The sequence below is a fragment of the Parasteatoda tepidariorum genome, chromosome 11, assembly GCF_982258835.1.
Source record: "Parasteatoda tepidariorum strain Cologne lab strain chromosome 11, Ptep-v5.0, whole genome shotgun sequence".
Lineage (NCBI taxonomy): Eukaryota > Metazoa > Arthropoda > Arachnida > Araneae > Theridiidae > Parasteatoda > Parasteatoda tepidariorum.
In genome coordinates this window covers 94,732,112-94,876,290 of record NC_141765.1, presented here as the reverse complement: position 1 = coordinate 94,876,290, position 144,179 = coordinate 94,732,112, and the positions used below count along the sequence as shown (strand labels likewise).

Below are 144,179 nucleotides of genomic sequence, written 5' to 3'. Positions count from 1 at the left end.
AAGTTACAATATATCACTTTGACGTCTTAAATTTCTTAACGAAAGGAGAGTTCTAAATTAAAGTATAACTGCTGAGAGTTTTTACGTACGGCAATGATTCTACTTTCGCTCTACCCCCCCCCCCTTCAAGAAGGTCTATTTTCGATTTAAATTAAGAACCGTTATCGTCCCGTAATTGTTTTCCAGCTGTTTACTTTTTAAAATTTTGCTTATCTGTCAAAGCAAACGTAGTTTGCTTAAAAAGTACTTGAACGTATAACTTCAATTTCACTGTAATTATTGTATGCTGTAAGGAACATTTTAAATATTAATTCAACAGTCATGAAATTTTATACAAGCAGAGCTTATTTTACTTCCCATTACATAATATGTTGGCTCGTAATAAATTTGTTCAGTCTTAGAAATTTCGAACTTCAATAAAAGCATTTTCGTAACTTTTTAATATTGAAAACTTAGCAATTAGTTTTATTACAAATCTTATTTTTTTAAAGAAAAAATGAAGATACTTTTAAAAGAAAAGATACAATTTTATTAATTCCTCGATTGCTAATTATGATTTAAGTTTTAGACTGGATTCTTTCTGCATAGTTGAATAGTTAAAATCTGTGCATATTACACGAAAATACGGTTTCGGCCGTGAGGAGCAGACGATTAAGAAAATACTGTACTGACATTTTGTTCTTTACGTGCTTGTTATATAATTTCTTTAAAATTCTTAATAGGAAAGAAAAACAAAATGTAAAGACTTTAGTGAAAATTGCGAATTAGAGTTAACTATCTTAAAGTTCCAGTAGTTAATTTTAAGATAAAAATGCAGTTCTAACTTTAGGATGTTTTAACCGTTTTAAATACTATAAATATTACATCAGGCAAGGTATTACGAAGGTGCAATTTAAAAAAAAACTCAATTTGGAAAGGTACAAAATGTAGTACTGCACCTTTTACGGCAATTTGTAAACTTTAAGTAATTGTTTCTTTATAGATAAGCATTTCATTACATTAAAAAATTAAGATTTCTTAACTTTAAAAAGATTTTAAGCTCTGTTTAGTACTTTATGAAGGAATTCACGATTTGTTTTCGCTAAGAAAAATACTGTTCTACATACCAATATTTTACTTTAAAAAGAAAAACTTAAAATTTACGCAAAACTGAAATTTTAGTAAACCAAATCAAAATTTTCGAAGAATTGAACTTTATAAATTTTTTTGCGAAATTTTCTCTACAACGTTAATTTAAAATTTTTTTTTAGTCAATTCTGCATAATGTTTGGTGCTTTATAGGAATTTAAGGAAACTAATTCCACCACTGAAACAACAAGTTAGTGTTAGATGTTAAGATAAGTTAAGTGATTAGTAGATTAGGAATTATTTTGTTACTTCAGCAGCAAAATTAAGTTTCATTAAACGTCCTAAAAATTATGAAAATTTGCTAAACAAAAATATTGTAATTTTATTTGTCTTTAAATATAAAAGTGCTATAGCCTTCAAGTACTTTACCAAAAAAAAAAAAAATGCTAAAAAATAGTTTTAGTTAATTTGTTGAAATTTTTCCCCTTCTAACACGTTAATGTCTGCAACTTTTTTAAATTATCCGGATAATGTAACCAGACATTAATAAAAATTATCACTTGTTTTTACATGAATTTTTTAAATTTTATATTTGGCGTTACCTATACTAAGTCATATAAATCTTGGCATGAGAGTTCGCATATTCATTATTTTAACTGCAAGTCAAAGTATGTAGAACAGTAAAAATATGCGAAATTAAATTTAGAAAACCTAGAATTTGAATTTTTTCCCTTTCAGTAAGCACCTTTATAATACCTGCGTTTCGAGAGTAAAACCTCCCCCTATTATGCTCTGTATGGATACCTTCCTTTGTTTTTCAAAAACTTACCAAGCTTTTATTCTAGCTTTGCACAAGAGAGTTTTAATTTTATATTACAGTATACAAATGATATATTTCTTCAAATGAGGGAGCAGAACTGCCACCTACCGCTACCAATTCGAACTCCACACTTGCTCAGAAATTTCAAAATTTTCCGTCCTACACAAGTTTTTATTTTAGCGCTATATCAATCTCCAAATCAAGCAGAAAAAGTTCGAAAAATTAATAGTAATTAAATTAATAGTGTTTAGAAGTCTACGAATCTCAATTAAGTTTTAACCTCGAATTTAGTAGCGTAGAGAATTTTCGGTTACTCGTTTTAAACATGTCAGATTGCGATTATAGATTTGAGTAATGCACCGATGATTAATTTGTTCCATATTCCTGCTATCAAAGTAACAGTTAATATTTGGAGCGTGAATGATACTACTTTCGCCCTAAACGCCCTTCAAGAAAGTTTATACAACTGTATATAGTCCTGGTGTTTCGATTTAAATTAAGAACCGTAATCGTCCTGCAATTTGGCTGTTTATTTTATAGAATTTAAGCATATCTGTCAAAACTAACTACGTTTGCGTAAAAAGTACTTAAACGCTTAACTTAAATTTCACTGAAATTAAAATTTCGGTCAAATTTTATTTTAATATACAACTCATACCTTTATTAAAAAAACATTGCCTACCTATTCTAGTAGTACACAATTTCAACTTAACATCTCAGGCACGCCGATTTCCAGATTAGGTAGTCTTAAAACATTACTACAGAATAAAAGGACAAAATTCTATCATTCGTCAACTGATCTCATGCTGGGATTGAGCTACGAAACTGGAATAGAAAAAGAGCAGTAATTTCCTAAATATAGCCTAGCGGCCTTAATTCGATCAAATTTTCAATGTTTAAAGAGAGCAGGCAGATTTTAAAATTAAATTGAACTGTTATGAAATTTTATATAACCAGAGCTTATTCTACTTCCCATTATATAATATACTAGCTCATAATAACTTTGTTCAGCCTTTTAGAAATTTTGAAAACTTTGGGAAAACTTTAATAAAAGCATTTTCATAACTTTTCATATTAAAACGCAGCAATCTGTTTTAATACAAATCCTTATTTTTTTTAAAAATTTATAGAGATATAAGACACAAGACAGTATAATTCCTTGATTGCTAATAATGCTTTAAATTTTAGACTGGATTCTTTCTGCAGAGTTGAAAATAGTAAAAATCTGTATATTAGAGGAAAATATGGTATCGGACGAGGGGTGCAGACGATTAAGAAAATGTGTACAGTCCTTGTAGACAGCTATATTTGCATTTTGTTTATATGTGCTTCTTATAATTGTTTAATATTTTGTTTTTACCTTTTCTTTAAGAATTTTAAAGCTTTTATTAGTGAAAATTCCGTACTTCAGTTAAAATTAACTAATAGAACTTTAAGATAGAACTGCATTTTTATCTTGAAACTGTTTTCAACGCTTTAAAATACTCAAAATATTACTTCAGGCAAGATATTACGAAGATGCAATTTGAAAAAAATCACAAACAATTAGGAAAGGTACAAAATGTACTACACCTTCACGATAATAAATTTGTAAACTTTCAAGTATTAGTTTCTTTAAAGAGAATCACTTCATTTAATTATATTTAAAAATTTAATAAGCTTTAAAAGATTTTAAACTGCTGTTTAGTATTTTATGAAGGAATTCACTATTTTGTGCTCGTAAAAATATAAAAACTGTTCTACATGCTAATATTTTACTTTTTAGAAAGAAAAACTTAAAATTTAGGCGAAACGGAAATATTATTAAACCAAAAGTTTCGGGAAAAATTACATTTTAGATTTTTTTGCGAAATTTTCTTTATACCGTTAATTTTAAGTCCTTTTACTCAATTCTGCATAATATTTGCTGTTTTAGGGGAATTTAAAGAAACTTATTCCACTACTGAAGCAGCAAGTTAGTGTTAGATGTAAAATGTTAAGGCAAGTTAAGTGATTAGTAAATTACGGATTATTTTTCTACTTCAGCAGCAAAAATAAGTGACATTAAACTTTCCTGAAAATTTGCCAAACAAAAATATTTGAATTTTATTTTTCTTTAAATATATAAACGTTACAGCCTTTAAGTACTTTAACAAAAAATACTGATTCATAAAAAAAATCAGTTTAGTAAGTTGAAAATTTTTCCTCCTTCTAACTCGTAAATGGCTACAGCTTTTATAAATTATCCAGATAATATATCCAGACTTTAACTATTGATGTAAAAACAAGCAGTTACTTCGATAACAATTTTTATTTAAATTTTATAATCGGTCTACACTAAGTCTATATAAACCTTTGCATGAGAGTTCGCATATTAATTGCTTTAACTGCAAGTTAAAGCATGTAGAACAGTAAAAATATGCTCAATTATGCAATTAATTTACAAAACCTAAAATTTGAAGTCCTGTTTTCCTTTTAATGAGCACCTTTATAATATCTCCCTCTGCTTAGAGAGTAAAACATTCCTCTATTAAGTTAAGACTGAATTCCTTCCTTTGTTTTTCAAAAATTTACTTAGCTATAAATCTAGTTTTGTACACGAGAGGTAAATTTATATTACAGTATACAAATAATATATTTTTTCAATGTATTTAAAAATTTAAATTAAATTTATTAAATTTGTATTTAGAAATTTAGAATAGTATAGCACATTATGATTTGTGTATGTTCACTGTCAAGTTTATGATTCCAAGTGATGAATTCGTGAAAAGTGCAGGGGTGGAGGATATTTAGAAATTTTATTGTATAGAGTTTGTGTGGATCCGTCTAAATTCAGTTAAAGAGATTTATTACAAAACTATTAATGCATCAATAAAGAAGAAACGAGACATGTCTGCGAATTTGTTTAGAGATTTTATTTTTGAATGTTCTAGCATGAATACTAAAAGTTACTTTAAATAGTTTGCGAACTACTGTAAAACAAGGTTCATAAATTAAGTAATTATGTATAACAATAACTCTTTAATTTAAAAAAATAGTATTTAAGTCACTTTTTTGAAGTTTGAACGTCAGGTTTTCGTTAAAATTAAATTGTGCCAAAATTTACGCTCCAAATAAATATAAATTTAGAAAATTTAAGCTTAGATCATTCTAAAGCACTCTAGCATTGTAGTACCGAAACTATAATACGACTATTTGGTATAGGAGTTCCCGATTGAAAAGCCCCATTCTACTTCACGCTAATATGAACCAAATTACCCCTCGTAAAAGAATAAACTAAAAACTAAAGTTCGAATTAAAACTTTTTTAAAACGGAATTCTTAAGCATTCTAAAAAATATGGTTCACAAGTTTTCTTGGTACAAGGTGAATGTCTAGTACAAATGTTTTAAATTACTGGTATCATGGCGGCGACAATTTTTTAAAAAAATGGATACAATGAAGTTAAACGACGAGAACAGTTTAGAGTTTAGGAAAACTGCGTGCCTGGGGAAGATAGAAATATGGCAAATAATTCTTTTGCATTCAACAGAAATGTACCGAAAACATTTTGCTAAAAATTTTGAAAGTTTGCGCCGAAGGCTTAAAAAGTAAATCTTAGTAAGAAAAATTAAGACTAAAACTTTCTCGAATACCTTAAATTCCAGCAAAAGTTTTTTTAAAATATTAAAGCCAAAATCTAATTTTTTTTACCTAGTATTTTTATCAATCATAAACTTTTACATAGTTAATTTACTTTTCAAAAACAAGAGAAATTATTATAGATAACAGATCTAAGATAACATCTTACAGATAACAATGAAATTTGCAATGAAAAGCACCGAAGATACGAGACCAGTTAATAGAACATAAATAAATGTTGAAGACCTGAACGCTGCAATTATGACAGTAGCAGATAAATCGCCATGTAGTTTATCGTAGAAGGAATACATGAAACCAGTAGTTCCTATCTGCCATTCTGAAAACAAAAATATTTGTTACTTCCTAAGCAAGGAAAAAATGCTAAATCCTTAAAATTAGTGACCTAAACTCAAAAAATTGTGGCTACGACTTTATATTTAGGTGTAGTGAAGCGCCATACATACTTCTATTGATCTAGATGTTTCCGTACATCAATAATGCTCTTTTACAACACTTTCAGTAAAGTTTGTCATTTGTAGCTGTTTTACTAAAATTTGTAATTTCCATAAGAGGACGCCATGTCGCGGAATAAAATCTTACTTATTACGCTAAGATATAAAGCAATAGTCATTCATTTAGGATGTACGTATACAATATTTCTCAAAATTCGTTAAGGAAACATTCAGAAGGCTTGAATCTAAACAAATAGAAATAGAATTATTTCTTTTACAGATTTAACTAAATTTTCTGGGAAAATTTAGATATAACTAGAAACAAACATGTTTTTGTGGAATGTTTAACAAAGTGGAAATCGAACTTCTTTTAAGCAAAAAATGTCAATTTGAGAATTTAAAAACTTACTACGAAAAGATTTGTGAAAATATTCCTGAATGGAGTGAATTTGGTGACATCATTTATTGATTTCAAATTATATCTTTTAACATTTATATGAACTCGCGATTTGGTATTAACTAGAAATAACACAATTTTAAGAATTTTTCATCATATTCGGGTAGATATTACACGAGTGTTTACAGTAAAAAAAAGGATTTTGCTCAATTTATATAAAAAACTGAAGAAAAGGGATTCTTAAGCCAATGTAACATAGGGGTAAAACTCATCTATCATAACTGCATCTTTATGTGATACTTATAAAAATTGTGTAAGATTGCACATGAAACAAATCTTGAAAAATTGAAATAGATGTGGAAATTCTAATTGAAAATTTCTTAAAATTTAATTCAACACTCCGTGTTAAATGCAAACAAATTTACCGATTTTTTGCACCATTTAAATTTAATAATTAAAAATATTTAGACCAGGGTTGACAAGATTTCACACAGAATTACACAAGGTAAAAGAAGTTTTCACCAAACACCGATCAGTATTTACCAGCATCTCAAAGAATTACTGAGAAGTGCTGTCAAATTTTAAATTATCAAAAGTAAAATAAATGTGTTTGTAATTTTAAAAATTCAACACATATTTTGCACTTTTATTAATATGTTTTCAATAAATATAATTTCAGCAGAAAAAATTTTTAATATCTTTTTATGCATACCTTTTAAATACGTATTTAATTGCAGCTCGCGAAAAATTTTAAATTTTGAAAAATGGCTCGACTATCAAGGAGCTTGGCCACCTCTGTTGTATAGTGTAAAGTTAACTATGCTGACTCTTGTGTACCTTATGGACTGTAATTATAAGTTATGTTGTTACTAAATTTTTAAAAAATATGGCGTCTGCTTTACACCAAGTTCTTGGTTCTCAGCCGTGGGGGTTTAAGGGTTAGCCTTCCAATGTGGTGAACCGGACCCGAATCCCTTAATGGCTGGTTGACAGTAATTTCGTTCCAAACTTGCCTCAACCACAGCGCTGATGCAAAATATCCTCAGTGGTAGATAGATCATGTGTTACAGTCACATTACCCTCAGGCTAACCGTGGAAGGTCTTTGGTCTTCCTCTCCATGTAACGCAAATGCGGGTTAATTCCATCAAAAAGTCCTCTACGAAGGCAAAACCGCCCCCCCCCCCCAATACTTGATCCAAAAGTTCCCCCGTCTTCTAGATTCGGTCCAAAATTAAAAGGCTGCGTAGCTGAACATTACTAGTAGTAAACCCAAAAATTGGGTCTGCTGTTCAATGACGGTTATACAATATAAGATTAAAATAAGCTTTAAAATTTTTCATGAACTTCTAAATGTGGGAGTCTTAAGCATATTCAATAGAAACTATTTAATTCAAAAAGAGTTTCATTTGTTTACCTTAACTAGATTCTTATCCTCAAGGTGAAGCATTCGTGTAAACATTTCGTAAATATTTAATATTTCAATATAATATTCTCTTACATAATAAATTTTATATATATTTGTCAATGGTCAATATTTTGAGAATATCTCAGAACCAAATATGAACACATATAATTTTATCAACATAACTACTTTAAAAGAACGTCTAACTGTGGAATCACCCTTTCGAAACTTAGTTTCAATTTCCAAAAACTTTTCGGGCACGTTAAAACCTATCTACTGACCAATTAGTAAACAAATCTTAAAATTGAATAAGTGAATTATTCAACGTTTGTGATTCAATAACCACCCAAACTGTGTTTAAATAATTTTTTACTAACCATTTAATATACAAAACATAGAAATCATTATTTTCGTATAAACTAATACACAAGTCAATCAATAGCAAATTTTAAAAGCCAAACTGAAAAAAAAACTTTAAACCTATTTTTAAAAAATTTAAAATTCTAATAATTTAAACATAATGAAAAAGAAATAAACTATACTGCCAGTTCATAGAAAGTTGAACAATTCGTCAAATTATAGACTTCTCAACTTAGCAAAAATATTTTAAAGTTTGGGTTGGGACTAAAATTTACCAGTATTTGCAAATTAAAAGAGAATGCAGATGAATTGTTTGGAGTTTAAAATTTATGAATGCTTATAAGCTAGATAGAGGATTTTGAAAATTTTTCAAAAGGATTCCTTCAAATAATTTTAAATTTAGAACGAATAACTAAGTTCTAGATGCGACTATCAGCACCTTATTTTTATGCCTTCTAAATTATCAAGATTAAACTTTATAAATTTAATTTATACGAGTTTTTTCACTCTATTTCGAGTATTAGAATCTATGTAATATCCACAAACAATTAAATTTAACGATCTCATATTTATGGGCCAATAGTTTATAAAAGTATTTTCAGATAATACTTAGTTTTAAAAAGTTAAATAGCGTTAAGAAAATTTGTCATTTTAATTTTAATCATACTTAAAGTTTAAAGGCAGCTGACTTTCATAATTTTTTTTTATTTTTAGGAGTTTAAAAAAAGATAACTTTTATTTGAAAATAAGTATCTATGACAGATCAGTTTTGCAAAATTTCAGGTTTTCGAAATAAATTTTAGGACGCTGTGGAACCTCTAAAAATTATGAATTACGCCCTTAAAAATATTTTACAGAATTTATTATGAGTCAACAGTCACCTGAGCGAATTGTGCAGTTTTTACTTTACGCAACTGAAGCAAATTGCTTTACTTTCCCCAAAGCAGAAAACTTTAAAATTAAAATACTCAAAATAAGATTCTACTGCATCAGAAAATTAGATAAGGAAATCAGGCTTAAAAACATAGCAATCTTAAAGTTAAATAAATTTGAAGTCAATATTCGGTATACCTCGTGTTAGATCTGAAGAGGCTTAAAAAGTAGACTCACTACTCTATTATTTTTATATTTATTTTTTGTCAAACAAGTCAGTCCAGATTGGTCAAAATTTAGATAAATTATAATTTAAAATGAATATAACGATTATAAACAGCTATAACTAATCAAAAATTACTTATCTATAAGATTAACATAGAATGTAGATCAGTGGTTACCAACTGGCCAAGCGTTTTTTTTTGTGGCCCGTGAACTAAAATATTAGTTGTCATTTTTGCGAACAATTTTAGTAAAAAATTTATATGGGTTTAAAGTACTTTTCTTTGTTAAAAAACCTAGTTTCTTTGTTTCTGTGAAATTTAACATGCCAACGGTGCAAAAAAAATTTCAGTCAAAATCTACTTATCTTAATTTGTAATTAAATACTTTCGTTTTGTACAACTTGATAAAAATCTGACAGTAATATTTAGTGTTCCTTCAAACATAAAAAAGTCCTATATAAAATTTTGATAAAGTTGCGGCCAGCCATTTGACTGATGCTTTTAATTACGACCTTCGGCCTCTTGTAAGTTGGAAATCCCTGATGTAGATGGAATTTTTTCACGCTTGAAAACCCAACGTCAACCTAGATTTAAGGTTTTAATATAGAAGGCTGTTCTCCAAGGTTTTGGATTAGGGTAAGGAGCATAGAATAGAGCAGATTGTCACAGATCTAGTTTTGAGGTTAGAAGGTTTACACGTAAACCGCATAGCAAACCTTTTCAGGTTTACATTACAAGGTTTTTTCGGAGTGAAAATAAACATTATTTTGATATGTGGGATTAATTTTGAATTACCCTGTATTTAACGTTTGCACTCTTTGAAAATTTTTAAGTATTACAGTGACAGCCCTAATTCGTCAAACTGGAGAAAGAAATTTATCATAAGAACGTAAAAGGTATCCAGGGTTAAAATATAAGTTATGTAGGAAAGAAACTCACCCTTTTCTTCATATGCACTTTAGATGCATTTCCAGCCAAATAGTTTCATTGTCTCGTCTCCAGATAAACCCAAACATCTAGCCGAATATTTCCACTATTATTGTAGTCGCATCTCCAAATAGAGTAGGTCTTTCCATGCATTTAGGCAAATATTTCCACCATCATTATTGTAGTCGCATCTCCAGATATATTCTCCATAAAACCACATCCATTTTCCATGTAACCTGGATGAAAATCTGTAAGAGATTGTGATATTACTTTAAAAAACTAAAATTAAATACTTAAAAACGTCATAAAGAGAGATCAACATTTTTATCTGGTCAAAAGTTTGAGTCTTCTAAATCTATGTAATTAGTATAAAAATACAAAAATCAGAACTTTTCGAACATTTGAAAAACTAAATAAAAATTTGCACTATTAATCTTCAATAAAGTTTATTTTATATATATATTTTTTTTTAAGAAGTCTTAGCATTACCACCACAATTATTGCCAAAAAAAATTTTTCAAATTGTTTCTTATTGTTGGCTTGCGTCGCACTAGAGCTGCACAATTGGCTATTGGCGACGGTCTGGGGAACATACCCGATTAGGATCCAAACACATGCAATCTCCAATTTTCTCCAATTTTTGGATGGCTCTGCTTCGGTAGCCAGACGACCAGCGCGTAGTCTTGCACTTCTCGGTAGAACAGTTTGACTAGGACTTTTTTGTTCTATTGGAAACAGTGTCTTGACGATCAGTTCACTGCGGGACTTGATAATTTGTAAAATATGTTTTGATAATTTATATAAAATATACTAAAAATTTATATAAAATATTGATTCGGAGTAACAGATTAAAATATTTGGATATAAACAGTTTTAAGTAAAAAATATTTTGCAAATAAATCATTTAACCTTACGTTTAAAAAAAAAATCAAAAGTTAGAAAATAAGAAATTAGCATAGATTTTCTTTTTAGAATTTTTGCAAAAACATTTTCGTATGGAATGATAAAATGTAAAAAAAAATTATAAAACTAACATAAAAATTCAGTAAATTGATAACGTATCTCAAACGCTTTCAAGGATTCTAAAAATTAAGTATTATAGCTACTTCATATTATTAAATCCTGAAATACAATGCACATTTCAACGCTAGCAATTAATATTAGGATTAAAAATTTCAAGCACAACAAAGCGTTTAGGTGAGTTTACCTTGGAAAACTAATAACAATAAAGTGCTACGTGTAACTATTTATTGACTACTTTTTTTACGCTTGTTGAACTATTAGAAAACTAAACGGGAATTCCACTTTATAAGTATAAGCAAGCAAAATTTGGTAATACAAACTCCGTCTGGTTAATTTAAAAATTACAAGGCGCAATTATTGATACATTAAAAATAAGTAAACTTAATAGAATCAAACTTCACAAATTCAGGGCCCACAAACTTCAACTCGTAGACAAATAAATTAGTTATGTTTGTAACACCGAAAAATCGACACGAGGGCGATGAAAAAGTAAATGCACACTCTTATATAGGTTAAAAAACTGTGCGTGAAATTACTTCCGGCTGCTGGGTTTTGCTTAGTGAAATTTCACATGGACAGAGTCTCTTTATATAATAAATGTTATACATTTTTCAATGATCAATATGTTTTGAAAATATCGCAGAAACAAATATGAAAGCATAAAAGTTTATAAATTTAAAAATGTAAATATAGCTGCTGAATCACCCTTTCAAACCTAGCGTACTTTTAATTTCCAAGAACCTTTCTGACACGTTAAGAAACTATTTACTAATCAATTAATCAACAAATTATAGAAATTGAATAAGTGAATTATTCACTTGACGTTAATCAACCTAACAGAATTTAAATCATTTTTCACTAACCATTTAATATACAAACATTAGAATCCATTATTTTGGTATAAACTAATACACAAGTAAATTTATCAATAGCAAATTTTACAAGTCAAACTGAAAAAAAGAGAACTTTAAACCTATTTAAAAAATTTTAAAATTCTAATAATTTAAACATAATGTAAAAGAAACAAACTTTGCTGCCAGTTCTTAGAAAGTTAAACAAGTTATCAAATTAAAGACTTCTCAACTGAGCAAAAATATTTTAAAGTTTGGGTTGAGATTAAAATTTACCAGTATTTGCAAATTATAAGAGAATGCTAACTGTTTGGAGTTAGCCATTTAGTTATCACAGTGTAGAGAAGATTTCGCCAGCGTTACAATCAAGAACCTCCAAATGTAAACATACGCAGATGGCATAAGATGCTCCAAGAAACGGGAAGTTTGTGCAAAGGAAAAAATAGTGGAAGGCCACCTACCTCAGAGAATTTGACAAGAAAGGACTACCGTCTAGATGGGGTCTAGTTGACCAATTTAAGTTGCATAGAAAAATCTGGTGCAATTATACAAAATGTTGAAATTCCTTCCAGAATCTAAATTTTATCTATACTTTTTCATTAAATAGTTATAGCCGTTTGTAATAGCTTATATTAATTTCGAAATACCCAGTATTTAACGTTTGGAACCTGAAGATTATTAAGTGTTATAGTAACAACCCTAATTCCTCAAACTGAGGAAATTTTATCATAAGAATGTAAAGGTATCCAGGGTTAAAATATAAGTTATGTAGGAAAGAAAAACTCACCTTTTTCTTCATATACACTTTAGATGCATATCCAGCCAAATATTTTCATTGTCTCATCTCCAGATAAACCTATACATCTAGCCGAATATTTCCAGTCATTATTGTAGTCGCATCTATAAATAGAGTAGGTCTTTCCAGCATTTAGGCAAACTATTCCACCATCATTATCGTAGTCGCATATCTAGATATATTCTCCATAAAACCAAATATTTTCCATGTAATCTGAATGAATATCTGTAAGAGATTGTGATATTACTTGAAAAAATTAAAAATACTTAAAAACTTCTTAAAAAGAGAAACATTTTGAACTGTTCAAAAGTTTGAGTTTTCTAAATCTACGTAATTAGAATAAAAATACAAAAATCAGAACTTTTCGAGCATTTGAAAAAAAGTAAAAAATTTGCTCTGATATTAAACTTCAATAAAGTTTTTAAAAAAATTTTAGTCCTTCCAGCATTACCCCCACAATTATTGCCAAAAAGTTTTCAAATTGTTTCTTGTTGGTTTACGTCACACTAGAGTTGTACATCCTTGAGGAAGATCCAAAGAAATGTCATCACAATTTTGATCCTCCGCAAAGGGGATAGCTCCCCTGCTTCGATAGCCAGCTAACCAGCGTGCGAAGTCGAGCACTCTTCGGTTGAACAGTTTAATGATGACCGATACAGCACAATGTCTTTTTGCAGGCTGATCAAAGTGGTCACCCACCCACACACTGACCGCAACAATTGATGCTCAACTTCAGTGTTATATTGGGAATCATGTCTTGACGATCGGGACTTATTCATGATATTTGTATAATATGTTTTGATACATTTATGAGAAGCACAACCTTATTAATCTGTTTTAGAAGTGAATGCTACAAGTACCTGCATTTAAAGTGAAACATTGTGTAAAATAAACTACCCGAGTTCAAAATAGCAGAAATGAAAGCTTCATTTGGAAACTCACAAGGGAGATAATATATTTCTAGAAATTCGAATAATTAAACTTAAAAATTGTGTTAACTTTTTAATTGTTAAAAAATTTAGCACTCTTTGTATAATGTTGGATATTTTTATGGTGTATTTCTTTGTATTCTGGTCACAAAAAAACAAACTTACTAGTCTTACGATATGCATGGCATAAAATTGACCAAAAGATAAATTTATTTAAATTTAATTTTCTTAAAGTCTTTATTATAATTAAGATTTCCAACCAACGAAAGTAAATACAAAAGTTTACATAAATAAATGCTTTGTACAGACAAAGAAATCAAAATCCTAAAATTTTCAGCAATAAAACTGTTCCTACAGTTTCTCAATATAGTGAAACTGGGTTTTAAGAGGTTTTAAAAAATTGTGCAATAATTTCTTTATTTTTTTCATAGAGACTAAACCCTAGATTCTGTTTAGTGTTTATAATCAATACTAAGTAGCAAACCAGTTCATTTATATTAAAAATTAATTTCATACACACATATAAAATCCATTAAGGTATCAAAATACACAGAGTGGTTAAAATTTGTATACCATACTCACATTATAATATCCAGGATTGGCTAGGAGCCTGCAAACTTAATTGTACGCAAAGTAGTACAGTTTGATAAATAATTAAACTTTAAAAATAACTTGAAGATAAAAATTTGAAATCAGTCTTGAAGGCTTTGTAGAAATAGTGTTAAAACCCTAAATGCGAAGTAGACTTGTAAACAAGGACATTACCTATACTTTCTCATAAACAAAATTAAAACTAACAAGAGTGGTAGATAAATTGTAGATGCTACACACTTGTGGAAAAAAATAAAACTATTGAATTTCATTGCTCCGTATGCCAAACTAGTGGTTGCCGGTCACCAATCCTTAAAAAATTAGATTTAGAAAAAAATATTTTTAACTGTACTGCTATCATAGCAGCAAGAGAAAATCTTTAAATTTCAATGAATTTCCTTTCATTAAAAAGCATCTAAGAACGTAAATAAAGTAGGACTAAAAATACTCAGTTATGTAAAATATTAAAATCCTAATATTATAATCTATTGTTCCGAATAAACAGTTCCTAAAAAATATTTTTAAATAACTAGTTTGACCATACTATAAAAGAAAGCAAAATTTTGAAAATAAGAAATTTGTATAAATTTACTTTTGAATTTTTGCAAAATAAAGTTTTCCTACAAATTACAGAATGCTAAAAATTTGAAAAATTTATAAAATTGTAACATAAAATTCAGTAAATCTATAACGTATCTCGAACGCATTCAAGGATTCTAAAATTAAGTATTACAGCTACTTCATATTATTATATTCTGAAATACGATGCACATATGAACATATAGAATTAAATATTTCAAGCTCAACAAAACGTTTAGGTGGGTTTACATTGGAAAACCTAGAACAAAGAGTGCTACGTGTTACTTTTTATTGACTACTTATTTTAGAATAAGAATACATTAAACCACTTTAAAAGTATAATCAAGCGAAATTCGGTAACCCAAATTCCGTCTGGCTAATTTAAAAATTACTAGACGCAATTATTCATACATTAAAATAAAGAAAGTAAACTTACCTGATCGAATCAAACTTCACAATTGCAGTAGGGCACACAAACTTCAAATCACAGACATAATATTTACTTTCGTTTGCAACACCGAAAAAATCGACTTGTTCGTTGTAATGGAACTGGACAACTGAGGCCTTACAAAATCGACTCGTAGGCGACGAAAAACTAAATATCGCACTCTTATATAGGTTAAAAAAAACTGTGCGTGAAATTACTTCCGGTTGCTGGTTTTTGCTTAATAAGTGAAATTTGTTGTTTGTTTGTTTTTGTTGTTAATTTACGTCGCACTAGAGCTGCACAATGGGCTATTGGCGACGGTCTGGGAAACATCCCGGAGGATGATCCGAAGACATGCCATCGCAATTTTGATCCTCTGCGGAGGGGATGGCACCCCCGCTTCGGTAGCCCGACGACCTGCGCGCGAAGTCGAGCACTTTACAGTAGCACAGTTTAACGAGGACCAATACCACACACCCTCGGTCCCTACGCAGGCTGATCCAAGTGGTCACCCACCCGCACACTGACCGCAGCCAGTGATGCTTGACTTCGGTGATCTGCTGGGAACCGTGTCTTAATGATCAGTCCACTGCGGGACTAGTGAAATTTCATATGGATAGAGTCTCTTTGTCCTATTTCCTTCCACCAAACGTTGTGAAGGATAGAGATGGTAGGTTCGAATCCAGCCGTAACCTGGTTGTATTTTTGGACTGAACTTCCTTATTTTGTGATATCTGATTTTCCACTTTACAAGAATTTATAAGGCATTTCTTTGTATATATAAGCTCATAACCCTGATTATGTATGAACTTGGGCCTCCCTTGCAGAGCGGTATCACTCGCCAAAAGCTGTGCAAAGCGTGGAGGTAGCGGGTTCGAATCCCGCTGTTACACTGGATGTATCTTTTTGCTGTCCTTCTATTTGACAAAGGTTTATAAGTCTAAATTGAGCACACATGCCTGAAAATGTATGTAAATCCAATAAATGTACTATGAACAAATGGTTGAAGTCTTCATGGCCACTGAGTATTGTCAATCCGCTAAACATTCTAAAGCGTAAAGGTCGTGGGTTGGGTTCCCACTTTAATCCAGAATGTATCTTTCATTCTTACTATACGATTTTAATTAGTAACTTGTTGTGCCCTGTTCTTTCTTTTGAATTAAGCACATAGGTCTGTATTTATTTATTTATTTGAATGCATATCCAGGCTTGTATGCTCATCACAAAGTACGACTTATAAGAGCATGTCAACTTGAAGAACAGATAGTACAAGTAAGAGAAAGATATCATAAAGATACAGGATTGATATCAAACGGATATCATCCAGGTTTATGATGGAATTCGAACCCGCCACGTCCACGCTAACCGAAATGGCGAGACCACTCAATCAAGGAGGCCCTCTCTCAAACCTGTAAATTTGTGAATTTCGTGTCGATATTTACTCGTTTCAATTGTGGTGAGAGGCAGAATGTTAATAAACTTGTGCTTCAGCAGAAAAAGTTATGCTATGAAAATAAAAAAACTACAGTTTATGCGCCTTATACTTGAAGCAAAACGATGATTTTAAACTATATATATAGATCATTTTAGGGCCGGGATTGCCTGGTTGGTAGGGCACTGGGCCCATGTCCGTGAATTCGTGGGTTCGATCCCAGGCTGGCCAAAGACTCCCCGAGTAGTAAATGGTGACTGATGCACGTTAAATCTGTCGAGTCGCAAAGTCCTCCATGTTCCCACAACAAATCAAAACCTCTGGGGGTACTGATCCAGGAGCTTCCTTGTCTTCTGTATTGGTTCAAAATTACAAGGCTACGGAGTTGAACTTTAGTAATCGTAAAGCCAATATTGGGTCAGCTGTTCAAACGGATATAATATGTATATCATCATGCTGTGAAGAATTATCTGGACCTTAGAACGAACGAATAGTTTAAATATTTTGAAAATTATTAAACTTACTTAAAAATCGCCAATTTGATAGACATGAAAATTATCAAAATCACTGCCTTATTCGTAGTTTTTTTAAAATTTTTATGACCCCAGATAATACAGCATTGGAGGAAGTTTTTAAATATTTAAAAAGAAATTAAACCGCAAACGCATTTCATTTTGGCAAAACTGCAGCTTTTCTCTGTATTGACGTTTTGCTAAAGCCTTAGGAAGTTTAGAATTTTGATTTAGAACATTCTAAACTTGTTCTGGCAGTCATTAGTAACTGTTACAAACTCACGGCAGTTATAAAAATAGCATATTATTTGATAAAAAAGCGTAATTTCATATGATGACGAAGCCTTTGAAAAATAACCTTCAAATCCCATTTTGTGAAAAAAGTGCATAAATTTATACTGCAAAATTACCAACTAAGTTACAAATCGAAACAAATATCAAAGTTTTTAACTGTAGGACTAAAGATGATCTTTATTTTGCCACGATGCAAACAATAACAACTGGAGTTTATTACTAGTTAAAACTTCGTTTAGAAAAAAATAAATAAAAGGAGAAAGATACCATGCAAAAAATAATTGATTTATTTTGTTTACAATATTTACAATGAAAGCAATAAAAAAAATTATGTTTGTTTGGCTCTTTCGTTGAAAATCTTGCTTCCCTGCAACTAGAAAAAGAAAGATGTTAAAGAAGTTGGTCCCAATCAGTAAGTTAGCTATTTTTAATAATCGTTTAAAAAATTCATAATATAGATATTTTTTTTGTTTCGATTCCATAATAACAAAATCGAAGTTTCAAACTAATACTATCCAGTATTAAACAGAGCAATAAAGTTTTCAATATTTATTATGTAATTTGCTTTTATATGAAAACACTAAAAGGATTTGTATTTTTAAATAGCTACACTCCAAGCCAGTACTGTAACTTCACTCCTCCGGGCAAACATTTTCGTCGGGGACCCTTTCAGTACTCCATCTGACATTTTGGCTATTATGTTAGTGAATATATTTATGAAAACAAGTTATTTGTTCGCATATAAATTGGATTACTAAACATTGTAAGTTTTAAACATGACAAAATGCAAAATTTAAGCGAAATCGATTAATCCTGAGAAATTAAATTTTAAAAAAGTCGTACTTATAAAACTCGATTTCTCAGGAACTAATGCACTATTCAACCAATTTCGCTCAAATTTGTATTTTCCATGTGGAATTAGATACTTTAAAATGATACAAAAAAGAAAAACTATATGCCTTACGATTCAAAAGTTTTCAGAATATTATTGTCCCAAAGGGGACTGATCGTTAAGACACGGTTCCTAGCAGAACACCGAAGTCAAGCATCCCTGGCTGCGGTCAGTGTGCGGATGGGTGACCACTTGGGTCAGTCTGCGTAGGGACCGAGGGTGTGCGGTATTGGTCTTCGCTAAACTGTTCTACGATAAAGTGCTCGACTTCGGGTGCAGGTCACCGGGCTACCGAAGCGGGGGGGGATCCCCTCTACAAAGGATCAAACCTCAAGGGATGTTTCCCAGACCGTCGCCAATAGCCTATTGTGCAGCACTAGTGCGACGTAAATGATCAACATCAGACTATTATTAAATAAAAAATAATAAATATTTACTAAAAAGTTATTTCTTGCGTGGAATTATCTTTAGATAATAGAATTTTATAATCGTGTGCAAAAGTTTTTCAATTCCCTTAAAAAGCTCTCGATCTGTAGTGAAATACAAAAAAATAAAATTAACATTTGGGGGTCCAAACTTTGGATAGCTCACCCGACCCAACTATTGGGACCATATTCCCCAGATTACAGCTACCTCCTATATTACGGGGATTAGAAAATCGAATCTGTTGAACAAAAGTTATGCTTATTCAGAGAAAGTATGTTTTTGCGTCTGATTGCGTAACTTAAAATAAAATATCGTGCACTAATTAATTTGCATATTTGATGTCACACCCTCGAATTATTAAGATGGAGTCCTAGAACGTGAAGATCCGATCATTAAATCAAAAGTTATTCAGGGTGGTACTTTTTTGGTTCACTGTACGTAAATGTTACCAATTTACGACATCTCACTGAGAAAATTCTCCTGTCCCCAATGTCCACAGTAGCCTCCTTTTCCTCTAAATATAATGCTAATCTTAAAATACCAATTTCTACTTCAATTTGGAAAATAGCTAGCAAATTGGAAAAGAAGTAGTTTCTTTTTCTAAAATTCTCAATTCTACTTTACTTTATTGTAGCGAATGTCAAATTTTCAGAAGGGGTGGCGCACATTATCTTCCATTTCAATTAAATTTCAGAGGAAAATAAAGTTTTCGATTTGGAAAATAGCTTTAAAGTCGAAAATAAGAGTTAAATATAAATTTTACTTGACTTTATTCCTGCGAATATCTGAATTTCAGAAGGGGCGAAGTTTATTCTTCACCCCCTCACTTTAATTTAAGGGGAAAATAAAATTTTCTTTTTGGAAAATAGATTCAAAGTTTCTTTCTTTTTTTTTTTTTTAAAGAAAAAAAATTACTAGACTTTATTATTTGAAATGTCTAAATTTCAGAAGATACAAAACACATTTTAGCCCCCCTTACTTTATCTCAGAAGAAAATAAAGTTTCCTATCCCCTTACTATAATTTAAGAGGAAAATTAAGTTTTCTATTAGGAAAATATCGTCGAAGTTATAAAACAAAACAATTTTCTTCTTCTAAAATTTCCTACTTTACTTGATTTTATTCTATTAATGTTAATGTCTAAATTTCAGAAGATGAGATGCAAATCCCCCACCCCCTTCACTTTTATTTCAGAAGAGAATAAAGTTTTCTATTTGGAAAATAGATTCAAATATGAAATTTTTTTAGTTACCAATTTCTATTATTTTTTAGCACTTTGAAATTTCAAAAGGGGTGAAACACTATGTTCGCCCTCTCATTACTATTTCGGAAGAAAATAGAGTGAAAATTGTAATTAAAATATTTTTTCCACTTTCACTTTACTTTTCCAAAAGTCAAAAAACACATTAATCGCCCATAACAAAATAAAGTTTCCTACTTGATGTATAACTTCAAAGCTGAGAAAGAATAGCTTTTTTTTTCTTCTTCTCTAAAATTACCTATTTTAATGGACTTCGTCTTGGCGAATAACTAAATATCAGAAGAGGCAAAGCAAATAAATGTTAGTGGAATATAAAGTTTTCTTATTTCAAAAATAGCTTCAAAATTGAAAATTTTTTATTTTAAATTACCGATTTTACTTTATTTTTGTGAGTGTCTAAATTTCAGGAGGGGCGAAACTCATCGTTTGCCCCATCACTTAAATTTTAGAGGGGCCCTCTGCCTCCCCCTGGTTGGCACGCCACTGGGTCTGACGCTAGATAGTAGAGGAAACAATGCAAACCAGAAGTACAGAAAGTGTTAACAATCAACTACATGCAGTTGTGGCCTTTCCCCTTCTCTGCAAAGCGTGTTTGTTCTTATGAGAAAGGGAAGTAATTCGCGAAAGTTGTTATACCCTTTCCTTTATGTAATAGTAGGTACGTAATTACAAAAAAGAAAATTTTCAGCAACTCTATCTTAACACAATTTCTTTCCTACATATATATAATTAGAGTACTGTATTTTGAAAAAACATAATGTGGTCTCTTCATATGGGACCCCCTTGACCGTCGGGGCCCCGGGGCGGTGCCCCGGCGTAGTTACGACCCTGCTCCTAGCGGGGGAAAATTGCAATAATTGCGTCTGAAAAATTTTTCTAATCTATCAAAATGTTGTATTTTAATCATAAAATTGCAGAAACAATTTTGAGAATTGTTCAAAAGAAACTCAACTATTAAAAACTGAATTAAAGAAAAAGGAAATGAGGGAGTTTGCTGCTTTCACAGTTTGTACAGTTTGGTGCTTTTTGCTTCAAAACTTGAAATTAGTTACAAGATTCGTCAACAGATGATGCTGCTCACTAGAAAATTTTTGTTAAATGTAAATAATTGCTTGTGGTATTCATGTATATTTTTATTTTAACGATTTCAGCCGTATTTTATCTTCTTAACAATCTCTTACCTTTAATTCCAATTTTTCTCAGAATCATCTTTCATAGACATAAACCGTTTTCTTCCCATGTGTTAAAAATTGCAAAAGTTTTGCTTTATTAGAAAACCCACGTAAAATGAAAAATTTATCCTATACGATTTAAGAATATTTCATACTTCTAAACGATAAATAAAGTCAACTTAGTTATATTAATTACTTGAGTAAGATTATTGAACAGAAATATAAGGTAAATTAAGGACAATAAGCCATTAGTCGATTTATATATTTTTTAATTCAATAAAACAGTGATGAGGATTCTTATTTTTCTATTTTATATTCAGTTGTTATTTAATTTACATTAATTTCATTGAAAATAACTAAACTCAACGAAAATAATTAAAATAACTTATGTCAAAATAATGTTATTAATTTTATAAAAGATAATGCAATTGGAACATATTTCGATTATTTATTGTACTTACGGAAATAAATCATTGTAATATTAATTTTATATTAAAACAAAGCAAATAAAAAAAATCTGCAGGCTCAATTTTTTAAATGATTAAAAACGAATCAAATTAAATATAAATGTATTATTTACCTTTCATTGATATGCAACCATAATTTTAAAACGTCTTAAAAACAAAATTTTCGTGCAATAAGCTTCTGATTGATTGGTTTATTTGCACCAAATTTTAGAATTCTTAAGTTTTTTTTTTTTCTTTCTTTTTTTTTTTGAAAAAGTGTAAATTTCTAGAAATTTTTGGGATTTAAAAATGCTTTTCTAATTAAACTTTAGAAGTCGTTATTTTACGTTTCGAGAAGTTCTTTCTTCTCAAGGTATTTTCTTGCGTATAGATTTTCTTTTATTTACTTATTTATTCATTTATTATTAATTATTATTTTCTCATAATTTGTAATTTGGAAGTTAAGAATTATTATTATTTTTTTTCCTTTCTGCTCTGCGCTACCTAAACCAAATAATTGATTAGTGAAAGGAAAAGATAGAAATCCGAATTGAAAAAAATAATACTAAATCTACCCAAGTGTATTCTTTTCAATATATAACCGAAATCATTATAAAAAGTATATATATATATATAAATTAATAAGATCGATTATATATCCGAGTGAGAAAAAATTTAAATTATGTAAAAAAATTAAACTAAATAAATAATGTGACAGATAATAGTGCTGCCATCTATGACAACTATTATAAACCTCTTATTCTTAATCCTTTCATCCTTTTTTTTTTACTGTAACCGTAAATGTAATTTCTTTTTCTTTGACATTTTAAAAATCAAATTTTCAAGAATCGAATGAAATTTTTACTCTGCACTTTGTTTTGTGTATACGCACATGTATCTACTTAAAATATGTCTATTTTTTTTTTTAATGTTATGACTTCATATTTTCAAAGAAATGTGATTATGTAAATTGAAAATGAAGTAAGTGGACCGCTTTATTTAATTATTTTATTATCCATCATTAATAAAATTGAAATTTTGTAAGAGAAAAAAATTTTGAGCTAGTTTTGAATCCAATATTTATTCTCATTATTTATATGTTTCTATTTACTTATTTTTATTTATTTATTTATTTATTTATTTATTTTTATTTATTAATTTTTATTTATTAATTTTTATTTATTTATTCTTATGGGAAGAGAAGTACAGTATGAAATGTGGTGTAATTGATATGCAAAATTTTAAAAAAAAAGTGAAAGCAAAATTGCTTTTTTAATTTATGAGCTCTTTTACGTTTTATCAAGAATTCAACCATACTATCATTTATTTATTTTTTTATCATACGGAGTCAATATTCCAATATCGATTTTTTTAATGCAAATAAATATAATTTCATTAAAATTACCTCCAGTCAAAAAAAAAATCACATTGATTTTTATTCCAGTAAAACTATAGTCATCTTGCAAATCAATCTTATGGTTACAGTAGTCTTAAAGAAATTAATATTCTGAGCACCACGACCCATAGCCATACCTAAAATCCTTTAACGATATCCATATCCATGTCCGTGATCCAAACCTAATCCATGGCCTAGCCCGTATCCATGAGCTAATCCTAAATCATGTCTATATCCATGTGATAGTCCATATCCATGACCCAAGCCATCATCCAGTCCGTAACCGACACTGTGGCCATATTTAAGTCCATGAATCATATATATATATATATATATATATATATATATATATATATATATGTGTGTGTGTGTGTGTGTGTGTGTTGTTGTTAATTTGCGTCGCACTAGAGCTGCACAATGGGCTATTGGCGACGGTCTGGGAAACATCCCAGAGGATGATCCGAAGACATGCCATCACAATTTTGATCCTCTGCGGAAGGGATGGCACCTCCGCTTCGGTAGCCCGACGACCTACGTGCGAAGTCGAGCACTTTACTGTAGCACAGTTTAACGAGGACCAATACCGCACACCCTCGGTCCTTACGCAGACTGATCCAAGTGGTCACCCACTCGCACACTGACCGCAGCCAGTGATGCTTGACTTCGGTGATCTGCTGGGAACCGTGTCTTAACGATCAGTCCACTGTGGGACACACACACACACACACATATATATATATATATATATATATATATATATATATATATATATATATATATATATATATATATATATATATATATATATATATATATATATATATATATATATATATATATATATATATATATATATATATATATATATATATATATATATATATATATATATATATATATATATATATATATATATATATATATATATATATATATACACGCTGTCTTTAAACGCACATTTCTTTCAAGGCATAAAGAAATACAATTATGAAGTTTTTTTTTTATCTCTTTGCGAATTAAAAAAAAACCATTTTGTGAATAGAGTGCAAAAGTTGTATAAGTTAGTCTACTCACTTGAACTCAAAGAAGAACGAAGAAAACTTTTTAGAAAGCTTTATTTCTTTTTTATTATTTTTTTTAAATTTTTTTTATTTATTTTTTTTTAAATTTTTAAGCAAAAAAAAAAATCTTGCCATTCCTTTTTATTTATCTTGATAATTTGGGGTAGATTTACTTAGTAGAGTGGTATGACACGTTTTAGCAATAAATAAATTTTAAAAAAAAATATTATTTATTTTTGAAATTTGAGGTCAGGTTTACTTCTCTGTACGTAATCGCAAGTTAACGCACGAAATTAAAGGCAGTACGATTGTCAAATGTTTCTACCAACGCAACAAATTGGCAATATTCCATTTTTTATGCATATCTTCCTTTATCTCTGTGGACAGCACTTTAATAATCAGAATTTTATGAAATTTTATTTGAGGAGTCGTTTTTGCACACTAAAATCGAATGCAAATGATATTTTTTTCAGAAAATGCGCGCTTTTTCATCAAAATAAGCAACGATGATTACAGTTAACTGTTGTATACAATTTAAAAGATTTTTTGGAGTTATTGCCATAACACTTTGCAGAATGACAATACAGCCACCCTTCAAAAAATTTTCAAAATCATTTTTTTTTATTGCTGCTATTGAATATTCCTCAATAATTTAGTTTTATAAAAAAAAGATATCTACGCATGACAACTATTACGCTTTTTGCAAAATATTTTATAGAGCGGTGAACATCTAAAAACCAAAATTTTCAACATTTAATCAACATAAAATCAACATTTTAAGCGCTGCATATGAATTTCTCATTTACATGTATTTTTGCGAAAAATAAGATTAAAAAAATAAATAAAAAATAATGCATTCAAACATAAATAAAACTACCACTAGAATAAATTTTTACAAAAAGCGTAGGAAGATAGTAGCCCTGTTCATATAATGACCTTTTATAGTTTTCTTGTTCGGTAATTAGAAGGCATCCGAAAATCATATTTCTATCTGTTTAATCAATAAATAATTAAATCTCAGTTTAAGCTTTTTTTCTATCAGTGTAGTATCAAAACTTAACATATCTTTCTTACAGTTTCCTAAATTTAGTTTTTTGTAAGCCCCACTTATATTCTGTTTGGAATTTTCGCAATCTTTATAAAATCCGAAATTTAGATATTAATATATTTAGACGTTGAAGAGTCGAAAAGAAATAACATATGAATTTTAGATGAATCAAATTTATATTAGAAGCTATGAAATATTTGAGGTCCACTTTTTTATTAGTACTCTGAGATCCACTTTTCCTCGAAGAAGAAAAAGATCTCGAAGTAAGTATCTAATTTTTTACGTTAAAAAGGGAAAGTAAATTTCGCCTTTTCATAAGCCTCTTACAGACGCGATTCAGTAGATCAGCTTGCGAAGGAACAGAGGGCGCACTGTTCTACCCTAAAGTGCTCGACTTCAAATATAGGCTATCAAAAAGAGAGTCGTCTTTTCTGCATAGGATCAAAATTGTGGTTATTTTTCCTAGAATGTTGGCCATTGCAACTAAATAAATTTTTTTTTTTTTTTTAACATTTAAACTTGGAGAGTTGGCATGCGTTTCTACAAAAAATTTTAATAAAAGCCTTAAATGAGATTGCATTTAAATCGTGAATTTTCACTTCAATTGTGAAATTCCAGAATTGAAAACAGTTGAAATAATAGGAAGGCTTAAAAGAGACTCCAATGAATACGTTTCTCAAAGGAGTGGAAAAATGGAATTGCGGAAAAGCAAACTTTTAAACTGACCTCGCATTTTTATCACTTCTTACAGGAAAAAAGCTTGTAGAACTGTTTCATCGTAATGTTTGATTTCAGTGGTTTGCTTCAACGCAACCAAATTTATTCCCCTAAGTTAATTAAAAAAAGATAATGAAAATGAATAAAAAGTTTCATTTTTAATAATTTTCTTAATTCCAATATATTCACCAATGAATTCCTTTGAATATTTAGGTATATAATATGTTTAGGTAAACTCATGCAAGAAGTTTAAATTTACTCTTTTTCTGCAACGGTTTTTCGTAATTTAAGTAAAATAATCTCTAAAGCACCTTGCTTGGAAATTTAGATTAAAGTATAAAAATCAAATCATGACTATAAATATAATTTCTATAAATTTGATTTTAGTTTTTATTTCTATGAAATCTTCAGATAAATGAAGTGAACAACATGAGACGAGCCTTTTTAAATCCAGTAGCCCATAGTCAAGCACACGTGATTTCAATTTGGAAAGTTTTATTTAATGGCTGTTGAAGTTTCGTTTAATGTCTCACAGGCATTGCCATTCAATGTTCTGGTTTATTGTTATTCGATCCGGGTTACTTAAGCATGAAAATATCTGCACGTTTTTGGCTTTTTTTACAGAATATCGCTGATGAATAACTGAGCTCTGGGGTTTTGTTTAAGTATTTTGATGGAATGGAAAAGAATGGGATGCTTATTGCTTTTTTGGGGTGTAGATTTGGGATTTGCTAAGTAGTATTTTGAGTTCGAATCGCAGTCGATACGAATTCCACATCCGGATTGCACCGACCACAGTGCTTACGTAAAATAATATCCTCAGTGGTAGATGGATCATGGGTTAGAGTCCCCTTTCCGTCAGGCTACCCTTGGGAGGTTCTCATGGTCTTCCTCTCCATGTACCACAAATGCGGGTTAGCTCCACCAAAATGTCCTCTGAGAAGGCATATTTCTCCCAAAACTTGATCCAGGAGTTCCCTTGTCTTCTGGATTGGGTTTAAAAGGACAAGGCTACGGAGTTGCACATCAGTAGTCGTAAACCCATAAAATTGGATCGGCTGTTTAACGACAGTTATAAAAGTAGTATTTTGCATGTTTTGGGTCAGTATGGCAGTTTCGTTTTCTTTCTTTTGCGAACATTTTAATACAGTAGATGATTTCAGATGAATTTTTAAATGAAATTAGGTTTAACGTTTAAAAAGAAACGAAAACTAGATTTGTCAAGTATATTTTTCGCGTTTAGGCAAAGTGCTTCTTCTTTCTCCGTTCGCTAAAGAAAAATAGGAAATAAAGTTTCAATTATTTCACAGAGTTCAATATTCATATCTTTTTGCTTAATTTTTCTATTCTAGAAAAAAAAATTAAAATAACATGTTTCTAATATTTTTTTTTAAAGAAACTTTATTACTTTTCAGAGAAATTTACTTTTTTATGATAATTTTTTCTCTCAAATTGATGAAGATAGTTTTGTTTTAATTTGATCAAACAAAGAGTTCTGGAATTGAGAATTTTATAAATTTCTGAAGATATTTAACCTCTATACAATAAAGGTCGTAGAGTTGTACAAAACTAATGCTTTATGGATAATTCATTATAAATCTAACTGTTTAATATTTATAATCATCACTAATAAATACCATTGTTAAAGCTATTAGCTAAATAAACTAAATAACGAATAAGTTAATTAGGTTATATCTAGTAACTAAAAAAATATAATAAAAATGCAGTAAATCAAATTCCTATTTAAGTTAGTTCTATTTGTAAACTGAAATTGTTTTTAAAAAGAAATTTAAAAAAAAATCGGGTAATTCAAGCAATAAGTAATATTAAAAAATAATGATAAATAAGAATTCATAATATTGAATACAGAAAAAATAATTATTGAATGGATAAACCAGAAAAAAAGGAATTATAGTGAAAATAGAGGTAAAGTAAGTATTATACCTCTAGGAAGCAGTATCATTAACGATGATTTTACTACTATTTAAATTGTGCCTTCAATTCACAAAATTGGCTTTTATTATTTTAAGGGAAAAACATTCTTAAGGTTTACTTCTAATATATAAGTAGCCTTGTACTTTTGAACCCAATCCAGAAAGAAAGGAAACTCCTGGATCCTTCGTGGGGGACGTTTTGTTGAAATTAACTCACATTTGAGCTACAGAGTGGAAAACCACGAAAACCTCTCACGATTAGCCTGACTGCTAGGGGACTCTAACCCATGATCCGTCTACCACTGAGGGTATTTCACTTCAGCGCTGTGGTTTGTGTGAGCCGGATGCGTATCGACTAGCCCTCGCTGGTATTCGAATCACCTCATTTTGAGTCGAGCACTCTATCCTCTTATGTGCGGCAATTTTGTTTTATAATCATCGTTGAACAGCCGACTCAATTTTGATTTACGACTACAAATTTTCTACTCCATAGCGTTGTAATTTTATATCTAGTCTCGAAGACACTGCCGGATCAAATATTGGGAGGAATTCGCTTTAATGTAGGACTCATCGATGGAACTAATCCCTAATTTACTTTACATGTGGAGAAAAACTACCACGGTTAGCCCGACGGCAAAAGGGACTCTAACCCACGAACCTTTGCGAATTCGTATCGATCCGATATCGCTTGGATCGTTTTACTTCATTGGAACGCATCGGATCCATGAGGCAGCAATTGATGATTTCTCATATTCCTGATAATGTCTGTCGAATACTTTCAATCAAGTTTTAAAGCGTTTGTACGGCAAGGAATGTAGTCAAGGTTGTACTGCAAGGAATGGGCCTTCAACTATTATCAAAACTGATAGAATGTTTTAGAGACCTATCAAACCTCAAAATGAAACAAAACTGGAGAGGATCGAAGCAATTTTATAATAAACTGTAAAGAAAATGGCGATGTAAATTCTGTAAAGTAACAAACTTCGTAGTAACAAGCCTTGAAAATAGAAGCCTATTTTTGAAACATGTCGACTGTTATTTTCAGTCTGTATATCTTCTGAAGAGAATGAAGTTTTTTTAATCAAATATATTTCCGTTTTAGTTTATTTAATCATAATAAAGTTGTATTTATAGTTATTATAATGCATTTTCTACAATATTTGTAGAAATGAATTTCATGAAGAAGGTGGCTGGTTCCTGTCTGATAGGGTTCAGGTAAATGTTCGATTATAAATTTATTTATTTATTATTCATTCAATTCTTCAATAAATGTATTTATACAAATGGAATGCAGTAAAATAAAGTAACTCTACGACGGAGAATTTAGAAGGGAAGAAATTTAATTTTTACAAACCTTTATAGAGTTTTAAAGAAGCTAGTATATTATTTTTCTGATAAGAATATATATTTTTTATAGATGATAACAAAGGACAATTCGTTCTGTGTGTTATACATAAAATAATATGAAAGAGTATTTAAAGATGAGACAATTTGTGGCATCACGATGAGGATAAAGTTCTTGTAAAAAGAGTTGTAAAAATGTATCAAAAAAAATTTTTTTTAATGTAATGACGTTTTGCTGAATACTTTTTATAGTCATTTTCCTTTCAATGTCGGTTTATATTCTTGGTTATGTTATGTATATAAGGGGCATTCAAATGAAACCTGGTGACTAGTGTAAAGTAACGATTTTATTAACTCCCAAATGTAGTTATGCACTGTACACATACTCAAAAATAGTCGCCAAAAATGTTGGCATACATTTATCCCATTGCGACACTAGCTGGTCTATTCCAACTTTGAAGAAGCTAGTAGGCTGCTGTCGGATCCAGGCCTGGACCCAGTCACAAACGTCGTAGTCCGTTGTGAATTGATATCCTTGAATAGCTTGTTTTAGAGGTCCGAAAGCATGAAAGACACACGGTGAAAGGTCTGGCCAGTACGGTGGATGTTCCAGCGTTTAGCCACCGAAACTCGTTGTTCCTGCTTACTCGCCTGTATGTTCCGTAGAGCACGATAACTTGTTATAATATTGATTTTAGATAAATAATAAGCAGTCAATGTGTAAGCATCTAATAACTTGTTTCTAACAATTAAAATTTTTGAGTAAAAGCTGAACACACTTAAAAACAATATTGAGTCTTCCTGATGAAATTATGAATCATATGAAAAGCTATGAAAGTAAAATTGGTTATTTAAATTCAATAAATAAAAAAAAAACTATAGAGCGTAAACTATTGATTTCATTTTATTTCCGGAGTGTTTTTTTAATGGAGACAGTTGTGTAGATGTTTTAATGCTAGATATTTTGTTATCTGAGCAATTTTAAAATATTGCTTATTTTTGCTATTTCAAATTTGTATCAAAACAGTGAAAAACTTGCTACGTATTTTTAAATTCCAGTTTTTATCCTATTATTGATTTTTTATCTCATTTGCTTTGTGATCTAAAAATCTTCTTTCTAAATAATAAGGAAAAGAGGAAAAAAAATTCTTTCGAAAATGTCATTTAAAACATTTCAAAAAGTTGAAGTATTTTAAAAAGTAAACAAACAACCTACGCCAACAACCCTCGCCAACAAACCTACGCTTTTTTTCTCTCTAAGAACGATTAGTGTTTAAACAAAAAGACTGCATAATCACAAAATAGGAGATAGTCGTCTGTTACTTAGAAGACTATTGCATTTTAAGAGTTAACTTTTTCTGCTTTTCTGACTTTTTGTTAGAATAATTTTTTTACTCAAATCTTACACTTCTATAATGTTTTAATTGCAATCAAAATTAAATCCATTTCCAGCCTTATGCTGCTGAAATCCTTTTATAGCTTGCTCATAGCTTTACCTTACTCTTGAATTTAATTAGTTTTATACATAAAGTTCATGACAAACCGGATCATAAATAATTGTTATTCATTTAAATTTAAGTTTTGAATCCTGGGCTATTTTTAATTTCTTTTTATTTAGAAAATAAACTTTTTTTGTTCAGCTGTTTTTGTACACGATTGTATGATAAATTCTTACTGCTGATTGCACATGCTGGTGATTGTATGAACTGGTGATTGTATACAAGTGATATACTCAGAAGTGTCAAACATTTCGAGTTTTCCATGATTATTATTGTTTTATATTGAAAATTAAGTAACAAAAATTGCAGTTTTTGACAATTTCGTAACAATCTCTTTCTGTATGACAGCACATAATGTTTTGCTAACTTACTATTATTTTTAATTAAATAATACTTCAATGATTTATAAAACCTTCAAAAGGATGATTTCATTCACTGATGTTGTAAATTGTTTCGTAATTTGGTATCCTTACATAAGTGTTGCTTATTTTTTTCAATAGAAAATTAATGCATAATTTAATTTATTTTATGTATCTATATCGAATTAAAGAATAAATACACTTTAAATGTGAGTAAATTTAAATTTCATAAAGGGTGACATGTATATATTTCTGTTATGGTTTTTCTGATAAATGATAGCGAGATTGGAAAGTTCATAAGTCTGTAGACTGATGGTAACTGATTTTATAATGGAATTTAGATTATAAACTGTATTTTTGACTTGTAAATAACAAAAAAAAATTTAATTTTCACTTTAGGCTACAGTAGACTCCCAATTGAAAATTGTTCTTAGTTAATTCTGACTCATTTTAAATAAATATTAAATAAATATAAAATTAATGATTTAAAATAGTTTAATTAATATATCCGTAAATACATCCATAGAATTCTTTTTATATAAATAATATATTGCACAAATAAATTTCTTGATAAAACTTTAAAAAACAATGCATTTAAAAAAAAATTGTAAAAATTGAAAATTTTAATTACAGAAACATTTATTAAGATATTTTAAGAGAAATGCTGACAACCTATTATGATTTTGTTCAAATGTTTCAATTTTTATATTTAGTTCATAGTTAAATATATTTATTTTGGATTGCCTGCTGTAGCCTGAATTTGTATGTTTTTCTAATATGTTTTTATACTTTAAAATTTGAAAATATCCAATTATTTTAATTTGTGTCAAAAGTTTTGTCATCGTCCATTTAATAAAATGATAATGTTTGATTAAAAAAATGATTCCTTCTTGTTTGTTACATAGTGCGGTGTCTTTATTTTCGAAGCTCAGTGGATTCATACTCAGAAACTATAGTAGACACTAGCCCGATTCAGAAATTAATGTAATGCCTAATTTAAATAACGACGTAAAATAACAATTGAGGAAACTTTAAGAAAATAACCGGAATATGCGTTACACGCAAAGGGAAACCACTAAGACGATGTGCTCTATGACTTTCAACTTTTGCGGGATGAAATACTCAATTAGACTCAATTTTTGAAATAAGGTAAAAAAAAATACTTTTTTAATGGCTACACGAGTAATTAAAAGTAGAAGAATAACAAAAAGAATCAAATAATGGGACAACTTTATGAAACCAATTATGAGTTATCTACGTTAACCAAAGTCTTTTTAAACAATGGACTGTTCTGTCATATCAGTTTTAGAATGTTTGTAAAAAATGATAAGAATAAAAGTGACAATCGATGGGAAAAATCTTTTGTGCCGAATCATTATCGAGAACAATTAAAGCAAAGGGGCCTTGAAATCAATAAAAAGCAATCGGGATGCAGCTGAAATACAATTACTCACACTGGGCATCGTTTTCCTCATTTTATATGTAAGTTGTAATAAATATATCCTGAACGCGTGCGATTTCCCAAAAAGTAAATCTTAAAAATTTCATTTTAAATCAATGTAAAAGCAAAGTATTTTCTTGATATAGCATAGTGAAAGATATTAAGGACAAACTAATATCTCATTTATAAATACATCAACGCTACAATTGATAATAAATAAGTTGTTTTAAGTAATACTAATTCTCACAGAACAGAATTACATCCCTAGTGACGATTTTCCCCCTGCTCCATGAAACCCAACTGCAGTTAGGTTAAATACTGGCTTAACTTGCGATCCTATGAAAACGTGCAATATGGGTCCAAGAATGGCCTATATAGAACCTATATTGTCTGTTGTTGCCTTTAATTCAAGGGGTGGGATTGTTCTTGTTTTCCATTTGACCCACTTATGGCCAAGAATTCGACTTCTGCAACACCCATACCTCACACCCATTTATAAGGTGGAACCATTCTTCCATCCATCCAATCATTCATCGACTGATCGTAATTTTGACCTGAATCAGAGAACGATCAATCCCCAATTCAGTACCACCAGAGATATAATTTGTTATGGTAATGTGAAGGATTTTGTAAAACGAAAGATTTAATGTGCACCAGTTACCATTTATTACACAGGGAGTCTTCGGCCGGTAGGATTCGAATTCCCGTTCCCACGAACGGAAGTCCAGCGCTCTGCCAACCAAGCTATCCCGGCCTGCCTAAATTAGCTAAATAATGCATGCAAAATATTAGGTGAATCTGACAATTCTATATAGGCCGATATTCATAGCAAGGTGGCTGAAAAAAAAATCGAGTCAATCAGAGCCAAGATAATATTGGTCCAATAATTTCCAAGTTATTTTGCTACTAGGGATGGTCCAGTTAAAGTGTACCATTTTTATTTTGATAAGAAGTATTTTAGCACTGGTAGATAGTTTTTAAAAATCTGCTATATCAACATTTAAAATATGCTTATGTAAGAGTAAGATTATAATTACAATTACAGTAATCTCCCTAAAAATTAAAAAGGGTAGTGTGACAAAAAAAGAGCACCTTCAAAGGGCAATAATCTTGCAAATTATCATTTCAATCATATTTAGCTAGCAATAACAATTATATTTATCTAATTGTATTTAGATCGGTTGTACTTAGTTAGACTAGAGCCTCTCAAAACAGAATCAAAAATATTCAAATATGAGAAATAATATTTTATGCACATTAACTTCTAGTCTGAAAATAATTTGCAGTAAGTTATTGTATTCTGAAGCTACTTCAATCTCTTTTCTTATAATATACAGTTCTATTAAACGCACTCTAAGATTCTATGTAAAATATTAATCATCAGATGATACTAAACAATTTTAGTGTTTTTACGGGACTAAAACCCGTTTGCACTTGTTTACGTCAGTGTATCCATTGGTGAAATTAGGCGATATATAGCGCAAATTGAACGATTGGATAAATTAGACGATATATTGGATAAATATAGAATATTTATTACATCAGGTATTATATAAGTATATTATAATAAATATACGAAATTATGTAGTATAAGTATACTATAATAAATACATTATAAGTATAAGTATATTATAATAAATATCCGCACTGTAGTTTTTTAATAATTACATATTTTCCACGAGTTTATAGGCAATATTTTTGCATTTAAACATACATGTAATGGGTTTTTATTCAGGAGATTTTCTATAAACTTCCTATTTATATTTATTTTTAACGTATTACAACATTAACCAATTGATACACGAACATAAACAAATGCAAATCGGCTTTAGTCACATAAAAACAATAAAGCTGTATAGTATCACTTGATAATTAAGATTTTACATACAACCTTATAGTGAGTTTAATAATTTGTGAGACAAATCACATAAAAGTATCAATGTGACTTTAGTAACACAACGATGTGAAAGGGATCCCATGTGACTTTAAAGGTAACAAATTTGCGTTTCTCATTGACTTTAGTCCTAGTTATGCATGGTTGTGACTGCAAAGTGTCAGTAATTAAATAGCCACTGAGGTCTCTTATGAGATGTCGCAAAATAAAGTAACACCGAAGTCACATTAAGACCTATTAGGAGAAGTATAAAGCGGTTATTTAGTGTGACTTTGACTACTGTAACAGTTTTTGACTTTATTGTGACGTCACTCTGACAGTCTGTGCTATCTGGGCACTCACATAAGCATATATATATATATATATATATATATATATATATATATATATATATATATATATATATATATATATATATATATATATATATATATATATATATATATATATATATATATATATATATATATATATATAATATTTTAGTATCATGATTTGGAATTAAAATACGGCTTGGACGAACAAGAATAGTTATGTTTAAAATTACCAGTGACGGGGATATACTTTATTCCTTCAATAACTTATGTAAGCCTGCATTTATCACTCTTTACTTCTGTACTTAAACAATAAGGGCAGAGAGCTTTAAGAATTTTTAATTTCTTCGTGTGGTTTTGCGTAGATTATCTTAAATACCTCGTAAAAGTGATGACTCTATGATAGCACACGTTTTAATCAATAACAATGGTTTTCATAAATGAAATATCGTATTTTCGATATTCTGCCCGAACCACATAACGCAGAAATGCGGTGATTGTACACTTCCCGTCACTGTGTCACCACAGTATCCGCATATCTTACTTTCCCCTACCCCCGTAATTATAATAATATACAGTTATGAGTTATAGATACTCCTTAATTGCGGCTTGAATAAAAATAGTGGAATTGTTGCCAGTCACATTTTTACCATAGCGACGAAGGAAGTAAATGTGACCTTGAATCCCCAATTTTAACTACAAGAGAGGACCCAAAATCGGATATAAAATAAAATTACAAGAGAGGGCTAGGATAGCCTAGTTCGTAGGGCAGACTCCCCGTGTCGTAAATAGTGACTGATGCACGTGAAATCTGTCAGGTCACAAAGTCCTCCATGTTCCCATAACAAATCAATACCTCTGGGGGTACTGATTCAGGAGCTCTCTTGTCTTCTGGATTGTGATCAAAATGACAAGGATAAAGAATTGAACATTGGTAATCGAAACCCAGAATTAGGTCGGCTGTTCAACGACGATCATAAAATAAAAATGATAGTATTGAGCAGTGGTGGGTCAGGGGATAGAGAGCTCGCCTCCCGATCAGGTAAACCTGGTAGGATACAATGGGTGGTCGATACGAATTCCGCACCCGGCTCTCACCGACCATAGTGCTGATATCCTCAGTAAAATATCCTCAGTGGTAGACGGATCATGGGTTAAAGTCCCATTGCCGTCAGACTAACCGAGATAGGTTTTCGTGGTTTTCCTCTCCAATGTTACGCAAATGTGGGATAGTTGCACCAAAGAGTTCTCTACGAAAGCACGTTTCTCTCAAAACCTGATCCAGGAAGTTTTCTTGTTTTCTAGATTATGTCCAAAATCCCTAATTTGAATTAACCCTAAATTAGATCGGCTGTTCAAGTGAAGGTTATAAAAGGAATTTACAAGGATTATAGATGAGAGATAATTATGCACTCTTATTAGTAGAATACTTAGAGCAGATAACTAAAAGAGTGGTTTTTTGTATTAGATTAGCAATTTTTATTATCAATTGAATGCTGATAACGTTTCAAAAACGATAATCAAAGGTGATATCTTAGCAACTAATATTTTTCTGGGAAATGGCGAAAATTTTATTTCAGTCAAAATTGTTTACGAGTTGTTTAGGAAAATTGGAGTTATATTCGAACATTTGAACTATCAACTCCACTGCAATTTAGGCAGGGAAAGATTTCTGTACAGTGATCTGTAGCCGAATAATTGCCAAGTCTTAGCAACTTCCGGGCAGAGGGCAGCGAGAAATCAAAAGAAATGTCCCAGAAATAAACCTACTCGAAATTTAAATCTTGCAGCCAATTCCGGGAAAACATCTACATGTTTTTTTTTTTTTTCCTGTTGAAAATCAATTTGGTGCCACTGCGATTGTAGTTGGCGTGTCAGATCACATTACGGTAGTATCCCTTTTAACAGAGAAGGACGCCACTTAATAATATCCAGGGTTTTCGTGTTCACTGTATAATAAAAAATATATACCAGGTTGTTGTTGTAGTTCATTTTACGTCGCACAATGGGCTATTGGCGACTGTCTGGGAAACATCCCTGAGGATGATCCGAAGACATGCCATCACAATTTCGATCCTCTGCAGAGGGGATGGCACCCCCGCTTCGGTAGCCCGATGACCTGCACTCAAAGTCGAGCACTTTACGGTAGAACAGTTTAACCAGAGGACCAATACCGCACACCCTCGGTCCCTACGCAGACTGATCCAAGTGGTCACCCACCCGCACACTGACCGCAACCAGTGATGCTTGACTTCGGTTATCTGCTGGGAACCGTGTATTTACGATCCGTTCATTGCGGGACTTATCTATACCAGGAAATAGGAATATTTGGAATAAAATCCAGGATAAAAGTGGGATTCGACAAGCTACCTCTTCGCTTAGAATGGAATAAAGCGATATATTCTTATTTCTGCTCCCTTTTAAGATGTTTATTTAATAATTTGCTGCGCGCTTTTATCTTACCCCTTATAAAATTTGAATTCCAAGGAAAACTAAAATCGTCATAGAAAACAAGTAAGCTAAAAGCGTAAAAATATTTTCGAAAAATCTTTTGAAATTGGTTTTATAAACCAATACTTTATTTTTACCATTTAAATTTGCTATTAGTTTGGATTTTTAAATTAAAGAATTCAATTAAAATAGAAATGCATTTTTTTTAATAGTATCTACCTATTTCAGGGTGAACAATCTTTTTTAAATTCACGGCTACTTGTATTTCTGGTTAACTAATGAAAGTTCGCATACTCGAGTATTTAGGCATGTTGACGACATTTATTGTAATTTTTATATAAATAATATTGTTTTTGGCAGTTTTGTTGAGAGAAAGACAAATGCAAAGGAACTAAGTATAGACTAAATACCAAATATTTGTGTGTTGCATTTCTAATTTAGTAGCAGCAATAGCTGTTTATTTTTGAAAATTTCATTTGTTTTTATTATTATTTTACAGTGTTGAGCATAATCTTGTATCCATTTACAATTTAAAAACTCATTGTAAAAGATTTTTGCAATAACAGGACCCTATTTACACAAATTCACAAAAGCAGGACCCTGGTTGAAAGAATGTGACTTAACGTTTATATTTTATTCACAAATTACGATTAATTTTTTCACAATTTTACAAAAACGGACCTTTCACAAAATGTCTGGACAGACCCCTGGAAACATCTAGTTGATTTGTTACTTGATACATTTATTGCACTTAAAATATTCTTATTTGTTTTTAAAGCATAATATTTTTTTTCCCTTCCGTTTCCCCATTTCTTTAATGTCACCCCTGCAAAATATTAGTTAGAATTAAGAAATTCGTTTTTCCTATTGTGACTTGTATAACTGGTTCATTCAATATATATTTTAAGTAAGATATTCTGGTGACTGAAACATTAATAATTTTTAAAGTTAATTATCAGAAAATATACCCACATGTGCTATTAATATGTGATTTTTTTTTATTAATAAAATATTCGCTTAAATTTTATGTGTTTCTATTTGAGAGAGTTATGCTTTTTAAGTAGGAATTATCATAATTTTTTTGTTTGTTTTTAGAATTTATAAATAACATATTTTAAATGGAACAACATAATATAATATTCTAGTTTTAAGTCTCATTAAAATTTTTGTGTATGGTTATCTTTTTTAATAGTAATTAGTTATGTTGTTGGAATGAGAAATTACCAAGTTTTTAGCATTCACTATAACATATGTAACTACATATACATTCATTACACAACTTTTGCTGAAAATATTTAGTTTTTATTTTAACTGAAATGAAAAGTAATGTTACTCATGTATAAATTTGACTTTCGCTTTAAATATTCTAAAGAAATCAGTATAATAAAAGTATCTTAATTTTCATTGCAGATATATCAGGAAGTAAGTGTTAAAAATTTTTTTATATGTTATTGCAATTGCACTAAATGTTAGAAGAAAATCACCACTTTTTTTAAAATAAGTATTGGTTTTGTTTGTTGTGCTAATTTTAAATAATACAGCATGAATTAATATTTATAGTTTCTTGATGCTTGCTTTTTATATTGCTTTATTGTCTGTTTACCTCTTAGTTTTATTTTTCTAATAGAATAACTTTATTCTTTTATGTAACAGTATAGGCAAGCTGTTGGAAAGGCCCTTCCTCAACTACAACACAAACAGCGCTCTTTTCTCACATTTGGGTTTGGTGATGGCACTGGTCCCTTTCCATCTCCAAGGAGAGAGAGCCATGTTAGTGTCAATGTTACACCAACATCGCACGAGTCATCTGATGACACTCCAGAAATAAGAAAGTACGATTCAACTCTGATATTCTATGTGCTGCCTTATGGAGTGAGAATCGAGCACTTTTTTAAAAATATTTTCCCCGTCTCTTTTTTGATACACAATTATTTAGCAAAGTAAATTATGTAAATATTATTCCTGAAACCTAAATTCTGTTACAGGGTTTCTATAAAGTGCTTATTAGTTCTTATTTCACTCCTCATAATGTGTTCATTTCCTTTTGAAAACAAAATCCTTTTTCTCAAACATCAAAAGTTTATATCCAAATTACCTGATTTAGTTTTAGTGCTAGATTAGTGATAAAATTAGGTGTGAGTTTTTTAAAAAAAACCGTGATACATTTAGAACAAGACGGAATACATTATAGCCCTTTATATTGACTTACGTTTGTATGTACTTGCATATTTTAACTGCTGGCTTTTTTACAAAGAAAAATACTATAATTGTTTTAAAAATTTTTGGATGGCTTTGTTTTGTATATTTTAAAAACTAGGCTTTTAACCATTGATATTTTTCATATAGATTTTATGAGTTTAACTTCGTTAATAATTTCATTATTATTTTCATTAATAGTTATCAAATTAAATTGTTTTATTTTAAAATATGATTGTTATTTCAACCTTCTTAAATAAATGAGTTCTCTTACAACTAAATAATTTCACTTCAAGCAGCGGATCTTGCCTTTTCAAGGTAATTCACCAGGCGATGATCGTTTCTGCTGCTCGCAAAAGAAATCAAAATAAAAAACTGTAAAAACATGCCATTTGTTTGAAAGTCAATCATTCAATAGTGAAATATTTTTTTTTAATAATTTTAAAGTCTTTGATGGTGTTTATTTTTAGTGTGAAAAGTAAACAGTAAACCTTACATTATTAATTTATTAATAAATTATCACTCATCATTATTGCAACACGATGTTTAAATGTTTTATAATGTATCCTTCTAAGTTTTCTCGTGGGTAACAAACAAGGACATTAAATTTTTAATATGACATAATAAAATTATAAATTATTTTGTAGAAAAAAATTCATTAGTAATTTGCTGATATTAATTGGAATTAAAGCAGGTTAACATTTATTAAAATAGATTAAAAGCTGGTTTAAACTCATTGCATTGTGTAATTTACTTATTTATTTGTTTGTGCTACTAACTGTGACTTAAGCATTAGGTGGAATTTTTACATTGCTGATAGCAATATTTTATCACACTGTTGCTTGGAATTATCATTTTTTATATTAATTTCTTTTTGAACTTAATTTTGTAGCTAAAATTTATTTTATTGTTTTTTTTTAATATAGACTGTTGTTACTTAGGAGTAAATCTACTGATTGGTACAGAGAATGGACTCGTGCTTCTTGACCGTAGTGGTCTAGGTAAGGTGTATCAGTTAATATTGAGGAGAAAATTTCGGCAAATGGAAGTCCTAGATGGCCAAAATATTCTTGTCACAGTATCTGGCGAAAAATGTAGAGTACGCGTATATTACCTCTCATGGCTGAGGAGCAAAATATTAAGAACTGATGGAGTGAGTATTAGCTATTGTATTATCAGTTTAACACATATTCAAGTTCAGGATTGTTTTTTATATATTCCTTACAGTTATATTTTAGTTATTAATGAATTATTTTTTATTAGCTTATAGGGAAACTGAAATAGCTTTTATGCATATTTTATGATTCAGCTTTTAATTTTAATCAATGTAATTAATTTTTATTTGATTTCATTTATTTTTTATTATTAACGGTAACCAAATATACTTTTAAGCTTATTATAAGTAAATCATTAAATTTCAGATTTCAATATTAAATACAAATTCGTTTTCATCTCTCCCAAACTTTTTTTTTGTCCTAGTTCGAGAAGAAGTTATAAAAGTTTTAAAAACCCATTTTCTTATGGGGAGCTGCAGCAAGACTTGTCTTTTAATAATATACAGTGCCTGTCACTTAATAAAGCATCATTCATTCTTATGAAGTTTGATTGTAGTATTAAGTGGCTAATTTTATTAACTGGTATTCTACATTTAAATAAAAAAAAAGGTTTCAATAGTAAACTTTACAAATACTACAGTGGCTAAATTAATTTCTGTATTTTTGTTTAATTTTAATGGTTTTAATTTAAATGTCATATATTATTTAAAAAAATAGCTTCAATTTTTTTTTAAAGATTTTGTTATTTTATAAGCAGCATTTTAAAGATTCAGCTCTTTTAAGGCTTGTAAAAGTTTTTATAACTTTTATAATTTCATTCAGAGTTAAATTGGAATTGATGTCAAATTTATCTTTGACATTAAAATCTTGAGAATATAGCTAGTTAACAAATTTAATTAAATGTACCCACTATTTTTATTGTGTCTAAATAAAATTAAAAAAGAGCACAGACTGGTTTTTATTTTACTCGTTATTTCGATATTTTAGCACCACTTTTTTGTTTGATTTAATAAATGATGAATATTTTTTAAATGTGTTTATCTCATTAAATATTTTAGGAATTTAATTTATTTTTTAGTTTATTTTTTTAAATTTTGCTGCAGCTATTTTCTCAATAGTAAAGGTTGAAGAGTCAGTGATTTAAACTGATATGGAATAATAACTGTATTCAATACTTTTTCTTAACTCATCAGCAATTTTTGTTTACATTCCTTTACACTTCTCTTCCCCGTTTCATTCTTTTTTAAATATAAGTGTAGTTACTGCAGCTAAAAACCTGTTTTATTATTTTCTCTATTGGTAAGTGTGATATTTTAAATATTTGTTTGCCTTATCTTATTGAAATTTTGCATAACTGCTCACTACATGCTGTTTGTCTATAGTATAGAGTTAGGACTAAGTTAATAATTTTTTATTTTACACCTATACCTAACTTTGTATTTTTGATTATTTAGATTTATTTAGGTCTAAAAAAATGTATTTTAGACCATTTTTACTAGTGGTTGCTATATTAGTGGTAAATTATTTAAAAGTTATTGTTATGCTTAATGAAAAGCCCCAAGTTCATTACAAAAGCATTAAAGCCACACAAAAAAATTACTAAAATGAGTTTTTTTATTTATTTAAGTTAATATTTTAAGAAGTTAATTTTTTATCCATTCTTTTTTTTATAGTTAATGAAAACAATTTACTTAACAAAACTGTGATCATATTTTAGATTGAAAAAAGAAGTGGTTGGATAAATGTAGGAGATCTTCAATGTGCTATCCATTTTAAAATAGGTAAACAAGAATTTAATGCATAGGTGTTATGTTATCTAAATTTTGTATTGATGTCCATAAATTTATGTGTAGTGTTTATGCTTATAATTCAAAAGAAATGCTAGATAAATAGTTATTTGGCACACTTTAAAGTTAACACTTATCAAAATTTTATTCAGCTATGCACTGCTTCTCAGTATGAATTAACTTATCACAAATTTTAAAAAAAGAAAGAAGAAAACTGTTATTTACTATGCTTCGTAGCATACTTGTAGCTCTATTTTCTTCTATTCTCAAATTTTATGCACATACAGTCAAACCTTGTTTAATGTCATCTCGAAGGGAGACAGAAAATTTGTTCATGCTGAAAGTAGTTCACATTATCAATTCAGAAATTATTTTTAAGAAAATCATACAATACATGTTTTCTAACATCTATATCTGTTATTGATTTGCATTTTCTTGTCTTAAATCTCTATTATGAAATAGAAATGTATCGAATAGTGAAATAGCCAAATATTTGGCCAAAGAAAATTGACTGAATAGCAACACTTTTTTTTTAAATTAAAAAACATGAATAAATATTTTTTATATTGGAATAAGTTTAGTCATTATTGAAAAATAATCGAAACTTAGCTGTATAATTCATATGGGGTAAAGGGGAAAAAGTTTTAATAGAAATGTTTAAGTTAGTAAAGATAATTAGATACTAAGATAATTAGAAATATTTAAGATAAAAAAAAAACTGACTGCTATTGAAAAAAAAAAGCTAAAGCTGTAAAGGTGAATAAAAAAGAATATTCTCTTAATTCTTAAAACAAAACTTTAATGTTAAAAATAATATTTTCTGCAAAAAAAAAAAAAAAAAAATTATGCATAAAACATTAAAAGAGGTAATGTCTGTCAGAAACTTTTTAAAGAATGCAGCGCTATTATAAAAACGCATATAAAAAACAAAGATTATACACAAAAGCAGAATAGAAAAACTGAAAATTGATCGTAATTTTTGAAAGAAAATTTTAATGCTTAACATTTCAGTTTTCCAATTACTGTATTTTCAAGAAAAGTGAAGATTAAAGTCTAGTATAAACCCTCCTAATTGCCTTGTCATAATAAAAGCGTCTGTAAAACTAGTTTTTTGTAGTAAAAAAAGCTTTTTGTTATATCCCCATTATAAATATGTAAGTTAATATATATTTGATTTCATATTTATTTATGTGTGAAACATATAATTATAATTGTACTATAATATATATCTAGTTCTTATTTCCGCTTTATATTAAATAATTTCTTTAAATCTTATAATAAATACAGCCAATTACTTCAAAAAGTAAAATAAAGTTATAAAGGAAGCTAAAATATTTTAGTTCAGATGAATTTAATTAAAAAATGTTCTTACTTCAGGTGCTCTATCTTTTTTCGTTTTTTTTTAAAAATCTGTTGAAGCAAATAAAAAATTACTAATGCAACTGGCTGTTTAGCAAATGGGTAAAATTAGAAGAATGTTTCTCACCTGTGCACTATTCTCCTATCTATTAACATGGAAAAACCCGTTTTGCTATGTGGAAAAGACTGCAGGTTCAAAGCCAACTTTTTTTGTGCAGAGCCATCAGTGGGTTAAAAGTAACTATTTGAGAAAAATTTATTCATTGCACAAGTTAGAGAGGATTACTAACAAGATAATTGGTAATATCTTGTTTTGGTTTCTTATTGACACACGCTTTCCAAAAGTCTTCTAACTTATCAACTGTATCCAAAAAAAAGGATTCAAGCTTTCATTTTTCATTACAAAAAAAAAAAAAAAACAATTTTGTTTCATTGATATCCATCAGAGGAAAGTAAAAGAAAGTATTCGTTAGTGAAATTCAAGAAAAATCTTAGCTCCACACATATTTATCTGCAGTTCAGTAATATCAATTTCTTGGAGCAGCCAATGAGACTGGTGGAGAAATAACTATTCATATTGAACAAAGGATCAATATGGGTTTCACAAGAAAGCATGCTTCTTTACTTTCTCACTCATGAGATAGAAGAAAACTCTTCACATTAGAGTACAAAAGGCTTGTTTCCTGTAATTCTCAACAACAATGCTCTCTCAACAGATTTAATTCATACAACTCATTAATTTAATTGCTGTAATTAATAACTCTATAACAAAGTAGTTTTCTTACCTGTTCAAGGGGAACTGAATTTTTTGTTCACATTTAAAGTACATTTTTTTCCAAGTTCAATGAAATTTAAGTGCACCTTAAAAGATATTTCATGTTAAAAGTACTTTAAAGTATTACGTACATATTCAATTTGGAAGGGAATAAAAAATTAGTTCATGTTTAACAGGATGTGTAGCATTTTTAAAAAGTGCTTAAATTTGCTTATTTTTTTGTTTGCGTTTTTTTAAATGCCCTTAAAGGTGTTTTTTTTTTACTTCGGGTTTGTAAAAAGTGCATAATTTTCTATATTTTAAAATGAGATTTTTCTTTTCTTTGCCTTGTCGATTCTCGTTCTAAATTACAAAAAAGGGCACATTTTTCTCTGCAATATTTATCAGAAACTAGTTACTTTATCATGATTGTGTAATTTTTTAAAAAATGTTCTTGAATTTTATTGATTGTGAATTTTATTATGACGATTTTGAATTTTATAAATTAATTTTGATTCTTTTGAATTTTATTATGTTTATAAAGTAAGAACTTTAAGCAATAAAAAAAAAATATTTTTATTACTGCACAGATCCTAATTAGAGTGTTAAAAAAGTATATAAAAGGTACTTATTTTTTGTTGAACTATCTGGCTAAACACCCTGTTAAAAAAATTATGTTAAGCATGTTCACGTTAACGAGGTACCACTGTGTATTTATAAGTGTGTTTTTTTTTTAAAAAAACAGCTTGCAGTGTTTATATTTAGACTATTCATTTTAATGACTCAAGCAGTGATGAATTCTTGTAAAGTGTCTACTTTTGACAAAAGTATGATTTCTTTGTTTTGCGATGTTAATATTTAAAATTTTATTTTGAATTTTATATTTACATCAATTTTAATATGTTCATTTACATCAATTTTAATAAGAATTTTATATTTACATCAATTTTAATATGTATAATCTTAAACGTAAATTTATTTCAAAGCATAACAAATATTATTTATAAACCTGTTTGTAGGTTTTTCATTAGACTACTAATCACAGCATTGTAATGATGATTAATTCTAATTAAGAGTCCAGTTCTTACCAGAATTTGATTTCTTTATTTTATAATTTTAAGAACTTTATGAGTAATATGTCACTACTATACCAAAGAGTGATTGTTTTTATAATTTTTTCCAGTCGAATTTGAAAGAATAAAGCTCCTTTTGATCGCCTTGAAAGAAAGCATAGAAATTTATTAATGGGCACCAATACCGTATCACAAATTCATGGCCTTCAAGTCTTTTGCAGACTTAGCTCACTGGCTTGCTCTAATAGATATGATGATTGAAGAGGGTGTTTGGCTCAAAGTAGTGTACGGTTCTACTGAAGGTTTTCATGCTCTAGATTTGGATTCTGGTGCAGTCTACGTTATTTATATACCCGCTCATGTGAGTAAATTATTTTGATATCCTTCTGAGTTTTAATGAATTTTTTTGTAACTGATGTTTGAGTTTTCTGTGGGTCTCTAAACTATGATCTGGTGATAGATCTTCATATCTGACTCGCTACCGTTTAATATGATTATATGGTATTTATTTGAATTGAAGCTGTACTCCAAATTTTGAACACAGATTTGTGAAAAATAAAAAGTAGCGTAAAAAGGTTTATTGATAACAGATATTTATGAAATTAATATTAGGAAGTAATAATAAGTGAATGATTGATTAAATTAATTGTTCACTTCTTAAATTTTCACAATTAAAAACTTTTGAATAGATTAAATACACTCAGGAAACTATAATTGTTCTAACTGTATCATGCTCCGAAAATGATTGGTCACTCCCACTGTCGCAACTGGCTTTGGAATTGGTGCTGGTGTCGCTGTTTTCCTACAAAGAGTTGTCTATTATGAAATCCTATGCATTTGTTATGCAGGCAATCATGTTCAGGATAGATTGAACACTAAAGATATACCTATGGAATGTGACTAGTGCAGTGACCAGAATGGATCGCATTCAACAAATTTTTACACCTTTGACTCTAAGCTGCATTCGATTTTCAGTAACATTGAAAAGGAAAGGGTGGCTTATATTGCAATAAATATGGTATTTTAAAAATTGCAACTTTAGTAAACTTAAGAAAATAATAATCCAAAGAAACACAATGACTAATATGTTGGTTAAATAAAAAGAAGTTTTTTTTCTGAGTTAATAACATATAATAGATTTAAAAGTAACAAAAGTTTTCTGTTTGCTTTATTTAGGACTTGTTTTATTGATGTTAAATTTAGTTCTCAAGCATGTAGTTATCAAGACATCATTGAATTGTGTGTTTTTTGTCTTTATTTTCTTAGTAGTTTACCTTATTCTTTTTCTGATGTAACTAGAGTAAAAGTATAGTTAAGTGAGTAAAGTTTGTACTCTTTTTGTTAGAGTACTAGACTAAATGCTATTTTTACTAGACTAATAGTTTTAATATAATATTTAGCCACAGGAATCTGTTTCTGTGTTCTTGAAGATCACTTTAGTTCATATCTTGACATTTTGTGGCTGATTGTCATGATGTACATAATAATGTGGAAGATATTTATTATAAATTATACGAAATCAGTCTTAAAAACTTACAATAAGTGGCATACTGCAACGCAAATATCCCTCACTCCATGGTTTGTTTGAAAATTTGTGCATAGTTTAAAATTACAGGGTTTTAAGAGATAAGTTGACACACATGCTATACAACTTTAATGCTTAGCAAAATATCAGTATCAGACTTTCAAATGAGTTTGAAAACTTTATTGCCTGTAATATAATAACAAATTTTCAAAGTGAAGACCTTTGCATTTAATGCAGAGTTGTATGCAGGTCACTGAATTTTATATGTATGCATGGCGCAGTTTACCTAATATTTTGCCCCATTCCTTATACAAGTATCTTTTTAGGCGTGCCAAAATTTTGAGGTGTCACACAAATTCTTATCACCAAGATGAATCATAGGAAAAATTCATTGGAGTTAATTTTGTCGGATTTGATGACAATTTTCTATCTGTAAGAGATTCAAGGAAATGTAAATTTTATGCATAAAGTTTTGTATTTTATTTTTGCTGATAGTTTACACTTGAATAAATAAATTTTTATTTTACATAAAATTAATCTTTTTTAAATCTTTTATTTAGTTTACTTCAAAGCTCTTTTCTTTAAATTAAATGATAGTTTTACGTTTTAAAAGCCTTATAGTCACTGTTAAACATTTTCTGCATCTATTTCCACTTCATTAAGCACCTTGATGATTTTTTAATTGAATAATAATATTTCCGTTGATCTTTTTCTTGCGCTCCTTTTGGATAGTTTCGCAATTGAGTATGTTTTAAATATGAATACATTATTTAGCTTTTAGTAGGCTTCATGCGCTCTAATCCTAATTTTTGATGCAGATAAAACTATCATTGCTGCTTGCTTTTAATATATTTCTTCTCACGTTCCTGAACTGGCCACCGTATTCTCCACATTTGACGTGCTTGGATTTCTTCATGTGGGGTCAAGTATAAAACAAGTAACCTGTACAATCAATAGTTTTGAAGCATCTAACGATCTGGTTGCCACTGAAAATGTGCTGACTGTTTTTGCTAATGTGCACCAATTCATGCGCCACTTCTTTGAATCTTGTTGATACTCGCTCTATCAAGTAATTCTATAATTTGATTGTAAACTGGTTGCAAGCTAATAGGAACTGTTAATAAATCTGTTAATATTAGGAACTGTTAATAAATCTTTTATATAACTGGCTTTTCAATTACTTGGGAGTAATACTGCATTACATGCTAGCACTTTTAACACTTCATTTGAGCATATATTCTACATTCCTATACAAAATCAGTTTATTTAGGTCACCTCTAGCTGCCTTCACATTTTTGATGTATAGTTTTGAACCACCCTGTAATCTTATGACTTCCCCTAAATAAACTGATAATTTTCGGATCAAATACTAGTTTTCTTACCAAAAAGTTATTCTTGATAGAGAACTTTGCGAATTAGCTAAAAATAAACTTTAATTTTTATATTTAAAGAGCTGACTCAGTTATTCAATAATTTAAGCAACTTGGGGTGTAAATATGTATCCTTTGACTAAAAAGTAATGAAATGTGGATTTTGAAGCAGAATAAGAATGGAAACTTCATTAAGTGTTGCAATTTATTTTGCCACATTTTTCTACTACAACCCTAATCTGTACAATTGTGAAGCTATTTGTTGTAAAACTCTTTAAGTATAAACCTCTAATATAGATAGTTCAGCTTTAACCTTTTTCTGGGGGAAGGGATGGCTGTGGGATGTGTTTTATTGTTTTATGCAACACTTTCTCATAAGGGTAGAAAATGTTTTCTACATTTCCCACTTACTTTCAAATATCAATTATAAGTTTGGGTATACATCTACTGTTTTCTTTCCTGCTTTTTTTTGTAGTTAATTTAAATTTTGTACATTTTTTTGTTTAAAAAATTTTTTTGAAGTTATTTTTCAAAGATAATTTCTTTATTGCTATTTTAATTTAACAAATAGCAATTTTGATTATACATAAAAATATCAGGTAATCATAGCTGCCAAAGTAAATTATCTCAAATTGAAATAAATATCGAAGTAACATATTTTAAATAAGCTCAAATAAATAATATTTTTTGGGTTTCTATTCTATTTTTGGTATAAATGTGGTGCTTATCGGTTTTTTAAAATTTTGATTGTAATTGTTGCAGACAAGAAGAAAATATTTTTCTATGAATTTTAATAAAGATATTTATTTTGTAGGAAAAATTTAACATTTTTTAGCTGTAACTTCATTCATGATTTTGGCTATATAAGAATTTCAAAGATTGCGGATTTTGAAATTGCAATTTATAATACTGTATTTTTTATGCTTTATTTGTAATGAAATCATAAATGGTATTTTTTTTTCTTCCTAATCTTTTTTCTTTTGTGACAATTTTCGTGTTCCTCCCCTCTCATTATGCTAGATACAATTTAATTTTAAGTTAGTTTTTATGAAGTCTAATAATATCTCGTTGGTTTATCTTTATAAGATCGAACTAAATTTTTGAGAACATTAAAATTTCATAAATCTATTACCTGAATTTAAAAAAAAAAAAAAATCTATTATAGTTTCTACATAGTTTCTGTAAGATGCATTCATTTATGAAATTTGGTACAAAAAGAAAATGACATGATGTTTTGAATATGAATATTTAATATGAATCATTTGCAACTGAAGCACAATAATTGAAATATTCATGTATTACTTGTTGGGGAGCTATTTTAAACGAAAATTCTTTGGAAATCAAAGCACATATTTGATTTAAACTAAGAGATTAGAGGAATAAGGTTCTGTGTGATATGTTATAAATAAATTTAGAAACTGGCTAAAGCATTTTTTGAGTTAGTGATTTAAATTAGGATATATGCTATTTAGTAAATAAAATTAAATTAAAAATGTTGTATTAATTTTTGTCAATGATTAACCAAGTTATTGTAGTTAATAGTTTTTTTATGTATCACACAATTTATTTAATATAATATTGTAAATAAGATTAAGGGAATTTATTTGATTAAATAATTTTCAATAGTAACGACCATTCTTACTGAAAAGAACAGATCAATCAAATTAGCCAGGAATTATAGTAGAACTGTCTTCGTTTCCCCCTCTTGTTTTTATTGTTATTATCATAAATAGTGAAAACGTAAAACCGGCAAATAAAGTGGTAAAAACTATTTATCATTGATTGAAGTGACGTATTTTCATAAGTTGAAAAGATGTAACAATTCTAAAGATAAAAAATACATTCAAATAGTTATATTTGTAGTTAAATTGTCTTTTCGTGCATCAGAAATTATTTAAATTTCTTCTATTTTTACTCAGACTTATTGTAGAACAGAGACAAATTGTTTAAAATTTGTTTTAATATAAATATGTTAAAAAACAGCTTGTAGAATTTTTTTGATAGAAATTAAACGTGAAATGCTTAATAAGCGTACTAAAATTACAAATATTAATTGTAATGTATTAAATAGCTATTATTATAGGTACTGATAATTATAACTATTAAAACTTTTGTATGTTATTGTAAACTAAGACTTGATTCTTTAAATTTTGCTTTTGCAGAAATTGTTGTGAATGAGTGATTGATATAACAGCAAAAAAGAAAAAGCTGTTTCTATTACTTTTCCATTCATTAATTTTTTTAAACATAAATGTACCTATAGACATTGAAATATTATTTATTGAGATTCTGCATTGATAAACTTCAAAACAAAAAGATTGACAAAGTGTTACATGGTGCAAATGAATGAATGCTTGAAGGTGCATAAGTTATAATAACATAGGACAGGCTGATAATTTATTATAGAAAACGATATGTGAAATGTTATTTGTTTAATTTTTTTATGCTGAATCTAATAAAACCACTGAAAAAAGATTTCTGCACTTATAAAGTGATACAAAAGCACAAGAGTCCCTCTCTGGTGGCCCTTGTATTATCCCTAAATACGATAGTCAAAGAAGTAGTGAACGGTGTTTAAGAAAAACAGTGGGAGTATGAAATTGTTTTATTCTCGTCACCATTTTTTTACGAACATAGACTACCTTTTACAATTTCCACCCCCAGTCGCAGAATAATACCCCTACAGACCTAGATGTCTTGTCAATCCCTCTTGAAAAGGTTAATAAATAAGTATGATATGATAAGCAGTTAATGTTGTAGTAAACAATACACAAAAATCATAAGGAAGTTTGGAATTGAAGTCGCTCCCTGATTAAGTGTTTTCATGATTTGTATTTCATTGCAATTATGTTAAATAATCTGAAATGTTTGCTAGTGTGCATGTATGCATAGAGAATAATAAATGTCAGTTAATATATACTTTTTAAAATTCTGGTTTTAATATAGGAAGTTCCTATGTTTAATCCCTGTATTCTTGGGTTATTTAAGGTTTTATCAAACTTTATAAAATATAATTAAAATCTGTTTTATAATCAAAAATTGCATTCATAATGTTTTTTCTTCAAAAGTATTTTTTTAAAAGCCTTAAAATACTAACATTAAACACTAAATTTTAAAGCATTGTGCTGTAGTGGTAACAAAGAACTTTTTTTAACAGGAAATTGAAACTAATTTGGAATACATGTGATTTTTCATATGAAATATATATTAAAATGAACTAGTTTGGTTTTTAAATGTGTGTGACAATTAAAAAGAATTGTTAGTATCATTGAAACATTTATTGGGTCCTAAATTAGAAAGGCATTTATACAAGTATTTTTTTTCATTATTATTATTCTATTTTTATATACTTGCTGCATCTTACACATTGGTATTGTTTTATTTTATATTATTTATTTATTTTTTGCTGATGGCCTTTTTTTACACAATATATTTTCTGCTAGATTGTGCAGAATCTTTTTTTTTTATGTGTATGATTTTTTATAGATATAATTAATTGTTTTGTAATTTTATGTCAGAATTTCTCTTGTTTTAAGTACCTTTATATATATATATATATTTATATATATATACTATGCTCCTTTGTTTAGTTTATTTTAATCATTGTCCAAAGCATTTCAAAAGTTTTTAATGTTCATGTTTATATTTCTTTTAGTCTCAGGGCTCCATTACACCTCACACTATAGTCACTCTTCCCAATTCCAAAGGCTTGCAACTTCTTTGTTATGATAGTGAGTATAATTTCAATGCTTAAAATTTATAACTGAACATAAATTGTTTTACATTTGATTCCAGCTATTTACTGCTCATTTTAAGAATTTATCAAATTTTTTTTAAAAAAAAGTATTTTCTAACTGTATAAACTGTAATTTTTTGTTAGAGATTTAAAATTACTGATTATAGTTTTATTGTAATTATTGCTAATCATATGTTGCATTATCAGTTTAAAAATGTACCCGAACAACTAGTTCTCCATTATTAAGAAGACTTTCTGTTTTCTATAATTTTTGTGTAGGTTAATTTGGTTAAAAATGATGGTTTTCTTAATTTTGATAATTTTTCACACAATGCGACAAAATGTGCTATGTTGAGCAGATACTAAAAAGTAACTGAATTATTAATATGTGTTTGAGTTTAATTTGTGCATTTTACAGCACACGTATAAAAGTTTAGTATTTATTTAAAATATTTCATTGTACATTAAATTGTTCTGCGGAGTCTTCATTATTATAAAATCAGAACTTTTTGAAATTTGCAGTTTCATTTCTTTGAATGTATTGAACCTGCTGTCAGCACAGTTTCAGCTGAAACTGAAGAAATGCAAGGCACTGCATTCCTTTAGGAAAACTTGGGAAAGATCCCACCATTAAATTCTGTATGCATGCCACATTTGTTGTATTTCGGACAACCTGTATAGAATAAGTTGTTTGTGATGAATTATGAAAGTTTTTACTTTTTTTTTTTAACAATTTTGTATATATCTATACGTATATTGAGCCATTAATATTAACATTAAGTGTACTTATACAAATGTACTTATTGCAAATATATGTAAATGTTCTTATTCTTGTTTTTTATAAAGAAACAATTTTTATGTTCAGACTATTTTTTAAAAAAGGTCCATTTTTATTAAAACATATTTATTAACATACTCTTTCTTAAATATTTAATTAAATAATGAATTTCATGAAAAATTAAATAAACTGATAAAATTAAAATAAAACTTTTTTTAATCTGCAATTTATTAAAAAGATTAAATTGTTGAGCTGTTTGTTTAGGATACAGCTAAAAAACATATATAAGAAAATGAACATAATTTGATAGACTTGTTTTACAAAATTGGATATTGCTCAAAATAAGTGTTAAACATTTTACAAAATAGGTGTTTAAGCACAATGATTCTTTTCAATATTAAAGATGGAACCGAAAATTCTGACATAAAACTAAACCAATTTGGATTACACTCAATTAATTTTAAACATTAACAGTGATGGAACATGTTCCAAAAAATGTAAAAATTGGTGTTCAGTAAGAAAGAAAAAAAGAAACTTAAAGGGAATAAAAATTATTTTTATTTATTTCTTTTAATTTATTATTTACTTTTAATGTTTATTAGTTTTTCATTTTAAATATATATCATTGATAATGTTAATATATTGTAGTAGTTATAAATGAAAAGTTAAATTGAGAATTTGTTTAATGCTTTAAGTTTACATCATATTTTGGTATTATAGGCACATGTCTTATCACTGCACTAGGAATAATCCTTATGGATTAAGATTTTGGTCTGCTAGGTTAGGTTGACCCCAGAAGCAGAATATTTTCAAATGTTCTGCAACAGGACTTATTAATTTAAGTAAATGTTCTGCAAGCATTTCATTGCAAAAAAAAATCAAGTTTACATTAAAGTACTTAATTTTCATTTATTTAAACACAGGATCATCATTTATTTAATAAAGGATTTAAAACAGTTACATTATTTTTTGAACCAAGGCAAACATTCTTGATTTGTGACTTTTGCAATTACTTTTGATGTACAAAATTTTGATAATGACAATGATGAGTTATTGATAAAATGCTTATGATAAGAGGGTCCAAACATTAAGATTAGGGCTGCCTTGAAAATCTTTCGCAGTGACAAGTGTCCAGGTGGTGCACCATTTGCGAAGACAAACATTCTCTGATCTGTTGTACCAACAACTTCTTCATCTCCATCATAAGCATTCGGTCTTTTTGAAACAATTCTGTCAATCATGGATCCCCACGATTCACAGATCGCTTCTGAAATAGGAATTGAAAATATTAAAATGATAAACTTTATAAAATTGGGAATTTCTGATTTCAATTCTTTTACTGCTTGCTTTAGAAGCTCGCTTGATGAAAATTGTAATTCATTTTTTCTGCTGTCAGCTGAAAATTTATGTACCCATTTTAGAAAAATAGTATAGCCAAAAGCTAATTCATTAATATCCTCCTCAGAATGGCAAAGATATGGGAGAGGGACATTACTTATAAATGTGCTGAAATGTTCCTCTTCAAAAGCAACATCATTCTTGGGAAACAGCAAGTGGTCAAAGCTAAAAAGAATTTTCATTTGTTTAATGACAATATCCACATTTTCCTCTTTTTCAAAATATATTTTATGCTGCTCCAACAAGGAATCAATGTAGATTATGATTTGCATTGCATCTGAGGAAAATATAGAAAGCTCAGAATTATTTAAGACGGAGCGTAATTTTTTGGAGCTAACAGGCAAATCTGGCAGAGGAACTCCTTGAAACATACTTTCTTGGCCAAACATTTCTGATGCACTCTTTGTATTTTTAAACAATGAAGAAGGCAATGACTTCACCATATCTTGGAATTCTTTCATGCTTTCTGCATTTGCAATGAGGATAAAATGCTCTTTTACAATCTGCAATGAAGATTTCAGGTTAGTGATGTGGTCTGCATATTCCCATGGTAAAAGATCAGAAGTCTGAACCAGTTTTGATGTACATGCTAATAATGAAATTACATCTGAAAATAAAAGAATACGGAATAAGTTTCTTTTACACAACAATTTGTCTCTGAGGCTATCATTTCCACTTGTTTCACAGGCAGCAACAAGGGCTTTGTAATCATTGATGAAAGTGTTGAAAACTTCTTTGGAATGGGAGACAAACTTTAAGGTTTTAAAAATTTTGGGTTTATAAAATGAGGCACCAGTATCATCTGCACTTTGTAAAAGCAATTCATATGCTTTTCCCCACATGAATTCTTTCATGCAATTATTGACCAATGTTACTGCTTCTTGTATAGTATGCGGAATATTAGCATGTGTTTGCATTAGTTCTAATCTATGCATGGGATCCCAAGAGACAAGCATATCTTTTGTACGAACAAGTTTTTTCTTCAGATGCTCTCCGACATTTAACTGGATATACTGTCCATCCACTGCAAGGCCAACAAGATGTTTCCTTAAATATGGCAAGGTTAATCCAAACTTTTCAAGCGAATTTAAAATACTTTCACATAACCCTTTCCCAGTTACATCTGAACAGAAGTGATGCTCGATATATATGCTAGAAAACATGTGAGAGTTATTAACATCAAGAATAGGAATTCGAATCCCTACAATATGGCGTGTTCGGTGGTTCACGGTCATTTTATCTGCAATAATACCAATTGGTAGACTCTCATTAACAATGTATGACAAAATCAAACTTCTTAAAGTTGAACATATATGTGGCAGAAACAAACGAGGGAATTCTTTTGAATGGTTTTTTTGCCCTACTGTTATTCCACAGTTATAGAATTCAGCTATAATGCTTTCGTAACTTAAATAAGATGTATCCAATTTATATGTCAAATATGCAGCTGCTGCACAATTCAAAGATACTTGCTTGCCGATTTCATTTAACTCTTTTTCTCTTTCTTCCTTAATTTTTAGATCTTTACTTTTACTTTCATGCATTTTTGAAGCAAGATGGCGCTTTAAATCATATTTCAGATGACGAAATGAGTCTGGCAATAAATCATTATCAAAAATGGCTCCCTCATTTATAAAATCATAGTTGAGTGTAGTGCCACAAGCTTTGCAAAACAGACCATTGTCACTTTTTAAAAACATTCCATCAGGCACCCATTTCAATAGGGCATCAACTGTACGTGCAGAAGATAAAAGATCAGACTTTTCTTCATCTGTTAAAGAGAGAGAGGGCACCAACGTAGACTTGTGCAGAGGAGATGAACTCTGAGGTTTTACTGCCTTTAATTCTTCAACCTGTTTCTTCAGATCTGAAAAATAAGTACAAAAAAGAAATTAAAAATAACATCAATAATAAAAATATGTATATAATTTTTCAGAGACTCCAACATTTTGTTTCAGTGTTTTAGTAGTAGTGTAAAGTCGCGTATCCGGAATCGGTGGGCCTTCCAGAAATCCGTATAATAGATTTTTCCGTATAATAGACCCCCAAGGTAAACAAAGCTTAAAATGATTTAATAAACGATCTGAATCTAAGAAGCAAAAAATAAATAAACATTATTTTAAAGGGGAATAATGTTTTAGCATTAGAATATCTAATTAATCAAATATAAAATATTAGAAAAAAATATTATTGCTGAAAATATGGAAAACGAAAAAATTTTAACAGTTATGAAAATATTAATCCGCCATTTTAAACTAGAACGATTCAAGCAGGAAGGGGAAATTCATGCCATTCTGGAACAAAGCTTAAAATGATCTATATCTAAGAAGCAAAAAATAAATAAACATTATTTTTTAGGGGAATAATGTTTTAGTATTAGAATATTTAGTCAATAAAATATGAAATATTAGAAAAAAATATTATCGCTTAAAATATAGAAAACGAAAAAAAATTGACATATGAAAATAATAATCCGCCATTTTTAACTAGAATGATTCAAGCAAGAAAGGGAAATTCCCGTCATTCATTAAGGTGGGTAGGTGGAGGAGAAAAATTCATTTCCTCCTTATTTGTGAAAGAAAATAAGAGTAAAGAGGAGATCATTTAAGTTGAGGGTGGGGGAAGTAACAAATTATTGTTTTCTCTCCAATCATTGGCTATCAATCAAGCATAAAGGCGGGGCACGCTGATCGGGTTCTCTTTATTTTTTCTTCTATGACTTCTTCTATGACTGAAAGAATCTGCTAGAGAAAGAATGTTACCCCCTTTTTCCCCCCGCCTCCTAAATATTACGTGGTATGGGGAAGAACGAATGTTTTGTTTTTCAAGGACATGTATCCTTTTAGACCTATTCAAATTTTCCATTTTGACTCCCCCTCCACCTTAACGCTTGCCCCATTTACCCTTTTCCACAGTATTTCTTCTTTCAATAAAAAGGTTCCAGGAAATGCCTCTTTTACTAGCCACCTGCATGGGAAAGGAGGGGGGGTGGGGACACAGTTGCGGTCTTTTGAAAACAAATCTCCCTCTTTTTCCTACATTACAAGAGAGGAGCGTCACTAAAGGTCACTCAATGGTCTTGGTAGATCTTCACTTCCCCTTTCTGGTAATTTATGGGTTCGATGCATAAATCAGAGGTTCAGTGCAAGCTAGAAAAAGAGAAAATGTGTCAAAAGACTCTTTTTTTTCCCTTTTTTTAAGGAAAGGGAAAAATGGAGAGATGTTTGTTTATTTTGATTTTTAAAAAGTGTCCGGGAAATCCACCCTTCCGGGAAAGGGACGTTACACTGTAATAGTAATTATTAAACTAAAATTATAGTTCTCAACTTCTTTTTATGTATTGCAATTTTCCCTATTTAATTATTTTCCCTCATTTGTCTAAATACACAGAATATTTTGTAGCAGTTATAATTGAATAATGCTGAAAATTTTTTAAAAAAATAATAATTATAACATAAATGTCAAAAATAGCATAATATTTTTTATTAAATTATGACAGAATTACTAATTTAGCTAATAAGTTATTTTTATAATTTATTAGAGCAAAATTTTTCAATATTTTTATTATTGATTACACTGCCCAATTAATATCAGTCGAATCTCAAAAATACAGAAATAAAAAGCACTACAAATAGTGAAAAATGTAGAAATGTAATAAAAACATGTTTATAATACTGCAGATTTTAACTATTTATGAAAAAAAATTCAGATTTTAAACAGGTTTAATCTAAAAATAATTAAATTAAAAATGATTCTTTCTAGGCAAATAAGAATTAAAATACACCATTTAAAATGTTAATTTCTTTAATTTTGCTTTACATACAACAGTTGAACTTCAAAAATTATAAATAGTTCAGTACTGTCTTTGTAATATAATATTAGTCTATATTATTCAATTACAGTAGAGACACAATTAATCGACTATCGCTATCCCGAATGTCTGAATTTCCCTGTTTTTGGATCGGCCCAAAAGTACCTATGTTATATCAAACCCAAATTACAAGAAAAAGTTAAACACATTTTAAAATAAGAAAAAAAGAAGCAAAGATCTCTTAAATTAAAAAAAAAAGTTGAAAAATAACATTAAAAAAGATAAAAACATTTGCAAGTTTAGACAAGAAAAACAAGTTTAAAAAAATACAACATTCACATGTTTATTTTTTGATAATTAATGTTCCCAAATTAACTAATTTAAAACAAAACCAAGGATTAAAAATCTCAATAAATCACTTATTTATACAAGGGTAAACAGTAAAAAAGAAACTTATTAATCTAAATAAAAACACTTGAAAATTATCGAACGGAAACTATATTTAAAAAGGCAGTAACGTAAATATCAAAACCTGGAGCAAGACAGGATATTATAAGATCAACGAAATTGAAAAAATAAACTTAATATTAAAATTTATTTGTTTAAAATAAAAAAACATTTATTGAGTACAAAATTTACCGTAAGGAAAAAAAAAAACTATTAGATGCAGTGGAATCAGAAAGACAGAATCAAAATTATAAAAAGAAAGCTGCTTCATAAAATAATCGCTGTTTTTATTAACAAATAATTTTATGTTTAAATTAATAAACAATCCTCTCCTTTTATTTTTTTTAGAAACGAAAGTTTCAAGTTCCGTAACTCAGACATTCATTGATATGCGTGTGCAATGCATATGCATTTTACCCCACCCCCTCGTAAATAATGAAAGAGAAAACGAAAACAGAGTGCCACTCCTTTAAGTTTATTGATATTAGCAGCTTATCTGAAAAACAATTCTTTAGGGGATTCATGAGAAAATAGAATAAGCGTCTCTTCTTTGTTTCTAATGAGGTATGGGGAAGAAATCCCTTTTGTATAGTTCCTCACTCGTATCTTGCCCAAAACCATGACCTATAAAAATATTGGACCTGCGCGCTCATAACACTAATGATTGAAAATTTAGTGACATAAAAACGGGAATTTTAACGTGAGGATGCATTTTTTATTTCTCTAAAGATTTATTTAGATTATTAAAAATTTAAATAAGAACATTTTTTAAAAGTAGTATGCATCGCTCTTTTTCAATTATAGGTGCTGGGAATTGTAACATTTTTCTTCAATAAAAACGAAACGAAAGCAAAAATTTACTTAAAAAAAGTAAATATTCAAAAACTAAAGATAAAATGTTTACTTACCATTTATGGAATTCATAAGTTGACTTATTATATCTTTATCCACGGCAATGGTTGAATTGCTTCTAGATGATGTGACTTCTTTTTGCTGTGTTGCAAGATTGATTTCTTCCCTTTTTTCACTTTCAACACCAGCCGAATTAATTACGGATATTTCATTGCTCGTACAAGCTTCCGACAATGCAGAGTCATTCACATGTGCTTTTTTTGTAGAAATATCTCCGCTTTCATTGTTCAATTTTCTTTTGTTTGACAATTGAATAAGAGTAAATACATTTTTTTCGCTAACAGAATTGTATTTTACAGTTTTCCCAGGGTGTTGTCTCTGGAAATGAATTTTTAAATTTTTCAAAATAATATGCGCGTCGCATTCAAAGCAAGCAACTCTATCACGCTCACGTGCAGACATTTTACTGAAGATTGTAGTAGCTGGTGTTAACAAGTTGTGTGTGATACATTGAGCAGATGACCAGTTAGGACATTCCCATATAACAAGGGCCAATGGGAAAGTGTCATATCCTTATCTATTCATCACTAGAGGGGAAAGTGGGGGAAATTGAGCTTTTAAGCCTTCAAGGTCATTATGGTCTACAGAAGAATGTATGAGATAGGGGATAGTTCTGCAAGACTACGGGAGGGGGGGGGGCAGGTGGGCGGGGGAGGGATAGTTATCAAGATAGAAATTGTTCTGCAGGACTTCGTTTGTTCTGCGACGTACGTCGCAGTTTTAGGCACTTTCTGCTTCTGGGAGGTTGACTAGGATCGTTTGAAAAGTTGCAAATGTAACTTTTCAGATGATCTCAGTGAGTTAAAAAATAAAATCAAATATATTTTTTGAAAACCTTTTAATTTCTCAAATCTTGAGGTCTGAGGTTCAGAAAATCACTCAACTATTTTGAGAATTTGTAAAAGTCTGTTAAATAATTACTTACAATTAAAATTACATATGTAGAGATTTATGCATTATGAATTATTTTAGTTCCAGGTAATTCTTTTGAAAAATAATTATAACAGTAGTATAAAAATCTGAATTAAATGCTTGTTTTCTTTGACACTCACATTAAGTTGTTTAAATGCCTATTTTCTTTGAAATATGTTGTTCATTTTTTTTGAAAATATCCATTTCGAGCTTTTTCTTCTTTGCTAGCAAAATTCCACCTAACAGTTGATCAGAAAAATTTAGATTTCTCAAGATCCTTCTCTTTATTTCTATTTAAGAATTACAACTTTTTTAAGAGTTGAACAGAAAAAAAGCTTTCTTTTCCAAACATCCTTAAAAATGTTAGTAGTTTATAATTAAAAACCAAGTACATGCAATGCACCAAAATAACTGACTCTACAACTCACTTGCAAATTGGTGAATACAAGTTTGAAAAAGTAAACAGTTTTGTTTATCTTGGTTCTGAAGTCAACGTTAATGGCAATATCGCACCCGAAATACAAAGAAGAATCAATAGTGCAAGTAAATGTTTCTATGGATTAAAAAAATATTTAAACTCAAACCTACTAAAAAGAGATACTAAACTGTTAATTTATAAATGCTTGATCAGACCTATCCTAACATATGCCTCAGAAACTTGGACAACAACACAGAAAGATGAGAATTCCTTGGGAATCTTCGAACGTCGGATCCTAAGATCCATTTTTGGGGGCAAACAAGTTGATGGTACTTGGTACAGACGTTCAAACTCACAACTCTATCGGGCCCTTAGAGAGCCTGAAGTTGTCAAGTACGTAAAAATTCAAAGAATTAAATGGGCTGGTCACATCATTCGGATGAACAGAGAGCGTCCGACAAACATAATCTTTTCGGCTCAGCCCATCGGATCAAGGCCCAGAGGTCGACCAAAGCTGAGATGGGCCGACTGCGTGGAAAGAGACTTTTCAGTCTTAAAAGTCTCAAACTGGAAGACAACTGCCAGGCAGAGACAGGCCTGGAGGAAGTTGATTGAGAAGGCCAGGGCCCACCCGGGGCTGTCGTGCCACTGAGGAAGGAAGGAAGTTTATAATTAAACATCTTCTTTGCTTTCTAGCAATAAAAACATACAAATACAAAGTATTACATAAATTAGTTCGATTCTTAAATGTTTTAAGATGTTTAAAAAATTGTTGGAATGGAAAATTTACTCAGAACATTCAAGAAGGTGTTGATAGTTTTTATTGTTTTACGAAATTTTTTAAATAATTATATTTTAAAGTGGTATTAACTATATTTAGTAATTGTAACGAGATCAGTGCTTGTTTTCACTTTAACTTTTTTGTTATATTTAAGGAACTCAACATACTTATCTTTCAAAACTTAAGGCATCTCCATTTTTTTAAAAATTTGCTATGTATTTTTCTTTCTCTTATCTTTTACTGTATTTTGAAATAACTTTTAAGATAATGATTTTTAGCAGAATTTTTTCCATCTTATTTTTTGAGTAGTTTAGGTACTGAAATTATTTATTATGAGTAAAAATAATTTGTTTATTTTTATTTCTAGATAAAGGAGTTTATGTAAATTCTTGTCGGAAAGTTAATAAAAATGTTGTTCTTCAGTGGGGAGAGATGCCAACATCTATAGGTAAGAAATATTTTTTTCTTTTTGATTTTACCGTCATTTATCTATTCTGTTTGAAATAATTATCAAGTTTGAAATGTATAACAGAATATTTTTTTGTTTATTTACAATACATATTATTATTGTAAATTAAAAGAATAATGGATTTAAATGTAACATTTTATTCAGTTATGATAGGAACAGTTACATATTATTCTGTGTAATTATATTTCCAAATTTCAATCTTGAAAGTTATTTTAAAAATATTCTTTCAATTGTATTGTATTATCTGCAGAACAGTTTAAGCAGTAGGAAGTTAATGGCTATTTTATAAAGGTAAAAACATTGTAATAAAACTTGAACTTTTCTTGAATTTTATGTTAATGTTCTAGGCAATTGTAGACAAATAATCTATTTAAATAATTTGATTTCTTCACAAATGCCAAAGTTATTAAAAAAAACATATCATTGATTTATAAAGAGTTGGATTAAATGAATTCTTAATCAATTGGAGGAAATATTTTTGTATGATAATGCAAACGAAAAAGGAATGAAGCTATTATAATCAAAGATATGCTTGCTTTTCATTTAGATTATGCTTTTACAATGTTGTTAACTACCAAACAAGAGTAGTAGCTACAGTTTCTGAGGGTGAAATTTTAAAAATTGCTTTTTATTAGATTATACTTAAAATATGCAGCTCCTCAGGGCTTCAACTAAATTTAGTTGAAAAGTTTACAGATCAAGTCAATTGATTCCTCATAGTTTTATTATTTCCTCATAGTTTATGATTATTTCCTCATAGTTTTTAAAACTCCAATATTATTACGACACGCAAAATTTAAATCACGCATTCAAGTAATAACTTTTTGATATGTTTGATTTGTGTGAATACTATCATAAGTACTGTGATACTATAACATCCATGCGGTACTTCAATCATTTTATCGGCTATTAATACTGCAAATTTTCTCAATGCTTTTTTTTTTTAAATCCCTTTATTGTTTATACATTGTTATGATATGCAAAATTCTATTGGCGCATTTATTAGTCCCTTATACAATTTTTTCTAATGACTTTGTCATAGTTATTGCTACTGATTTCCATGTGTTTTTTTAATTCATATTATTAAATTTATATACAATACCATATAATTTTACATACAATATTATTTAGAACGTGCATTTGAGTAATTACTTTCAAACGCATTTGATTATCACTAAATCCAAGCAACCTTTTAATATTAATAATTTTTTTTTAAATCAATGCTGTTGATTTTCGCGCTTTTTTTTTTTTTAAATCACTACATTATTATGGTATGAGAAATTTAAATCTCACATTTAAGTATTTTTATTTATAATTGTATAATTTTTCAACTAGTTATTTGGCATTTATCACTATTTATTTTTTTATATTTTTTAAAAATTTCTATATTTTTAATATGTTTTTAAATATATCAAAAATATTGAGATAATGTCTGAATCTCAAAACATAAATTTAATTAACCCCTTTTTGTCGCTCTCGATTAGTTATAAATACACTCGGGTTAATCATTCTTTTTTCAGTTATTCCTAGAAATTTAAAGTTTTTTTTTTCATGCGTTGACGATTTGCAAAGTGCGAAAATGGAGTAATATGTGGTTTTTCTCAATACATATATTTTTTTCATGTATCAATAAAAATGATTTTCCTTTTTATCCTTGTACAAAAGGATAAAAAGAATTTAAATACAAAAAAATATACATTGTGAATAAAAAATTTAAGATAATTTCTTCTAGCAATCATATGTCTGTTAAACTTGTTACTTGATCACCTAAGTTTAAAATATTACATAGTCTAAGAATAGTAACTGAAATATTTTACTTCATTTATTTATTATATTTATTTTTTATTATATTTATTTTTTATTATTTTATTTATTATATTTATTCTAATTTTTTTTCCTGGTAAGCCTGCTAGATTTCATTAATAATTATTTTAAAGCCTAATGACTTAGGTTAAATTTTTAAAAATTATTTTCAATTATTTTGTTAATTTTGAAACTTGTTTAATTAAATGAGAAAAAAATTCAACATTTTCAAAAAATTACTGTGTAGTAATTTTGGAAAATGTTGCATTACTGTGTAAATTTTACTTTGAATGGAATGTGAAATGCATGGAAATGTTTCCTCTGGCTACAAAAAAAAGCACTACAGTAAATTGTATCTCAATTCTAACTATTCAATTCTATTCTCTATTCTATATATTCCATATTTACTATGATTTCTGCTAAAACTGCAGTATATTTCGTTATAGTTTTAAACTTTTTATCTGTATGTTAATTTCACTTTTTTTAGTTTTAATTAAAATATGGGATATAAAATTAATAATTAAATTAATTTATTAATAATTATTTAAAATTATTAAAAAAAGGGAAATAAAATTAAAAAGGAATATAAAATTACATACGTTCCAAGTCTCCTGTTTTTTAACAAAGACTCCTATATTTTACAACTGTCTCCTGTTTACATGTATATTCTCAAATTTCTCCTTATTTGTTGAAGAAATTTTTAAAAAAGTTGGCAATGAAATATCCGCTGGTATACTCAATGATATAATAAATTGACGACCCTCATGATAAGTGAGCTGCAATAATTTTTTGAAATATTCTGTTTAACAGACTGTGTTAATTGGTCAAAAAATAAGTTCTGTCTTGAAAGTTTTTTAGAGTGGCACCCATGAATATTATTTATTACAATACTTGAATCACACTGCATACATTTAATTAACCCCTTCATAAAGGGAATCGGTTCACGTGATTTTGTAGTAAATACAAATGACTATACCATCAATCTCAGTTACTTCCTTAAATTTCACGGTTTTTAAAATCCTCTTTTTTTTATCTTTCTTTTAATGCCATGAAGACTCATAAAGTATGAAAAAGGAGTAATTATATAATTTTTTCAATATCTATATTTTTTTCTGTGTTGATAAGAAAAAAATATTGTATAAAAAATTTTATCTCTTTTAATTTTGTAAATGTTGCTTTTGTGCTTTAAAATTACCATCTTTTAAATATCTTCTATGTACAGGTGTGCAAAGAAAAGATATCACGCTAAATAACTTTTGTTCTAATGATCAAATTTTCATTTTTTTAGTGTCAATCTAAATGGTTTCTAGGGGTAACCTCAAATATGCTAATTATTAAGTGCTAACCATTAATTAAATTATGAATCAAACACAAAAATGTATTTTCTCTGCATTAACATATATGTTTTTTTGCATCTTTGGATTCTTAACCTTTCAAATATAGGAGGTAACCGGAATCTGGCAGGGTTGCCACTCCACAGGAAGATACAGGAAATTTAAAAATCACAGGAAATTTAAAAATCACCTAAAATAACAGGGAATTTTTATTTTTTCTTTATAAACTGAGAAAATACATGGAATTTTTTTTCTTATTTTTATCTTTTAAAAAATGATGACCACTCAAAGTGTAATCTATGGGATATTTAACCATGATATTTCAGCTGTACTAAACTATTTCATATACTATAGCATTATTTAGGTATGCTCAGCTGTTTTGCCAGCAATTAAAACTAATAAATATAGTTTGCCTAATGTAGCTCACACAAGAGTGCAGTAATTGTTGTTTCCTCTTAATATATTGCGTATATGTTAATTTCACTTTTTGTGTTTTTAATCAGTTTTCAAAAATACTAAGGAAATTTTTTAAAAAATTGCACCCACTCATAAAACCTGTTTACTGAAACATAATTTCACGCAAAAAATTTTTTTTATAGTTTATTATTTTTCTTATTTAATTGTAGATGAAAAATTTTTTATACCATATTAATCTATTTTTTTCAAGAAAAATAAGATAGAGATCAAATTATTAAAGTAAAAATTTTGATATCAATATTTTTAAATAGTTCTATTTAAGCAATTTTCATAGAATCTTAAGAACAATTACAATTTACTAATGTTCTAAATTCAGAAAAAACATTCTGAAAATACTTATTTTGATATTCTCTGTAAGTTTTTATGATTCTGTTACAAATTAATGTTGTACCTAAATTTTCAGGCATGAGTTTGAATCATTCAAAAGCAATGAAAATGAATTATTATCTGCATCTTCAGAGGTAGTTGGTGTGATAGTGACTAGCAAGAGGCAAATTCGATTGCAAAGATGATGCTGGAAATCAGTATGACTTTATATCCCGTTACTTTGCACCGTGGTTGGTAGTAACTGAGGACCCAGTTACTGGTATTTATCCTATCTTAATTATTTGACGTTAAATTTACAATTATGCAAAATGAAATAAAAAGTTGAGATTTTGAAATTTCTGCTTTTTTGATGATATATAGCCAGGCCTCAGTTGATCTATTTTTCTTTTAAAATAAATAATCTCAAGAAACAGAAGCTAGAAAATATATTTCATAATGAAAAACAAAAAACTTTATTACCTTATAATATGAAATATGAAAAGTTGAAATTATTTTAGTACTCTTGTTACCAGCCTTTAGATAAATCAGATAAACTCCCATATCTATCTGTTTTGTCTCTTGTCGACCGTAAATTTTTTTTGTCTTTCACTTTTATTTATGAATTTCTTTTTTAGACACTTAGCATTTATTCCTTTAAAAAAAAATTTTGGTTTCCTCATTTAGTCTGGTGGGTCTTGAGAATGGGTGGCTATGTTTTGAGTGCTCAAAACATGTCACTTTTAATACTTTAACAATTTTTAATTGTGTTATGAGTTAGTCACAACACACTGAATTAAATGTTTGAGAAAGTAAGAGAGTAGATGAGAGGCCGACATATAAGGTTGGTTTTTTCTGTAATAGTGTAAATTATTCAATTTTTCGCTAATTTTGGCTGCTGAGGGCCATTGTTTTCATTTCCGGTCATTGTTATTTTTAGTTGTATAACATATATTATTGCTTCTATTACTACTTGGATTTATTATAAAATGAGTAGTCACAGAAGCTATTAAAGTTTTTTCATTTCCTTTTTTATGTCTTTTGTTTGTTTGTTCCGTTTTTGTATGAGTATGCAATGCTGTTTAAGCTTAACCCAGTGTAGTTGATTTTTCCAAATTCCTTTTTGGAAATAATACAACTGTAAATGTTAAAAATATGCAGATGACAAGTATTGGTTGCATTTACTGTATTTTGTATTTACTATCTGTATAATGATTTGCAACCACGAACCAACAAAGGGGAAGCTTTTGTTAAATGTTGGTTATCATAAAGATGGAAGCATAGAAATTTTATCTAGAGAAACATATTATGGGTAATGGAAATGGGTAATTTTTAGAGCAGTTTGGATGCTGAAGGATTAAAAAGAATTCTTTTTGAAGTCAAGGATCTGAGGTCTGGTTATTTAAAGATAATAATTTTTAATATTTTATTTATTTGCTTGATCTTTTTATAAGAGAATTTATCTTTTTGTCATAAATTTAAGAGTCCTATTTTTTTCCTGAAAAGTTTTTTTAACCCTTGTTGAACAGCCTACTCAATTTTGGGTTTAGGACTACTAATGTTCAACTCCGTAGCCTTGTAATTTTGAACCCAACCCAGAAGACAAGGGAACTCCTGGATCAAATATTGGGAAAGATTTGGTTTTCTGGAGGACTTTGATGGAGCTAACCCATATTTGCGTTACATGGAGAATAAAACCTCCCACGTTTAGCCTGACGGCAAGGAGACTATATCCCATGATTCATCTGCCACTCAGTATATTTCGCGTCAGCATTGTGGTCGGTGCAAGCCGAATGCGGAATTTGAATCGACCAGCCATTGCCAGGATTCGATCCTGGTGTACCTCATTGGAAGGTGAACTCTCTATACCCTGAGCCATCACAGCTTGCTTAAAAAATTTTGAGATATTTTTTGTGAAATATGAATACATACTTCTATTTTGCATCTTTGGTATGTTTTATTACTAAAGAATTAAGATGATGTTGCTAGAAAAATAATATTGACTGAAAGGCAAATAATAATTAGTTTTCTTTTAAAAAAGATGCATGATTTTAGTTTCGTTAATTCTTTTTTTTTTTTGACCCTGAAGTTTTACTTTCTTTTAGAATAATAATCATTTTTACTTTTATTCACTTTATCCATTGTTCTAGAGTTGACTCCCGTTCCAACTTGTTCTGATTGATACTTTATTGCAATCATGGTTGGAAATTAAGGAAATATAATCACTGGTACAATGAACAAGTAACTAAAATCAGGGATGAGATTCTTCCGCGGATTTGCGGATTTCCGCTTTTTTTTTGATTTTTCCATTTTTCTCGCTAATTTCCGTGGAAATTTTTTTGAACAAGTTAAAATATTTTATGAGGAATTTAATTTTCTGCGGAGCGAAAGCATTGAAGTCCTCATTCCTCCCTCTGAAGTTTCTCAAAAAATCATTTCCTTGGGATAAAACTGGTTGACCTTTATACAGAGATGAGATTTTTTCGCTTTTGCCTTTCGAATTTCAGCCTTTTTATCAAAAACTCGGATTCTCTTAAAAGTTTCATTCTTTTCTCTCTATTCTAAAAAAAAGTTTTTGCAGTTAATTTTGTCCCCTGAAAAACTTTTTAACTACGTGATGAAAATCTAAGATTAAGGAATCAATTCATTCAGAATCTTTCAGGGAAGACATTTAGGGCATTCAAATCTTTTACATAATTTTAAATTTTTATTTATTTTAGTTTTAAAGCACGATTTTGCAGTTAATAATGAAGAATAACCGCCGTTCACAACAGCCAATCACATGTCTGAAAACGGCAAGCTTAACAAAAGTGATTTACAAGTCTGAATTTTCTTTTTCAGAGATGCAACCAATCACAAAATAGTTAGAATTTCATTCTTCAGTTTTACAACATCTCAACTTATTTCGTATTGATATATTGATTAATCTGATTATTTGTTTTCTAAAACGTTAATTCGTAAGTTTAATCTGGTTTTAAATCTTAATTCGATTTGTTTATTTACAAGTAATGCCTAAAAAGAAAAGACCTAACATTACTAAAAAGTCGCAACTCAATGCGAAAGCTAATCGAAAGCGGGAAAAACGTAAACTTCATAGTATAGAAGAAAATAATGCTCTTTTGCTTATACAACCTAATGATGATTCAACTAACAAAAAAAAAGTTAAACTAACAAAGGTTGAGCTAAAAGAGAATGTGTGTAATTGCTACACAGTCGCAACAACATCGACTTTCATTTGCCCACATCAAACCAGACCTGTAAATACAGAAAATGTGGTTGGAATGCACACTGTACCAATTCGCTTTCGCAATGTTGACAATGATATGGACCAAAATCCTAATCCACCTATTTTAAAATCAAAACAACATGAGTTTGCTGGTGATTTATCGAAATTGTTACCTATCAAAGTGGCAAAACATAGTCTTGGCAAAATGTTTTCAAAATGCAGTTATTGTGGAGCTTTGAGATTTGCTTCTGCAAAAGGGCGCTCTGTTAATTCTTGCTGCCATAATGATAACATACATATACCTCCGCTGCATGAATATCCTTTATTTTTGAAAAACTTACTTCTTTCTGATGAGCAAGAAGCAAAATTATTTAGGCAAAATATCCGTGTATACAATTCATCATTTGCGTTTTGTGATTATCATTTTTTTTAAACAAGTTTCATATTAAGATTATATCTGCACATTGATGTTAATTTCTGACAATTTTGGCTCATTTAGAGAACAAATAGGACATAGAAGGAACTGTAGTCAACGAAAAAAAGTGACATTGATATTGACACACTGCTTATTCTGCATTTAAGAAAATTAATTCTTTTCGATGATAACAGTTAATATTCAGTTTAATATTGAAATATATGAAATCAAAGCATTCTTGGTTTTGCGAAGCAAACCAAGCAAGAATTGCGAAGCAATTCTCCGGGGTTTGGCGAGCGTCAGCGAGCAGGGGGCGGAGCCCTCTAGTTTTTTAAATAAATATTCCGCTTTTTTTTTCCGAAAATTTAATTGTTAAAATAAAATAATCATATTTATTTACGATTTTCAAAGATAAGCAAAAAATTCAAACTACATCCTAGCTGCTAACCCTTCCGTATTTTTACTTATTTTAGCTATTTTCTCTTCACAGAAAATAAGATTTTCCGTATTTTTATTCATCCGCCGGATAGCTCGTATTTTTGCAATTCAGACGCCATGACCCTGTTGTCTGGCGTGAAAGCAAACGAGAAAAAAATGAATAAATAAAATAATAGAGGTGGATTTGGGGTGAAAATATTTATTTGCTCATTCACTTAATCTTGTGAATTTTTATTTATTATGTCGAAACAAAAACAATACAAACAAGCCTTTTAAAAATCCCAAGTCCAGTCTCTCGCGATTTTAATATCAATCATCGATTTCGTATTTACCTGATTTAAAAGTTGTGCTATGCGATTCTTATTTACGCTATTCAAACATCGCACATTATGATTCTTAGTTACGAAATTTAAAAATCCAGTATCGTTTAATGCATTTATGCATTTTTAAAATCGCTATTTTATTGTCAAACATCGATTTTCGTATTTGCCTGATTTAAAAGTTGAACGTTGCGAGTCTTATTCAGGCGATTTAAATATCGTACATTGCGATTCTTATTTACGAAATTTAAAAATCCAATATAGCGATTTGTATTTACGCGCTTTTAAAACCCTATATAGTGATTCGTATTCACGATTTTCGTATTTGCCTGATTTAAAAGTTGAACGTTGCGAGTCTTATTCAGGCGATTTAAATATTGTACATTGCGATTCTTATTTACGAGATTTAAAAATCCAATATAGCGATTTGTATTTACACGCTTTTAAAACCCTATGTAGCAATTCGTATTCACACGAGCTTAAAATCCTATGTCGTGACTCGTTTTTGCGGTTGTAATATCAAACATCGATTTTCCTATTTATACGAAATCCAATCCAATAAAGTAATTTGTATGTATGCTTTTTAAAATCTTATGTAGCGATTGGTATTCATGCAAGCTTAAAATTCTATGTCGTGATACGTTTTTGCTGTTGTAAAATCAAACATCGATTTTCGTACTTAAACGTGCTTTAAAATTTAGACATTGTGATTTGTATTTGTGCGGTTTGAAAATTATGCATCGTGATTCGTGTTTACGTGCTCTAAAAATTATGCATCATGATTTGTATTTCTGCATGCTTTAAAATTCTATATAGAGTTTCATATTCACGTGATTTAAAAGCCTCATATCGGGATTCATATTGTCTCAATTTAAAAATAAGGCATGTGATTAATATTTATATATTCATACAATTTTTAAATCAATCATCAGGATTTATAATCACATGGGTTTACAAGTTTAAAGATCTCACTCTTTTTGTCAAATTTTTGTGTGTATATATATATATATATATATATATATATATTTATTCATTCTTAGATTTCCTCTTTTTTACTTTCTGACTACTCTCATCCCTGCATAAAATAAATGTTTCAAAATGTGAAATGTAAGATTATTTCTCTCTCTCTCGTTTTTATGGTATTTTTCTTATTAAAGTAATTTTAAGTGAATAATTGTAAGAGAGTTGCATTTTTTGCTTACTATGAATTAATTCAAATAAAGTAAGACCTCTAATGTCTGAAGTAAGTTTGTTACATCCGACAGAGGGATGCCTGCAAATGGCGTAGTGTGGGTATCTCAATCTTGATTGGTTGTTGATTCTTTCACCATATATTTACTCAGAGACTTAACAGCAGAGACAGGTCCGAAGCCATGTGGAACATAAACTAATTATTGATAAAAGTTGCCAGGTACAAAAAAACAAAAATATATCATGGTTACAATAAAACACATAACCATATTATAAATCTAATAAGTTACGTAAAAGAAGTGGGCGAAAAAGAATTATATTTCAGCTGATTCGATGTACGCTCTGTATTTAATTAACTTATCGTTAATTAACATTCTAACTTATGTAGAGAAACTTGACTCAACTTTAATACGCCATTTTGCTGATAAAGATTAGTTGACATCATGGTTACATGTGTGGGTATGGGAGATCTTCTTGCAGTGCAAGTACCCAATTGAAATAATCATATTATCGAGGGAGCATTCTTTGACTAATTTTTTTTGACTTTGACCCAGTATTATGAGTATTATGAGCATTAAATTCTCAGAGCCCTATTTTTCACCAAAACTCAGTATTTCAGGTTTGGAATTTCCCTCAAGATCTTTTTTTTAAGTTACAATACCTTTTTCAAAATATTTTCAAAAGTAAAGTTTGTATATTTATTGTAGCAATATCTAATTTTGAATTCTTAGCTGATGTCATTGATTCAAAGTTCATTTCATTTATTTATAATGTTCATACAACTTCTTAATTATAATGAAATACAATTTATTAAATATATCTTTTTTGAGTATTTAACAATTCTTATTTTTAATATCACCGAATAATAAAACATCTATTTTTAATTCCAATAAAAGGGCATTGGAATTTAAATAGGAAAAGAAATAAATATGCATGGAAAAAAAAAAACACTTCAAAATCAATTTGATTAACAGAGATATTCAAATCGAAGAATTTTTTGTGATAATCTACTGTAATTGAAATAATTATAGTCAGGGAAAATGTGACTTTTTTCCAGTTTGCATATTAAATGTAACTTCAATTATCAGTATTTGTGTCTTCAAAAAACATTGACTATATTTGCATTTTTATAGGCTCAGGCTGACAAAAGTCATTGTTGTTGGAGATGTTGCTGTTGGGAAAACTTGTCTTGTCCGGCGGTAATTAAAGTCATGCTTTTTTTTTTATATATGTTTTTTTTTTTTATGTTGCTGTTATAAATGCAGAGTATCAGAAAATGATCTTATTAATGATCCTTTTTAGAGTAATGCATTGAAGGCAGAAAAAAAATTATTTTTAATGTACCTATTGCTTATTAGTTTTAATATATCCCTGTTTTTTTCCCCCTTTTTTTGTCAAAAGTTTTGCTTTTATACATCTGTTTTTCTTTTTTTTTTGTTTCTGTTATAAATGTGAAGTGTCAGAAGTTTTTAACCTATCTATGTTCCTATTTAGAGACAATTCTAAAAATACTTCTATAGCATAAAATAATTTTTTTCGATTGTTCAATTGCTTATTAGTGTGTTCACTATAACTCATGATTTATTCATTATTTTTTTATTCATTTTAAGGTTTTGTCTACAAGCGTTTGATACAAACTACAAGTCAACTATTAGGGTAGATTTTGAAGCAGAAAAATTTTATATATTATGAGTTCCTTACATATTGCAACTGTGAGTTTATTATCTTAAATAATTTTTAATCTTTTTATTGTTTAACCTTTAATTATTCAGCTGTTTATCTTTTAGATAATAATTATTAGTAGTAAGTGTTTGCACTAAGCTCACTATATTGTATAATCAGGAGTGATCAATTTTGTTTAATTCATATCTAAATTTAAAATAACCATAGAACTAATGCTCAGAAATAATGGCGATAATTGAGTGATTTCAATGAAACAGCTTAACCCATTTGTTCTCTCTTCCTCAGTTTGAAATCAAGCTGAAAGTGTCATCTTTACAAAGATGATGCTTTTTTTTAGCAGCTGTGATTTCCCTTTCCAAACTATAAAGGAGCAGTCCCTGTAGTTACTTTCGGTTTCAGAATGCAAATCGCTAGTGTTAGAGGTTTAAAATAGGCAATGGGGCCACATTTGTTCATCACACTTTCAGTTGCTAGTTTATGAGTTAGGATGTTAACCTTTGTTAATGTTTTTCATCTTTTGTATTTAATTTTTAAGGACTTGAAGAAAAATTAAATTAATTTAAAAACCTTATACTTTTTAGTAAAATTTATTATTAAAAAAATTATGCCAGAAAAACAGTCTTTTATATATATTAATTGTTTTGAATTATTGCTAATGCTACATTTGTTCCTTGCACTTTCAGTTACTAGTTTATGTATTAGAAGGTTTGTGTGCTTTGGTACTAGTTTAGATAACAGAACATAGATAGTAATGTTATTTTGGTTTAGGATTAAACTAAAGATTCATCATTTAGTTGTTTTTTTTAGTTACTTATTATTATATACATAAATTTTTACCATATTTCTTTATTTTATACTTTGAAGTATTTTTATTTCTAAATTACAAAAATAATGAGATTTTTTCTCTTAGATAATTGGAAAGTTTTGTTTATTTGTAACATCATAAAAGTATAAGTTGAAACTAATATAAATAAGAAACACACATTATTTTTTACATTATTGAGTGTGTATGAATAAAAATGGTTTGGAAACTTTAAATAGCAATATCTCAAAACATTTTCATCCAAGAGTAAAACTTTTCTAAAATACTTTCAAACACAGTTGAATAACTTTTGATCTATTCTTTTTTCCTAAGAACTCAAATAGGTAAACCTTATGAATGCAAGCTAGTGCAGACCATGTTTTTTGCTATAAAATCATATCATGCTTTGTTTTATTATATATTCCTTTTTTTTTAAATTACTGATTAGGAAAATCTGGAAAATAATATTTCGATCGTTCAGTCTGGAATGCTATTGAAAATTTGAGTTTCTTGGTGCATTACCTGTACTTTTCACCCAATTTATCATATCTCTCAAGTTACATTTTTTTTAAAAACAATTGTAAAATTTGTTTACTCGAAAATAATTCCATGTAAAAAATATTTATAGTTATTTATAATCATTTATTATATAATAATCATCAACCTTTTTAATTGTAAGGTGTACAAAATTTTATGTAATTATATTAGTATTAACCCGTTTTCAAACATCACTGTGCTTACCCTGGTCTCCAAAATGAGTCTAATAGAAAAATCCATTACATTCAAGTCTAGTGAATAAGGTGAGCTTTCATTGATGCCTTTAGCACTGTGTACTGAGCAGATTCCTGTTGGAAGACCGATTTTTAGATTCCAAAGAACTTGTGTAACCAAGCAAAATATTTATAAACATCTATAGATATATTTGGTTTTAAACTTTGTTTAAGATATTTCTTCTTGTTCCTCTGTAAATGAATGAAAAATATAGGTGAATGAAATATAGAAAAATGTGTTTTATTTTAGCTTTGCTAACTTTTTTTACCTCTTTGCTATTTAATTTTCAAGGATTAGCTGTGGAGGAAAGCAATTAATTTAAAAATTTTATACTACTTCTTAGTAAGATTTATTATTAAAAAAATTAGGCCAAAAACAATCTTATATATATATATATATATATATATATATATATATATATGTAAAATGATGCAGTCGGACCGAGCAGGAAAACAGACACAGGATTTTAATTAAATCAGAGTAACTTGTATTTGATCATTCTTAGTTGAGTGGGAGCGAAGAAGTGATGTTTACTCCATCAGCAAACAGTCTTTCTGGTAGGGAAAATCTTGCAAAAAATCCTAAAATGTCTCTATTTAGGGAAAAGAGGGAAATCTCAGAAATTACTATTGGTTAATAAACTTGCTCGAGTGATTCCCACGGCTTAAAAGGGAAAAAAGATCTTTATTTAAATTTATGCATAGTTGGGCCAAAAATAGATTTAGAAACATGATGTAGCTTTTAAAAGTGTGAGAAAGTATTTCGATTTGAATAATTAATTAGTAATAAAGTAGGAGTTGTTTTATAGCAAAGAAACTAACATAAAAAGATTAATAAAAGCTTTTTATGTTACATATATATATATATATATATATATATATATATATATATATGTAATAACAAGGCTACATCCTTGTTATCATTGTTGTATTCAGCTTGAATGATTCAGTTGTAAGCCATAATACGTTCTAAAAAGGTTTATTTAAAGGTAGGGTGGTGGTTATAACAGTTCACATCCGCACTCCACAAGGGAGGGGGTGTGGACAAAACTCCGAATGGTTCCGGCAGATCTTTTATGGAACACGTTAATCAGCAAGAGACATGCGAAAACCATTGCTTTCTCATTAAATACTTACAGATTTGGAGGTGAAAAGGCTCAGTCAGTGCATAGTTTGTAACTATACGCATTATCGGCAATCATTTAATGCTTCCTAATATGGAAGTGAATGAGGGACAAGATTCTAAAAATAACTACTCCTTTGTAATATAAATCTAATTATAATTCAATGTTTTCATCCTTGAAGTCCCATAATAGAATTTCTACACCTATTCTTTACCAAAGACATTTTATGAAAACGAAAGAGTTTTAATGGTTTTATTAATACAAAAGTATTTATAATTTTTGTATTACATATATATATATATATACACACACATATACAGTATACTCTCTATATTGCAAACTTTGTTATCTCTAAAACCCTTTTATGTCAAAAAAATACTTTTTCCCTTAGTATTGCATATCCACCTAGTATTAATATGAATTCCTATGTCGAATAATTTTCGAAGTAAAAGACTTTTTTCCTTGGAAAAATCATCACATGCCACCACTCAACATTACTGTGTCTCACGAGAAAATGCTGGCCACTTATTAAAACGTTTTATGAAATGCTCCGAGAACAATTTCAAAAACAATGTTGACAGGCCACGATGGTAGAGTTTTTTTTAAGCCGTTAAAAATTAGCCGTTGTATTGATTGTTAGGAAAAGAATAAATTTTTTATATATGCTTTTTAAAAAATGTAATAAAAACTAAATAATTAGTCTAATTTAATGAAAATTGGATTAAGAATGTTAAAAAAAAAATTTAATTTAGGAAATTAGAGAAATCTTTAAATGCTAGGAAATATGTAATGCCTATATAGGCATCACAACTTCTGAAACATTATTTTTCAGTTCTATAATCATGGAACGATTTTATATAATTAACTGCAGTAATACTAATAATAATGGCTCACGTTTAAAAAAAAAATTAATTCTAGTAAATTAATCTCAAAATTTTAGTGATAAATAGTATTTATTATAGGATTTCTGTATTACGATATAAAAATATTGTTTTCTTTATGTTGATTTAGTTCTTTTAGGTAATTTATTTATATTGCTTTTGAATAATTTGAATGGATGCATAGCAGCATTTTCAAACATTAAGAAACATTGACAGAATTTAATTATGTATTTATTTTGTCTTAGTTACTCTGCCACTTGGTTTAAGGTTATGTATGTGCATGCTTAACTTTTAAAATCACATTATTTAAGAGGTTTTTTTCGGAGCTCTTTTGCCAAAGAAAATAAATAAAATCACAGTTTAAGTGCCTTACACTGGAGGCAAAGCTATAATTCTATATTTTCCGTCTCCATCCATGTTTGGTTGTCCCGTAGCCACAAGGTGACTAATTCGCAAAACTGTCTGGAGTCAGCAGTCTGCTATGAATGTTTAGTTATTTAGGGTTAATAAGTATGTAATTGTTATGAATATTTTATACTGTTCTAAAAATTAATTTATTTCACTTGTTTCTTAAAATTTTTCATCATTTTAGATATGAACCTGGTAATGTTTGCCATATTTTGACTACATATATTATTAAAAGTTAACTTTCAATTTCTGAAAAAGTGTCCACATAATTTATAAAGTGGCTATAAAAATAACATTTACAAAAAAAACCTTTATATTATGCGACAATGAGCTTTTATAAAACAGCTTTAAGATCTCAAATGCAAAAGCAAAGCAAAAAGTTACTCAAGTAGCACTTTTAAGCTTAATGTACATTATATTTGGCTTTATTAAAAAATTAATCAATAACAATAACAGCAATTCAATCAATACAATAACAATCAATAACATTTTGGCTTTCTTAAAAATTAATCATTAATCAATAGCAATTTTGTTTCAATGATCCATTACACCACTAAAGAGTAAGAAGAACAATAAAAAGTTTCAGTTTTGTATCAGAATTAAAATTGTGTTACAATTTATATTTTACAGTTATAACCATTGTATAAAAATTATTTAAAAAACAAAACTTCTTTTATAAGCATTTTCAGGTTTTATGTTTTAATGTTTTACTTTTAAATAACGAAATGTCTCTTTTAGCTATGAAATTTGATTTAGGTTAAAATTTGATATTTAGGATTTCTTAATACCTGATATTTTTTTCCAGGCGAATTCTGCTTCTAAATTGACAGAAAATGAGGCTGTTAAAGTAGCAAACACAATTAATGCTGAATATTGGCCAGTATCTTCAAAAACAGGTTTGTAATCTACAGTTTTTTTTGTTTGTTTTTTTGCATTTCTTTTATTTTAATGTAATTCGTAACTTTTTTTTGCTTATTTAGTTTATGAATACTATTCTATTTATTTTTATTCTAACTTTATTGTAATTTTCAGCATTTTTAAGTGATGTTAAAAACAAAACAAACTTAAAAAATTGAAAACAATCTAATATATATATACAGTAAAACTTGTGTAAGTTGACCACTTGTGGTGCATTGTTTTAGTGGTCAACTTATAGAGGGGGTGGGTCATTGTTTACTTTTTCGTTTCCTATACCATGTTGCTATATATTTAATTTTTTTTTATACTTGATTCAGAAAATATGCAAATGAATATCTTAAGAAATGTGTTTAAACCTAAATGAACTTCAATTTGATACATATAATTCTAATATTTAACTAATTTTTTAAAAATTTTTTTTCGTTAGTTATGCATGTAAAGTCTTTAATAAATATAATTTTTTAAAATATCAGAACACAAAAACATGTAATTTGAAAACTTTAACAAAATAAAATTATTTGAACACTTTAAAATTTATTTACTACACTTAAAGATCAAAGACCATAAATAAAGGATCAAAGCATATTTCAGAGCATTCATTTACTCAAATGCTCACTTCACAAAGTGAATATTTTTAATAGTAATGAAAATTAAATCTATGAACATAGATGAATTTACCATTGTGTAATTATCATTTAATTTTCTTAAAAATGGAATATGAATAAAAAGGCAGTGTTTTTAAGGGATGGTGGCTATTTTTACAGAAAGGGAAGAGAGGGTGTATTTATAGGGATCAAAGGTTATAAAGGGCTTCTAAAATCGCTTAAGGAAAACTCAACATACACATATTTACATACTGATATAAATATATATCACATAACACCACCTAAAAAGTACATCCACCACCCTCCAAAATATTCCCTGTCCCTCTATAAACAAACATTGAAGAAAAACTTATCTTTAAAAACTCATTCAATTTTTAATATTGTCCATTACAATGTGTATTTTTATTACAAATCACAAAAGGGTTTAATTTAAAGACATATTTAATTAAAATTTAATGTTGTAAATTTAATTAAAAACTCAGAACAATATTAATAATCAATATTTCACATAAAACTGAAAATTAAATACAAGATCTTAATAAATTTAACTCAGTCAAATTTGTCAACCTCTTGTTTAATTGTCTAAATTATCTTGTATTTTAAAGATTTGTTTTCCTCATACTTGACAAAATAATTCACTAATATAAAAATTAAATTGTTTACTTTAATATTTTTTGAAAAAAGGATTTTTTTTTTAAAATTTCATTGAAATATCAACTGATTTTAAAATTAAATTAAAATCAGCATTTATTTAAAATAAAATCGTTACATATTTTTTTTTAACAAAAACTTAGAAAAGAAATTTCCAGTTTTAGTTTAGTCATTTAATATAAATATAAAAATTAAAATTAATTAATATAAATATTAAATTTATAGAATTAATAGAAATGAACACAGTTAAGGAATTTTAAACTCATCCCCTATGCATATAAATTTCTTCTATTTTATCCAGTTAATGCCATTGTCTTAGAAAAAAATTATTTTTTCTTGAAAAGCGCTCAATTTTCACGTAAATCACTTAACATAAAGTCTACTATGTGATACTGCACAATACCTTTTTACATTGCTTTTATTGTGACAATTTAGCTCCTCTGCTAGGTATTTATAGTTTTTTGAAATATTTTTCCTGGTATTGATATTCTTTAGTGTTCATTTTTTGAAATTAATAATGTTATGTTATTGCCAGAACTATAAGCAAGGCAAATGATGGTTATATATTTTAAAAATGACAAAAAGTTATAAAAGCCTTGATTTAGGGTACGACCCCAAGGCAGAGGTAAATACCCATTTATAAATACCATACTTACTGGGTATTTATCTGACCACATCTATACCCATGCAGTGTTTGGCTAAATTTGAATTGATAAAACTCTTAATAAATATAAAGTAATGACTATAAAATATGTAAACTTTTAATTGCTGCAATTTTTGTAGTCTTTATCAAATTTTCTTATTTATCTTCTTTCTCAGCGATGATACATATTATTTAAAAAACTATTTTAAGTTTGAATTTTTTTTTTGTTTATAAAAATAAATAATTATAATAAAGTTTGCATAAAACACTGAAAAGTTAAAAATTTTATAACTTATTATTTTGAACTTTTTTTTAAAAATTTTTCATGCAACAAATTTGTCCTAAAAATTTTTAAGCAGAGGAACTTTTTTTAGAGGAAAGCCTCAGAAAAAAAGTTTAGCTTTTAGGCACATTCAATCACCTAATTATTCTTTAGTTTAATGAGAACAATCACAAATTTATCTATAAAATGAAAAATATAGAAAATTAGAGCTAGGTTTATGCGTCATGTAAACTAAAATTGTAAAATAATGCTATTAGTTTTACCTATGCTATTTTCTCTTTGCTTAATCAGATGAAAGTATACTGCAAAATAAAAATCTGCAATACCTTTTTTGGTAGAATATAGATTTTAAAAATACTTGATTATTCTAAAATTCTCAATAATTCCCATTAAACTTTGTTCAGCAGTTTAAGCTTCTAAAAATGTTTTGAAGAACCTAATTTTATTATTGATTTTCTGAAAAAATGTATTTTCTCCTACAGAATTTAAAAGAATAAGTTTTATTTGGGTAACGAAATAGCAGGGTCTAATACTAATTCTTATTATCGGCATTGCAACAGATTTGTGTCTTAAACTATTTGTACAAATATTTTAAAAGCAAAATACGCAAATACAAAATTGAAAAAGTCATTATAATAATGTATTATATAGCTATTATAAAATTATAAAGTTTCTGAAAAACCTCAAAATTGAGACTTTTTGTCTTCTATATTTTTATATATTTCTTTTTATTCTTCTCAACAAAATCCTTCTTAAATTAAATCAATTTCTTATTTAATAACGCATCCTTTTAGTTAGTTTACTTTGACTTATATAGTGACTTATTCATATGAATTTTGTTTATTAATATGAATTTGAAACAAATGAGATTTTTTTAAAAAAAACTTCTTCTGACTCGTATCTATATATATTTGAAATATATTGTATTACAGAGTTCTCCCTATGAATAAAAAAGGGTTGGGCGCTTCCTCTCTGAAAAAAGCTTTTTGAGTTTTGAAAGGAACTCACATCAAAAACTGAAATTGGTAATATTATGTAATAAGTGAATTTTATCCCTGACAATTTTTAAATTACCTCATACTATCATAAATTGTCTCATACTATCTTATAAGTATATTTCAAAAGTAATTCTCTCTCATTATCAAAATCTGAGAAGAGATTGTTGTTAATAAAAATAATTAAAGGCATGCTAACAAACAAACTCTGTGCATATTTTTTTTCAATTAAAAGTAAACTAACAAAAAATGATTAATTGATAAACAGCTTGACAGCGTTTTTTAATAATTTTAACTAGAAATTATAAGAAAATAAACTTTAAAATGTGAATTTTTTGAAAAAAATTTATTTAGAAATTAGTTTTAAAATTACTTAAAAAAATTTATTAATATGCTCTTCCCCGACCTCCCCCTAAAAAGATACTTCTATTATAGAATGTTCACCAGTTGAGAATAGTCCAAACAAAGTAAATGTTTGTAAAAGTAATCTGAATTTAACCTATAAACACATAATTTTACCAGTGTGTAATTGTTATTTAAACAATGAATTAATTTTTTTGAAAATGGAATCTGAATAAAAAGACAATATTTTTAAAAGAGAGTGTCTTATTTTTATAAAAATGGCAAAGAGTACATTTATTGGGGTCAAAGGGCAAGCTGAAAGGGTTTGCCCTTCTTAAAAGGGTTAAGGAGAACACTGGTATTAAAATATACTGTTAATGAATTTCGTATAACAAAATAACTAAGTGTTGCATTTTTAGAATGTTTTTCAATGCCCTTGAAAAATTATAATTATTGGAGATAAGATTTTGTTTTTTCCGATCAATAATATAAAAAATGTTGTTTAGTGTGTCTTAAAGAGAATTTTCAAGCTCTTCCAACACTTATGTATCTTTGAATTATTAGTTATGTTCTATCATTAATATTGTTGAAAGTTTCATTGTTGTATTAATTTTAAAAGAAAAGTTTTGAATTACCTTTTTTCAAACTTGTGAAGTTTCTAATAGTGTTCTAACAGCTGAACCTTGATTATTTCCATTCTATTTATCCTTTTACTGTTATTTCCTAAGAGTGTAATGTAAACAATTGATAACTGTTTTTCCAAGTTTATAGCTTCTTGGTAAAGCTCAACATTATTTAATAATTTAAACAAATTTTTTTTTAAATCCATTTTGATGTTCATTTGATCTTTTTACTGTTACATTATTTGGGCAAATTAGTTAATGGTTTTCCCTACCATTATCGCATTATCATTACTTTAAATTAGAAGTCATTCAAGTATTATGTAAGCATAGTTTTGGCAATTTCGAACACCTCCCTTATCAGAAAAAAATTAACAAATTTCAAACCTTTTTCCATGTGTCAGGATATTGCATCACCCTCTGGTTTTTACTTTCTTTTCAGTACTAATTTAATTTAAGGATAAAATTCTAATGAAAGATATTAACTTTATGTTAAACAACTATTTTATACAACTAATAAAAGCTAATATAAAAACACTCCCTTTTCTTTTGCCATTTTTTTTTACTATAAAAATAGTTCAAGGTCAGTTAAATGGGAGTCTGTTTTAAATTTGGAAAAAGACCCTTATCCTTATCTACCCCTCTCCTGTGATTGGATATCAAAATACAAGTAGGGTGTGGGAAAACCAACAGGGAAAAGGAAATCTTCAACGAAACCATGTCTAATATTAGTCTTGTTTTAACCATGCATAGCATGCACTATTTTTAATATGTGCAACTTTTTATTTTATTTGCTTACGTGTGAAAAGGGAAGTTTTATTCCTATTTGAAAAGCTGGTAATTTCTGATGTATTTAATTTATATACTCATAATTATGAAATGGTAAAAAAATTTGCAATGTAGTTTTCAAAAAGCTCCAATGAGTAAATTCTTAAGGGTGAAAGGGGAATACATGATTTTTCCCTCTGACTTTTTCTTGTTGGATTATCTTTCACTTTGATATTTGGAAAGCCAGAATTTTTTGCAGACAATTTTTGTTTCTGTACATGGCTTTAGTTACCATTCGGTATGCATTTTTTTTTTCAAAGTTTAAATATAATCATTGCATTAACGTCATTTAACTTTTTTTTATCATTTTATGAATTTGGATTTAATATAAAAATTGAATATTAAGCGATTCTTCCTTTTCTTTGGGAATTAAGGAATGCTAATATATAGGGAAATAAGTGGAATTAAAAATAAATTTTTAATTTTGCAGAATTTTTATGAATGTTTTTGTCATGATTAGCATTTTCTCGGTTTCTGTAAATATATAAAATATTGACAATGAAACTGCAAAATACATCTAATTGAAATGATTCATTCAGTTAAGTTGGGAGTTATTGCTTTGAGTTTAATTCTCTTATAATTGAGACTGTTCATTCATAAATCTTTTATCTTCATAATTTCTTATATTCATAATTGATTGCTCAATTTGTATATAGTTTATAAGTTACTCCAATTTTCTTAAGTATTTTTAATTGACGAAAAATTGCATCATATTATAACTTCCAAATTCTTATTTTTTTATGTATATATATTTTGCTTTAATTGTAAATGGCACTATTTTATATTTGATTGATAATTCATATTCACTTATTTTCAAGATAGGATAAAAGTATAAAGCAAATAATTCAAAAATAATTTTACAACTATGTCACACAAAAATGCCTAATGTAAAAAGTTATATAGATTGTGCATGTTTTACAAGGAAATGCCCCAAGGGTAAAATATTACCCTTTAAGGTTTCAGTTCATTTACCTTTAAATTAAGAAAAACTTCGTAACTCGCCTGCAGTTGTGGTGCAACATTTAGACTTTCCATTTTCTGTTGAGAGGTTCGGGTTTCAATAGAATATTTATTATCTTTAACTTTCTTTTCTAAAAATGAACTATTCAACATGTTTTATTCAATTTATAAATTATTTTAAAAACAAAAAATATCAGTAACTACTATTTAATTTTATCTTATTAAAATATATGGATTAATTAAAAAATGTGTAATATAAGTTAAAATTTTGTTGTTATTTTTTTTAAATTACAAAATTAAGTTGAGAAATTTTGTAATTTAAAATTTGCATTAAAATGTTATAATTAGTTAAAAATTAATTCAAATATTTTGATTAAAAAATAAGAAAAATAAAACATTTATAAATTTTTGTCGTAAAATTTTAATTTTTTAAAAGAATTTATTTTGATTAAAAAAATTATAATTTATAAATTGAATAAAACTTATTAAATGGTTATTAACCTTTTTAGATAAAGAAATTTGAATTGAACTCCTGACCTCACAGGTAGAAGGTGAACAGCCTAACTGTTACACCACAAAAGAAAAAAAAAATTAAACTAAACCAATATTAGCTTAGTTTTAAAATAAACTGAAATACGCATTTGAAAATAATGAAGTTATATTTCTTGAAACTAATAAGAAATCAATTATTAATGATTAAATAAAAAAAATAAAAAAACTTATCTTAAGAAAAAGTTTTCAACAATTTTTCAAAATTGCCTCATGCAATACACACCATCTCCCTTCCCACAAATTGTGATGTCATTTTCGACCAATAACGTGTCTTGGCTATTCTTAAATATTATCACATGTTTAATTTGTGCCCTATCTTAACCACATGTTCCACCCTTGTTAGATACAAACTTGTTTGCAAGCAATCGCTTGTGAGAACTAAACAACAATATTTGGGCATAAGCTTACTTTTCTGGGTTTCACCAAAAATCCCAATTAAAATTGCAAGCATTCTCTAAAATGTTTAATCCTCTTTGAATAGAATTAAATTAATTTTGTTCAGTATATTATGAACTGATAACATATCGATAAGACTGCTTTAAAACTATACTACGCTTTTTAGTTTGTCTCAGAAAGATATTTTTGAAATTCAAGAATGGTATTTATTATAAGGATATTTTTTGTGCTGTCTAATTTAAATATTTTTAGATTTTGTCTGTTTTATTTTCTAAGTATTCCTTTTGTGCATGTGGATAAACAATTCAATACTGCTGTTTGCATTACTTTGTTGTTTTTGAAAATTTTTATTTTATACTGTAAGTAAACTTATTTAATTCTTGTACATTTCCATTATTTCACAATGATTTGTTTATAATAAATATTTCTATCAGGTGGAATATTTTTCTAACTTGTATCTAAAATTTAGCAAGAGTTAACTTAGAAGTTGGAATTGCTAACATGTGTTTCGAAGACTTTTATTTATCTTTCAGGTTTTGAAGTGGTTATTAATTTGTTATTTCTTAATTTAAAAGTTCATGTATTTTTCTTAATATGGTCATATATTTTTCTTAATATGGTTATTAAAAAATCATATAGTATTTTGATGAATATAGAACCATAGTTTTTGATATATATAATTTTCACAAGATTCTTAAAATAAGATCCTTAATGCATTGACCTCTAATAATGTTTTAAGATTTGCTATTCCTTTTCTCTTCACTAAGAATAAATATATATATATATATATATATATATATATATATATATATATATATATATATATATATATATAATATATATATATATATATATATAGATATATATATATATAGATATATAGATATATATATATATATATATATATAGATATATATATATATATATAGATATATATATATATATATATATATAGATAGATAGATATATATATATTTACCAGCAAGCTGTAAAGTTTCTCATTTATCAAAAGTTTCTTATTTTCTATGTTTGCAGTAAATTTTAGTTGAATTTTAAATAACTGGTAGATTCTTAAACTGTTATTCAAGGAAACATTTAAAATATATTTTAAAATTACTCTTAAATACTTTTTAGAGAGGGGTTTAAACACTGCTAACAGAGAGCTTGATGACATTTTTTAATTCTGTTAGATTTGTTTAAATATTGTAAATAGTATAACTATCAAAAATACATGTTACAAATTAAAAATTTTATGCAAGTTTCAATTAGAGTACACAATTGTCTACAGTTATGTTAAATCATCTTTAATGCAAAGTACAATGCAGAAAACATTGCAGAAACAAACGTTACAAATAGTGTGGAATCTGCTCTTTTTATTTTTTTAAATTCAGTTATATTTTTTTTCAAAATTTTTTTTATGCCTATTTGTAATGTTTTTCTGTAATGTGCTTTTTACCAAATATGATGCTTCATCATAGTTTTGATGCTTATGTATTATTTTCATTGTTTTAATTTGTTTTGATTTTTTGAATCTCTTTTATACTTATCAATCTTTATATCATAATATTAATTACTTGTAGGACTCATCTTCACAGTGCTGCTTCTTGCAATAATTCACATATAATTAAATTGTTTTGCTGGAAAAAGATGATCAACTTGAGATTAATCAGGAAAGAGTCTGGGAGAGGATGAAGAATACTCTGAATACCTCTACAGTAAGTTCTAAATAATATAAAACTTGTAAATTACTTTATTACATATACAGATAACCCAAGTGTTGTGCAAACTTGGGTGACCTCCTTATTACAAGGTTCCCACACTCCTTAAAAACTGCTTAATTTTTATTTTGGAAAATAAGGGCTATTAAAAGTACTTAATTTTGGTACAAGGTTTTTAAAAATATTTAATTTTTCAGCATCACTATAGTTGATGGGAACAATTTTTTCAGTTCAATTTTTTAAAACAAAAAGTTGATCTTTTATCACCTAGAATTAGACTATGGTAGAGCATTTAAGAGAGGCAAGAAAGGGTGTGTCTGAGGGGGCTACAGGCAAGGGGGGTAAGCATATTTCATTCATATACTGGTTCTTTCATTAATATATTCTGCATTTTGTCTAAAATCTATCCCAAACCTTTTGTTATAAATGTTGATTAGAATAAAATTCTAACTTAGATTTTAATAATCATTTTATTCAGTTAACATTGCAACTTAAAATGTTTCTTCTTCTTCTTTTAAAATTTCTATTTAACTTTTGGTAGTAAAATTAGTTCATGTTTTTCATCAGATTGTTTAGTAATTCCTACTAACAGTTTTGGCTGGAAATAATTTTATGTAATCCTCATTATAAAAGTTGAGGTTCCATAAACGTTATATGATAAGGTGATATTGCAGGATAAGAAAATGCCACTAATAATAAAGAATACTGTTTTGTTTTAAACTGTTAATTTACAATAAAAATAAAATATCAAATCATAATGATAGTAGAGAGTAATATTAAGAATGATAGAGGATAATAAAAAAATATAACAAGTGAATGTCTATAAATGATTAAAAATTAAATAATTTACCAGTATTTATTAATTAAGTAACCTTATAAATTTTCTGTCTAAGGAATGTGTTGATACCCTTAAAAAATGGTTTTAGAGCCTTTTATTAATAAGTTTCACTGAAAAATATTGGTTTGAAAATTATAAATCTTCTGAACATAATTGTGTTTTTATTCTATAAAAATTTCATAACAATATTTATTTCAATAAATTTAAAAAAAAAAGTTAAGCCAAATGTTAAAAAGTGAATGATTTAAGGTGCTTAAATATCAGCATTGTCTGTTTTTACTTGAAATAGGACTTAATTTGACATGACATGTTAAGAAAACTACTATCACGCATAACTCTAATTATACTTTTTAGTATTAATTCTTTTACTATTCATTTGAAACATTTTATTAATGGAAAAGAAAGAATTTTTTCGGCATAACTGAATATTTAGCGAGATTGGTCCACAACTAAATATGTGATGCATGTCTAGCATAGTTGCCAACTTTTACGATTAAATCGCGTTTGTTCTGATTTTTTATCTTTGTTTTGAAACTACGGTTTTAGGCCAAAATGTTCTGATTTTTCGACATTCTAGTGCTTTTTCACTCCTTATACCTTATTTTCTTTCAACCCAGGGCAGGTCTAAAAACGAGAAGCAGGGCATGTGATTTTTCCGCAAATATCACGGAATTCTGTTAGACCATTGGTTTGCACGCTTCGCGAATCAAAGCTTTATAATCCTACGAGATTTTGAAACTATTGCTAAATCACATTGACGAACATAACATAATTTCACGCAAAAAATTTTTTTTATAGTTTATTATTTTTCTTATTTAATTGTAGATGAAAAATTTTTTATACCATATTAATCTATTTTTTTCAAGAAAAATAAGATAGAGATCAAATTATTAAAGTAAAAATTTTGATATCAATATTTTTAAATAGTTCTATTTAAGCAATTTTCATAGAATCTTAAGAACAATTACAATTTACTAATGTTCTAAATTCAGAAAAAACATTCTGAAAATACTTATTTTGATATTCTCTGTAAGTTTTTATGATTCTGTTACAAATTAATGTTGTACCTAAATTTTCAGGCATGAGTTTGAATCATTCAAAAGCAATGAAAATGAATTATTATCTGCATCTTCAGAGGTAGTTGGTGTGATAGTGACTAGCAAGAGGCAAATTCGATTGCAAAGATGATGCTGGAAATCAGTATGACTTTATATCCCGTTACTTTGCACCGTGGTTGGTAGTAACTGAGGACCCAGTTACTGGTATTTATCCTATCTTAATTATTTGACGTTAAATTTACAATTATGCAAAATGAAATAAAAAGTTGAGATTTTGAAATTTCTGCTTTTTTGATGATATATAGCCAGGCCTCAGTTGATCTATTTTTCTTTTAAAATAAATAATCTCAAGAAACAGAAGCTAGAAAATATATTTCATAATGAAAAACAAAAAACTTTATTACCTTATAATATGAAATATGAAAAGTTGAAATTATTTTAGTACTCTTGTTACCAGCCTTTAGATAAATCAGATAAACTCCCATATCTATCTGTTTTGTCTCTTGTCGACCGTAAATTTTTTTTGTCTTTCACTTTTATTTATGAATTTCTTTTTTAGACACTTAGCATTTATTCCTTTAAAAAAAAATTTTGGTTTCCTCATTTAGTCTGGTGGGTCTTGAGAATGGGTGGCTATGTTTTGAGTGCTCAAAACATGTCACTTTTAATACTTTAACAATTTTTAATTGTGTTATGAGTTAGTCACAACACACTGAATTAAATGTTTGAGAAAGTAAGAGAGTAGATGAGAGGCCGACATATAAGGTTGGTTTTTTCTGTAATAGTGTAAATTATTCAATTTTTCGCTAATTTTGGCTGCTGAGGGCCATTGTTTTCATTTCCGGTCATTGTTATTTTTAGTTGTATAACATATATTATTGCTTCTATTACTACTTGGATTTATTATAAAATGAGTAGTCACAGAAGCTATTAAAGTTTTTTCATTTCCTTTTTTATGTCTTTTGTTTGTTTGTTCCGTTTTTGTATGAGTATGCAATGCTGTTTAAGCTTAACCCAGTGTAGTTGATTTTTCCAAATTCCTTTTTGGAAATAATACAACTGTAAATGTTAAAAATATGCAGATGACAAGTATTGGTTGCATTTACTGTATTTTGTATTTACTATCTGTATAATGATTTGCAACCACGAACCAACAAAGGGGAAGCTTTTGTTAAATGTTGGTTATCATAAAGATGGAAGCATAGAAATTTTATCTAGAGAAACATATTATGGGTAATGGAAATGGGTAATTTTTAGAGCAGTTTGGATGCTGAAGGATTAAAAAGAATTCTTTTTGAAGTCAAGGATCTGAGGTCTGGTTATTTAAAGATAATAATTTTTAATATTTTATTTATTTGCTTGATCTTTTTATAAGAGAATTTATCTTTTTGTCATAAATTTAAGAGTCCTATTTTTTTCCTGAAAAGTTTTTTTAACCCTTGTTGAACAGCCTACTCAATTTTGGGTTTAGGACTACTAATGTTCAACTCCGTAGCCTTGTAATTTTGAACCCAACCCAGAAGACAAGGGAACTCCTGGATCAAATATTGGGAAAGATTTGGTTTTCTGGAGGACTTTGATGGAGCTAACCCATATTTGCGTTACATGGAGAATAAAACCTCCCACGTTTAGCCTGACGGCAAGGAGACTATATCCCATGATTCATCTGCCACTCAGTATATTTCGCGTCAGCATTGTGGTCGGTGCAAGCCGAATGCGGAATTTGAATCGACCAGCCATTGCCAGGATTCGATCCTGGTGTACCTCATTGGAAGGTGAACTCTCTATACCCTGAGCCATCACAGCTTGCTTAAAAAATTTTGAGATATTTTTTGTGAAATATGAATACATACTTCTATTTTGCATCTTTGGTATGTTTTATTACTAAAGAATTAAGATGATGTTGCTAGAAAAATAATATTGACTGAAAGGCAAATAATAATTAGTTTTCTTTTAAAAAAGATGCATGATTTTAGTTTCGTTAATTCTTTTTTTTTTTTGACCCTGAAGTTTTACTTTCTTTTAGAATAATAATCATTTTTACTTTTATTCACTTTATCCATTGTTCTAGAGTTGACTCCCGTTCCAACTTGTTCTGATTGATACTTTATTGCAATCATGGTTGGAAATTAAGGAAATATAATCACTGGTACAATGAACAAGTAACTAAAATCAGGGATGAGATTCTTCCGCGGATTTGCGGATTTCCGCTTTTTTTTTGATTTTTCCATTTTTCTCGCTAATTTCCGTGGAAATTTTTTTGAACAAGTTAAAATATTTTATGAGGAATTTAATTTTCTGCGGAGCGAAAGCATTGAAGTCCTCATTCCTCCCTCTGAAGTTTCTCAAAAAATCATTTCCTTGGGATAAAACTGGTTGACCTTTATACAGAGATGAGATTTTTTCGCTTTTGCCTTTCGAATTTCAGCCTTTTTATCAAAAACTCGGATTCTCTTAAAAGTTTCATTCTTTTCTCTCTATTCTAAAAAAAAGTTTTTGCAGTTAATTTTGTCCCCTGAAAAACTTTTTAACTACGTGATGAAAATCTAAGATTAAGGAATCAATTCATTCAGAATCTTTCAGGGAAGACATTTAGGGCATTCAAATCTTTTACATAATTTTAAATTTTTATTTATTTTAGTTTTAAAGCACGATTTTGCAGTTAATAATGAAGAATAACCGCCGTTCACAACAGCCAATCACATGTCTGAAAACGGCAAGCTTAACAAAAGTGATTTACAAGTCTGAATTTTCTTTTTCAGAGATGCAACCAATCACAAAATAGTTAGAATTTCATTCTTCAGTTTTACAACATCTCAACTTATTTCGTATTGATATATTGATTAATCTGATTATTTGTTTTCTAAAACGTTAATTCGTAAGTTTAATCTGGTTTTAAATCTTAATTCGATTTGTTTATTTACAAGTAATGCCTAAAAAGAAAAGACCTAACATTACTAAAAAGTCGCAACTCAATGCGAAAGCTAATCGAAAGCGGGAAAAACGTAAACTTCATAGTATAGAAGAAAATAATGCTCTTTTGCTTATACAACCTAATGATGATTCAACTAACAAAAAAAAAGTTAAACTAACAAAGGTTGAGCTAAAAGAGAATGTGTGTAATTGCTACACAGTCGCAACAACATCGACTTTCATTTGCCCACATCAAACCAGACCTGTAAATACAGAAAATGTGGTTGGAATGCACACTGTACCAATTCGCTTTCGCAATGTTGACAATGATATGGACCAAAATCCTAATCCACCTATTTTAAAATCAAAACAACATGAGTTTGCTGGTGATTTATCGAAATTGTTACCTATCAAAGTGGCAAAACATAGTCTTGGCAAAATGTTTTCAAAATGCAGTTATTGTGGAGCTTTGAGATTTGCTTCTGCAAAAGGGCGCTCTGTTAATTCTTGCTGCCATAATGATAACATACATATACCTCCGCTGCATGAATATCCTTTATTTTTGAAAAACTTACTTCTTTCTGATGAGCAAGAAGCAAAATTATTTAGGCAAAATATCCGTGTATACAATTCATCATTTGCGTTTTGTGATTATCATTTTTTTTAAACAAGTTTCATATTAAGATTATATCTGCACATTGATGTTAATTTCTGACAATTTTGGCTCATTTAGAGAACAAATAGGACATAGAAGGAACTGTAGTCAACGAAAAAAAGTGACATTGATATTGACACACTGCTTATTCTGCATTTAAGAAAATTAATTCTTTTCGATGATAACAGTTAATATTCAGTTTAATATTGAAATATATGAAATCAAAGCATTCTTGGTTTTGCGAAGCAAACCAAGCAAGAATTGCGAAGCAATTCTCCGGGGTTTGGCGAGCGTCAGCGAGCAGGGGGCGGAGCCCTCTAGTTTTTTAAATAAATATTCCGCTTTTTTTTTCCGAAAATTTAATTGTTAAAATAAAATAATCATATTTATTTACGATTTTCAAAGATAAGCAAAAAATTCAAACTACATCCTAGCTGCTAACCCTTCCGTATTTTTACTTATTTTAGCTATTTTCTCTTCACAGAAAATAAGATTTTCCGTATTTTTATTCATCCGCCGGATAGCTCGTATTTTTGCAATTCAGACGCCATGACCCTGTTGTCTGGCGTGAAAGCAAACGAGAAAAAAATGAATAAATAAAATAATAGAGGTGGATTTGGGGTGAAAATATTTATTTGCTCATTCACTTAATCTTGTGAATTTTTATTTATTATGTCGAAACAAAAACAATACAAACAAGCCTTTTAAAAATCCCAAGTCCAGTCTCTCGCGATTTTAATATCAATCATCGATTTCGTATTTACCTGATTTAAAAGTTGTGCTATGCGATTCTTATTTACGCTATTCAAACATCGCACATTATGATTCTTAGTTACGAAATTTAAAAATCCAGTATCGTTTAATGCATTTATGCATTTTTAAAATCGCTATTTTATTGTCAAACATCGATTTTCGTATTTGCCTGATTTAAAAGTTGAACGTTGCGAGTCTTATTCAGGCGATTTAAATATCGTACATTGCGATTCTTATTTACGAAATTTAAAAATCCAATATAGCGATTTGTATTTACGCGCTTTTAAAACCCTATATAGTGATTCGTATTCACGATTTTCGTATTTGCCTGATTTAAAAGTTGAACGTTGCGAGTCTTATTCAGGCGATTTAAATATTGTACATTGCGATTCTTATTTACGAGATTTAAAAATCCAATATAGCGATTTGTATTTACACGCTTTTAAAACCCTATGTAGCAATTCGTATTCACACGAGCTTAAAATCCTATGTCGTGACTCGTTTTTGCGGTTGTAATATCAAACATCGATTTTCCTATTTATACGAAATCCAATCCAATAAAGTAATTTGTATGTATGCTTTTTAAAATCTTATGTAGCGATTGGTATTCATGCAAGCTTAAAATTCTATGTCGTGATACGTTTTTGCTGTTGTAAAATCAAACATCGATTTTCGTACTTAAACGTGCTTTAAAATTTAGACATTGTGATTTGTATTTGTGCGGTTTGAAAATTATGCATCGTGATTCGTGTTTACGTGCTCTAAAAATTATGCATCATGATTTGTATTTCTGCATGCTTTAAAATTCTATATAGAGTTTCATATTCACGTGATTTAAAAGCCTCATATCGGGATTCATATTGTCTCAATTTAAAAATAAGGCATGTGATTAATATTTATATATTCATACAATTTTTAAATCAATCATCAGGATTTATAATCACATGGGTTTACAAGTTTAAAGATCTCACTCTTTTTGTCAAATTTTTGTGTGTATATATATATATATATATATATATATATATTTATTCATTCTTAGATTTCCTCTTTTTTACTTTCTGACTACTCTCATCCCTGCATAAAATAAATGTTTCAAAATGTGAAATGTAAGATTATTTCTCTCTCTCTCGTTTTTATGGTATTTTTCTTATTAAAGTAATTTTAAGTGAATAATTGTAAGAGAGTTGCATTTTTTGCTTACTATGAATTAATTCAAATAAAGTAAGACCTCTAATGTCTGAAGTAAGTTTGTTACATCCGACAGAGGGATGCCTGCAAATGGCGTAGTGTGGGTATCTCAATCTTGATTGGTTGTTGATTCTTTCACCATATATTTACTCAGAGACTTAACAGCAGAGACAGGTCCGAAGCCATGTGGAACATAAACTAATTATTGATAAAAGTTGCCAGGTACAAAAAAACAAAAATATATCATGGTTACAATAAAACACATAACCATATTATAAATCTAATAAGTTACGTAAAAGAAGTGGGCGAAAAAGAATTATATTTCAGCTGATTCGATGTACGCTCTGTATTTAATTAACTTATCGTTAATTAACATTCTAACTTATGTAGAGAAACTTGACTCAACTTTAATACGCCATTTTGCTGATAAAGATTAGTTGACATCATGGTTACATGTGTGGGTATGGGAGATCTTCTTGCAGTGCAAGTACCCAATTGAAATAATCATATTATCGAGGGAGCATTCTTTGACTAATTTTTTTTGACTTTGACCCAGTATTATGAGTATTATGAGCATTAAATTCTCAGAGCCCTATTTTTCACCAAAACTCAGTATTTCAGGTTTGGAATTTCCCTCAAGATCTTTTTTTTAAGTTACAATACCTTTTTCAAAATATTTTCAAAAGTAAAGTTTGTATATTTATTGTAGCAATATCTAATTTTGAATTCTTAGCTGATGTCATTGATTCAAAGTTCATTTCATTTATTTATAATGTTCATACAACTTCTTAATTATAATGAAATACAATTTATTAAATATATCTTTTTTGAGTATTTAACAATTCTTATTTTTAATATCACCGAATAATAAAACATCTATTTTTAATTCCAATAAAAGGGCATTGGAATTTAAATAGGAAAAGAAATAAATATGCATGGAAAAAAAAAAACACTTCAAAATCAATTTGATTAACAGAGATATTCAAATCGAAGAATTTTTTGTGATAATCTACTGTAATTGAAATAATTATAGTCAGGGAAAATGTGACTTTTTTCCAGTTTGCATATTAAATGTAACTTCAATTATCAGTATTTGTGTCTTCAAAAAACATTGACTATATTTGCATTTTTATAGGCTCAGGCTGACAAAAGTCATTGTTGTTGGAGATGTTGCTGTTGGGAAAACTTGTCTTGTCCGGCGGTAATTAAAGTCATGCTTTTTTTTTTATATATGTTTTTTTTTTTTATGTTGCTGTTATAAATGCAGAGTATCAGAAAATGATCTTATTAATGATCCTTTTTAGAGTAATGCATTGAAGGCAGAAAAAAAATTATTTTTAATGTACCTATTGCTTATTAGTTTTAATATATCCCTGTTTTTTTCCCCCTTTTTTTGTCAAAAGTTTTGCTTTTATACATCTGTTTTTCTTTTTTTTTTGTTTCTGTTATAAATGTGAAGTGTCAGAAGTTTTTAACCTATCTATGTTCCTATTTAGAGACAATTCTAAAAATACTTCTATAGCATAAAATAATTTTTTTCGATTGTTCAATTGCTTATTAGTGTGTTCACTATAACTCATGATTTATTCATTATTTTTTTATTCATTTTAAGGTTTTGTCTACAAGCGTTTGATACAAACTACAAGTCAACTATTAGGGTAGATTTTGAAGCAGAAAAATTTTATATATTATGAGTTCCTTACATATTGCAACTGTGAGTTTATTATCTTAAATAATTTTTAATCTTTTTATTGTTTAACCTTTAATTATTCAGCTGTTTATCTTTTAGATAATAATTATTAGTAGTAAGTGTTTGCACTAAGCTCACTATATTGTATAATCAGGAGTGATCAATTTTGTTTAATTCATATCTAAATTTAAAATAACCATAGAACTAATGCTCAGAAATAATGGCGATAATTGAGTGATTTCAATGAAACAGCTTAACCCATTTGTTCTCTCTTCCTCAGTTTGAAATCAAGCTGAAAGTGTCATCTTTACAAAGATGATGCTTTTTTTTAGCAGCTGTGATTTCCCTTTCCAAACTATAAAGGAGCAGTCCCTGTAGTTACTTTCGGTTTCAGAATGCAAATCGCTAGTGTTAGAGGTTTAAAATAGGCAATGGGGCCACATTTGTTCATCACACTTTCAGTTGCTAGTTTATGAGTTAGGATGTTAACCTTTGTTAATGTTTTTCATCTTTTGTATTTAATTTTTAAGGACTTGAAGAAAAATTAAATTAATTTAAAAACCTTATACTTTTTAGTAAAATTTATTATTAAAAAAATTATGCCAGAAAAACAGTCTTTTATATATATTAATTGTTTTGAATTATTGCTAATGCTACATTTGTTCCTTGCACTTTCAGTTACTAGTTTATGTATTAGAAGGTTTGTGTGCTTTGGTACTAGTTTAGATAACAGAACATAGATAGTAATGTTATTTTGGTTTAGGATTAAACTAAAGATTCATCATTTAGTTGTTTTTTTTAGTTACTTATTATTATATACATAAATTTTTACCATATTTCTTTATTTTATACTTTGAAGTATTTTTATTTCTAAATTACAAAAATAATGAGATTTTTTCTCTTAGATAATTGGAAAGTTTTGTTTATTTGTAACATCATAAAAGTATAAGTTGAAACTAATATAAATAAGAAACACACATTATTTTTTACATTATTGAGTGTGTATGAATAAAAATGGTTTGGAAACTTTAAATAGCAATATCTCAAAACATTTTCATCCAAGAGTAAAACTTTTCTAAAATACTTTCAAACACAGTTGAATAACTTTTGATCTATTCTTTTTTCCTAAGAACTCAAATAGGTAAACCTTATGAATGCAAGCTAGTGCAGACCATGTTTTTTGCTATAAAATCATATCATGCTTTGTTTTATTATATATTCCTTTTTTTTTAAATTACTGATTAGGAAAATCTGGAAAATAATATTTCGATCGTTCAGTCTGGAATGCTATTGAAAATTTGAGTTTCTTGGTGCATTACCTGTACTTTTCACCCAATTTATCATATCTCTCAAGTTACATTTTTTTTAAAAACAATTGTAAAATTTGTTTACTCGAAAATAATTCCATGTAAAAAATATTTATAGTTATTTATAATCATTTATTATATAATAATCATCAACCTTTTTAATTGTAAGGTGTACAAAATTTTATGTAATTATATTAGTATTAACCCGTTTTCAAACATCACTGTGCTTACCCTGGTCTCCAAAATGAGTCTAATAGAAAAATCCATTACATTCAAGTCTAGTGAATAAGGTGAGCTTTCATTGATGCCTTTAGCACTGTGTACTGAGCAGATTCCTGTTGGAAGACCGATTTTTAGATTCCAAAGAACTTGTGTAACCAAGCAAAATATTTATAAACATCTATAGATATATTTGGTTTTAAACTTTGTTTAAGATATTTCTTCTTGTTCCTCTGTAAATGAATGAAAAATATAGGTGAATGAAATATAGAAAAATGTGTTTTATTTTAGCTTTGCTAACTTTTTTTACCTCTTTGCTATTTAATTTTCAAGGATTAGCTGTGGAGGAAAGCAATTAATTTAAAAATTTTATACTACTTCTTAGTAAGATTTATTATTAAAAAAATTAGGCCAAAAACAATCTTATATATATATATATATATATATATATATATATATATGTAAAATGATGCAGTCGGACCGAGCAGGAAAACAGACACAGGATTTTAATTAAATCAGAGTAACTTGTATTTGATCATTCTTAGTTGAGTGGGAGCGAAGAAGTGATGTTTACTCCATCAGCAAACAGTCTTTCTGGTAGGGAAAATCTTGCAAAAAATCCTAAAATGTCTCTATTTAGGGAAAAGAGGGAAATCTCAGAAATTACTATTGGTTAATAAACTTGCTCGAGTGATTCCCACGGCTTAAAAGGGAAAAAAGATCTTTATTTAAATTTATGCATAGTTGGGCCAAAAATAGATTTAGAAACATGATGTAGCTTTTAAAAGTGTGAGAAAGTATTTCGATTTGAATAATTAATTAGTAATAAAGTAGGAGTTGTTTTATAGCAAAGAAACTAACATAAAAAGATTAATAAAAGCTTTTTATGTTACATATATATATATATATATATATATATATATATATATATATGTAATAACAAGGCTACATCCTTGTTATCATTGTTGTATTCAGCTTGAATGATTCAGTTGTAAGCCATAATACGTTCTAAAAAGGTTTATTTAAAGGTAGGGTGGTGGTTATAACAGTTCACATCCACACTCCACAAGGGAGGGGGTGTGGACAAAACTCCGAATGGTTCCGGCAGATCTTTTATGGAACACGTTAATCAGCAAGAGACATGCGAAAACCATTGCTTTCTCATTAAATACTTACAGATTTGGAGGTGAAAAGGCTCAGTCAGTGCATAGTTTGTAACTATACGCATTATCGGCAATCATTTAATGCTTCCTAATATGGAAGTGAATGAGGGACAAGATTCTAAAAATAACTACTCCTTTGTAATATAAATCTAATTATAATTCAATGTTTTCATCCTTGAAGTCCCATAATAGAATTTCTACACCTATTCTTTACCAAAGACATTTTATGAAAACGAAAGAGTTTTAATGGTTTTATTAATACAAAAGTATTTATAATTTTTGTATTACATATATATATATATATACACACACATATACAGTATACTCTCTATATTGCAAACTTTGTTATCTCTAAAACCCTTTTATGTCAAAAAAATACTTTTTCCCTTAGTATTGCATATCCACCTAGTATTAATATGAATTCCTATGTCGAATAATTTTCGAAGTAAAAGACTTTTTTCCTTGGAAAAATCATCACATGCCACCACTCAACATTACTGTGTCTCACGAGAAAATGCTGGCCACTTATTAAAACGTTTTATGAAATGCTCCGAGAACAATTTCAAAAACAATGTTGACAGGCCACGATGGTAGAGTTTTTTTTAAGCCGTTAAAAATTAGCCGTTGTATTGATTGTTAGGAAAAGAATAAATTTTTTATATATGCTTTTTAAAAAATGTAATAAAAACTAAATAATTAGTCTAATTTAATGAAAATTGGATTAAGAATGTTAAAAAAAAAATTTAATTTAGGAAATTAGAGAAATCTTTAAATGCTAGGAAATATGTAATGCCTATATAGGCATCACAACTTCTGAAACATTATTTTTCAGTTCTATAATCATGGAACGATTTTATATAATTAACTGCAGTAATACTAATAATAATGGCTCACGTTTAAAAAAAAAATTAATTCTAGTAAATTAATCTCAAAATTTTAGTGATAAATAGTATTTATTATAGGATTTCTGTATTACGATATAAAAATATTGTTTTCTTTATGTTGATTTAGTTCTTTTAGGTAATTTATTTATATTGCTTTTGAATAATTTGAATGGATGCATAGCAGCATTTTCAAACATTAAGAAACATTGACAGAATTTAATTATGTATTTATTTTGTCTTAGTTACTCTGCCACTTGGTTTAAGGTTATGTATGTGCATGCTTAACTTTTAAAATCACATTATTTAAGAGGTTTTTTTCGGAGCTCTTTTGCCAAAGAAAATAAATAAAATCACAGTTTAAGTGCCTTACACTGGAGGCAAAGCTATAATTCTATATTTTCCGTCTCCATCCATGTTTGGTTGTCCCGTAGCCACAAGGTGACTAATTCGCAAAACTGTCTGGAGTCAGCAGTCTGCTATGAATGTTTAGTTATTTAGGGTTAATAAGTATGTAATTGTTATGAATATTTTATACTGTTCTAAAAATTAATTTATTTCACTTGTTTCTTAAAATTTTTCATCATTTTAGATATGAACCTGGTAATGTTTGCCATATTTTGACTACATATATTATTAAAAGTTAACTTTCAATTTCTGAAAAAGTGTCCACATAATTTATAAAGTGGCTATAAAAATAACATTTACAAAAAAAACCTTTATATTATGCGACAATGAGCTTTTATAAAACAGCTTTAAGATCTCAAATGCAAAAGCAAAGCAAAAAGTTACTCAAGTAGCACTTTTAAGCTTAATGTACATTATATTTGGCTTTATTAAAAAATTAATCAATAACAATAACAGCAATTCAATCAATACAATAACAATCAATAACATTTTGGCTTTCTTAAAAATTAATCATTAATCAATAGCAATTTTGTTTCAATGATCCATTACACCACTAAAGAGTAAGAAGAACAATAAAAAGTTTCAGTTTTGTATCAGAATTAAAATTGTGTTACAATTTATATTTTACAGTTATAACCATTGTATAAAAATTATTTAAAAAACAAAACTTCTTTTATAAGCATTTTCAGGTTTTATGTTTTAATGTTTTACTTTTAAATAACGAAATGTCTCTTTTAGCTATGAAATTTGATTTAGGTTAAAATTTGATATTTAGGATTTCTTAATACCTGATATTTTTTTCCAGGCGAATTCTGCTTCTAAATTGACAGAAAATGAGGCTGTTAAAGTAGCAAACACAATTAATGCTGAATATTGGCCAGTATCTTCAAAAACAGGTTTGTAATCTACAGTTTTTTTTGTTTGTTTTTTTGCATTTCTTTTATTTTAATGTAATTCGTAACTTTTTTTTGCTTATTTAGTTTATGAATACTATTCTATTTATTTTTATTCTAACTTTATTGTAATTTTCAGCATTTTTAAGTGATGTTAAAAACAAAACAAACTTAAAAAATTGAAAACAATCTAATATATATATACAGTAAAACTTGTGTAAGTTGACCACTTGTGGTGCATTGTTTTAGTGGTCAACTTATAGAGGGGGTGGGTCATTGTTTACTTTTTCGTTTCCTATACCATGTTGCTATATATTTAATTTTTTTTTATACTTGATTCAGAAAATATGCAAATGAATATCTTAAGAAATGTGTTTAAACCTAAATGAACTTCAATTTGATACATATAATTCTAATATTTAACTAATTTTTTAAAAATTTTTTTTCGTTAGTTATGCATGTAAAGTCTTTAATAAATATAATTTTTTAAAATATCAGAACACAAAAACATGTAATTTGAAAACTTTAACAAAATAAAATTATTTGAACACTTTAAAATTTATTTACTACACTTAAAGATCAAAGACCATAAATAAAGGATCAAAGCATATTTCAGAGCATTCATTTACTCAAATGCTCACTTCACAAAGTGAATATTTTTAATAGTAATGAAAATTAAATCTATGAACATAGATGAATTTACCATTGTGTAATTATCATTTAATTTTCTTAAAAATGGAATATGAATAAAAAGGCAGTGTTTTTAAGGGATGGTGGCTATTTTTACAGAAAGGGAAGAGAGGGTGTATTTATAGGGATCAAAGGTTATAAAGGGCTTCTAAAATCGCTTAAGGAAAACTCAACATACACATATTTACATACTGATATAAATATATATCACATAACACCACCTAAAAAGTACATCCACCACCCTCCAAAATATTCCCTGTCCCTCTATAAACAAACATTGAAGAAAAACTTATCTTTAAAAACTCATTCAATTTTTAATATTGTCCATTACAATGTGTATTTTTATTACAAATCACAAAAGGGTTTAATTTAAAGACATATTTAATTAAAATTTAATGTTGTAAATTTAATTAAAAACTCAGAACAATATTAATAATCAATATTTCACATAAAACTGAAAATTAAATACAAGATCTTAATAAATTTAACTCAGTCAAATTTGTCAACCTCTTGTTTAATTGTCTAAATTATCTTGTATTTTAAAGATTTGTTTTCCTCATACTTGACAAAATAATTCACTAATATAAAAATTAAATTGTTTACTTTAATATTTTTTGAAAAAAGGATTTTTTTTTTAAAATTTCATTGAAATATCAACTGATTTTAAAATTAAATTAAAATCAGCATTTATTTAAAATAAAATCGTTACATATTTTTTTTTAACAAAAACTTAGAAAAGAAATTTCCAGTTTTAGTTTAGTCATTTAATATAAATATAAAAATTAAAATTAATTAATATAAATATTAAATTTATAGAATTAATAGAAATGAACACAGTTAAGGAATTTTAAACTCATCCCCTATGCATATAAATTTCTTCTATTTTATCCAGTTAATGCCATTGTCTTAGAAAAAAATTATTTTTTCTTGAAAAGCGCTCAATTTTCACGTAAATCACTTAACATAAAGTCTACTATGTGATACTGCACAATACCTTTTTACATTGCTTTTATTGTGACAATTTAGCTCCTCTGCTAGGTATTTATAGTTTTTTGAAATATTTTTCCTGGTATTGATATTCTTTAGTGTTCATTTTTTGAAATTAATAATGTTATGTTATTGCCAGAACTATAAGCAAGGCAAATGATGGTTATATATTTTAAAAATGACAAAAAGTTATAAAAGCCTTGATTTAGGGTACGACCCCAAGGCAGAGGTAAATACCCATTTATAAATACCATACTTACTGGGTATTTATCTGACCACATCTATACCCATGCAGTGTTTGGCTAAATTTGAATTGATAAAACTCTTAATAAATATAAAGTAATGACTATAAAATATGTAAACTTTTAATTGCTGCAATTTTTGTAGTCTTTATCAAATTTTCTTATTTATCTTCTTTCTCAGCGATGATACATATTATTTAAAAAACTATTTTAAGTTTGAATTTTTTTTTTGTTTATAAAAATAAATAATTATAATAAAGTTTGCATAAAACACTGAAAAGTTAAAAATTTTATAACTTATTATTTTGAACTTTTTTTTAAAAATTTTTCATGCAACAAATTTGTCCTAAAAATTTTTAAGCAGAGGAACTTTTTTTAGAGGAAAGCCTCAGAAAAAAAGTTTAGCTTTTAGGCACATTCAATCACCTAATTATTCTTTAGTTTAATGAGAACAATCACAAATTTATCTATAAAATGAAAAATATAGAAAATTAGAGCTAGGTTTATGCGTCATGTAAACTAAAATTGTAAAATAATGCTATTAGTTTTACCTATGCTATTTTCTCTTTGCTTAATCAGATGAAAGTATACTGCAAAATAAAAATCTGCAATACCTTTTTTGGTAGAATATAGATTTTAAAAATACTTGATTATTCTAAAATTCTCAATAATTCCCATTAAACTTTGTTCAGCAGTTTAAGCTTCTAAAAATGTTTTGAAGAACCTAATTTTATTATTGATTTTCTGAAAAAATGTATTTTCTCCTACAGAATTTAAAAGAATAAGTTTTATTTGGGTAACGAAATAGCAGGGTCTAATACTAATTCTTATTATCGGCATTGCAACAGATTTGTGTCTTAAACTATTTGTACAAATATTTTAAAAGCAAAATACGCAAATACAAAATTGAAAAAGTCATTATAATAATGTATTATATAGCTATTATAAAATTATAAAGTTTCTGAAAAACCTCAAAATTGAGACTTTTTGTCTTCTATATTTTTATATATTTCTTTTTATTCTTCTCAACAAAATCCTTCTTAAATTAAATCAATTTCTTATTTAATAACGCATCCTTTTAGTTAGTTTACTTTGACTTATATAGTGACTTATTCATATGAATTTTGTTTATTAATATGAATTTGAAACAAATGAGATTTTTTTAAAAAAAACTTCTTCTGACTCGTATCTATATATATTTGAAATATATTGTATTACAGAGTTCTCCCTATGAATAAAAAAGGGTTGGGCGCTTCCTCTCTGAAAAAAGCTTTTTGAGTTTTGAAAGGAACTCACATCAAAAACTGAAATTGGTAATATTATGTAATAAGTGAATTTTATCCCTGACAATTTTTAAATTACCTCATACTATCATAAATTGTCTCATACTATCTTATAAGTATATTTCAAAAGTAATTCTCTCTCATTATCAAAATCTGAGAAGAGATTGTTGTTAATAAAAATAATTAAAGGCATGCTAACAAACAAACTCTGTGCATATTTTTTTTCAATTAAAAGTAAACTAACAAAAAATGATTAATTGATAAACAGCTTGACAGCGTTTTTTAATAATTTTAACTAGAAATTATAAGAAAATAAACTTTAAAATGTGAATTTTTTGAAAAAAATTTATTTAGAAATTAGTTTTAAAATTACTTAAAAAAATTTATTAATATGCTCTTCCCCGACCTCCCCCTAAAAAGATACTTCTATTATAGAATGTTCACCAGTTGAGAATAGTCCAAACAAAGTAAATGTTTGTAAAAGTAATCTGAATTTAACCTATAAACACATAATTTTACCAGTGTGTAATTGTTATTTAAACAATGAATTAATTTTTTTGAAAATGGAATCTGAATAAAAAGACAATATTTTTAAAAGAGAGTGTCTTATTTTTATAAAAATGGCAAAGAGTACATTTATTGGGGTCAAAGGGCAAGCTGAAAGGGTTTGCCCTTCTTAAAAGGGTTAAGGAGAACACTGGTATTAAAATATACTGTTAATGAATTTCGTATAACAAAATAACTAAGTGTTGCATTTTTAGAATGTTTTTCAATGCCCTTGAAAAATTATAATTATTGGAGATAAGATTTTGTTTTTTCCGATCAATAATATAAAAAATGTTGTTTAGTGTGTCTTAAAGAGAATTTTCAAGCTCTTCCAACACTTATGTATCTTTGAATTATTAGTTATGTTCTATCATTAATATTGTTGAAAGTTTCATTGTTGTATTAATTTTAAAAGAAAAGTTTTGAATTACCTTTTTTCAAACTTGTGAAGTTTCTAATAGTGTTCTAACAGCTGAACCTTGATTATTTCCATTCTATTTATCCTTTTACTGTTATTTCCTAAGAGTGTAATGTAAACAATTGATAACTGTTTTTCCAAGTTTATAGCTTCTTGGTAAAGCTCAACATTATTTAATAATTTAAACAAATTTTTTTTTAAATCCATTTTGATGTTCATTTGATCTTTTTACTGTTACATTATTTGGGCAAATTAGTTAATGGTTTTCCCTACCATTATCGCATTATCATTACTTTAAATTAGAAGTCATTCAAGTATTATGTAAGCATAGTTTTGGCAATTTCGAACACCTCCCTTATCAGAAAAAAATTAACAAATTTCAAACCTTTTTCCATGTGTCAGGATATTGCATCACCCTCTGGTTTTTACTTTCTTTTCAGTACTAATTTAATTTAAGGATAAAATTCTAATGAAAGATATTAACTTTATGTTAAACAACTATTTTATACAACTAATAAAAGCTAATATAAAAACACTCCCTTTTCTTTTGCCATTTTTTTTTACTATAAAAATAGTTCAAGGTCAGTTAAATGGGAGTCTGTTTTAAATTTGGAAAAAGACCCTTATCCTTATCTACCCCTCTCCTGTGATTGGATATCAAAATACAAGTAGGGTGTGGGAAAACCAACAGGGAAAAGGAAATCTTCAACGAAACCATGTCTAATATTAGTCTTGTTTTAACCATGCATAGCATGCACTATTTTTAATATGTGCAACTTTTTATTTTATTTGCTTACGTGTGAAAAGGGAAGTTTTATTCCTATTTGAAAAGCTGGTAATTTCTGATGTATTTAATTTATATACTCATAATTATGAAATGGTAAAAAAATTTGCAATGTAGTTTTCAAAAAGCTCCAATGAGTAAATTCTTAAGGGTGAAAGGGGAATACATGATTTTTCCCTCTGACTTTTTCTTGTTGGATTATCTTTCACTTTGATATTTGGAAAGCCAGAATTTTTTGCAGACAATTTTTGTTTCTGTACATGGCTTTAGTTACCATTCGGTATGCATTTTTTTTTTCAAAGTTTAAATATAATCATTGCATTAACGTCATTTAACTTTTTTTTATCATTTTATGAATTTGGATTTAATATAAAAATTGAATATTAAGCGATTCTTCCTTTTCTTTGGGAATTAAGGAATGCTAATATATAGGGAAATAAGTGGAATTAAAAATAAATTTTTAATTTTGCAGAATTTTTATGAATGTTTTTGTCATGATTAGCATTTTCTCGGTTTCTGTAAATATATAAAATATTGACAATGAAACTGCAAAATACATCTAATTGAAATGATTCATTCAGTTAAGTTGGGAGTTATTGCTTTGAGTTTAATTCTCTTATAATTGAGACTGTTCATTCATAAATCTTTTATCTTCATAATTTCTTATATTCATAATTGATTGCTCAATTTGTATATAGTTTATAAGTTACTCCAATTTTCTTAAGTATTTTTAATTGACGAAAAATTGCATCATATTATAACTTCCAAATTCTTATTTTTTTATGTATATATATTTTGCTTTAATTGTAAATGGCACTATTTTATATTTGATTGATAATTCATATTCACTTATTTTCAAGATAGGATAAAAGTATAAAGCAAATAATTCAAAAATAATTTTACAACTATGTCACACAAAAATGCCTAATGTAAAAAGTTATATAGATTGTGCATGTTTTACAAGGAAATGCCCCAAGGGTAAAATATTACCCTTTAAGGTTTCAGTTCATTTACCTTTAAATTAAGAAAAACTTCGTAACTCGCCTGCAGTTGTGGTGCAACATTTAGACTTTCCATTTTCTGTTGAGAGGTTCGGGTTTCAATAGAATATTTATTATCTTTAACTTTCTTTTCTAAAAATGAACTATTCAACATGTTTTATTCAATTTATAAATTATTTTAAAAACAAAAAATATCAGTAACTACTATTTAATTTTATCTTATTAAAATATATGGATTAATTAAAAAATGTGTAATATAAGTTAAAATTTTGTTGTTATTTTTTTTAAATTACAAAATTAAGTTGAGAAATTTTGTAATTTAAAATTTGCATTAAAATGTTATAATTAGTTAAAAATTAATTCAAATATTTTGATTAAAAAATAAGAAAAATAAAACATTTATAAATTTTTGTCGTAAAATTTTAATTTTTTAAAAGAATTTATTTTGATTAAAAAAATTATAATTTATAAATTGAATAAAACTTATTAAATGGTTATTAACCTTTTTAGATAAAGAAATTTGAATTGAACTCCTGACCTCACAGGTAGAAGGTGAACAGCCTAACTGTTACACCACAAAAGAAAAAAAAAATTAAACTAAACCAATATTAGCTTAGTTTTAAAATAAACTGAAATACGCATTTGAAAATAATGAAGTTATATTTCTTGAAACTAATAAGAAATCAATTATTAATGATTAAATAAAAAAAATAAAAAAACTTATCTTAAGAAAAAGTTTTCAACAATTTTTCAAAATTGCCTCATGCAATACACACCATCTCCCTTCCCACAAATTGTGATGTCATTTTCGACCAATAACGTGTCTTGGCTATTCTTAAATATTATCACATGTTTAATTTGTGCCCTATCTTAACCACATGTTCCACCCTTGTTAGATACAAACTTGTTTGCAAGCAATCGCTTGTGAGAACTAAACAACAATATTTGGGCATAAGCTTACTTTTCTGGGTTTCACCAAAAATCCCAATTAAAATTGCAAGCATTCTCTAAAATGTTTAATCCTCTTTGAATAGAATTAAATTAATTTTGTTCAGTATATTATGAACTGATAACATATCGATAAGACTGCTTTAAAACTATACTACGCTTTTTAGTTTGTCTCAGAAAGATATTTTTGAAATTCAAGAATGGTATTTATTATAAGGATATTTTTTGTGCTGTCTAATTTAAATATTTTTAGATTTTGTCTGTTTTATTTTCTAAGTATTCCTTTTGTGCATGTGGATAAACAATTCAATACTGCTGTTTGCATTACTTTGTTGTTTTTGAAAATTTTTATTTTATACTGTAAGTAAACTTATTTAATTCTTGTACATTTCCATTATTTCACAATGATTTGTTTATAATAAATATTTCTATCAGGTGGAATATTTTTCTAACTTGTATCTAAAATTTAGCAAGAGTTAACTTAGAAGTTGGAATTGCTAACATGTGTTTCGAAGACTTTTATTTATCTTTCAGGTTTTGAAGTGGTTATTAATTTGTTATTTCTTAATTTAAAAGTTCATGTATTTTTCTTAATATGGTCATATATTTTTCTTAATATGGTTATTAAAAAATCATATAGTATTTTGATGAATATAGAACCATAGTTTTTGATATATATAATTTTCACAAGATTCTTAAAATAAGATCCTTAATGCATTGACCTCTAATAATGTTTTAAGATTTGCTATTCCTTTTCTCTTCACTAAGAATAAATATATATATATATATATATATATATATATATATATATATATATATATATATATATATATATATATATATATATATATATATATATAGATATATATATATATAGATATATAGATATATATATATATATATATATATAGATATATATATATATATATAGATATATATATATATATATATATATAGATAGATAGATATATATATATTTACCAGCAAGCTGTAAAGTTTCTCATTTATCAAAAGTTTCTTATTTTCTATGTTTGCAGTAAATTTTAGTTGAATTTTAAATAACTGGTAGATTCTTAAACTGTTATTCAAGGAAACATTTAAAATATATTTTAAAATTACTCTTAAATACTTTTTAGAGAGGGGTTTAAACACTGCTAACAGAGAGCTTGATGACATTTTTTAATTCTGTTAGATTTGTTTAAATATTGTAAATAGTATAACTATCAAAAATACATGTTACAAATTAAAAATTTTATGCAAGTTTCAATTAGAGTACACAATTGTCTACAGTTATGTTAAATCATCTTTAATGCAAAGTACAATGCAGAAAACATTGCAGAAACAAACGTTACAAATAGTGTGGAATCTGCTCTTTTTATTTTTTTAAATTCAGTTATATTTTTTTTCAAAATTTTTTTTATGCCTATTTGTAATGTTTTTCTGTAATGTGCTTTTTACCAAATATGATGCTTCATCATAGTTTTGATGCTTATGTATTATTTTCATTGTTTTAATTTGTTTTGATTTTTTGAATCTCTTTTATACTTATCAATCTTTATATCATAATATTAATTACTTGTAGGACTCATCTTCACAGTGCTGCTTCTTGCAATAATTCACATATAATTAAATTGTTTTGCTGGAAAAAGATGATCAACTTGAGATTAATCAGGAAAGAGTCTGGGAGAGGATGAAGAATACTCTGAATACCTCTACAGTAAGTTCTAAATAATATAAAACTTGTAAATTACTTTATTACATATACAGATAACCCAAGTGTTGTGCAAACTTGGGTGACCTCCTTATTACAAGGTTCCCACACTCCTTAAAAACTGCTTAATTTTTATTTTGGAAAATAAGGGCTATTAAAAGTACTTAATTTTGGTACAAGGTTTTTAAAAATATTTAATTTTTCAGCATCACTATAGTTGATGGGAACAATTTTTTCAGTTCAATTTTTTAAAACAAAAAGTTGATCTTTTATCACCTAGAATTAGACTATGGTAGAGCATTTAAGAGAGGCAAGAAAGGGTGTGTCTGAGGGGGCTACAGGCAAGGGGGGTAAGCATATTTCATTCATATACTGGTTCTTTCATTAATATATTCTGCATTTTGTCTAAAATCTATCCCAAACCTTTTGTTATAAATGTTGATTAGAATAAAATTCTAACTTAGATTTTAATAATCATTTTATTCAGTTAACATTGCAACTTAAAATGTTTCTTCTTCTTCTTTTAAAATTTCTATTTAACTTTTGGTAGTAAAATTAGTTCATGTTTTTCATCAGATTGTTTAGTAATTCCTACTAACAGTTTTGGCTGGAAATAATTTTATGTAATCCTCATTATAAAAGTTGAGGTTCCATAAACGTTATATGATAAGGTGATATTGCAGGATAAGAAAATGCCACTAATAATAAAGAATACTGTTTTGTTTTAAACTGTTAATTTACAATAAAAATAAAATATCAAATCATAATGATAGTAGAGAGTAATATTAAGAATGATAGAGGATAATAAAAAAATATAACAAGTGAATGTCTATAAATGATTAAAAATTAAATAATTTACCAGTATTTATTAATTAAGTAACCTTATAAATTTTCTGTCTAAGGAATGTGTTGATACCCTTAAAAAATGGTTTTAGAGCCTTTTATTAATAAGTTTCACTGAAAAATATTGGTTTGAAAATTATAAATCTTCTGAACATAATTGTGTTTTTATTCTATAAAAATTTCATAACAATATTTATTTCAATAAATTTAAAAAAAAAAGTTAAGCCAAATGTTAAAAAGTGAATGATTTAAGGTGCTTAAATATCAGCATTGTCTGTTTTTACTTGAAATAGGACTTAATTTGACATGACATGTTAAGAAAACTACTATCACGCATAACTCTAATTATACTTTTTAGTATTAATTCTTTTACTATTCATTTGAAACATTTTATTAATGGAAAAGAAAGAATTTTTTCGGCATAACTGAATATTTAGCGAGATTGGTCCACAACTAAATATGTGATGCATGTCTAGCATAGTTGCCAACTTTTACGATTAAATCGCGTTTGTTCTGATTTTTTATCTTTGTTTTGAAACTACGGTTTTAGGCCAAAATGTTCTGATTTTTCGACATTCTAGTGCTTTTTCACTCCTTATACCTTATTTTCTTTCAACCCAGGGCAGGTCTAAAAACGAGAAGCAGGGCATGTGATTTTTCCGCAAATATCACGGAATTCTGTTAGACCATTGGTTTGCACGCTTCGCGAATCAAAGCTTTATAATCCTACGAGATTTTGAAACTATTGCTAAATCACATTGACGAGACGTTTATGATTCTTCTGCCAATTTGATTCCTTTAATTTGGCTGATTTTCGCCATACTGAATATTAGGAACTCCATCGGAATCTGCTAATATCACGATTCTCATTCACACGATTTTAATATCAATCATCAATTTTAATATTTAGCTAATTTAAAAGTTATGCAATGTGATTCATATTCTCGTGATTTAAAAGTTAAGCATCATGATTCCTATTTACGCGATTTAAAAATTCAGTATTGTAATTTGTATTTTCGCTTTTTTAAAATCCAATTTCACAATTCATATTCACTCGATTTTTAAAATCCCGTATTATGATTCATGTAAGAAGTAAGTTTTTTCTTGAATTAATTACTATAAACATGTGATATTCTTTATTAGTAAGTAATTTAATTAAAACTGTTTGCTCAATAAATTATTTTCAGCATGAAACATTTATAAATTGATATTTTTATATCAATAGTTTAGTTTTTGATATTTTGTTTTCACTTTGTGTCATAATTTCCCATGATTAGCTTATCAGGCTTTGTGTTCCTCTTTTTGTTTGTAACAAGTAGGCAGCTATTTTCTAGAAACCACAATATAAAAACTTGTTGTAATAATTTTTTCTCAACTTTCTTTATTTTTTTAAATATATGAAAAGAAAATTGCAAATCTTGATTTCACCAATTAATTTTACAATTCAATTTCAATGAAATTATAAAGATGGAATACTGATTAGTTTCATAGATATTTTTAACCGTTAACAGTCTGAAAATGTTTGTTTTTTTTTCCTTCAAAAATCCAACTTAGTTTGCAAAAATTACCCGGTCTCACTTTGACGAGCCCTGTTAGTTAATACAATTTTATCAGTACTTATATTATAACAAAGTTGCCTTTTATTGTTTTTTTTATTGATTGATTTTCTTTTTCAAGAAAGATCAATAATTGGCACTGTCACTGGTGGTATATATGCATATTCGATGATAAACAATCCTATTATTTTTAAGGTCCTTTATTTTTGCTTTCTTAAAAAAGTGGAAATCGTGTATTAAGTACATTTGAATATTTTTTTTAAAATTCATTCAATTACTTTTGTAAAATTGTGCTACATTATTACATACAAAAACTCTATATATTAAATTCCATGTAGTGTAGGCCTTGTTGCTGAACTTTATTCAGCCCAGCATTTGCTCCGTTTAATAGCATGTACAAGAGTAACTGTAATCTGGTACAAAACAATTTTTTAATTGATTATATAAAATTCATCATTCAATTTACTTCTGCAACTGTTTTCATATTTTGATTTATAATATGGGTTCACTCTTTGCATCTTTTCCCACCCATGTACCCTATATGTCATTCTCAGTCAATTAGGAATTCATATCATAATTAACTAAATGTTGATAATTTTTACATTAAAACTGTTGATTGAAGGCTGCAAATCAATGACTAGCAATGAAGAAACTTTAAAACAAAAATTTAGTTAAAGTTTTAAATTGCCATTGCATGAGAAAATGTAATTAATTTCTGCTTGCTCACTTAAATGCTTTTAAAACATACAAAGAAAATAATTAACTTTTTTTCTTATCAATAAAAAATTTATTAAAAAAACATGAAAAATATTTTAAATGATATTTTTTTGAAAAGTTATTGAATGTTTTTAAGAAAATAAATAATATTGCAAGGAAATATGTAAATGACAGTTCATTTCACTTTTTAAAAATTTGTCGTATATTTTGTGCCTACAACCAGTAAACATTTTCATACAAACAACCCATTAATGATAATCTTATCTCTATCATTTTCTTTTACATTATCCACAACACCTAAACACATAGTAAAATATACTTTTACTTTATTGTCTAAACAATTTATTATAAAAAAATAAGAATTTTTTTGAATCTGTATTACTAAGTACTTCATTACAAATTGCTATCGTAAATAATCGCAACCACTAACCACATATTTTTTCTTAAAAATGAAAAAAATATTTTTTAATTTATTACAATATGTTCTTGAAAACTAATTCCTATTATTATTATTATTTCCAATGATTATTATTATTTCTTGAATAAAATGTGAACTTTTGATGAAAGTAAAGCATAATATTTATAAATTAAAATCATTTTCCAAGTGAGTACTTGCAAACCTAACACTGATTTATTTGCTTTATTCCATACTATCTGTTGGAGTTTCAGGATGTTTGGAATAAAGTTCATTTGGCAATTATGTCTCAGGATTTCCAATGCCATTCTTCGTGACTGTAAAAAGTCATACCTCTAATTAATATACCTCTAATTGCCATACACCAATGCTATATACCAAACAATACCTCTAATTGCAGATATTTGCATCGATTTTAATGAGGATATTAATGTTAACTTATTCTTAAAGTTCCTAGCATATTTTTTTCTAACAATTCTTGCTACTCTTTTTTTTTCTCCAAACTAGCACATTGTGGATTCTTCCTATTTATATGTTAACTTAGAAGCTCATAAGTTAACTCTTTATTGAGTTTTGATAAATATGCATGTTTTGTGTAATCTTTTTATTTATGCCACTTTTGTTCTTCACTTTTGACATAAGTAGAACTTTTATTCTTGATATTGATTTTATTACCCATATTTATACAATTGATTTACAGTAAACTTCCGATTATCCACAGGTAGAGAATTCAGATCATCAGCGCTTCACCTTTTTTTCACAAGGACAAACAACATAACGTTTAGAATTGAAAACTAATAAATTCATAGAGATGAAACTATTTCAAGAGTTTTGAGAACAACATACTAGCAAAGATTCATGTTTGTAGTCCAGATGTTCGCAACTAATCAAATAATAGGTCTACACTGAAACATTGCAGCTTGAAGTGCAATAAATTAGTAATAAGCAGCACTGAAATTGGTGAGAAACAGCAAAACAATGTGAGTCATGATTTACAGTTGTGGACCTATGAATGCAGGATGAAGTTCAAATTTCAATGAATAGATTCCATACCCATCAAAGCAGTTTCTTCTCCTGGATGGTATTGTTACTATTCAAAGCAATAATATTGATAGCAAAGTTTTTCCATCTTACCTTAATTTGGTGACTGAGAATGAATTATCCTCATGGTCATTTATTTAGTCAACACATTCTTGGAACCCTTATCAGTTATAAAATTGATAACAGATTATCCCCAAATTTGCTAATCCGCGCTTCAGGGGTCACTCAATTCAGTAAATAATCGGGAGGTTACTGTATAGTTAAAAACTGTCAGCAAATTACTAATGCTGAAATTGCTAACTTCTATGTCATGTAGAAATTGTTTTTCTTTTTTTAAAAGAACCGAATCTTTGTTTATTATATGTAAAAATAAAAAATATATGATATTAATAATTTTTTATAAGTAGAGCTAACTAAAAGATCCTAATTAAAATTACAACATTTAGATCTTAATCTAGTTAAAACTATAATTGAAACTTTTTATGCAAATATTCTAAATTTTTTTTGGTGCAAAAAGGAAAGAAATATATGTTGAGCAAACTTCCAATAAATATTATGAAAATAAATTTAACAAAATACATTTAATTTTGGATATAGTTTTTTTTAGCTATTCAGTTTATTTGTTTTTTACAAAGCTCACGTTTTTAAATCAAAACTATCTGTGGGACACAAAAAATAATGTATTCATAATTATCTAAACACTTTTAATTAAATTTTTTTAACGTTTTCTCAATTAATAATATTTTTGACAGTCATAAATTTGTTCTTTCATTTTAAAATTTTGTATTCTTATACTTACTGACTATGTTCTTATTGTCAAACAATAACATTTTTATTTTAATCTTTTTTGAAATCTGACAATATAGAAACAACATATGCAATTGCATTATAAAAATTAAAACATATTAAGCTCATGAAAAGTTTTTCAAATTATTAAAAAATTACAATCCCTTACTCGGCAGTCATTTTCCTATTGTAATTATTTCGGTAATTATGCATTGAAAAAAAATTGCTATAAAAGTAAGTTATTATATAGTTTGTACAAATTAAATTTTTTTTTACTCCCAATTTATTGAAGAAAGCTGGGTGGTCAGTAATTACACTCAATAAAGTAACACATGGAGTTTTTAAGATTAAGTAAAACTTATATACTATAAAAGCTTATTTGCCACTGCAATTAAACTTTAATATTCTTTCAAGAAAAATGCTCTTTATAACCCGGGAATTTTATTTTATTCATCTAAAGCCACCAATTGAGTTTTATTGCCACTTTATGTATTTGGGATAGTTTATACACAAATATTGGGGATATTTTCAAAATTATGTGTAGAACAAAATACTCAAATTAATCTATGAATATGAATCATGTATACTTAAATCAATTAGAAATTCATACTAAATCAGATTAGATGTGCATTCATCTATAGATTTCTTGATTAATGTAATAAATAGACAGTGGATTATATGTACTAAAAAACGGACAAAATATGCATGCAAATATGCACTAAAAAACTTGAATATATGCTCTTAAAACTAGAAATATGCATTTAAAATAGAAATTAAAAGTTCAACTTATTTAAATACTACTACTTACTTTTTCCAGCCGACCGGTCTGTGTAGGGGGCATGGAACTGTCCTTGCATCAGAAAGGTTCTGGGTTCGAATCCCGGGCAAGGCATGGATGTTTCTTTCTCTCTATCTGTGTTTTATGTCCTTTCTCCTTTGTGTGTGAATGTGACCCGCCCTATAAACGGGTTGTGGTAGTGTGACGTGGGCGACGCTGCTCCACCGCCGTGGCTTCGCCACAGGTGCCCACTGGGTAACGATGAGAGAGTTAGCAGTTCTGGCACTTTCTGCGGCCAATGGACAATAGTTCCAAGCGCCCGCCATTAAAAAAAATTTACTTTTTCCAACAAACACAGCTAAAACATTTTTTTGTTAAAAGGAAGAAAATCAAAATATTTCTTACTTGAATCTACACATTTCTGAAGAAAAAGCCTAAAACTGAAGTATGATAAATGAGAGAAGAAAAATCATCGCATTTTCCGGAAAGATTTTATCAAACTATAAATTTTTGTTGCAATACACAACTAAGTGTTTTTCCAAATTTTCAAGGGTGAATTGATGTCGTCAGTCATCAAAGATCATTTTGAAAGCAGAAAATGACCTCTCCACGTCAACAGATGTTATTGGACAAAACTTGTACAATTTCGTACTCATTGGTTTTACTTTCTCTGGAAGTTCAGTTCCGTTTCCATTAAGAAAATCATTTATCTTCTTCACTGCTGCAAAACCCGAATTTTTGTTTTGAACGAAACACCATTTTTATTTTACTTTCTTCCCAACTGAGTCTGGAAGAGCATTGATGCACTGTTGAATTTTTTCAATTTCGGATATGGCCTCAGCCATGGGAAGACCTCGTGTTTCAAGCTTTGTTATTGCTCCACTTAAGAAAAGTGAGTGTCAATTATGGCCCTAGTCCTTCTGCAAAGAGATATCCTGCAGTAATTCTTTTGTGACATAAACTGAAGAAGCACAGGAACTGTCAATTGCATCTACAACTGACTTTATTGCATCAAAATTATTAGCGTAAAAACGTGCAGCTTCAATCCATGTACCCCACCTAGTTATCACAGGCTGTGGAGGTAAGGGCAAATCAGGATACATTTCTTAATACAATTTTATGCGCACAGATGCCTTGAGAAAAACTTTCTTGATACTAGAAATTAAATCATTCACAGAGGAGAATACTTCTCGAACAGTCTCAGCCAGTCTGTGAACAGCATGAACCAAACATGTAATATGAAGCATTCTGGGATAAAAAATTTCCAGTGCTGCTGCAGATTTGACCATATACGGAGTGGCACCACTGACAAAAATCAAAACATCTTCAGAACCATCTCTATCAGGCCATAATAATCTGCTAAAATCATTGACAAACCTTGCAATGGTTGAATGATTGACTTTTTCAAGGGCTTTGCTTGCTAGAAGATGTGGTCGAGTAGGAATATTATCCATTTTTCCACAAATAAAATGAGCAATACAGCGACCGCACTTATCTGTCGTCTCATCGACTTCAATCCGTATAGGGTCATCTCCAATATCTCGTCGAATATCATCCAGTACTTCGTTATATATCGGTTGAAGGTAGTTCTTTCTTAAAGTCGATTCATCGGGAATGATCTGATTGGTACAATATTTTTTTAAAAACTGTCTTAAGTTTGGATTTTTTAACTTTTTTAAAGGAATATTGCTGCTTACTAAGGCTTTGCATAAATCACTAGAAAAATCATTTTCCTTTTTAGCTGCTTGAACAGGAATAGTTAATAAACTTTGAACAAATCCATTTGTGTTCTGCTTTTTCTACGCAGAGTGAGCATTAGTCTTTATATGTTGATCGATTTGGTACTTTTTTTACACAGGAAATGTGTTTTTGACAAATCACACAAAATACTATTTCCCCATCGGTTGTAAAGTCCTTCCCATAGTCCGAAATCCATGTCTTCATTAAATTTGATTTAGTCGACTTAATTTTTGGCATATTATAAAATTCAGCAGTCAAAAATCACGTTCGAAGCTTCACTAACTACGTATTCAACTGATGGATATCGAAACTATCTATCTATCGGATGGACTATCGAAATATGTTAGAATAACAGCTCTCTCCGAAAATGTATTCACTCCACCTTTTAACTAACCAATCACAGGAAAGGGAGGTCATTTTCTACCTACCACAGAAGCCTTATTTTTCCCACACAGATTGACAATTATTTATTCCAGGAAAAGACATCCCTTCATAGAATATCTGACCATCCCTTTCTTAAGTTTCTATGACGAATGTCTGTTTGGATGGGCCCTTTGTACCCCCCTTCCCGACACACACCTCATTTCTACATCTTTTTCACGTGATTGCAATCACCCCCAGCAACATCAATCCAGCTGACCCTTTCAGGTGATAAAGAACGACAAAACAAAATTTAAAGCATTTCTTATGCTAACATAAAAAGAATAGTGATATGGTTTTAGGAGGGAAAAGCCATAAAATGCTGAAAATATGCATTTATAAGAGCAAATATACCTTTTTATGCATTTATATGCACAAATGGCAAAAAGTGCTAAAATATGCAATTGCATATTATCCGCTGTCTAATGATGACAATAAATCAGAAAACACCAATTTTTTTTTATTTAAAAAAAAAAACAAAGTTCTTAACTTATATATGACCTCTGTAATAATTTAAAAACAATTTTGATATTGTTCATTTTGCATTTTAAAATATAATATATATAATGTATCTAAATTGTTTAGGGTTTGGAAACTGGCCTTTGTGGCATTTTTTAAAGGACACATAATTTCACTTCTTGTTTATTTTGTGCATGCATTTTTAGCCAAACAGACAAGTGAAATGTCAGTTAATTCATTACTTAATGTCAGTACTTGGGTTGAAGTTTTAACCTTGATCTTCTTTTTTATTATCTATCTCAGAAATTAAGAAATATCAACAAGTAATTAAAACTGAAATTGAAAGTTGCTATAATACTTGAGAATTGTTTTGTTTTTTTAAATTTTTTTTGAGACAAGTAAGTCATTTTGAACAAACAACAGTTACAACAACAAAGAAACGCAATTACGTACAATAAAGTTACCTGCAGATTTTTAAAGGTAAAATTATGCTTATTGACCCAAAAGGAATGGTACTGTGTTTAAGCTTTACTGTTCTTTAGAGAAAAGTGTTCTTTGTAACATGGAAGTGATATTTTATTCAGCTGGAACAATCTATGGTGTCACTTTTCGCACTTAATAGACAGTAACTGCACAAAAGTTGGAGTCATGTGCAAAATGATGTGGATATAACTTACATTAATTTAACTTAATATACAAATTCTCATTAATTTATTTTAGCATACTTTCAATTCAGAAGTCAATTATAACCAATTCTAGTATTTTAATACTTAAATATTTATTGAAGATTGTTTTTTAAATTATTGATTTGATGTACAAATTGAGTCTTTGAAAATTTAGGTGAAAATGTGGATGCCCTTTTCCAACGCATTGCTTCTGTTACGTTTTGTGAAGATATTTTGAAAGAGACAGCTGATGTAGATTTAGCTAAAATAAATGAAAATTTTGTGAGTAAGTAAGCATCAATTCCCTTTTTTTCAGAAGAAATGATCTGAATAAACAGGGAGTTTATAAAATATTTCTTTTAACCAATTTTCAAATCATATCGCAATACTGATAATTTAAATCAAATTGTAATTTTTTACTTTGAATCGCTTACAATTTTATTTTTGTTGTATCAAAGGTATAATTTTTCTTGACTTTCTATGGAGACTTTCTCAAGTGGAGGCAAAATTTATGTTTTAACCCTTTTGGCGTCATATATGTTAAGGATTAGTTTTTATAATCATAATTTCTATCAATAATAAAAAGGAGCAAAAATCTGGTGATAACTTATTTACTACAAATCCCTTATAAGAGATGTAAAAATTTTATAGCTGCTCTGTACTTTTTACTCTGTATAATGCTAAATTTTTTTTTTTTAATTTTTTTTTTTTGCAGTTAGTGTAATTAGATTATCTGATTATCTAAACAAATTGTTAATGTTTGATTAAAAAAAATAATACAATATATATTACAATAAGTTTTGAAATTTTGTGGAAACACAATAAATTTACTGTTAGTTTTTTATTTTATAAGAAATTAACAAGCTTACACGTGTGTACACGTAATGTTTTTATATGCATTTAAGATAGTGTTTTTATACCTAATGTTCATCATTCAACTCATAGGTTACCATTAATGCTCATTTGCCACAAATGTTCACTTTACTTTGTTTTTTGAATTTTTATTGTATTGCCCCTTTTTTTATCTTTTTAAATTCCTTTTAGTATGAAGTAAATAAATCAGATAAAAAAATTTCCCCTGACGAGGTTAGTATTTATTTCTTGGTTCAGTAAATTTACTTCAATGTGATTTTGACTGCCACAGCATATAAATGATTGAAACATATATAAAACAGTAGTTTCCGCTTAATTTGATTGCAGTTAAAATTCTAATTTTTTTTTGTTTATTCTTATTATTTTATTTTTCATTTATTTTTATTCATTCTCTGTATTTAGAAGAAGCCTTTTCTTTCTCTGTGCTTATGTTTGAATTGCCAAGAATTCTACTTCTTTTATGCTAGAATTCAATTTCTTTTGCCACTTCTTTAACTGCAGGTGAACTCTGGGTTGTGTGAATTTGCTGTTAATGAAATGTGATTTCTTTCATCTTTTGGAATAGCAAATTTTATTCAAACTAAGAACTAGCATGTCATCATTTTAATGCATTGCTCACTTTCATAGAGTTACAATATGAATGGCAGAAAGTGAACTAGTTTAACGTGAAACAAAAGATTGACATTTTAAAACATTTAGCCATGATAAATGATCTTGATGCAGTGCACCTCTTAACAACTTCATAGGATCAAGTTTCTGCTGAAGCGATGAGAAACTGCTTTGCTTATGCAAGATTTTACCGGGGGGGGGAGGTTCAGAAAACTGAAAAAATTATAGAACATCCTTCAGATTTTACATCTTAAAAATTCTAGTTATGGATGAAAGTTAGGTACTTGCACTTTAAGAAGAAGAAGAAGACCTCCCATACCCACACATGTGACCTATGACGTCAGTGCCAGATAATCTTTATCAGCAAAATGACGTATTAAAGTTTAGCTAAGTTTCTCTGCGTAATTTAGAATAATTAACGATAAGTCAATCAGATACTGAGCCGTATTGCACATCGAATTAGTTGAAATATAATCTTTTCTACTTCTTTTACTTAAATTAGATTTATTATTTGTTTATGTATTTTATTGTGAACGTGATATATTTTTGCTTTTTGCAACTTCGATGCGTAATGAGTTTGTTTATGTTCCACGTGGCTTCGTGCCTGTCTTTGTGTTAAGTAAGAAATATATATTGAAAGAATCGAAATCTTTGTGAAAGAATATAGAATATGTCATTTAAGGGAATTGATAGGGAAGGGAATCGAGCTTGGCTTACTCAATATAGGATGAAAAGAACAGTTGCTAAAGTAAACAACCAATCGGGATCGCGATGGTTACACTACGTCACTTGCAGGTATCCTATTGATGAAAATGCTTTCATATTAATGAAATCAGAAGTTTACCAGATTGTTATAGGAAAAAAGACGTTGGAACTGACAAATCAGAAGAAAATGCCACCTTCTTCAAATGTTGAAATGAGGAATGCAATGAAAGAAAGTTCAATACAGCATCATTTTTTTAAAAAAGCATTGTGTGTATGAGTGAACTTATGAGAGAAAATTGTTGACAATCAATTTTAAATTATGTATAATTTTTATATGTTGAAGTAAAAATGCTTTAATAAATATAAAGTGAATTTTTCTCTTCAATTTCCGTCATTTTGGTTTCCTTTTTATTGTTATCACTCTGTTAATGTTATTAAAATCGTTGTCGCAAATTTAACACATTAAGCAGAGACTACTGTATATGAAATGCCACTTTGTTCCAATTATCTTGTCCTAGAGCTTTTATGGTATTTTTACAATTAATTAAATTTAGTGTTTATGTTATTATTATATTTAGTGTCTACCAATTTCGAAATTTTTAACAGAAAGCAGAGCTGTTATTGAATCTGGTGTGTTGTGCTTACTTTTTTTATTCTTAGCATTTGTGTTTATTTTTTTGTTTAACGTACCTAAAAACAATTTGATAGTTAATATAAAAATAAACAGCTTTTTTTAAATTGATCTTTATGTATAAATTTTAAAAAAAAATTATATTTAGTGTAGATAAATATTTTTCGAGACAAAAAAAACATCCTTATTTTTAATGCAGCGTTTGTTTTTTAATTATAACTAGTTTTATTTTTAACAAGTATTTTATCTGCACTTTCTACTGCTTTTTGAGGTTTTTCTTTCATATCACGAGTAACATGCATAGTTAAATATGTTCCCACTTTGCTTATTTGTACATTGCATGCAATGCCTTTATGTACATTCTAATAAACAGAAGGACTGCAAGCAAGGGCGGCTCCAGCAGGGAGTCAGGGGGGGGGGCAGTTGCCTCCTGTCGGACATCGTTTGCCTCCCTATCAGGACAAATTTAAAAATTGTTAGGAAAATGCTGCTGTCTTGAAAAAAATATAATTACATTCTTAAAAAAAAAAACTATTCATTTATTTATTTATATTTTTTGTAAATAAGAATAAATTAAAAACATTAACATGAGAATGTTTTATTTTTACTTACACTTTACCACCACTTACTGCTCACTTTTCATCAGAAAATCTGATAGACAACTCTTTTGTTTGTGTCCATATTGAAAGTTATTTAACACCCCTGAGGGATAGGACGAGACAAGAAGACTGTCCTAGCTCCTACTCCATTGTTCTCATATCACAATTTTTGAGACTGACTATAATGCACACTTTCTCCGCATTCAGTAACGAAAAGTATTTTGTTAGACGTCACACCATTTAACTCAAAGAATTCTGTCTTTAAATTATTTGGACAAAGTGAAGGAGTGAGTTTGTTCTGTCAATCTTTTTCTTTTTTTAATTTTCTCTTAAATAGTGTATGTATACTAATAAATTCAATTATAAGTGCTCATATATGAGTATTAAAATAGAGTTGTAAATGAATCTGCACATTATGGTATCAAAATAATTGATTTTACTTTCTTAGAAACACATTTGAAAAAAATGATGTGAAAAAAAATAGAAAGTATAAAATGTGTTTTAATTCAAATATTTTGAATTAATTTATTTGAGCTCCCCTATCGGGGTGGCTTGACCCTCTGCCTGGCAAAGTCTGGTGCCGACTGCAGCTTACATATCTCATTTTAAATTGATCAAACTTCAGTATTTTTTATGTGAATATGTCACAATGTTTGACAATTTTAAAAGAAATGTCTTAAATTTTAACAAATGCAACAAAAATTTATTATTCATCTGTTTTAACAATTTCTGTCTTTTTATATTTTGTGTGGACTTGTAATGTCTTACTATTTACAGAGATCAGCGAAAAAAGTCTGAAGAAAAAGAAAGGAAGATGTGTGTCAGGTTGCAGCTCTTGACTTGCAGAGAGAGAACAGTTACCTCTTGGATTGCTTTTATTTTATTGCGAGAGTCATGGGTTTCATTTAAAAAAAATTCAATTATCCTTCTTAATAGATATGGTTTACATTACTTTCTATGCATTATTTATGTATTTTTTTTTATTAGTAATAAGGTGAACTTAGTTATTAATTTCGCACAATATTTTTAGTTTTGTTCTTGTACAGTATTTTTTTTACAATATTTTAAACGAATAAAAACTACTTATTTATAGATATTAATGTAATTATATTTAACAATATTTGCTTTTGATATGTATTTTTAATACTAGTAAAAATATGAAGTCGTAAAACTTCACTTATTTTTCATTAAGAATCATCATAACCATTAAGAATTAAATCAGCCTTAAGCTTTATCTTTAAATAAACTACTGTTAGATTATTTTAATCCGTCCTTCACTATATTGTGATTAATTACAGCTTTAGTAATTTCTTGTTTTTCCTCAATTAAATACAGATTTTCACCCCCTGATTTTAATAATTTTTTTTTTAAATTTTAATCATATGAGCATTTTTAGCAATAGTGTCAATTAATTGTCTTCAAGTTTTTATGTTTTCTGCAAGCAAAACGATAGATGCATGGCTGCCAACTCTACTTACTAATATGTAATGAAGTAAACCTCATTTATAGAAATCAGTTCAAAACTTTTGTTGTTTTTAAATATTCAGTTTATTTTAATTCTAAACTCTCTTTTTTTTAAAAATAATTTGAAAAAAAATCTTTTAACTATCTTTGATGAATTAAATGCCTAATAATATTCAAAATTATGAGTAAACATAATGCATAGCATTTCAAGTATGTTTAATGTCAATTATAGTTGGAAAATATTGCAGTTTTTATATTTTGATGACTTTAAAAATCCCTAAAATTCCCTATGTGTAAAATATTTAGTAAATTATGCAACAATTATCATGAAGTTTATATTATTTCGTAAAATCTGCTGGATTTTTTCCTATTCATGTTGGCAGCTATGTATATGTTGTTGAAGTTAGCCTCCTAATTATAGCTTACAGGAAAACAAGGCTTGTTTCTTATCCTACTCAACTTAGTTTTATAAAAATGCAAGAGAAAATTTTTTTTTTCAATCAGACAAAAAATATAAATAATATTTTGTAACATTTTAAAAGGATTGAGGTACATAATGGAGATGCAAAGTCCTCATAAAATTACCTCCAAATTGTAGGCATAAGTACTTTTTAAAAAAGTAAAGTACTTGGACGTAGTGCTCCACTTGCACATCAGTTCGGACCAGACATTTAAAATCCTAAACTAGTGACAGAAGTTTAATTTTTTTCAATTTTAAGAACCATTTTCACAATGTGATATTTAAACAGAATTTGTAGTCTTTACTTCGTTTTATATGTATACATTTTTTTTTCCAAAAGAAAATAGCTACATCTCACAAAAAGGTAAGGCTCAAAAACGAGAATTTAGTGTTAGTGACCCAAGAAAATTATATTTTCGTGTAATTTCACTTGGGTTTTGAAGTAAAATTATGCTCTCAAAACATGTAATTTTTATTTCAATTTATTTATTCTATGAATTTTAATGAGCAATTTTATAATTTACAAATTGTCTTTTTTTTTTTTAAAGAAAAAAAATTATTTTTTGTAGTCACTGATATAAAAACGACACTATATTTGAAAATGCCCATATATATTAAGTGCTTTCATTACTTGATTGGTCTCTACACTTTTTTATTAAAAAAAATGTTTGCCAGTTGTTTTTATTATGTATGTATTTGTTGACAGTATTTTTTAATATCATTTTTCCCAGTGATTTCAACCTCTAAAAAAAACCTCCTTAACCCATACATTATTTCATTACTTTTGTTGTGTTTACATTGAAACCTACTTAAAGCTAAAAAAAATTGCCTAATTTTTTTTATACATTGTGTAAAAGTGTATTGCGCTGTATACCATCTTTTATACATATTTATATATCTTTTATTCATAATAAGTAATAAGCAATTAATTCCATATATACATATAGACTTCCAGTATTTCTTTATTATATAATTACTTAAATATTCCATCAACTTATGTATTATCTAAATTTTAAGTTTAAAAAGTGTTTTGCTAAGACCAAATATACAATTGTTAAAGTAAAATGACCAAATTTTAAAATTCATTTATGAAATCTCATTGTATTTTTATTTCTTATATTATTTGGATATTTTTTTATTTTTGCATTATTAAAATTACTTTAGACAATGGCATTATAATTTTTTTTCAATGATTATTGTGCCTTAAAATATTTATGCATTTATTTAAATATCACATTTATTGTCAGGTTGTATCACATTAATTAATGTTAGGATATTAATGTTCAGTTATATTAAAAATGTTATTTGATTTCCACTCTTTTTTGTTATGGTACAAGTTTAAATAATTTTATTGTAATAAGTATTTTTACTATGGTCAATCAACAGTGGTTTTTATATGTAAAAAACTGTTTGCTAACAACTAACAACTTATGCCTGGTAGCAGAAACCCTACTGCATTGCAGAATATTACAACATCTGCAGATTAATTTTCCTTTTGAAGTAAAAAGATTTTTTTCCCACAATATTAACATCTGCAAGTTCATACTTTTTACTAATATTTTTTCTTCTGATTTCTTTATTGTACTTAATGTGTGCACCTGTTTGTTCTCATATTGAGCAGAGCTATTTATTTTTAATAACTATCCTTCCTTTTGAAGCATTTCTAAACTTGCTTCTCATCAAATTTATAAAGTTGAATTGGCATAAGACTTGACGCATAGGGGGGGGGACTTATTTTTTTATCAGGATTAAAGACTTTCCCCATATAGCATAGGTATTTATTCCTTTTTTTGAATTATCAATTACAACAACATAATGTTTTGTCAATTATTTTTAAGTGCCTCGTGTTTCCAAATTTTGCTGTATTGTACACATTAAGCTAAATTTTAACAATAATCTGTCTTTGACGTTGCAGATAAATTTGAATTTATCAAGATAGTGCTGTAGTTTGAGGCCCTAAATTCTGTTGCCAGGAACTTATGTAACTTGGAATCTATGTATGAGATTTTATCCACTGTTATATTTTCATACGCTCCTAAGTTTTATTTAATACAAACTGTTTTAACTGAATAAATAGTTTTAATGAGATAAATGTGTATATTTTAAAACTTAAATAGGCACATAGAATTAAGTGCTTGAAATTGTTTGATATAAATAAAGGTTAGAGGCTTATAATATGGGTTTTAAACTTAAACTACATAATTTTTTTAATTGTTAAATGTCAGTAATGTAAGGTAATTGTCAGTTAAAAATTCCTATATACTATTTAGTAAATGTTTAGTGGGAATCAATCATACAATTCTATAAATGATATATTGTGTGCCTGTATGTATGTATATATATATACCACTTATTTTCATTTTACTGCGATTGTCGCCACTACTATGTATGTCTTTCTTCTGATCACAATTATATTGATAATTTGTAATTATTTAACTATCTCTCTTATTTTATGCATAATTTATTATGTAATGGAACTACATACAATAACTTATATGCTTTAAACTTTGATATTCTTCAAAGTCATCAACCCCCATTTAAAAATATACTAGAATTCTGTTGATTTGTGTTGTTCAGGAATGAAATGAATTTCCTTCTCCACAATCTTTCTTACCATAACCAACATCACCCTTTACTTATCAGCACAATTTAGAACTTAGTAAATCTCCTATGCAGAGCCGGATTATACCTTTCGTAGACCCTAGGCATAGCCGTTTTTGGGCCTTCCCCTCCTTCCCTCTTTTCAAAATATATGCTAACATTTTCTTGCATATTTTTTTACATTTTTATTAATATTTTTTTAATACATTTTGCGTAGTTTGGAATTCCACAGCATAATACAAGATTTCGTTAAATCCAAAAATCGCAAAAAAGTAATATCATAAGATTCATAAGATTCTGCAAAATAATTTATTACCGAAAAATATTATTTTTATTTGTATCTTCATAATTTTGTGCAAAATACACTTGCTGTTTTTAAAGCTAAATTATTTTTGTCAACAAATTTTTTTCTCCCAAGTTTTTCGTAGGCCCCTGAATTTCTTAGGCCCTAGGCACGTGCCTAGTGTGCCTATAGGTTAATCCAGCCCTGCTCCTATGGCATTAATAATTTGACTGAAGAATTAAAACGATTAAATCTTTCACATTTTTATCCACTGAAACTTAAGCATATAAAAAAGTTTGGCTCAATAGTCATAATTCAATTATATTATTATGCATTATTTCACATGGTTAAACATAAATTTAAAAATAATTTTAAAAAATCGTTATTTCATTTATCATTTCAATTTTATAAAAAAATTATGTTTACAAAAAGAGATTGATTTGAATGTTGGAATAAAAATGAATAATAACGTATAATAATAAAAATGAATTCTGAAACTCTGTAGTATTTTAAAAAATTAAGAGTTTAGCTTTCATTTTATATCCTTATTTTAATAGTAGTTTAAAAGTTTGTATTGATTAGTAATTGTGTAAGAAATAAGACTTATAAATTATTCTAACTTTATCTAGAAGACCGATTTTCACTTTAAGCTTCTGGACTGATCATCTACTTATAAATTGAAATGTAAATCAGTATTATTTTCGTTTCATATTTGTATTTTCAAATCTACTTAATTTAGTTTATTATCTCTTATTTTATGTCATACACTTTTTAGGCATTTAAATGCATTTCTCAGTGATAACATTCTTGAAAGAAAATATTTTTCTAGTCAATGCATTTCATATATATTTTAGAAAATATTTTTCATATTTGTTTTATAAAGATTTATTGAATCAAAATTCAAATATAATATTTATCATGCTTTGTATGAATATACTAGTCTCTTTCGTAGTTTGAACTATTTTTGAATAATTATTGCAATGTCACTTTCCCACTATATATTCATATTACTACTGTTGCAATATTTTTTATACAGTTACACTTATTCTGTGTACTATAGTTATAATATTACTTTTTTTTAAAATCTTTTTTACATGTCTATACCCTTATTGTTATCACATGAATGATGTTTATAAAAGTTGTGTTGTGATTTTGAAAACGAAATAAAATTTTTATAGATATTTATAAAAATTATTTCTCACTTTTTACAAAACTTTTTATGTCAAGTGACATAAGGTTATTGCGTTCACCTATCTAAACTCTTTCGTGATTTCTTATAGCCATTTTGTTGTTGTTGACCATTAAAGCAGAGGGATCGCGAGTTCTTGTTTTCCAGTTGCGCCATCTATGTTCAGGAATTTTACTTCTGCCACACCCATACATCACACCTGTTTATAGGGTGGACCCATTCATACATCTATTCCTTCATCACAAATTGTAATTTTGCCATGAACCAGTGAATGATCAATCTCCAATTCAGCACCGCCAGGAGTATAATTTGTTATGAGAACATAGAGGACTTTGTGATCCGACAGATTTAACGTGCACCCGTCACCATTTACTACACAAGGAGTCGTCCAGCACCCTGAAAACCAGGCTATCCTGGCTTTTATAGCCAGTTTGGGAATTTAAAGATAAAAAATATGAAAATTTTTTGACCTATTTTCAGAAAATATGAAGCCAATATTTTAATATGAATCAAGTTTCAAACAAATAACCCTTGGCCAAAAGATATTAAAAAAATCACAATATAATTACTGTTTCATTTGTGCTACATATGCTCATGCTTTTTAGACATTTAAAAACTCATATAAAAAAAATCTAAATTTGGATATTTTCAAAAATATGACTCCCATATTTTAATCAAGAAATAAGTAACATATAAGTCCCATGTTGCAAAAATTATCAACAAAATGTCTAACTTTACGTTATTACTACCTAAGTCAGCGAAAATGTAAACAAATCTCAAAATGCCCAACCTTACATGGCATGATATATGCTTTTGACTTAGCATATTTTAGAAAAAATAAGAAATTTTAAAGAATTCCATTATTGTTTCTAGTCATAAATGGATATTTAAAGAAAATTACAGCCACCTAATATGAAACTAGCTGCAAATGAGTCTCACAGAGTAAAAAATTATGAGGAAAAAAAAATCAAAAAATGCCCATCCTTACATTAACAAGATAGATGCTAATGTAAGGTTGAAAATTTTTGAAATTATCTATTAATATTTCTAGACTTAAATGGGTATTTTATGAAACTTGTTTTAAATAAATCATACACGGCAAAAAATTATTTTTAAAAAAAGTCCAAAATGGCTAATTTTACGTTTACAAGATAAAGGCGTTTGACTTAGAGTACTTTGGACAAAAAAAAGAATTTTTAAACATTTATGGATATTTATAGGCATGGTAGGAAGAAAATATGTCACTTATACTTTAAGATGAAACTAGTTTTAAATGAATATTGCACCGCAAAAAGTATGAAAAATTAAAATTTGTCATTCTAACATTAGAACTAAGGTAGTAGCCAGAACGGGGGTAATTGCCCCCTATCGGGATGAACATAAAAATCGTGGGTAAAAAGCTACTGCCTTGCAATAAAATATATATATTCTTTAAAAATCTAGGCTTATTTTATTTTTGAAAACGAGAATATGTTCTTTTACTTACCCTTTACCTCCAATTTCCTGTTGAGATATCTTTTTCTCAGAAAATTTTGAGGGTCAAGTCAATAAATGTTTCAGTTCGTGTTCATATGGAAAATTATTCAATTGGAAATTATAATGGCATAATTCCTGTATTTTTAAATATAACTTTTAAAAGTGTAAGCCTGCAACTTAAATCGTTGGTATCGTTTTCCACTATGCGTTTAGCATATCTTCAAGGAACTTTAAATAATGGCGGAAATGCGATTTTTACTTAGAAATATGTAGCATAGTGGGAAATAAACTCATAAAGGCGATAATAGGATTTTTTTTAATAAAAAATTTCAATTCATTATTATTGTACGAAAAAATTACAAATTTTTATTTCTTAGTACTGATTGTAGGATAATTGTATAATGTATTTCTTCAAATTTTAGTTATGAAACACAACCCATTGGATGCAATTTAGGATATCTATGTACCGTGAAACTGTCCAAAATGTTACTAATTGTGTGTTGTTGTTTTTCATATATGTAATTTTTTTATTGCTATTCAAAATTTTCACCAACGAGAACAGATCCAACTACATTGATAAATGTTTTTAAATAGGCAAACAAAGAAAACAAATCGTATTTATATTTTGAGTGACAAAATTATACCAAAAAATATATTTTAAGTAACAAAATTATACCAAAAAATATATTTTAAGTGACAAAATTATACCAAAAATATATTTTATGTAACAATATTATACCAAATGTTTGCCCAATTTATTAGAAGCTGAGATCTCATAGAATGGATGTGACCGGTTCTTCCTCCGATCGAAAAAGCCATATTGTCCACAGTCAAAAATCCATTCAAAAGAAATAATGGAAATTTTGGACAAAGCCCTACATACAACCACTTAAAAGGGAACAACACAGAAGTCTTTAAAGAAGAAAGATTTTAGAATGACTGTGATAAACTTAATACATTTTTTTTTCAATATATTGTACAGTGGGCGAAATAAATAAATAAATCGGACCATCCTGATCGAATGTTCTAGGGCTCAGTCTTAATGGTTGGAGGGGGTGATCTCAATCATTTGAATTAATTAGTGAAGACGATATTTTAAGTTGCGAAATTAGACTCAAAAACGTACTTTATCTGCATGAAAATATCTTCATTTTATGATGGATTTGGATTACTGACCCTCCAAACTATGGGGGATTTTTAAAATTTATTTCTCAGGAACTATTCGACCGATTCCGCTCAAAAAGAAAAATTGCGACCGAAAAGAAAAGATTCCGTTCTTTAAAGTGATCTAAGAAATTGCATACCTTACAATTCCAAAACTTTTCGACTATTATTAAGTAAAATTGTGAAAAATTATAAATATTTAATAAAAGGGATTTTCAGGATTATTAAATATTATTATCAGGAAAATTTTTTAATATTTTGAAACGGAGTTATTTTGCATAGAATTATCTAAATATTTTTCAGTACGCTTAAAAAGTTCTTAAGATGTGGTAAAGTAAGCAAAAAGTAAGGTTAACATGAAGGGGGCCAAACTATAATTATATTTATTATATTTCACTATATTCATTCATTATATTTCACACATTGTGGTGATTTCATGGGTCAGAAATCGGAATCCATCAGAAAAAAAGGTATGTTTATAGAGAAGGAACGTTTTTGTGTCTGTTTTCGTAACTTTAAAAATCGTCTGCACTAATTATTTAACATATTTAAAGTCACCCTCTTAAACCATTAAGATGGAATCCTGAAAATCCGATCGTTAGATCAGAAGTTATTGAGGATGGTCCTTTTTATTGTACACATACAAATTTTAATTTTATCACACACTTACACATATGTTACAAAACAAATTTTTTTTAAAAATTAGTCTTTCTATAATACAGCGTTTAGAACGCATTTTTTAAATTGCTCATAATTTGCTGTAGTCGTAAATTGGAAGGAAAAAGAATCGATTATTTTGGACTATATGACTATAGTTTTCGTTGAATGTAGAATCTGCTACAAACAAATTATTTCAATAAAATTGTTAGAATGATAGCATTTTACCAACATATTTTGTTAGAATTGAAACTAAAATATTTGAAAAATTACTTCACTGTCACATGCAGGTGACAACGCGTCCTGCGTAATGCACGACATATTACTCTGTAACATTTATATTTTTATGAAAATCAATTCCATATTTTGGTACAATAAGCTTGATAGAAAAGAACTAGTAAAAATGACATTTTTTTCCAGTTTTTGAGTTATTCCCTCTTGAAGTAAAAAATAGCAGTACCAAACGGACTTCTAAAATACTCTTTAACAGAAATAAATAAACAAGTGGGCGACCTTTGTGCTAAAAGACAAACTAAGGTAAACAACGTTTAAGAGCCCAAAAAATATTTATAAATGCAGACAGCTGTTTCGGATGCTCAAAAGGCAACCTTCATCAGTGCAACAGAAGGAAATGAGACTGAAGTTCCAGACGGAGCACCTGTCCGGGAAATTCCACTCCTTCATCATGTAGTGCCCGTAGGCACCTGTAGTACTGACGTTAGCAAGAGATACTAGAGAAGAAGAAGGTCTATACTCTGTGTCTGGCTTAATATAAATGTGAAATTGTAGATCAACAAAAGATTGAGAACTGTTAAGAATGGGAAAAGTTAGGTAAAATACTACGGGTGGATACCCCCGAGTGGGCGATCACATGAAGGTCTTTCACCTCTCTGGGAGTAATAATGAGGGGGGGGGGATTTATTTATAATGCTTTGAGAGGATGCAATCTGATAATAAGAACGAGGTAATTGGATTGTGCTGTACCATATCTGGAAGTAGGTCCTTATTCAAGAGTTCATTAAAGAACATCCTTCCGGTTAATTAACAAAATCTATTTTGGCCCTTTATGCGCCCCCTAATTAGTGTGCAAAAATTCCCTTTGGTACGATTGTCTGGTTTATAAAACTCTAATTTCTGGCAGAGTGTGAAAATTATAAGTTAATATTAAAGGGAGTTACGGAAGGAGTCGTGTGCGTAGCTCCGGAGACGAAATTTATCCGTTTTCAGCTATTAATCCCTTTTTCCTAAAGAAAAATAATTATTTTTATATATATAACACTTTATTCACGTTGAGATATCGAAAAATAAATTTAAAAAAATAAATTAAAGTAAGTAGGAAAAAAGATTAAAAATCAATCCGTCACCAGGACCGAACCCCTGACCACCGAGTCTACAAACTTCTTTACCCACAGCTCTAACAACCACACCACGACTCATACGTTACTTCCACGAATATACTGCTTAAAGAACTTCCTTCCGGTTAATAATCAAAATCTGTTTTGGCCCTTTATGTGCCCCCTAATTAGTGTATAAAACTTCTCTTTGGTACGATTGTTTGGTATATAACACTCTAATTTCTGGCAGAGTTTGAAAATTATAAGTTAATATTAAGGGGAGTTACGGAGTGAATGGTGTGCGTAGCTCCGGAGTCGAAATTTATCCATTTTTCACCTATTAATTCCTCTTTCCCGAAGAAAAATAATTCTTTTTATTCATAAATAACACTTTAATCACGTCGAAATATCTAAAAATAAATTTAAAAAAATAAAATAAAGTAAATAGAAAAAAAAATTGAAAATTAATCCGAAACCCTGACCACCGAGTCAAAAAACTTCTTTACCCACAGCGCTAACAACCACACCACGACTCACATGTTGCTTCCACGAATATACTGCTTAAAGAACTTCCTTCCGGATAATTAACAAAATCTGTTTTGGCCCTTCATGTGCCCCCTAATTAGTGTATAAAAATTCTCTTTGGTACGATTGTTTGTTATATAGCACTCTAATTTCTGGCAGAGTTTGAAATTTATAAGTTAATATTAGAGGGAGTTACGGAGTGAGTGATGTGCGTAGCTCCGGAGCCGAAATTTATCCGTTTTTCAACTATTAATCCCTCTTTCCCAAAGAAAAATAATTCTTTTTATAACACTTTAATCACGTTGAAATATCTAGAAATAAATTTTAAAAAATAAAATAAAGTAAATAGAAAAAAAAATTGAAAATTAATCCGAGACCAGGACCGAAACCCTGACCACCGAGTCTACAAACTTCTTTACCCACAACGCTAACAACTACACCACGACTCACACGTTGCTTCCACGAATATACTGCTTAAAGAACTTCCTTCCGGTTAATTAACAAAATCTATTTTGGCCCTTTATGTGCCCCCTAATTAGTGTATAAAAATTCTCTTTAGTGCGATTGTTTGGTATATAACACTCTAATTTCTGGCAGAGTTTGAAAATTATAAGTTAATATTAAAGGGAGTTTCGGAGTGAATGGCGTGCGTAGCTCCGGAGTCGAAATTTATCCGTTTTTCAGCTATTAATCCCTCTTTCCCGAAGAAAAATAATTCTTTTTATATATATATAACATTTTAATCACTTTGAAATATCGAAAAATAAATTTAAAAAAATAAAATAAGTAAAAAGAAAAAAAAATTCAAAATTAATCCGTTACCAGGACCAAACCCCTGACCACCGCGTCAACAAACTTCTTTACCCAAAGCGCTAACAACCACACCACGACTCACACGTTGCTTCCACGAATATACTGCTTAAAGAACTTCCTTCCGGTTAATTAACAAAATCTGTTTTGGCCCTTTATGTGCCCCCTAATTAGTGTATAAAAATTCTCTTTGGTACGATTGTTTGGTATATAGCACTCTAATTTCTGGCAGAGTTTGAAAATTATAAGTTAATATTAGAGGGAGTTACGGAGTGAGTGGTGTGCGTAGCTCCGGAGTCGAAATTTATCCGTTTTTCAGCAATTAATCCCTCTTTCCCGAAGAAAAATAATTCTTTTTATTCATAAATAACACTTTAATCACGTCGAAATATCTAAAAATAAATTTAAAAAAATAAAATAAGGAAATAGAAATAAAAAATTGAAAATTAATCCGAGACCAGGACCGAAACGCTGACCACCGAGTCAAAAAACTTCTTTACCCACAGCGCTAACAACCGCACCACGACTCACACTTTGCTTCCACGAATATACTGCTTAAAGAACTTCCTTCCTGTTAATTAACAAAATCTGTTTTGGCCCTTTATATGCCCCCTAATTAGTGTATAAAAATTATCTTTGGTACGATTGTTTGGTATATAACACTCTAATTTCTGGCAGAGTTTGAAAATTATAAGTTAATATTAAAGGGAGTTACGGAGTGAATGATGTGCGTAGCTCCGGAGTCGAAATTTATCCGTTTTTCAGCTATTAATCCCTCTTTACCGAAGAAAAATAATTCTTTTTATATATATATAACACTTTAATCACGTTGAAATATCGAAAAATAAATTAAAAAAAATAAAATAAGTGAAAAGAAAAAAAAATTAAAAATTAATCCGTGACCAGGACCGAACCCCTGACCAAAGAGTCTACAAACTTCTTTACCCACAGAGCTAACAACCACACCACGACTCACACGTTGCTTCCACGAATATACTGCTTAAAGAACTTCCTTCCGGTTAATTAACAAAATATATTTTGGCCCTTCATGTGCCCCCCTAATTAGTGTATAAAAATTCTCTTTGGTACGATTGTTTGGTATATAACACTCTAATTTCTGGCAGAGTTTGAAAATTATAAGTTAATATTAAAGGGAGTTACGGAGTGAGTGGTATGCGTAGCTCCGGAGTCGAAATTTATCCGTTTTTCACCTATTAATCCCTCTTTCCCGAAGAAAAATAATTCTTTTTATTCATAAATAACACTTTAATCACGTTGAAATATCGAAAAATAAATTTAAAAAAATAAAATAAGTAAAAAGAAAAAAAAATTAAAAATTAATCCGTGACCAGGACCGAACCCCTGACCACCGAGTCTACAAACTTCTTTACCCACAGCGCTAACAACCACACCACGACTCACACGTTGCTTCCACGAATATACTGCTTAAAGAACTTCCTTCCGGTTAATTAACAAAATCTATTTTGGCCCTTTATGTGCCCCCTAATTAGTGTATAAAAATTCTCTTTGGTACGATTGTTTGGTATATAACACTCTAATTTCTGGCAGAGTTTGAAAATTATAAGTTAATATTAAGGGGAGTTACGGAGTGAATGGTGTGCGTAGCTCCGGAGTCGAAATTTATCCATTTTTCACCTATTAATTCCTCTTTCCCGAAGAAAAATAATTCTTTTTATTCATAAATAACACTTTAATCACGTCGAAATATCTAAAAATAAATTTAAAAAAATAAAATAAAGTAAATAGAAAAAAAAATTGAAAATTAATCCGAAACCCTGACCACCGAGTCAAAAAACTTCTTTACCCACAGCGCTAACAACCACACCACGACTCACATGTTGCTTCCACGAATATACTGCTTAAAGAACTTCCTTCCGGATAATTAACAAAATCTGTTTTGGCCCTTCATGTGCCCCCTAATTAGTGTATAAAAATTCTCTTTGGTACGATTGTTTGTTATATAGCACTCTAATTTCTGGCAGAGTTTGAAATTTATAAGTTAATATTAGAGGGAGTTACGGAGTGAGTGATGTGCGTAGCTCCGGAGCCGAAATTTATCCGTTTTTCAACTATTAATCCCTCTTTCCCAAAGAAAAATAATTCTTTTTATAACACTTTAATCACGTTGAAATATCTAGAAATAAATTTTAAAAAATAAAATAAAGTAAATAGAAAAAAAAATTGAAAATTAATCCGAGACCAGGACCGAAACCCTGACCACCGAGTCTACAAACTTCTTTACCCACAACGCTAACAACTACACCACGACTCACACGTTGCTTCCACGAATATACTGCTTAAAGAACTTCCTTCCGGTTAATTAACAAAATCTATTTTGGCCCTTTATGTGCCCCCTAATTAGTGTATAAAAATTCTCTTTAGTGCGATTGTTTGGTATATAACACTCTAATTTCTGGCAGAGTTTGAAAATTATAAGTTAATATTAAAGGGAGTTTCGGAGTGAATGGCGTGCGTAGCTCCGGAGTCGAAATTTATCCGTTTTTCAGCTATTAATCCCTCTTTCCCGAAGAAAAATAATTCTTTTTATATATATATAACATTTTAATCACTTTGAAATATCGAAAAATAAATTTAAAAAAATAAAATAAGTAAAAAGAAAAAAAAATTCAAAATTAATCCGTTACCAGGACCAAACCCCTGACCACCGCGTCAACAAACTTCTTTACCCAAAGCGCTAACAACCACACCACGACTCACACGTTGCTTCCACGAATATACTGCTTAAAGAACTTCCTTCCGGTTAATTAACAAAATCTGTTTTGGCCCTTTATGTGCCCCCTAATTAGTGTATAAAAATTCTCTTTGGTACGATTGTTTGGTATATAGCACTCTAATTTCTGGCAGAGTTTGAAAATTATAAGTTAATATTAGAGGGAGTTACGGAGTGAGTGGTGTGCGTAGCTCCGGAGTCGAAATTTATCCGTTTTTCAGCAATTAATCCCTCTTTCCCGAAGAAAAATAATTCTTTTTATTCATAAATAACACTTTAATCACGTCGAAATATCTAAAAATAAATTTAAAAAAATAAAATAAGGAAATAGAAATAAAAAATTGAAAATTAATCCGAGACCAGGACCGAAACGCTGACCACCGAGTCAAAAAACTTCTTTACCCACAGCGCTAACAACCGCACCACGACTCACACTTTGCTTCCACGAATATACTGCTTAAAGAACTTCCTTCCTGTTAATTAACAAAATCTGTTTTGGCCCTTTATATGCCCCCTAATTAGTGTATAAAAATTATCTTTGGTACGATTGTTTGGTATATAACACTCTAATTTCTGGCAGAGTTTGAAAATTATAAGTTAATATTAAAGGGAGTTACGGAGTGAATGATGTGCGTAGCTCCGGAGTCGAAATTTATCCGTTTTTCAGCTATTAATCCCTCTTTACCGAAGAAAAATAATTCTTTTTATATATATATAACACTTTAATCACGTTGAAATATCGAAAAATAAATTAAAAAAAATAAAATAAGTGAAAAGAAAAAAAAATTAAAAATTAATCCGTGACCAGGACCGAACCCCTGACCAAAGAGTCTACAAACTTCTTTACCCACAGAGCTAACAACCACACCACGACTCACACGTTGCTTCCACGAATATACTGCTTAAAGAACTTCCTTCCGGTTAATTAACAAAATATATTTTGGCCCTTCATGTGCCCCCCTAATTAGTGTATAAAAATTCTCTTTGGTACGATTGTTTGGTATATAACACTCTAATTTCTGGCAGAGTTTGAAAATTATAAGTTAATATTAAAGGGAGTTACGGAGTGAGTGGTATGCGTAGCTCCGGAGTCGAAATTTATCCGTTTTTCACCTATTAATCCCTCTTTCCCGAAGAAAAATAATTCTTTTTATTCATAAATAACACTTTAATCACGTTGAAATATCGAAAAATAAATTTAAAAAAATAAAATAAGTAAAAAGAAAAAAAAATTAAAAATTAATCCGTGACCAGGACCGAACCCCTGACCACCGAGTCTACAAACTTCTTTACCCACAGCGCTAACAACCACACCACGACTCACACGTTGCTTCCACGAATATACTGCTTAAAGAACTTCCTTCCGGTTAATTAACAAAATCTATTTTGGCCCTTTATGTGCCCCCTAATTAGTGTATAAAAATTCTCTTTAGTGCGATTGTTTGGTATATAACACTCTAATTTCTGGCAGAGTTTGAAAATTATAAGTTAATATTAAAGGGAGTTTCGGAGTGAATGGCGTGCGTAGCTCCGGAGTCGAAATTTATCCGTTTTTCAGCTATTAATCCCTCTTTCCCGAAGAAAAATAATTCTTTTTATATATATATAACATTTTAATCACTTTGAAATATCGAAAAATAAATTTAAAAAAATAAAATAAGTAAAAAGAAAAAAAAATTCAAAATTAATCCGTTACCAGGACCAAACCCCTGACCACCGCGTCAACAAACTTCTTTACCCAAAGCGCTAACAACCACACCACGACTCACACGTTGCTTCCACGAATATACTGCTTAAAGAACTTCCTTCCGGTTAATTAACAAAATCTGTTTTGGCCCTTTATGTGCCCCCTAATTAGTGTATAAAAATTCTCTTTGGTACGATTGTTTGGTATATAGCACTCTAATTTCTGGCAGAGTTTGAAAATTATAAGTTAATATTAGAGGGAGTTACGGAGTGAGTGGTGTGCGTAGCTCCGGAGTCGAAATTTATCCGTTTTTCAGCAATTAATCCCTCTTTCCCGAAGAAAAATAATTCTTTTTATTCATAAATAACACTTTAATCACGTCGAAATATCTAAAAATAAATTTAAAAAAATAAAATAAGGAAATAGAAATAAAAAATTGAAAATTAATCCGAGACCAGGACCGAAACGCTGACCACCGAGTCAAAAAACTTCTTTACCCACAGCGCTAACAACCGCACCACGACTCACACTTTGCTTCCACGAATATACTGCTTAAAGAACTTCCTTCCTGTTAATTAACAAAATCTGTTTTGGCCCTTTATATGCCCCCTAATTAGTGTATAAAAATTATCTTTGGTACGATTGTTTGGTATATAACACTCTAATTTCTGGCAGAGTTTGAAAATTATAAGTTAATATTAAAGGGAGTTACGGAGTGAATGATGTGCGTAGCTCCGGAGTCGAAATTTATCCGTTTTTCAGCTATTAATCCCTCTTTACCGAAGAAAAATAATTCTTTTTATATATATATAACACTTTAATCACGTTGAAATATCGAAAAATAAATTAAAAAAAATAAAATAAGTGAAAAGAAAAAAAAATTAAAAATTAATCCGTGACCAGGACCGAACCCCTGACCAAAGAGTCTACAAACTTCTTTACCCACAGAGCTAACAACCACACCACGACTCACACGTTGCTTCCACGAATATACTGCTTAAAGAACTTCCTTCCGGTTAATTAACAAAATATATTTTGGCCCTTCATGTGCCCCCCTAATTAGTGTATAAAAATTCTCTTTGGTACGATTGTTTGGTATATAACACTCTAATTTCTGGCAGAGTTTGAAAATTATAAGTTAATATTAAAGGGAGTTACGGAGTGAGTGGTATGCGTAGCTCCGGAGTCGAAATTTATCCGTTTTTCACCTATTAATCCCTCTTTCCCGAAGAAAAATAATTCTTTTTATTCATAAATAACACTTTAATCACGTTGAAATATCGAAAAATAAATTTAAAAAAATAAAATAAGTAAAAAGAAAAAAAAATTAAAAATTAATCCGTGACCAGGACCGAACCCCTGACCACCGAGTCTACAAACTTCTTTACCCACAGCGCTAACAACCACACCACGACTCACACGTTGCTTCCACGAATATACTGCTTAAAGAACTTCCTTCCGGTTAATTAACAAAATCTATTTTGGCCCTTTATGTGCCCCCTAATTAGTGTATAAAAATTCTCTTTGGTACGATTGTTTGGTATATAACACTCTAATTTCTGGCAGAGTTTGAAAATTATAAGTTAATATTAAAGGGAGTTTCGGAGTGAATGGCGTGCGTAGCTCCGGAGTCGAAATTTATCCGTTTTTCAGCTATTAATCCCTCTTTCCCGAAGAAAAATAATTCTTTTTATATATATATAACATTTTAATCACTTTGAAATATCGAAAAATAAATTTAAAAAAATAAAATAAGTAAAAAGAAAAAAAAATTAAAAATTAATCCGTGACCAGGACCGAACCCCTGACCACCGCGTCTACAAACTTCTTTACCCAAAGCGCTAACAACCACACCACGACTCACACGTTGCTTCCACGAATATACTGCTTAAAGAACTTCCTTCCGGTTAATTAACAAAATCTGTTTTGGCCCTTTATGTGCCCCCTAATTAGTGTATAAAAATTCTCTTTGGTACGATTGTTTGGTATATAGCACTCTAATTTCTGGCAGAATTTGAAAATTATAAGTTAATATTAGAGGGAGTTACGGAGTGAGTGGTGTGCGTAGCTCCGGAGTCAAAATTTATCCGTTTTTCAGCATATAATCCCTCTTTCCCGAAGAAAAATATTTCTTTTTATTCATAAATAACACTTTAATCACGTCGAAATATCTAAAAATAAATTTAAAAAAATAAAATAACGAAAATAGAAAAAAAAATTGAAAATTAATCCGAGACCAGGACCGAAACCCTGACCACCGAGTCAAAAAACTTCTTTACCCACAGCGCTAACAACCACACCACGACTCACGCGTTGCTTCCACGAATATACTGCTTAAAGAACTTCCTTCCGGTTAATTAACAAAGTCTGTTTTGGCCCATTATGTGCCCCCTAATTAGTGTATAAGAATTCTCTTTGGTACGATTGTTTGGTATATAAAACTCTAATTTCTGCAAGAGTTTGAAAATTATAAGTTAATATTAAAGGGAGTTACGGAGTGAATGGTGAGCGTAGCTCCGGAGTCGAAATTTATCCATTTTTCAGCTATTAATCCCTTTTTCCCGAAGAAAAATAATTCTTTTTATACATATATAACACTTTAATCACGTTGAAATATCGAAAAATAAATTTAAAAAAATAAAATAAGAAAAAAAAATTAAAAATTAGTCCGTGACCAGGACCGAACCCCTGACCACCGAGTCTACAAACTTCTTTACCCACAGCGCTAACAACCACACCACGACTCACACGTTGCTTCCACGAATATACTGCTTAAAGAACTTCCTTCCGGTTAATTAACAAAATCTATTTAGACCCTTTATGTGCCCCCTAATTAGTGTATAAAAATTCTCTTTGGTACGATTGTTTGGTATATAACACTCTAATTTCTGGCAGAGTTTGAAAATTGAAAGTTAATATCAAAGGAATTTTCGGAGTGAATGGCGTGCGTAGCTCCGGAGTCGAAATTTATCCCTTTTTCAGCTATTAATCCCTCTTTCCCAAAGAAAAATAATTCTTTTTACATATATATAACATTTTAATCACTTTGAAATATCGAAAAATAAATTTAAAAAAATAAAATAAGTAAAAAGAAAAAAAAAATAAAAATTAATCCGTGACCAGGACCGAACCCCTGACCACCGCGTCTACAAATTTCTTTACCCAAAGCGCTAACAACCACACCACGACTCACACGTTGCTTCCACGAATATACTGCTTAAAGAACTTCCTTCCGGTTAATTAACAAAATCTGTTTTGGCCCTTTATGTGCCCCCTAATTAGTGTATAAAAATTCTCTTTGGTACGATTGTTTGGTATATAACACTCTAATTTCTGGCAGAGTTTGAAAATTATAAGTTAATATTAAAGGGAGTTACGGAGTGAATGGTGTGCGTAGCTCCGGAGTCGAAATTTATCCGTTTTTCAACTATTAATCCCTCTTTGCCGAAGAAAAATAATTCTTTTTATATATATATAACACTTTAATCACTTTGAAATATCGAAAAATAAATTTAAAAAAATAATATAAGTAAAAAGAAATAAAATTAAAGTTAATCCGTGACCAGGACCGAACCCCTGACCACCGCGTCTACAAACTTCTTTACCCTAAGCGCTAACAACCACACCACGACTCACACGTTGCTTCCACGAATATACTGCTTAAAGAACTTCCTTCCGGTTAATTAACAAAATCTGTTTTGGCCCTTTATGTGCCCCCTAATTAGTGTATAAAAATTCTCTTTGGTACGATTGTTTGGTATATAGCACTCTAATTTCTGGCAGAATTTGAAAATTATAAGTTAATATTAGAGGGAGTTACGGAGTGAGTGGTGTGCGTAGCTCCGGAGTCGAAATTTATCCCTTTTTCAGCTATTAATCCCTCTTTCCCGAAGAAAAATAATTCTTTTTATTCATAAATAACACTTTAATCACGTTGAAATATCGAAAAATAAATTTAAAAAAATAAAATAAGTAAAAAGAAAAAAAAAATTAAAAATTAATCCGTGACCAGGACCGAACCCCTGATCACCGAGTCTACAAACTTCTTTACCCACAGCGCTAACAACCACACCACGACTCACACGTTGCTTCCACGAATATACTGCTTAAAGGACTTCCTTCCGGTTAATTAACAAAATCTATTTTGGCCCTTTATGTGCCCCCTAATTAGTGTATAAAAATTCTCTTTGGTACGATTGTTTGGTATATAACACTCTAATTTCTGGCAGAGTTTGAAAATTATAAGTTAATATTAAAGGGAGTTTCGGAGTGAATGGCGTGCGTAGCTCCGGAGTCGAAATTTATCCGTTTTTCAGCTATTAATCCCTCTTTCCCGAAGAAAAATAATTCTTTTTATATATATATAACATTTTAATCGCTTTGAAATATCGAAAAATAAATTTAAAAAAATAAAATAAATAAAAAGAAAAAAATAAAAAAATTAATCCGTGACCAGGACCGAACCCCTGACCACCGCGTCTACAAACTTCTTTACCCAAAGCGCTAACAACCGCACCACTACTCACACGTTGCTTTCACGAATATACTGCTTAAAGAACTTCCTTCCGGTTAATTAACAAAATCTGTTTTGGCCCTTTATGTGCCCCCTAATTAGTGTATACAAATTCTCTTTGGTACGATTGTTTGGTATATAGCACTCTAATTTCTGGCAGAGTTTGAAAATTATAAGTTAATATTAGAGGGAGTTACGGAGTGAGTGGTGTGCGTAGCTCCGGAGTTGAAATTTATCCGTTTTTCAGCAATTAATCCCTCTTTCCCGAAGAAAAATAATTCTTTTTATTCTTAAATAACACTTTAATCACGTCGAAATATCTAAAAATAAATTTAAAAAAATAAAATAAAGAAAATTGAAAAAAAAATTTAAAAATTAATCCGAGACCAGGACCGAAACCCTGACCACCGAGTCAAAAAACTTCTTTACCCACAGCGCTAACAACCACACCACGACTCACACGTTGCTTCCACGAATATACTGCTTAAAGAACTTCCTTCCGGTTAATTAACAAAATCTATTTTGGCCCTTTATGTGCCCCCTAATTAGTGTATAAAAATTCTCTTTGGTGCGATTGTTTGGTATATAACACTCTAATTTCTGGCAGAGTTTGAAAATTATAAGTTAATATTAAAGGGAGTTTCGGAGTGAATGGCGTGCGTAGCTCCGGAGTCGAAATTTATCCGTTTTTCAGCTATTAATCCCTCTTTCCCGAAGAAAAATAATTCTTTTTATATATATATATAACATTTTAATCACTTTGAAATATCGAAAAATAAATTTAAAAAAATAAAATAAGTAAAAAGAAAAAAAAATTAAAAATTAATCCGTGACCAGGACCGAACCCCTGACCACCGAGTCTACAAACTTCTTTACCCACAGCGCTAACAACCACACCACGAATCACACGTTGCTTCCACGAATATACAGCTTAAAGAACTTCCTTCCGGTTAATTAACAAAATCTGTTTTGGCCCTTTATGTGCCCCCTAATTAGTGTATAAAAATTCTCTTTGGTACGATTGTTTGGTATATAGCACTCTAATTTCTGGCAGAGTTTGAAAATTATAAGTTAATATTAGAGAGAGTTATGGAGCGAGTGGTGTGCGTAGCTCCGGAGTCGAAATTTATCCGTTTTTCAGCAATTAATCCCTCTTTCCCGAAGAAAAATAAT

At 28.5% G+C, this 144,179-nt stretch overlaps 2 protein-coding genes and 1 long non-coding RNA gene across 4 annotated transcripts; 1 reads left to right on the top strand and 2 right to left on the bottom strand.

The window, feature by feature from the left end:
- Positions 1–5,372: 5,372 nt before the first annotated feature.
- On the bottom strand, positions 5,373–15,478 carry LOC147801914 (uncharacterized). Its single transcript, XR_015430185.1, has 4 exons — positions 15,329–15,478; positions 12,785–13,018; positions 10,136–10,371; positions 5,373–5,824 (listed from the first exon to the last, which is right to left on the bottom strand). It is a non-coding gene; the product is annotated as an uncharacterized LOC147801914 (long non-coding RNA).
- Positions 15,479–37,301: 21,823 nt separating this feature from the next.
- LOC147801912 (serine/threonine-protein kinase mig-15-like) lies at positions 37,302–128,080 on the top strand. Of its 2 annotated transcripts, XM_087155089.1 has the most exons (20): positions 37,326–37,517; positions 38,865–39,043; positions 40,349–40,560; positions 42,180–42,243; positions 45,546–45,796; positions 51,986–52,061; positions 61,891–61,971; positions 66,010–66,192; positions 72,633–72,698; positions 73,110–73,211; positions 77,973–78,063; positions 86,541–86,675; positions 88,596–88,778; positions 95,219–95,293; positions 95,696–95,797; positions 100,557–100,647; positions 109,126–109,260; positions 113,507–113,866; positions 118,850–118,960; positions 122,869–128,080. In XM_087155089.1, the coding sequence occupies exons 5-8, from the start codon at positions 45,635–45,637 to the stop codon at positions 66,069–66,071; spliced, it is 381 nt and encodes a 126-aa protein (XP_087011215.1). In that variant the 5' UTR covers positions 37,326–37,517; positions 38,865–39,043; positions 40,349–40,560; positions 42,180–42,243; positions 45,546–45,634; the 3' UTR covers positions 66,072–66,192; positions 72,633–72,698; positions 73,110–73,211; positions 77,973–78,063; positions 86,541–86,675; positions 88,596–88,778; positions 95,219–95,293; positions 95,696–95,797; positions 100,557–100,647; positions 109,126–109,260; positions 113,507–113,866; positions 118,850–118,960; positions 122,869–128,080. The 2 variants fall into 2 exon arrangements, with proteins under 2 accessions (XP_087011214.1, XP_087011215.1); XM_087155088.1 differs by lacking the exon at positions 113,507–113,866 and having other exon boundaries at positions 37,302–37,517; positions 40,334–40,560; positions 95,219–95,284.
- On the bottom strand, positions 52,620–60,151 carry LOC147801913 (uncharacterized). Its single transcript, XM_087155099.1, has 3 exons — positions 59,409–60,151; positions 53,858–56,109; positions 52,620–52,739 (listed from the first exon to the last, which is right to left on the bottom strand). Exons 1-3 carry the CDS (start codon positions 59,812–59,814, stop codon positions 52,620–52,622), a joined length of 2,778 nt encoding a protein of 925 aa, XP_087011225.1. The 5' UTR covers positions 59,815–60,151.
- Positions 128,081–144,179: the final 16,099 nt, after the last annotated feature.

What these genes read in the sequence shown, in the direction of transcription:
- LOC147801912 (XM_087155088.1), top strand. Translation starts at nt 45,635, where the DNA reads ATGGCCTTCAAGTCTTTTGCAGACTTAGCTCACTGGCTTGCTCTAATA. An exon ending in GCAACTTCTTTGTTATGATA is followed by an intron (nt 52,062 to 61,890) that starts GTGAGTATAATT and finishes TTTTATTTCTAG; the next exon opens with ATAAAGGAGTTTATGTAAAT. An exon ending in AGAGATGCCAACATCTATAG is followed by an intron (nt 61,972 to 66,009) that starts GTAAGAAATATT and finishes CTAAATTTTCAG; the next exon opens with GCATGAGTTTGAATCATTCA.
- LOC147801913 (XM_087155099.1), bottom strand. Translation starts at nt 59,814, where the DNA reads ATGTCTGCACGTGAGCGTGATAGAGTTGCTTGCTTTGAATGCGACGCG. An exon ending in ACTTATGAATTCCATAAATG is followed by an intron (nt 56,110 to 59,408) that starts GTAAGTAAACAT and finishes CTTATTTTTCAG; the next exon opens with ATCTGAAGAAACAGGTTGAA. An exon ending in CAAAATTTTGTACATCAAAA is followed by an intron (nt 52,740 to 53,857) that starts GTAATTGCAAAA and finishes TATTCTATACAG; the next exon opens with GTTGTCCGAAATACAACAAA.